Source organism: Numida meleagris, chromosome 5, assembly GCF_002078875.1.
Source record: "Numida meleagris isolate 19003 breed g44 Domestic line chromosome 5, NumMel1.0, whole genome shotgun sequence".
Taxonomy (NCBI): Eukaryota; Metazoa; Chordata; class Aves; order Galliformes; family Numididae; genus Numida; species Numida meleagris.
Window position 1 is genome coordinate 53,171,946 of NC_034413.1, and position 144,179 is coordinate 53,316,124.

At 38.9% G+C, this 144,179-nt stretch overlaps 2 protein-coding genes, 1 long non-coding RNA gene and 1 pseudogene across 7 annotated transcripts in view; 3 read left to right on the forward strand and 1 right to left on the reverse strand.

Moving 5' to 3' along the window:
* The window catches only part of LOC110400021, a 31,764-nt gene extending 27,315 nt beyond the window's left edge, over window positions 1-4,449 (forward strand). The window contains exons 5-6 of one of the 2 annotated variants that reach the window (XR_002439536.1): window positions 3,029-3,155; window positions 3,303-4,449. This is a non-coding gene — a long non-coding RNA (uncharacterized LOC110400021). The remainder of the gene's footprint in view (window positions 1-3,028; window positions 3,156-3,302) is intronic. The other variant, XR_002439538.1, reaches the window with a different exon arrangement.
* On the forward strand, window positions 11,380-99,008 carry STK39 (serine/threonine kinase 39). Of its 4 annotated transcripts, none has more exons than XM_021399079.1 (17): window positions 11,380-11,705; window positions 24,557-24,669; window positions 29,927-30,035; window positions 31,285-31,426; window positions 33,306-33,361; window positions 37,985-38,094; window positions 38,195-38,296; window positions 39,696-39,829; window positions 43,160-43,208; window positions 43,311-43,376; window positions 62,672-62,794; window positions 62,909-62,941; window positions 64,306-64,373; window positions 78,027-78,079; window positions 79,984-80,052; window positions 93,046-93,110; window positions 97,543-99,008. In XM_021399079.1, exons 1-17 carry the CDS (start codon window positions 11,591-11,593, stop codon window positions 97,615-97,617), a joined length of 1,482 nt encoding a protein of 493 aa, XP_021254754.1. In that variant the 5' UTR covers window positions 11,380-11,590; the 3' UTR covers window positions 97,618-99,008. The 4 variants fall into 4 exon arrangements, with proteins under 4 accessions (XP_021254754.1, XP_021254757.1, XP_021254756.1 ...); XM_021399083.1 differs by lacking the exon at window positions 11,380-11,705 and adding an exon at window positions 25,504-25,624; XM_021399081.1 differs by lacking the exons at window positions 31,285-31,426; window positions 33,306-33,361 and having other exon boundaries at window positions 11,398-11,705.
* Window positions 11,755-13,064, forward strand: LOC110399789 (annotated as a pseudogene).
* On the reverse strand, window positions 119,659-121,898 carry B3GALT1 (beta-1,3-galactosyltransferase 1). The gene is made up of 2 exons (XM_021399836.1): window positions 121,470-121,898; window positions 119,659-120,868 (listed from the first exon to the last, which is right to left on the reverse strand). Exon 2 carries the CDS (start codon window positions 120,637-120,639, stop codon window positions 119,659-119,661), a length of 981 nt encoding a protein of 326 aa, XP_021255511.1. The 5' UTR covers window positions 120,640-120,868; window positions 121,470-121,898.

The window sequence follows — 144,179 nt, forward strand, 5'->3', positions numbered from 1 at the left end:
GCTGTTATGTGATGCTCTGTGGCAGTTTCTGCAGTGGGACTGAAGACTAATGAAGTGGTGGTGGAGTCTGAGATTGTGTTGATTCTACAGCCTGAGGAAGCCTTCTGTCTGTGCTATTTCTCTTGTTCCATTAAGCAAGTGGCTCTAGCATCCAGGCTAGTCTGCTTGGCAGCTTACAGAGGCACAAGGTTAAAAGTGCTCCAAAACTTGAGAAAACATTGGCTCTTTCTGTTGTGAAATCTCTCATTTGAAAGTAACGGTACTTTGGATTCGTCTGGCTTGCTTCTACAAAAGATATGAGCTTATAATTCATCAAGAGAGTAGAAATGTCATCTGAATGTTGCTGAGGAATATGAGATCAGTACTAATACAAACTAATACTGGTTACTTTCCTGATTCATAATGCACGTGTCAGGTTGCAATTCCCCTGGCAGCCTGCTGGGTATGTTTATGTAGGAGCTCAGTTAGTCAGGGGTGTTAGAATGTAAGATTTTCATTTAAAAGTAAGAGTGAATTTTGAACCCTGAGACTCATTCAGAGGTCTCACACTGTTACTGGTGTGTACAGGTGTTTATACATGTTTGGATATGTTTCCTGAGAAAACAGATCTAATAGTGATGGTGAATGAATGGCACTCTTTCCAGCTTGGGCCTGTGACAATCAGCAGTAGCATTTTCCTGAAGGGTCATGTCATTCATATGCTTATGCTTCATTTGCTGCACTGATACTAGGGAGCATTAAAACACTTTACTTGAGTCCTGGACCTCTTGTGAGGCACCTTTAGGTTCTTTGTGAGTATACCTGGCAAATTCTTTTTTTCTTCTTTTTTTGGAGTCAAAACCTTTTAATATGATTTAAATTTTTCCCCAGTTTCTTGACTAATTGTAAGTTCTTCATAGAAGTTACACAGTTGGATAAATGCTTTGTTAGAATTCCTAAGCAGCTTTGAAGATGAATATTACTATCTGCACTGCAAATGTGAATTTGAAATCAGAATTATTTTATTTATACTTTTAAAAAATCTTCTGTGCACCTAGGATAGTTAATTTAATTTACAGCCTAGAATCTAAGATACTAATTGAAAGCATGTCTTACTGCTTGATTTAAAATATTTGGCAGACAACATCTGAATCTAAAAAAAATGTTTTGCTAATTCATATATATAATATATATACTGTTGTTTAATTGTTCAATACAATTTGATTCACTGGAGCAGGCTGCCCAGAGAGGTTGTGGAGTTGTCTTCTCTGGAGACATTCAAGACCTGCCTGGACACCTACCTGTGCAACCTGGTCTAGGGAGCCTGCTTTGGCAGGAAGGTTGGACTCGATGATCCCTAGAGGTCCCTTCCAGCCCCTATAATTCTGTGATTCTGTGATACAGCATTCAGGCAGTAAATAATGTCTGGGAATATTAAAAAAAAGACACAATAAGTGTTCAAAGAATCCTTTTCTATTGTTTGCTCCATTAAAATGGAAGCATTTTGCTGCAGCAGAATAAATGTATCTTGCAAATGTAACTCCTGCAAATCTGTGTTTACATTTGACTCTATTTCAAGCAGCAAAAAAATGCTCTTATATAGCTTCAGAAGTACATTTACGGGAGAGGCAACAAAACCCCTTTTATCTATTGTCACTTGTTAGGAGGCTTGGGAAAATTAATGAGAAAGAACTGGTACTTAATTCCTTGTCTGACAAAGCAGCAGGGGAAATAGTCCTTTCCTTTCCTGTTATTAAAGGCCACTGCATTTCTGCCTATTAGAGAAAAAATTATGAGGTGTAAAAGCAAATACAAAACCTATCTGGTCTTCCTTCACCATGTTATTTAGAGATTCTTGGAATACAATCAGGTATCTTCTTGCTGAAAAGCTTATAGCAGACAAAGGACTCCCTACCCTTCAGCTGGGTTGGCATAAGTGACCATATGAAAGTCCTTAGACTATTCTAGTACATCTGCTTTCTTTCTGGACAACATTTAAAAATGTATGGGGTTTTTAAAAATTGCAGGTAATGCCTGCAGCCTACCTAAATGGCTTAGAGATTAAAAATGACATTTAGTGAATCTCAGCTGAAATATCACTGCCACTATTTACATGGAAAATTCATTTGTTCTGCATCTTTTACATCAGGGGATTTGGTGACTTCGCCTTAGCTCTTCAACAAACCATCGGTTTTATCTCATTCTATAGGCAGCTGGTGTCCTTCCTTTCTGGGAGCTGAGTTTGGTGCCATGTTTTCCTTCCACGGTCTCTGGCTGGAGCAGTAACCATAGCTCTCATCTCTGACATCTACGATGATTTATTTCCGTGTTTGTTTGTTTCAAAGGGGCATTCATACCTAGGGACTCACCACTTTGTTATTTGAGGTTTTTTACTTCTTCATAGTTTTACACACCCCATTTTAAATTCTGCCTCCAGTTTCCTTCATTAATATTCCAGTTTTCTATTAAAAATGTCTGCAGGTTCCCAACAATGAATCACTGTTAGAACTGCTAATTTTTGCTTTGTGTTATTAAGTAACAGGAAATGGGACTGATGAAACAGAACACGCCAATATCACTAGAGCCTCTCTAAGTATGGATGGTATTTCTCTAAAACAACTTTCAACTAACTTCTTGAATTGGAGGAAAAACACAACCAACTTTATTGTGACCTGCTGAGACTTGTGCCATGTAAACTGCAACCTAAAATATTGATCCAGCTAAACAAGTCTGACTTTGTCAATCAGCTGCTTAGCTGAGATACTCCTCTAGCATGTCTGTTCCAGGAAATTGAGAATATTAAATCATATATTTTTGCTGTCAACATAAACAAGGCAAAGAAAAATTTTACCAGTGCCATTTTTTCTTGTCACCAGGATACTCTTGTTTTCGCTGACATTGTGTCTGCAGCATATCACAAACCCCCATAGTTTATCTGATAACACAGAAGCTACAAGGCCAATATAAAATCTTACTAGCTCTTTTGTTTGCTTTTTAAAGCCACACATAGCCTATAACTTTTAACACGTTTTTCTCTAACATCTTACAGATCAGCTATCTTTTTAAAAAAGTTGCAATAGAGCTGAGATCTTGCTCCAGAATTGGTAGGTGCAGCCGGGCACCTCCTGTCCCAGACTGTGCTAACAGCCTTAACCTTTATAGGCTCTGCCCTTCAGGTATGTTTTTATCAATCACAATCCACATTTTGCTCAAAACTGTAATTTAGTTTTTGATCTAGTCCTTATTTGAGTACTTGTCTCTTGCTTTTCTTCATTCACAGAAGCAAAGGCTTAAACAGCATTTCTTTGTTTTCTGTATGTTAGGTATTGCTCTCATCCATGCTACCACTGTCAGGACTACGTGCATGTTGTTCTTGACTTTGAGCTCTGCCACCCTTCTCCCCACAGGGTTGTGCTGTTTCTCAGCCCTGTGTGGAACACCGGGCTGTTTCCAACCCTCTACAGATTTCTTCCTGGAGTGGACAACTTCAGCTGCTTCAACATGCCACCAGGCAAGCCAAGATCTTGGGCTCCTGAAATTCTCGGAATGAAGTTTTTATTCATAACCAAACCCAGTATAGAAGACAAGACTAATTTCCTAAATTTGCATGGCGTAAACGGGTTGCAAATTCCCTTATAGTTTCACTTTACTTTTGTGTTGTAAGGTTGAAAGACTCTCTTACATTTAAAATATACACATGGTGCTTTGCTTGTCCATGTAATACAAGTTTGTAGTAAAATTATTCAAAGTAAATAGTTTCTGATATGCAAGATGTGCTAAAGAGATTTTAGTTACTACAGGAAATCAGGCTTTACTCCAAGAAGTTTAACATTTTTATTTCTCTGACTCTGCAGATTCAGATAAAAGCTCTATGTAAGTATCTTCCCGTTGTTTTTGTACAGTTAGATTTTCAGCTGTCCGGGAGCTTCTAGCTGCCCTAATCTTGCTTTTCGTTGTTACCTAGCAATATTCACCCTGGGCCTGTCCTATGCCACTCTCTCTGCTGCCACTCAAAGATCAAATTCCAGAACTACATCACTTCAGCTGATGCTTTGTGTAACTGGCATGACCTACATCAGTGAGTGCTTTCATACCAGAACAATTCCACGTGTTGGTGTAATCACTGGCAATAGAAGGCTGTATCTGCAATAGCAGAGGAAAAACTGCATCTGACTGGCACCATTTCCATATATGTTTTCATGTATTGTGGCAAAATCCAGCTTTTATGTTAGTATAATAACAGCCCTTACATAAGGGAAGCAATCAGAAGAGTCAGTGTGGAGTTTTTGCCTCCGTAACTAGTTTTAAGTATGGTCATACTGGGCAGAGTACTAGGTCATAGCTCTCTTTTTCACAGCTGTATTTATAAAGGACACATTACAGGCTATAACAGTAAAACTTGCTTGTACCAGGGTATCTGATTTTCAAGTACTGTACTGATTGCTTCTAATGTATTGATAATTAATAAAAAAAAATTAGGAGTGCTTTCTTGGCTTGCTGTGCCTAGCAGTATATACCAAATGTAGGGCTTTTATGGGACAGAATCTGTGAAAAAATACATCTGTTGGGGTGTTTTTTCATTTTAGTAATATCCCAGAAAATCTTAAAATCGGATTGTGCCTAAACTCCTAATTTCTGTTTCTTGCATAGTAAAATCAGTGTGAAAACATTTAGGCTTCTGTTATTCATGGAGGTAGCTGAAATGCGAAGACACAGCCTGAACCAGTGATGGAGCACCTGGTGGGAAGGCAGGGCCAACCCAGGGGAGCTCAGGGGCATGCAATGCCCCTGAGTGACCAGAAGGTCACCCTTCCCAGACCTCATGTAAGAGTTGGCAGTACAGGTAAGGGTATCTTGCTGGAGATCCCTATGCACCTGAGGCCTTCCAAAGGTAAGCAGTTTTTTTCTCCTGTGTTTCTGTGTCTATGGCTGCTGCATTTGGGCTTGTTCTCATTTGCTGTAGCCTACTCTGCTATTATTGCTGTACTTTCCATCCCATTATAGCATTACAGCATTACTATGGATAAATTAGACCTTAAAGGAATCATCAAAACAATAACACATAGATTAGAAAATAGTGTTCTTTATACTGCTATGTTTGAAGTCTTCTTTTCTTCAATTAAAAGATTGTGCAAGGCCCAAAATAATTGGTAAAGGCCTTGTAAAGAAGATTAAAATCTAAAGTTAGCAGATATTGTTTTTTTTTTAAACACTGTGAACATTTAAGGGTATTATTTCTGTACATTTTCGCTTTTTTTTATAGGTGGGAGAAAAAGCAATTATAGTATTAGGAATCTTACTTAGGTATCCTCACTGTTCTGAGAGATTATTTTTTTAGATTTGAGTTCTATTTTTAATGCCTTAACTGTCACTTTCATCTTCTGGAGTGGAGACTACTCATTTTCTACAAGTTTTTTGTTTTATGGCTTGTCTTGGTACTGGGAAGCTTTGTGAGCTTTGACTGATAAGTAGGAAAGGATGGCAATTTCTGACTTTTCCCCTTTGGATAGATTGGCATATTCCGGCAACTTTTCAGGTTAGAAGGAATTAAAGCAATAGGCATCCTTCTGAATCTGCAGCTCTGCTGCCAGTAGTTCTGCTCTGCCCTGTTACTCTGGATGTTAACAGTGTGTGTACGGAGCACCCAACCTGTGAAAAAGAAGAGGCTTCTTTGTACTAAGCCTTAGTTTCTGGAACTCTGCAGGGTTTGCAACTTCTTTCCCTCCTACTAGACTGCCGCGAGAACAGCTGCGTTGTGTGAAAGAGCTCCAACAAGCCTTGCTTTGGCCCTGTCCTGTAAGCTCAGGCTCCTGCCCAGGGTCCTTTTCTGGGCCTGCTATGCTGGAACGGTGCCCAGTTGTGCACCCTGCTCACCCTGACCTTGCCTTGCAGCTCTGGCTTCCTAGCTTCACCATGGAGCTCCCCGTTCCTGCAGACTTCACCAGTGGCAATCAGACCACGGGCCAACCCAGGCTGCTTTCCCTCAGCCTGCCGCTGCCCTCTGGATGCATCTGCTGTGCCTGCTGCTGCTCAGCACCTGTGGTACATGGCTCACCACGGGCCCAGCCTATACTGCTGCTTGAGGCAGCCTGCTTTCTCCAGGGTGGCTGAGGAGCTCTGCTAGTCTGAAAGCAGAGCAAACTGCTCTGAGAGATAGGAGTCTGAACTTCTTATGATGCTCAAGTTAGACTGGGAGTCTTATCCAGAAGCTCTGGACAGTTTTATTTCTCATTTGTAAATCATAATGCTAGGAAGAAAGCATAAAATATGAGCAAGGCTTATTTTAACGGCCATTTTGATTTCCCAGAAGGCACCAAACTGCCCGTCGCTACTGAACCCATGCTTTCCAGTAGGAAAAGAAAGAAGGAAATTTTAGAAGTTATAAAAACCTTTCTGTTTAACAGCTGGTCAACAGTTGGTTTAACAGTTTCATATGTAGGCCTACTTAGAGCATTTAGATTACATCCCCAAAAGTAAAACATGTTATTTTTAAAGTACTTCAATCCCAAGAGCTCAAGCACTTTACAAACACTGCTGAAATGAAGTTTGTAGCTTTCCGGGAAAGTACAAACTGTTCCTTTCCTGATATTATAAATGGAAAGTGAGGAAAGGTGAGGGTCACTTAGGCAATGAATAACCTTTTATAATGAAGTTATTTGTTTAGGATTTCGTGCCATTTCATGACCATCTAACAAATCTAAAACTGTTCCTGTTGATTTGGTAGCATGTCCCATTCTGTGTTTTAAGCTACAGTTTCTCATGCTAATACTGTTTATCCTCTCTACTGCTTGTTTGGTTGCATGATGAGGTAGCTGGTTTTTTTTGTTGGTTTTTGTTTGTTTGTTTGTTTCAGCTGAACCAAACTGGGAATTAGCTGTCAGCCTGATCTTGCTGTGAGGCTGTATGAAATCTCATCCTTAGAAAATGTGTTACAGACCCATTTTTGCTACAGACATCTTGTACAACCTTTGGCAAATCCCTTAAGCTCTCTCTGTTTCTGGTTGTAAAATTGAGGTAATTGTACTCCCCAGCCTTTTAGTATGTAAATATTAATATATTAATATGCATGAGATTGACATATCCTACAGTGATTAAAACCATGGAAGTTCCTTGATCAACACTTTATATGTTTGAGTGTCCACTCCCCAGCTCTGCTGAGAAGCTCACATAGGCTTTATGCGAGGCTCTTTTATGCAAGGTCTTCAATATGCCTGTCATGGTCTCTCAAATAAAGAGTAGCTGAGACAAAGATACGGGCATTTCTTGTATCTGTGCCACCTCCAAAATATGTTGAGCAAATAAGAAAATACTTAAGGAGAAGGTTTAGTGTTTACATGAAAGGGAATGGTCTTTCATCCTGTTTCTAATAGAAAAAGCCACTCGTCATAGTGGCAGGTATTGTGGCACTGACAGTACTTACCAGATAAGCAATGGAAACTTCTATTGCAAGGGCTGTTACCAGCTTAGCATATAGCATACAAGGAAATAATTAAAAGGTCAATGTGATTGTATAACAATGAACTATAACTTAACGGTTACTAGTTCAACAGCCATTAATATCCAGAACACAAAATCTTACATCCTGAATTTAAGGAGGAAACTTACTGAGTAGAACAGCTTACAGAGCTTTATAAAGAAGGGAGGTGGAGAAGAAAAGAGACAAAAGCATTAAGGCCTTCAACTCAGAGGAAAAAAGGTGACTTATTTTGGAAGTATACCCTGAAATACATTAACTCTAGTGAGATTTAGCAAAAGCACAGCTGGCACAGTGACTACCAAATCAGAATTTTTCCAGGGTATCAAGATCCTTTTCTTAATGCACATTGCCAAGAAGATTCTAATGTCTTTTCTAATGACTCCCGTTTAAGCAGAAACTAACCTAAACTGCAAGGTTTTATGAAAGCAAGCATCCTAGCAACAATAATAGGCGTGTTACCTACTAAACTATATGTTTGCTGGAAGTAGAAGGATGACTGAAAGCATTTTGTTGGCTCCCATCAGCACTAGCCACTGTTGTGTCAGCCTTCGTATCTCATGGTGGTGTTTAAAAGCACAGCCATCTCTTACTGCTATCAAATTAGAGGCTTTGAAATCCAAGGTACAAAATTGCAGGCAGCTGTGCTACACTATGTGATAGTCATAACTGCATTATTAGGCCATTTTTACGTGGGAGGATGGCTTTATTTCACTTGCTTCTCTGAGGTAGAGGTGGTAGCAGAGAGAATGGTTCTTTCTTGTTCTTCTTGCACTGTTTTAGCCTGTGCTTGTTCATATGGCTACTTAGATTACGCCTGTTGTTTTTCTTATTTTGTCGGGGCTATTGAAGGGTCTGAGCATTTGCTTAACTCTTACCCATGTTGGTCTACAAGCTTCTGACGGTTGCCAGTTTTCCTTGTAGTCTGGCTACGTGAAGCATTTTTTCCACTTCATTTGGCGACTGGGTTCAGTTTTTTTTTAAGCACTTTGAAAGACCAAACCACATTCAGGCAGGAGAGGACTGTTCTGAAATGTCTTCAATTTGTAGAACATTGATTTTTATGTATTATTTAACTTTATTATTTTTAAGTCATTTTTTTTCTCTGGAATCTCCAAAATCTGCAGGTAGTTACTCAATCAAACTTTTCAGACAATAGGGGGAGGAAAAAAGTGCTATTTGCTGTACTGTTTTAAGCTTTTAATGCTGCAAGGTTCTTCCCAGCCACCTCCAGCAAGGGCCCTGCTTTCCAAAGGCAGCTGGCTAGGGGCTGCAGACCAGCTGCTTTGAGGTCTGTCTGGCTGATGTTTTCCTTTGTGTTATCTCACCTGATTCTGAAACTTGAGTTGTATGTTGTGCTGGCTGCATGGAGCATTTCCCACCAGTTCCACTGTATAGTAAATTGTCATCCCGAAAAATTCTTCCTAAAAAAGCTGCTCATCTCAATAAATTGCAAAGTGTGGATGTTCACTGGAAATTACCAAAGTTGCATTACTACTTCTGGGACCAAAAAATCTATCACATCACATGTAAACTAGCACTTTAGCTAGTGATATGGCAGCAGCATCACAGGAATTCATGGCTTAGGAACTAAAAGCATCCCCCTGACACCACCCGCAACAGCTGAGTGCAGATGGAGAAGCTGGCTGTTTGCCATCATTACTGAAGAACCCATTTCTCAGTGCTGATTGATTTGCCCTGTGCTGTTGCTGTCTTATTTTTTTCTGCGCTATTGCTGGCAGAAAGGTCTTCTCTACTAACAATGAGTTTGTCTAGTTTTGGCATTGAGCTTAATATTGAATGACAATTTAATACATCCTCTTCCATGTCTTGTTGACCTTTAGTTTTGTGGCAGATAATTTCTAATATTTGTATATGAGAATATTTAATGACTTTGGTTTTAAAAATTAAATTGTAATGAATCATTAGTTCAGCACAAAAACATGCGGTATTTACCTACTGCTAGTGGCTTCCATACTTAGCTTAGCATTTGCTTGTAAGAAAATGGAGGCTCAGAGTAATAATGAGCCCATATTTGCAAGTTGTTGATGTACCTGATGAAATGTTAAGCAGTTACTGAAGAATTAATTCTTCATTCTGCTTTCTTAGCAACACAGCAGAACATAAGTAACTTGTTTTTGTTTTTAGGAATAGCTTTCTTTTGAAACATAAGATAGTAAATTCATAGAAGAGAGAGAGCATTTGGCTTGTTATTGTCAGGTCAAATTCCAGCCATTCTGCTGAGAAGTTAATGATAAATACAACCAAGAGGCATATATCACATTATGGTTTTGATCCTACTGTTGCTCCCTGGAGATTTTTCCTTATCAGGGCCTTACTTTGAATGGAATATAAAGTATTCAGAACATCAGTGGGTTGAGGAGATGGGGAGGATTGAGTACATGTGTGCTTGGTTTCATGTGTGGATCCACAGCTACCTGGCAAAAAAACACCTTCCAAAGACGGAGAGGTTGAGATTCAACCAAACAGAAGCATATGTATGTTCCTACAGATATGTGTTGCCATAAAACAGCAACTCTCAAAGGATTTAACTCCTTAGATGTCCCGTGTGGACTGAGCACTGACAGGAAGTTATTCTTCCTCTTAAGTTTGGATACTAGCAAAACATTTTTCTCAGAAAGAGTGGTGAGGCATTGGAATGGGCTGCCCAGCATGGTGGTGAAGTCACTATCCCTGGAGGTGTTGGAGAAATGTGGAGATGTGGCACTTGGGGATGTGGTTAGTGGGCAAGGTGGGGACGGGGTGGACTTGGTGATCTTAAAGGTCTTTTCCAACCTTAGTGATTCCATGACTCTATGCTTCATGCTTCCCAACGGTTTTGAGATCCAGTTTTGATATCTATCTGTGCTGGCTCTGAGAGATTTCCAGCTCATGTTTTCATCATCAGTTCCCATGACCTTAAATCCCTGTCACAGAATCTTAGAATCACCAAGGTTGGAAAAGACCTCCAAGACCATGCAGCCCACCCGTCCACCTACCATCAATATTTCCCCACTAAACCAGTATTTCCCCTGCTGTAGTAGGAAGTGAAATTTTAAAATAATCTATGATTAAAATCTTTTATTACCACTTTCAGAATCCCATAGATCTTAAAATATGAAGCTTTCAAAATAGGAGTGAGACTATAGTAGGTAGTACCAGCAGGGTGTTATACAAATGACACTACTGCTAAGAGGGTGGGAAGAAAAAGATTCTATGGTATATTGATAAGTTTATTATTAATAAGTCCCTGAGTTTTGTCTAATCAAGGATTCTTTAAATCTGATCTCATATCATGGAAAGTGGTAGAAGAGTTTAACTATGGCTCTTGTCTGTTTAGACCCCTCTGTTCTGTCGGTCACGGGTACAGCTCCCAGCTGTGCGTTAATCCTGCCTGGTGGGTGCGAGGCCGTGTCTGTGCTGAGGTGAAGCAGTGTGGCACTGCTTCCTTGCTTGGGAAGGGCGAGTGGCCACCGCACTGTTTTGCGGGACCGGAGTCCTCCCAGCTGCCAAAACCAAATGGTTGCTCATGTCTTCAAATTTAAATACAAGTGACTGTGCAGCGGTGATGCTCTTGGCAGTAATGCTTATTTGCTTGAAATAAGTGCTCCAGAAGTGCTTGTGTGCTGGCGCCGCTGGCCTAATAGGTGCTTTCCGGCATCCTCACAGAGCACCTGGCTCCCTCCGAGCTTCTGCCGGGTCCCCGAGTTCTCGGAGCAGCCCCGGGCTCTGCCCGCAGGCCGCGGCCTGCACGCGTTCAGCCGGGAGCCCCGCGGATGCGCGAGGAGGAGGATGGCAGCGAGCGAGCGAGCCGCCAGGTCAGCAGGCGCCAGGGGAGCCCTCGGGCCGGTCCCCCTGAGCCGGGGACGCGTGAGAGCGAACTCCTGCGCCGCGCGCCCACCGCGGCCTGGCGGCGGCCGCCCGGCCTCCCCTCGGCGGCGCGGGGCGAGCGGAGCGGCCGGGGCCGCCGGCGACGCCCGCCTCTGCCTCCTCCCCCTCGGTGCCCTGCCTCCTCCCTCCGCCGGGCGGCCGGCTGCGCGGGGCGGGAGGGAGGGAGGGAGGGAGCGCGGCCGAAAGGTGTTGCTGGAAGGGAAGTTTGAAGAAGGTCGCCGGGTGCCTGGGCGCTCCGGCAGCATCATGGCGGAGCAGGGCGAGTCGCCGGTCCACGTCCAGCAGCCCCAGCCGGCGCCCGCCGCCCCGCCCGTCGGCTGGCCCATCTGCAGGGACGCCTACGAGCTGCAGGAGGTTATCGGTCAGTGGAGCGGGCAGGGCAGGGCGGCGACGCGGCCGGGGTGCGGCGGGGCGGCGGCGGGGGATGCGGCGGCGGCCGGCTCCGGGCCTAGCGGCGTCCCTCCACCCGGGGCCGGGGCTCCTCACTGCGGCGGACGCGCCCGGCACTGCAGTGGCGCCGCCGGCGGCTGCTGCAAACTTTATCCGCCCGGCGGCGGCGGGCGGCGCGGCCCCAGGGGGCGGCGGCTCCTTCTAGAAAGCGCCGCGCCCCGCCCGGTGCGGCCCGGCCGCTGCCCTGTGCCGCATCGTCACCCCGGGGCGGTGTGGAGCCCCCTGCTCTCCGCCGGGACCCCGGCAACTGCGGATGTGCTGCGTGCACTGGGTGGCTTGCAGCGCACCCAGATGTACGCGCATCCGCTTCGATTAGTCTGCATTTTTCTGGTGGTTTCCTGGGGGACGTATATCTCACCCATAGACCCGCTTCTGTGGTGTACGTTTCCTTTTTCCTTGTGCCCCTCTTGTATGTCTGCTCGCACACGAGGTCGGTGCAGCATCACTGCTCAGGTCCGTCCCAGAAACGTCTGTCCAGGAGGGCAGCGGGACGCGGTCCCACAGGTAGGGGCTTCCTGCGGTGTGCTTCCTTCCTGCCCACACAGTGCACATCAGATGGGCTCCATCTTCATCTGTGTACTTGGGTTGTGTTATCCTGAGTTGCGCTCTGTGATAACGTGACTGCTGTTAGCTGTCCTCGCAGTGTAAAGTTTCTCATCTCCTGACCCAGGCACTGCTTGTTGCTGATGGAAGCTACTGTGAGAAAATTTGCTTTAGCAAAAGCAAATATGTGACTCTCAACTTAGAGTGAATGCTGCAGGTGATACAGGCCAGACCTAAGAGTGGGATTGCTGTTCCTTCAAACCATTTAAATGAAAAAAAAAATAAAAACAACCCACAGAAGCCTTGCCTGGTTGTTCTGTTGGCCGTCTTCAGTATTGCACACCAATTGCTCATAGTGTTCAGGCTGATGGCAGTGAGAACTACGCATTATTGATTGGGGCTGCAGGTTGCACGCACTCAGCTTTGTCATCAGGCAAGCTATTTTCCATAAGCAGAAACGAAACAGTTGAGGCCTTCTCCCTTAGAGAGGGGTGCTGGGATGACTCTCAGTGAATGCCCCAGCACAGGGTTATTGGGTGCAGGTCTACCGCTAACTCAGCATGGGAATGGATCTGATTCACCAAGCAGAATTGATTCTACCTGTATAAGCTGTATCTTTGCTGAGGATCAAACCCTCTCTAAGGTGTGGGCTGGTTTTTGTTTAAGAAAAGCATCGGAGGGTGTTGGATTAAGCCTTGCCTAGGGTGAGTCATGAGTTATCTTTCATAGAATGGCCAGCTGATAGTTCCTGAATGTCTTTCTCCTTTCTGCTTAAATTCTTACATTTAATGTGTATAATGTTTCTAAAGGTGTATACTTAAGCATTCATCCATTGTAAGGGTAGGTTCTAACTGGTGTAGGAAATCTGCATCTGAAGAGAAACTTTATTGCTGGATACCTACGGGTGCTGCTAGGTATTAGTATTTCCTTAATTAAAGCGAAGCCTAGTGAGGAAATGGAGGTCATACTGGATATACGACCATATAAAATCCATATACCATATATTGGATTCATGCACATGGTAAACTTCTCTGACTGGAGCTTCTGCTAAGTTGTTCCTTACGTTATGTTTTTCTTCTCAAATGCATTGAGATTTATTTTGTTCCCTGACTTAAATCTTGTGATTTTTTTTTTGCCATAAGTGATAGAAAACCACTGTGATTAAGTTTTGTCTTGACGCTGTTAAAAACAGTAAACACAAAGAACTTGTAAATTCAGTGCACTTGACCAAATGTGAGCATAATGTGCATCCAGCATTTCCAGAATTGTTAATTTTAATGGATGTAATGAGGGATTCCTAAAGCATTGCTTTTATCGGAGGGAGGAATAATGCAGCCCTAGCTCAGATCGTATTCCCCTGCAGCAGCCACTCCAGGGTTAGCTGCAGCGAGAAACTGAGCAGCCACCGCGGGCTGGAGAGAGCCCTTCACCTGTGGCAGGCACCTCCCACTTCTCCCCCAGGAACTGGGTCGAGTCCTCGGGGATGGCTTCAGTTACAGCAGCCCTTTGCCAGTTAAATGAGAAAAATAATGTATTAAGGCACCTCTGTGGGCTCTGCAGGAGGAAAAGTGCACTGGGATGTTTGATCATAGCACTTCACAAAATAGGCTGAATATTGTATGGTAATTAGTACACAGATGCAAAACGATTTCAGTTGACTGCTTCAGAAGGCATTTAATTTTCAGTGGTGATCACAGAATGGAAAGTGAAAATCATTATTAGTCGCATAGATTGTTTCCGACCTGCCTGTGGATTTGGAAGGTTGGAGAAGTTCTTCCCCCTTTCTCTGTGCAAATGTGAACTTTTCGTGTTGCTCACTGTGTTTGGCCAAATGCAGTTGTGAAAGATGACGCCACATGGTATGGGTATCAAATGATATGGCTCTTTTTCCTGCCCTTCTCTACAGTTTTTTTTCTGTAATTATTAGGAAATTCAAGTGCCTGTTAGAGAAGAAATGCTGGCCTTAAGCAGTGCTTCTTCTGAGATGTTTTTTCATGTGTATTTTATTTTTATAGTAGTTAGCCAGTTCTCTGTAAACTCTTGGTGTGCAGTTTCATGATACATTTAATCTGCTCCAGCAGGCAGCTGCTGAAAGGAGCTCATTGATCTGACAGAAAACTAGTTCTGCTGCTGGGTTGGTTTTCAGTCAGATCAGGTTCCCTGTTTGATTTGCCACGTGGTTACTCTGTTGGAAAGAAGAGGCTCTTCCTGTTACTTCTACATACAGATCTTCACTGCATCGGGAAGGAATCATTGTAATCGCTGTCTGTCAATGTGGAGGGTACAGTTAAGAGTTGAGGAAATTCTCATTAACTCAGATTTGCCCGTGCTGTCTGTAGACCTATCTATTTAGAAACTAAAAGGGGATGCCTAACTGTTAGGACAGCTAGGATCCCCTTTTAGGGATCCTAAAGCTGCTCTCCCGTAGGAGTTAGAGATGACAATGGTAATCTCTATTAAGGGAGAGCTAGATCTAGTTTTGTGAAGATCTGGGAGATCTTGGCATGATTTTAATGCCATTGAGTGAACGTGTGCAGTGAGTTTAGTGTTTTCTTTTTTTTTTTTTTGGTAAGCTGGATATAACAGCTGAGGTTTTTTCCTCCTTAGAAACAATAGGAGTCTTCACAGAGCAAATGTTTGAATGATAATCAACATAAAAATGTGAAAATTGGGTAGTCTTAAAATTAATTATAATGGGTCTCATCAAATGGATGAGACAAAGCAGCGCTAATTTTTTTTTAAGTTCTCTGAAGTTGGTATGGACAAGTGACTTTGCTTTTGTAAAACTTGCAGTTAATGCTCTCCTACTGCATGTAACTTAATGTAAGACTGCTGATGATTTGAGGGGAGATCCTGTTAAGGAGACACAGATTTTATCATGGCTGCTAGCTCCTGCTGTGAAGTTTCATTTTTTGCATCTTCTGTAACGGATTTGGAAACATAATTTGCCTAGAAAACAGGCAGAATTAATTGGAAAATGAAGGATTACTTACACATGATGGATTGTCTTTATACTGGCAACTCATTTAGAAGTTACCTTAGTTGTGCTGTGGCTTCAGTCTTGTACTGCCTTTCTGACTCTGAGATCAAAAATATCTTCTCTTTTGCTACTTCATGATGTTCAGAGTTGCTATGCCAAATGCGTTGCGATTTTGACTAAAACAGGTGACAATTCAAGACTGTTCTGCTGATCTTTATAGTCCTTATTGTAGGTAGTCCATGAGCCCCTCTCATGGTAATGTCTCGGTGATCTTTGTTGGTGTTTTTATGCAGTAGAATGCTGAGGATTTTCCTCCTGCTGCATGTGTATCCCTGAGGGTTCTCTGTCTGACAGAGGATAGACTCTCCTGTATTTGTTGTTGTCAGAGATCTCTCACTTAGGCTCAGCAGAGAGGTCTCCAATTGTGATATTTAGGAACTGATGTTCAAGTTTGTAAGATTGATGTATAGTTTTGAAAAGGTTCTCTGTAGTTAATAGGTAAAATTACACTAATGTATTTTGTTAATCAGAAGCTTGTGCTTCATTCACACTTTCCAAAATTTCAAATTTCTTTCCTTTTTTTTGGGGGGGGGAGGAAGGGTTGGTGGGCATGAACAGTTTAAGGGCTTTACTTTGAATTAGTTACATATATATACCGCTAATTAGAGTGAGCTGCTCTTAGTGAAATACTACACAATCGCAATCATGGATTTGGTCAACTTTGGTATCTGATCTTGCAGAATTTTTTTGTTTTGTAAAACACTGCATTTTTTAATACAAAACCACATAATTTGATAAGTAATACCTAATGCTACCTAATATTTTTACCCTAAAACTTTGTGAAAATAAAGATGGACATAATTATCTTAACTCTGTTCCAAAACAAATTAATGTTACCAATAAATCCTAAAAGTTACCAAGGCAGGCTGAGTACCTTGCATGTGTGCACATCAAATACAGCATTCATAACATCACCTGTGCAAGGTGAAGACAAAATTGTATAATAGGTTTGTAGCTTGACAGGAAAGGTTTATTTTGTAAGTTAATTTAATACATTTTTGGAAATAATTGGTCAAGATTTTCTGTCAGTTAATAACCATTTGGAGAAACTAAAAAATGTTAAGTCTCCGTTTTGTAATTTAAGAAGAGTGACTTTTAATTCTGTTGTCAGAGTGAAGATGGTACAATTTAAAAATACCTTTCAGAACATCCTCAGTGCTGTGCTGCAAATGAGGTTCTGCAGAGCTCTTAGTTAATTGTTTGATTTGTCTACATGTGATAGTAGCAGTACTGGGGAAGGGAGCTTTGTCTTGGTCTTTTTTCAAGGAAAATGACATTTTTGTGTCAGAAACACTGGGACTGGAGACAAAGCTGTAGTTTTTGTTGCTTCAAAGTCACTAGGCTTTGTAAGTGATTGAGTGATTTAACTTTGTTTTATATATATGGTAAATTTATTTTAATAACTCATGGAATTCAAACTTGTGAGAAAGAAGATTAATTACATTTTATAAGAATTAGAATGGTATGAAAATAGCCTCAGATCAAGAAAATATGTATAATTTGCTTTGGTTTTGTTGCTATTGCAAGTAGCCAGCAAATCTTGTTTATAATTTGTTAAACAAAAGGAAAAAGGAGCACATAATTAACACGCTCAGGATGTCAGACAGTTGACTGGTACTACATAATTGTAATGTTCAGAAATGTATGCTATGGTTTCCTGCTCTTGGAAGCTATCTGTCACTTTTTCGCTCGCATCTCGTGCCCCTATGCTTTCTCTCTTACCTCCCAGCTTCTTTCTACAGAGAAGGTCCAAAACCTCAGAGACCTGGAAAGCCCTTGCTCCACAGGAGTTGCCTGAGTGCCACAAGAGAAGTTCTGCTGCGGAGCGTGTGGAAATTTGAAGGGATTGCATGATTTTGATTCTCTTTAAGCCTTACAGCAAGGCTTTGCATCTTCAAAGTAGAACAAATACTTGTGACCAGCACTGTAAAGATACTTCGATAGTTGAGGCCAAGTTGAGACCTGGGAGGGCAATTCTACATTCAGTCACGTGTTGTTCTGAAACTTCAGAATTGTTGTACTGTCAATCTTTTTCAGTGAAGAATTACTTACCCTTAGGTCAGAGACCAGTTGTTTTTTCCAGAATCCGCATGTCAAATGGAGCTTCTCTTTGTTAAGTGGAAGCAAAACCACATCTGTTCCGACTGGCTTGAGGGGGGGAAAAAACTGAGTTTTCCATGAGAAGGAGATGTGGATGACTTGCATAGTGGCCACATGTGTAGGCCATATTTCATTTTTGTGTGGCTCTTCTGGTTCTTTCTTCCCACTCCCTGCTTCCTTCCAAAGTAATTCAGAACTACAAAGCAGCAGTAGATGGAAGATCGTTTTCTTTCCAATGATAATAATAGCAATTATTGGTTCTTAAAGAATGGAGCTTAAAAATCAAGTTAGGTTAGTTACTCTTGATGACTTCTTGCTTTTACTGAAATCACTGGGATACTCTTGAACAGTAGCGGAGCAATCTGCTTGCTGAAGTTGAAAATAAATACAACACTAGAAAATTCACTGGTGGCCCCAAATTAAAAGCAAGGTACATTTTTCCTGAATGAAGTTGCTCTTGGTGAAAGATGATGCTACCTATCCTGTGTAAAGAAAGAATTAGCTTTTCTGAATGAGTGGATTTTTTTTTAATGTAGTTTTGCTAGTAGGATGAAATCCTGACAACTCTGCTAGATTTCTGTTTCCTGGGAAGTTTGAAGGTCTTTGTGCGTAAGGATAGCACAACTGAAGCTTGTTGGATGTTGAGTATCATCCAGCAGTGATGGAAAGAAGCAGTGCTGGCTGGTGTGAAATACTTGTGAGAAGAACATGCTTTAAAACTCTGTTTCTTTTATCTGTCTCTATATGCATAATACAATATTGTGTGTGTTTGCACTAACAACACCATGATAAGAGCAACAAGCACTTGTTGAATGCTTATCTCTTTCGTGTCTTCATCTGTAGTGTTTGGCTGCTGTCTCCCTCACCAGCTCGAGGATTGCATGGTGGCAGTGTGACCCTTCTCTCTGCCACCTCCTTCTTCCTGCACAGTACTTCTTGCTGGAGGCCATGCTGTCATATTTAACGTGTACCTGAGATGTACAGTGCTAGACTGTAAAGTAGTGGTGGGGAAAAAGACCCTCCAATGGGACAGAATATGTATTAATGAGGAAAAGCCTGGGAGAGTATATAGGGAGAAGCAGGCAATCGTGAGGTTACCTGACACCAAAGGAGGAACTTGGTATTTCCTGAATGAACTGCCATGTCAGAGTTATTTGCTGATTCTCTTTCAGAAGACAATGTCAATAAAGGGGAAGATTAATCTGAATGGAGAACTGTGACGCTTCTGGTGTTTGATTTGACTTGGGTTTGGCTGGTGGCTTTCCTTGAGAGTTTGTTATGCTGTTGAGACATTGACAATGCTGATAACAATGGTAGGTTTTAAAAGCTCCCCTGAAGAACTGTCGAGTGCAGTTTTTCAACACTCAGCATAATACATCTGTTAACAAATGAATAAAGTTTGTGGCGCTAGTGGGGTTAATATTTGCAGTCCTTTGTCCCTAGGTGTTTGACTAAGCACATGACTTTACTCAGTGACTTGGTGAAACTTCAGTATGATAAATTAGCTGTCTCCATTAATCCTTTGTCTTTACAAATTAATGATTTCTGAACTGTTCTATTAGTCTAATTATTCCTGTGAACCTCTATGTGCCTTGGAGGTATTCTGATCAGAAGTAAATTGTAGGTGAAACTTATGTCCTGTAAGGATGGTATAATACTGATTATGTTGCAAAGTTTTTAGCTGAGCTATAATAATGTACTTAAAGAGAAATGGGGACTGAGGTGGACTGAGAACTGGAAGGTTTTCAGTGTTCCTGGTCTTGCTTTCAGATGTGTGAACTTCAGATCTTAAAGATCGTGGATCTTAATGTTGAATGTCTGAGGGCTTACTTAAGAGAAACAATATATAATTGATTATAGCTGTAAGCAACTATGCACCAAGTATACCTGTTTAATGATAGTCGTATAAAAATTGTTAATTTAACAGACCAGAAAAATATTGTTTACTTGCTGATCATAGTTTCTATCCTGAAGAAGTAAAATGCACAAGATCATGTGCTTGGGCTATATCTTTAGACTTTGGAGAAGTATCATATTCTGATTGAGACAAATCACAACTGATCTATAAACTTTTCCCTTCTCACTTCTTTGTTTCGAAGATGTTTTATTATGTAGACTGAAGTTAAACTTATTTATTCCTTTAGCATCTTGTGCTTCCATTTTTTGAGCTATTTCAGACTAATAATAAGAACTTTATTGGAGCTAGGTTAAAATTGCCAGATGAAAGTCCAATATTGTGATAGCATTTATATTGCTTCACCATTTCTATTTTTTCATGAGAAGTGTTATCAGAAATAGGTAAGTTTTTTGCTTGCAGCATACGTCCATGACAAACTCCAGTTCTAGCAAAGCACGTTCTGTTGTGAACTAGCTGAAGATGCTTTGTGGCTCAGCACTGCAGTATTAACTGGAGATCTTCATGACTGCAGTAACAATGCTGCCTTTGTGTTGGTAGATTACTCCATTCTCAGAAGAGAATGATGTACTATGTGGTGACATCCGGAAGACTTGGAAAATACAGCGTTCACGTCCCTGTTCTGTTAGAGTTGTTCCAAGTGTTTACTTCCAAACTAAATGAGAAACAATAAAATGCGCTAACCAACTAAATCAACACCAGCATTTGTTTATAGTGCTACTTCAGAAATGAACAATTATTCTCTTTTAGCAGCTATTTTTTTCTGGGCAGAAAATACGGTTTGGCATAGCAAATCTTCAGTTTATCCTGGTGACTAAGGTAGAGTTCAAATGATAACCTGATAAGGGGACTGTGGTCCCACAATGAGAGTCAGTTTTCTTGCATATCTTTTCAGAAGCATTTCCACTGTGATTTTTCCTTTGAAATGTCTGGATTTGTATGGATGTTGAATAGTGTTTTTTGTATTCCTGAAAGAACAGGAAGGATGATGTCATCAGTGTATGTTTCTCTTCTGAAAGTGTTACAACAGGCTGTTGCCTTTATGGTGCTGACAGGGGTAAAAAAGGATCATATTGTCAGCAGATATGATTGGGATGCTTGCAGGGCTCATCCTTCAGAGAAAAATATTTCATTTATCATCCTGGTGTAAATGGAGGTACTGTTGCTTTCTAAGGAAGGAGCTCTTTGGACAGTGGTGGGAAGTGGCAAAAATTTTCTTATGTTTTTCGGTGTTGAGATGTGGGTTTGAGTTATGATACAGATGCTCAATAAGGAAACTTTAATGATTTTTATGTTTTGACAGCAGACTGCATGTGAGAGATGCACAGCATAGAATGAGTGGCACAGGAGGTCAGTACTGAGTCCCCAGATGGTGGCGCTTCTCCTGGCTAGAGGGGCTGAAGCACCAAATGACAAAAATAAGCTAAGGCAGATGCAATAGTAGTGGTTTGCACTGGACTCTTACTGGCTATGGTTCTGAATACTCTGAGCTAAGACTCTAAAGCTGTAGGAATTGCTGTAAAGGCCGCTCCTCACTATTCATTTGCCTTCCTTTGAAGTGACTCGGGAAACCACCTGAAGGTGATTCCTTCTGTCCAGCCAATAGGTGCAAGCAGGACTTGATGAAACCATGTGGGCACTGGAAACACCAAGAGTGTTGCTGTCCCCTAGGGAAGCAGTTTTTGGCTTTCACATGCACAGTGTGATTCAGCAAGTGCTGCTGATCAGCCTTGCTTGAGGACTGTTCCTCCAGCAGGTGTTCTGCTTTCTATTTCCCTGGTCCTTTGCTCCAACTGTTCACTTCTCTGTAGCGTAACACGTGACATTCCTTACCTGCCATTGTCCTGCTGGTCAGCTACTACTTAACCAAGATAGTACAAAGGGATAAATCTTCAGAAAGAAACAAATCAGACTATCTTCATGTTCTCAGTGAATCTCAATTCATCATTTTTTTTTTAAAAAAAACAGCAACAAACACAACAAGAACAAAGATTGCAACTTTTCTGCAGATAAGTTAACTATTGGCAGCCTGAAGAAGCTGGCAGCATGAGAGGACCCTGAAGATTGTATTATTATTAGAAGAAGATGAGGTCTGTCTTTTGTTTCTTGCAGCCCATGCTTGTTTTATTAGTACTGTCATCATGACTGGCTGGTTAGTGATTGTGGAAGTAAATGTATGATTTTGTGGCTGTCATGGTTTTGTGATTTTCGGTTGTTGGTATTCCACATCATAACATCATGTAGTGAATGTACCTGGTTCTCAGAAGAGAAGGACTACTACATTCCCCACGGTACTTTGCTCCTCTGTTATCATTTTCCAGCCGGAGGGAAAAGATAAAAGCTCGCAGTATAAAAACTTGCACATCACGAGACCTCGTCCCTTTTTCCGCTGTCTCTCGTCTTGGCAGCACCTCGCTCTCCAGCCGTCTTATCGTCGGTAGTAGAGTAAGGCCTACCTTGATTTTGGGACATTCTCTCTCTCTGTATTGGATTTATCAGCTTAAATTGTAATTATATTGTATTATAGTGTGTTGTTTTGCATTCTGATATTTTATTTAGTAAATTAGTTTGTTTCTCCTCAGATTGTTGCTGCTGTTCTTTGCTCTCAGGGCCATCTCCTTACCCTTTTCCCCTTTTCCCTTTTCCCGGGGCGTGGGCCCGTGGATCCCCTGTCCCCTTCGTCACGGAACCGGGCCGAACACCCGTAAACCAGACAGTGGCCTTTGCCAGAACCAGAAAAGTGAGAAACTAGCATGGTAGGGGCAGCAACCTCAACTACCTTGTCAATATCAGACTTCTAACCTTTATTTTAAATTTTTTATTTTTATTTTCTCTCAGAAGCAAACTGAGAGGTTGATGTTGGCCTCAGCCCCCTGAACCGTGCTGTGGCTGCCAGTGGGTGCCAGCTAGTGCTGCCCCTGGGGCTGCCTCTTGCGTGGTGGTGAATCCAGGGAGCTGCTGCTGGCCCTCCTCTTTGGGGGGTGCTGCAACCTGTCCCATGTGAGTGGTGGCTGTGGTGGAGTGCCTGGGACCCCCACAAAGTAGGCTGGGAAGCTCCTCAGTGCCAGGGTGTGCAGGGCTGGCGGAGCGGCCTGGGCCGGAGGCAGACGGCCCCTGATGGGAGGCAGTGGGGCTGGGGTGAGCTGTGGAGCTGTTCTCCTGCCTTCTTGCAGCTCGTGCATCCTGGCAGTCCTGCTGCTGGTGGAGTACGGGGCTGTGCAGGGCTGCAGTGATGGTTATTAGTCCCTCATAAAGGGCACCATGAGGCCTCTGAGACATAGCTGCAGTTTCCTCAGCAAGGCTGCCTTGCCAACCCCATGCGTGCACAGGAGGGTCAGAACAAGACTCTGTGTCACATGCGTGTCTCACCAATTGTTGATGGAGATCCCCTCCCCATTTCTTGTTGGAGCCCCTGGAGCAGGGGTATTTTATTGTATTTTATTATTTGTAGTATTTGTGGGTTGTTAGGGTAGTATGGTTAGGTTGCGGTTGGACTTGATGATCTTGAAGGTCTTTTCCAACCTGAGCAATTCTATGATTTGTATTTTAACTTGAGGAAGCAGGCAGGATTTCATTCTGGTGTGGCTAAACAACTTTTCTCTGTACTTTTTCTGTTTGTCTTTTATGTGATCATAGTATATGAACCATTTTGAAAGCAAAGATCTCATCATTTTCTACAAGTAGCGGAAGCTACTTGACTTAGAGAGAAAAGATGCATCAAGGAAAGTCCTGTGGAGACTTTGAGATGAGCTCAGCATTTTGTAATAAGGCTTGTACACTGAGTTAAAGCTTTGTTTGGACTGAGGGAGTGGAAGGAACCAAAACACCAAACATGCAGACGAACAATATATGAAAATGTCTAAACAAATAGCAATTAAACAACTAAAACATGGACAATAACTTTTAATGATGAGGTATTGCTGGTGCTATTTTCAGATTTGCAGAGGGAAAAGCTTCAAATTGTTCTTAAGTTGACTGGTAACTGACTCCACATTTGTAGATCTTGACAACAAAAGGCTTTTTGTTCACAATTTGTATTCCTCTAGGACATGCCGATTACTGAGGATAAATAAAACGTAATGTATGAGCAGGCTAGTATAACACGTGGCTCAACTCAGTGAGGTACCACAAGTCTATAATTTGTATTAAAATAGTTAGAATTACAGGTAGAAACCACTCATCAGAGGATTTTAGATTTCTGAATGGATGAGCATTATGTAATTACTTTGAGGAAGCACACATTGCTCTACTTGATGTGGCAGTAAGATGTGCAAACAGGGCACAACTATCTTGAAATATTAGTTGTAAGCATCTGATAAATTTAGTGAGGTGGTACTGACTGGGGCAAAGCTATTTAATGAAAGCAGCAAGAAGACTTTTTACTCTTCCTGTTCTTAAATAAGGCATGCTTTTTTGAAAATTTATTTAATGTTTTCCCTAATATTTTTGTTCAGTTCTGTTAAGCATTGTTACCTGTGTATTGTATTACCATGTGATACAGATGTCAAGCAGGACTGACTTTCATGGCAAGGCCATCCAGCAACATGTACATTCTTACTGTTGATGTGACATTTGTGCCTCATGCTCTTTACAAGAATCAGCATGCTTTTTGTAGGATCTAACCTAGTCATGATGAATGAGCAGGAACACACATGAAACAACAGAAGGTTTGGCGTGTTCAATACAATGATATTTTTCTTCCCATTGCATAGTGGGAACAAAAGCCTGGTAAGCAGGGGCTGACTTGAAACAACAGAAAGATCACAGCATTTGATAAAGCCCCGAACCTCTATTTAACACTAAAATCACGTTAACTCTGTAAGCTATGTTCTTGATTGACACAGATGTATCCAAAGGTCTGATGGCTCCCAAACTATATGAAATGCATTTAGGAGGTGGGTGTGACTTGTAAGTAAGCACAGCATTTTAAGTTGTCATCTTGGGATTTGTTTGTGGAGTATGGAACAGAAGCTTTGAGGTGGATAATTTTTCTTCTGTATTTGAGAAGTGTTCAAACTCACTTCCCAGAAGAAAGATGTGTGAGGAAAGTACTGTAAAAGGTTGACCAAAGATTTTAATTTTTTTTCAGTGCTAGATTCTTATGTTGTGCATGGGTTTAAACTCCTGTTTTGTTAAGTCTCTTTTCTTTTCTGCCCTTTTTCAGGTAGCGGTGCTACAGCAGTTGTACAGGCAGCGCTATGCAAACCCCGGCAAGAGCGTGTAGCAATAAAGAGGATCAACTTAGAAAAATGCCAAACCAGTATGGATGAGTTACTTGTAAGTAAATCAGAGGGAAATGTATTCACAGGGAGATGTTATTCTTTTCTTCCGTTTCTGTATTTGCTTGGTCTAAGAGTAAGGGCAAAATTTTATGCAGGGTAATAGAAAAGGACTGGAAAATAACCTAAAACGTGTGTCTTTCCCCTAAAATAGATTGCACTAATGTATATTTTTCCTAATGCTGCACAAACAAGTGCAAATTTGAATCCCTTTGGGATTACCAACTGTTGAGAAATGCAGGAAGAATCTTTTCCTTTGCTTTCTGGATATTTATTTTTCAGGAGATTACTGTCTGGTTGTCCCTTGCTTCTCAACAGTGAGGAAAGATCTATTTTTCCATTGATTAAACACTGATTAAAAATAAAAGCAAAATTTAGTAGCTCTCCTTAATGTTTAAACCACTGTAAATGGAAAAAAATATAGTTGTTGAGTATTTTGTAATACATTTTGCAGGGAAAACTAAGAGTGGCTCCATTGCCATCTACACAAGCAAACTCTTGTTACAACTAGTAACATGGCTTTATCCGATAGGCCTTAGCAAACCATTTAAGGAACGTTGTTTGTTTGGGTCACTGTTCAGAGGAGAGAGGGACCTGTAAAGGACTTCAAGATTGTTTCCTCTGCACTGCATGGCAATCCAGACAAAATCACAAAACTCTTCTTAAAGCACAACAGAAAACCCAAAACAAAAGACCCCAAACCTCTGTTGCTTTCTGTTGCTCCTAGTCAGGTGCTTACAAGACTGTTGCTTATTTATAGATAGGCAGCGTAGTAAGAATCAAAGGACAGAGAACCATTCTAAAAGTGAGAACACTCTCTTCTGTTCCACAGGTTATACTTCTGCCTAGAGACTGTGGGCTTTTTCTAATGCAGAAATTCCTGCCTCTGAAGGAAATGATCTCCTCAGCAGGGAATTGCCAGTGCAAAAGATATCTTGAATTTGATACAGAGGGTATGGTCCATCCAGTTTCTTCAGAAAAAATGGCTTGTTTACAGTGGAGGACCCAAAATGCTCTTCCCCTGGTGATTGATGGCATTTGCCTTCAGTTTATATAACAGCTTGTATGGGGTGTTGTGTTTTTTAAGAAGATTGTGGTAGTGGAATCTACCTCTGAAGTAGTGAGACGTCTCTCAGATTAAAAACTCAAAGACAAATTCTGCCCAAGGTGAAGTTCTGTGCCATGATCTATTAACTTCTACAGCCTGTAAAAAAACATTCTGTAAAAGTAAAAATACTAATTAATGTAATATGGTCAAACATGAGTATTTTTGATCAGAATTTGAATAACGGGAATTATGAACTGAAAGGTTGCAAGAGATTAAAAAAACAAACAAAAAAAACCCAAAACTACAAAACTGCCGAAACTCTGCAAGAGATATCCAGATTGTGTAGAGAGATGACTGCAGTTAGTTACCAAATTGTAAATGGTTACCATAACAAGTACGTGAGTATTCTCTCCACTGAGTTATCTTCACTGTCTGGTGAAATTCTGGCCCCATATTGCTTTCCTTTGGTACAAAGACAACTGTCCATGGCAGCTTCTTTTTAACAAAAGTCAATTTCTGCTTTTCTGTGTTAAGATCTTTTTTATTCATTAATCTTTTTTGATCTGAATATAAATTCTGACTTTCTCAGTTCCTGTCTAGCAGAGTGGGGGAAAAGAAAAGGCCATATATGATTTCTTTTGTAATTTTTGTATCTTCTTACATGTGTTTGCATTCGTAAGCATACAAAACTATTTTTTTCAGTGAAAGTGTTCTTATTCAGAATTATTTCTAATAGAGACTTAAATTTTCTTCAAGAAAGATGTTATTCTGGAAAAGGGAATCATTTTCTTTCAAAACTGTTACTACACCTCTGCTAACATTTTTGTTTGGTTAAATGTTTGGAATGCCCTTGAGTTTTGTTTTTTAACATTTTTGAGTCTGCTCTCAGTTCTCAGTCACTTATTTTCTAATCAGTTTTTGTTAGTATTGGGATACTTTAAAAGTGCCCTTTAAACATGCTGTTTAGTATAGTTCTGCTGTTGAGTACTTCTGGATGGTGTGCAAAGGCATCCTTCATGTTCTCAGCTCTGTGGCCTTCAGAGACCTGGGAAAATGCAGCAAGCTTGGTGTCCACATAAGAAGACTTAAGATTTGGGCCAGTGTTAATTAAAATAGAAAAAGCAGTGTGGGAGGGATTTAAATAATAAAAAAGTTACACAAACTGCCAAGCTCCTGAAATTCAGTACTCTGTTTCCTACAATGTCCTGTGTTGTCAGTATTGCAAGCTACATGTAACTTAACCCCAGAAGCCAAGGAAGAAGTTCCTGTCCTTAGTATTGTCCTATCAGGGATTTCTTCTCCCATCCCCTTACCTCCTCTTTAAAAAACAAAAGCAACAAAACAGCAAGAAAAAAAAACCCGTGTCCACAGAATGGCTTCCTGCCTGTGCTTGGCACTCTGTCTGAGAGACTCAGGACAGTGTGAATGAAATGCTGCTTTGAAATGTCTGTATGTTTGTTAGAGCAGTAAGCACTATGCTGTGTGGACTGCCTTTAAGAGTGTCTGAGTACTACGTGTCCTCAGGAAGGGGAGTTCTTGTATCCATTACAAGGCTTAGCTATTCCAGTGGAGTACTGTCAGGTAAATACGGCACTTGCGGAGCTGGTCAATAAAAGTAAAGTGAAGGAGAAGTCTTTCATCTAAAAGCCCTTACAGAGCTATTTCCAGATAACTGTCTTTCACCAAGGAATTTGGGTACATATTTCTAGACTGTTAGGGTCTAATACATTATGACCAATCTCTGAGTGGTTACATCCCAGATGTCTGTGTCCCTCAGGAAGCACCAAGAGAACTGTGTCACCTGCCTCGCCCCTTGGAGCTGGAGCCTGGTCCCGTGAATGCTGTAGCTTGGCACCAAAAGTAGATGTCTCACGGTTGCTTGTTGCTGTGTCACTCACCTGCCCTTAGGCAGTCGTGTTATTGTGCAGCTGATCAGTGAAACAAGACCAGAAATAATCTGGCTGAAAAGAAGTTAGCTTTTAACCTGGGCATGGCTTCTGATGCAGTTCACAAACATGCTAGCACAAAGGAGGAAGAAGCACAGAAGCAGAGATGAGAGAGACTTGAAATTTTAAAGCCCCTGTAGCTTTGGTACTGTCAGATGTTTAAAGTGATGTGAATGTGAAGACTGCTTCTGGGCATTCACCCGGACATCCTGCTACAAACTGTTTCTCAGGCTGTATGTTTTAAGGAAATGCTTCTCTCTCGCCCATGCATAACGTGGGCCTCAGCCAAATAACTGATGTTTATGGAGGCATACTGTTCTGAGCTGTGATAGAGGCTGTACAGAATTGAACATTTGAAATTAGAATCATAGAATGGTTTAGTTTGGAAAAGATCTTCAAGATCATCTAGTCCTAACATCCCAATCATTCTCAACAAATTAATACTTCCCATTGAAATTTAATCTCTTATTTCCCATAGGCTGCTTTCTACTTTGTTTGGCAAAAGTCACCAAAGCTGAGCTACGAAGTACCTTTGGCCATGGTTACTGTGATAGTTCACTTTTTGCCACCAGCTGTTGCACACAGCCAAAACATTCAAAGCACTTTCCCTTAGTAACAGGCAGACTTTGTGAACATTGCGTCACCAGCATAGGAAAGCAATAAAGCAGCATGAGGAATGAAATAGTAGTATGGAATGGGAGAGTTATCCTTAGGATTGGTATGGATAGCTGAGCTGAGAACATGATGCAGTAATTCACCTTATGTTTGAGTTGGTGCATCTGCTGAGAAAGGGAAGTGTGTCCCGTGTACATTTCTTCTCCTCTGTTAGCTGCCTGTTGTGTTCCAGCTGAAAAAAAAAAAAAACAAAAAAAAAAACCAAGAACAAGCCAAACATAAAGCTATGTTGTAAATTGTTCAGTTAGGTGGCTATACAGGCATTCATCCTGCTGTAGTTCAGGTCTGAGAGGCTGTCTGGGGAAGAAGACTCTTAACAATGTAGCTAGCTGAATTTTAAGCCACTACAGCTTGATGCAATAATCGCCAATAGGCATGAGACGAAATCAGTTTTTATTGCCATAGTTAACATTTTATTGTAAAGTGGCCATGATCTTGAGTGCACTGCAAATATCTCCCTGAAAAAGTTTTTAAAACAGTCACTGAAACAAGGCTGAAAGATGAAAATGGCATATGTGGGCAGCTTTAATCCACGTAATTGGGACTGCCCTAGCGGTAGCCTTGAGTGAGTAGTGCTGGTGAGCCAGTGTAGTCTGGGTCCACCAGAAAGCAGTTTATTTTCAGGGAAGGAGGCTAAGAGTTTGGTTTCTAGCTGGATTGGCTCCTGGACTGACTCACCCTCCAGGAGCGCATTCTCCGATGCCAGGGATGGATCGGGGCTGCATGGCCAGAGGCAGAGAGGGAGGGAGAGAGGTAGGGCTGTAGAAGCTAAAGCTTCTGTGAGGCCAAACACTCAGGTTCAAAGGGGGCCCAGAGGCTTCTGTGTTGGGAGTTGACAGGACAATGAGAACAGCCAGAAAGGTGCAACAGAACAATTATGTGAAAGACTGAATTGAAAAAGGCCCTACTTGAAATGAAAGATACAAGGCTGTCATTCTTAATGCATACAGCTGTGTCATAGATGGTGTTACTTGGTAGTGCCACATCATTGTGCATCTGTTGGTGATTGAATGCTCCTCTGCTCAATTGCTTCCTCAGACTTTAGTCTGTAACATTAACTGTTCCTATTCTACTTCGGTTTGCTTGCATGGCAATGTGGACCATCTGTCCATCTCATAGTAAGCAGAGCCAGGCCAGTGATGCTGTCTATTTTGTCCTTCCTTCCTTCTTTCCCCCCTGCTCCCATTCTATCGTTTTGTGTCATTTTTGTATATCATTTTGAACAGGAAAGGCAGTAGGTTTTGATCACCCTTATGTTCTGTTGTCCAGCCTACACCCACACCTTCTTCTGTTGGAAACTGCTCATTCAAAATGTGGGACTTTAAACATAACTTCTCAGCTGGTATCAGAAGAAAATTGTTGCAATTATATCTGTATCTCCTGACCAAGCATCCCTTATGTTCTTGGCAATAATACTTGATCTTGCATATAGATCTGTGGGTAAATTGAAGTGTTTCAGTGCATTAATGCATATTCTTTGCTTACTTCAGTTCTGTTACAGTATTTCACTTTGGAATTAAACTTTCACTTCACGCAAGCAGAACTGATAGCTGTCTGTGTTATGCTGGGCTTTGTATTTCTTACAGAAAGAAATTCAAGCAATGAGTCAATGCAATCACCCCAATGTGGTGACCTATTACACATCTTTTGTGGTGAAGGATGAGCTTTGGCTGGTTATGAAGCTGCTAAGTGGGGGTAAGTTACTGCTTTTATTTGTTTAGCTGCAAGAAAATTGTATGAATTTTCTAATGCATGTTCTTTGAGTTAATTAACCTAAAGCAAGCAGGGAGAGGGCAAGAGAGACTTTATAGGATGGACCTTAAGATATAGGCATGCTGAATGTTGTAGCAAGAATGTGCAAGCTTAAAAAGTCAATATATGTATATTGATATTACATACTAAGAATTGCTGGGGTTAATTCTGTTGATCAAATTGCTGTAGTTTTTTATTGTAAATCATTTTATTACAGCTCTCTACTAAGGCTGTGTAGGGAAAAGTAATGGTGAGAATTAAGTCACTTCTGTCAATGTGGCATTTTTTTGGAGTTACAAATCCCTTTTTTTTTTTTTTAAATGCATATATTTCTGATTTCATAATTGGTATTGCTAGTTTCTTATCCAAGGAAGATTCTTTCTAGGACAGGCCTTATACATATTGAATCATTTTTATTGCCTAAACTACAGTTTTTTGTGGTGTTAACGAATAGTATTACAGCTTTACATGGTTCTGGAAGAAGCAAAAGGGACTGAACTGAGTGTATTTCAGGCACAGAAAAGTGAAACTCCAAAATAAGATGGTCCTAGCTGCTACATGATGTTCTTCAAAATTAGTCTTGTTGGCAACAGATGTCTGTACTGTTATGCTAGAAAGCATGGGTGGGAGGTCCTCATTGTGTTGCATCGCATTTGGTTGAATTATTCAGTTCCCTTGTTCTATTCAATCAAAAGCAGGCATAGACACTGAGAGGAACCAGTGATTTTTTGAGAGGAATGTACTATGAAGTGTTGAAAACATCTGGATAGAACGAAGATATGAGATTCCTGAAATTAGTGATAGCTGAAATTCGTTGTCAAGCTACATGTCAGTAGGAATGTAGACATCATTTGTCTTCAAAGGTTATCTCCTAGTCTTGCAGCTATGTGTTTTCATGAACTATAATTAAAGTTCAGTAATAAACCAAAACATGTTTGGTGCTTTTGTCTGTTTAAATTGGGTTAGTCTTGCATCTGTAGCTTAGCAAGCAGGTCTTCCTAATAAACAGTTACCGTATTTTTGACAAAAAACGTTGCTCTTGTTTCTCGTTTGAACCAAAGTATGGTGTGCTTTATTCTAAGAACTAGTTAGCCGAAAACTTAAATTGCAATAACAAGGGAAGAATGAGGAAATATGACTTTTTCAAGAATCTGAAGTGTTATTTTCTTTGTTCCATGGATTTGCAATGTAGGTTCAATGCTTGATATAATAAAGTATATTGTCAACAGAGGAGAGCACAAAAACGGTGTCCTTGAAGAACCCATAATAGCAACAATTCTTAAAGAGGTTTTGGAAGGTTTAGACTATCTACACAGGAATGGGCAAATTCACAGGTAGGAGCATATACACAGTGAAAAGTATTTTCAAAGTTGCATGTATAGGGTGCTCTTGATACTGGTCAGCTGCAGTTGCTTGGTTAAGCAAAATCTATTGCTTGAATGTGATTAGTAATTATTAAATGATAATGCTCAGGCAGCAGCTGTTATCTTGACTGTAGTTCGTCACTAATACTTTGTACTTGCCTAGGATTTATTCTCTTTTCTTTTTATAGTTAAGGTAGGCCTATGCTGGACTGTCTGCCAAAACTGTGGTCTATATTCCTGCAATTGCTGGTACTCCAGAGATTTAATCTGACTTTAGTTTGTGGTGTGGTCTGTGGCTTATTTTTGTGTATTGTGTTGCATAATAAACCCATTCGTTATCTGAGGCAATTGGACAATTCTGTATAAATGTGAAACGTTTTTCTTCCCGATAATCAGTATTGTCTAATACCACTCCATAGATGTCTCTTTATGACCAAACATGAAGCTGGGACTGATATTATGAAAACTACATCTTGGCATATTCATATCTAAGTGATTGTTATCTTCTGTATGTTCTCACTCCACTGGCTTCCTCATAAATTGTGCAGATGCCTTAGGGTGATCTATACATACATACTGTAGTGATCAGCAGGTTGTTTCCACTGTTTGGATGTTGGAAGGAAGTGCTGTGCTTTCACCTCCCTGATTAATTTTACTGTGGTGAATTTGCCTTTTAAGGAAAGTGCCAACAAGGGGCTGTTTCTAGGATTGGCCTTTACAAGAGAGGGAAAAAAATCACTGCAGACAGAACTGAAAATGGTGGTAGCAGAGATGTAGCAGAGTACTGGTTCTTTCTGTGTACTGCTTATGTCTCATCCTATAAATGAACTGCCTTTGATGTAAACTAAGATGTTTCCTCCTTTTGCAGAGAGAAAATGGAGGAATGAAGAATAATTAACTTGACTTCTGCTCTGGAATTCCAAAGATCTGTCATAAAACTTGATTTGTAGTTTTTTATTAAGCTAATGTTGATGCAGAAGGAATATCTATCAGCTTTTAGGAATAACAGGACCCTTTGTGGTCAGATTTGGGAATTGCCCGTGTATCTTTCTGAAGAAGCTTAAAAGAGATAAAGCTTCTTACTACATGGGAGATTTCTCCTTTTTATAACATCTAGTTTATAAACTGTGCAATACTACAAAAGTGCTGATCTAAAGAACATGGTACGCCTTCATTTAACCCTTGTATTTTGTAGGTGAAAGCTGTGATAGGTCAGGGAGTTCTTTATCAGGCAGTAGTTGCCAGTTGGAGATGTTACTGAAATTAACGGAATTTTATTTTGTTGTTTCAGTGCATTCTCCTTTATGTATGAGGAAGCAGGTTATGTTACTATCCAATAGCAAACTGTTAATTACTTCCAGTAAATCTTGGGAAGCTTGGTTTGCTTGAATTCTTAACGTTTATAGTATTTTCTGTATGAAAGATTTATCCCGTGCATTAAGAATGGGATGTACATTTCTATTTAGGAAAAAAAAAGCAAACCAAAACATCAAAGCAATTAAAACCCCCCATAAAGCCAGAATTTTATTTTTAATGTTATCTATGAGTGGTATGTTAAATTGATAGGTAGTTGACATTTAATTAGTTTAATTAGTTAGTTAGATAGTTGCTCATTTTATGCCAAGGCCAACATGAGTGGTTGTACATAAGAAGGATGGAGTTTGTGAATTTGCTCTGCGCTCTATTTTACTGTAAATAAGTTACATTTTATACTTCAGTTCCTGTTTCTGCCTTTAAAATTTTCAAATGCTATCTTGTGAAATATGAGGAGTGTTTTGTCTTTTTTACATAAAAAATGAACATATATGTACTCTTTACATAAAGGTAACTTCTTATTTGTACATTCTAGAGATTTGAAGGCTGGCAACATTCTTCTGGGTGAAGATGGCTCTGTACAAATAGCAGGTAATGGCAGTGGTAGGGAAGAAGTGGCTAAATTAAAAGGGATTTGAAGCTGATGTAGGGGCAACGGATACAAGTTTTTCTGTTGACTTTTAACTGTTCCTTTGGAGCGCTGCAGCTGCAGCTTGTCCAGTTTTAGAATGCTTGGTTAATGATATGTGAGTTAGAAATTATTCAGTATTTTTGTGTCCAATCAAACATATCAGGAAACATTAATGCCTTCTTATTGTTTCCTTTTGAGTCACTCATGTAGCTTGCAAATGGTGGCAATTCTTATTTTCAAATTTATTTCACGACATATTTCTGCAAGTAATTCTAATAGTTAGTGGGGATTGAAAAATCTGTATGTATTGCCCTTCTCTAGGACCTTGTCTTTAAAGTAGCCACTGATGTGTGAGACTTCTCACTGAGAATTTCTTCTAATGTACTCCTCAGGAGTACTCACAGGCCTTAACTTTTTATAATGCATGACCCAGGAATGAAACCTTAGTGTTTAGTAGCCCTCAGTAATGAGAATGACTGTTACTGAAATTTCTTTTTCATATAAAGGATGCTTTCAGAGTTCTATGTAAACTTAGATTATGAAGGGCTTGAATGTTTTAGTGCGTGAAGTTTATGAAATTAGAAGGGAAAAGATTATCTGACAGCTGAGCCGGTTTTAATTCTTCTACTGGGGTTCAAGACTTATATAAGTAGTCAATTCTACAGACTTGAATTTTATTTATATATTTAATATTTATTTATTCACTTGTTTATACTCTGCAGTTGTCTTCATTTTCTATAGCACTTTGGGCAAATGCTGCTCCAGAATTTTCACATCTTCCAATATTCTGAAGGAGTAGATGTCCAGATAATCCGCTTAATTGAAAATAGTAACAAAAAAGCTCGAAGAGAATCTCATGACAAGAAAAAGCTGTTGACTTTTCATTATAACTTTCACACACGGTCAAATCTGCTATCTCGGTAATCAGATAACATTCAAGCAAGAGCTTAATTTATCTTTTTGTAGTTCAGCTCTAGCATGTGGTTTCTTGACCTTTTCCTCCTTCTTGCTGTAGGCATCTTAAAGTAGTAAAGTTTTTATTATGCTGCTAGGGCATTCAGTACATGCAGGACTGAGGAATTTCAGTAGCTGAATAGATATGTGGAATGTGTCTTTCTGTCAGGTGTTGTTTCCATACCAGGTTACTTCAGAACTTCAGCTAAAAAGTGCAGCTGTATCAGACCTGCTTCATTGTTGGTGTGGGGCTGTTCCAAGTGGGGCAGCTGAACATTGCATGCTAACTGAAAGGCAGTTCAAATGCCAGAGGCTGCAGTAATTCCTTGTTAATCTTTTTGCCCTGATGAAGTAAAATGCCCTTTAATCTTTGAAGAATAGATACCAGATTTGTAATCTAGCTGTTACATTCTGGCTTCTTTTTAATTTGTTCGAAGAACTTGTAGGTCTTTTGGCTGCTCATTTTGCTGTACACCAAGTTTCTATGATGGAAAGATAAACCTATAATGCATGCTGCTAATATATGGAGTAGCATTTGAAAACCCAGTTGTCCATTAGCAATTCGTTATTCTGAGGGGCCGTGAGTCACAAATGAAGCCCAGCCTAGCGTTTCTCTGACAAAAGTTTTTGTGCAGATGTCAAAGACAATACATTCTTCAAAGAAATTGAGTAGACCATGTATTCTTCAAAGAAGTGGAATAGCTCTACAGAGACCTCTCATTACAGACCTCAGAGGTTCTTTACAGAGACTCTGCTCTGTGTCTCTAGAGGAAAAAAGGAAAGCATACATTTTCCCGTTCTGTTTAAAATTGGGTATACTTACTTTTCAACTATCAGATTCCTCTGTACAGAGCAGGAAATTTTAGGCTTCCTATTCACAAATAAAATGTTAAATTCTTGCTACAGTTTCTCAGGCATACTGCTGTTATCAGACCTGTTGGGACTGTAACATCTGGTGTCTTGAACAAAGAAGATGATTGGTACTTCATCAGGGTTACAGCTTTCTAAAGCTGAATTGCCTTGCGGGGGTCAAAATATCCAAGAAACAAGCAAAAGAACAGAAATAAGATGAAATAAAGAGCATGCAACAAAGAGAAATCATAGTCAGCGATTGGTGGAAATCTAGGAGGTATGGGCAGTACTAATGATGTGTTCAGGCCATACAAGAAAATAACTATTTTTTGTTTTATTGAAACTTTAAAAAAAGAAAAACCAACAGTGTGTTTTGAGGATTCTTGCAGAAGGTTGCCCACTTTGGTTTTGTGTGTAGCTGGCTGTAGGAATGTCCCCATTTCAGCAGAAGTTCTTAAAATGTTCACTCCTGTGCTAAACCATACCCAAAAAATAAGTTGAGCCGAAGCCTCAGATGCTTAAGCCAAATGCAGGTGAAAAAAATTATCAGGGACAATTGTTTGGGGACAAAAGCCTAAGCTTTCCTTACCTTTAGCCTTAGGCTAAAATCTAGAGCCTCTTTCAAGATGAGAAATTCATTAGAGGAAACATTTTTCAGCAGTCTGTGCCTTCTTTTGGCAGCTCCTTGTCACTCCCCCAGCCCTAGAGGCTGGCCTTGGCTGAGGCATAGCCCAGTGCCCAGTCCTGGTAAAAGAGCCAGAGGAGAAATGGCTTTTGGGGCTATGCTTATTTGGCTGGCCCCTCTGCTCTGCTTACATTAATCTCAACATGCTTTACTAATACACTGGAACCATGACTCTTTCTGAAATTTACTTTTTCTTTGGTATTAGCTGTGACTTCTAATGCCTAACACTAGATAGTTCAGCTCTTCCCTTGTAATGTATTTCCCTTTCCTCTTTATGAAATTTCTCCTCAATTATACTGTGTCTGCTGTGTGATAGACAGCTCGCCACTGCGGATCATGTCTGCTATTAAGCAACATGTATTTGTGAAAGCTATGTCTGGAATGAGACATGAATATCTTGTTTTTATTGAGGAGCCATTGAAGCGTTCTTTCTCTTTGCAGAAGTGTACATTGTTTGACTTGAATTGTAGTGAAATGTTTGCTTGACTTAATTATACGCTTATCACATCGTTTCCAGTGAGGCGTTGCAAAACCTCTTTTCGAAGCTTATACAAGAAGGGATTTTTCTTTGTTTTTGCTTGTTGTTTCATTGTGTCCTCCCCCTCTTCTGTCTTGTGGCTTCTGTCTTTTTCAAAGATTAAGTCAGAATTTTAACTGTGCATCTCAGTTCCTGGAAAGACTTTTAAACAATTGTCTGATACAAACTATTTATCTTTGGTACTGAAAAGACACGATTTTTTTTCCATATCTCGTTCATGTATTTATTTTTGCTTTCTGCTTATACAGCTTTTCCTCATATGCAGTAGTGTTCTTCAAAAAATTGTTACAAATAATGGCATTGATTTTAGGACATTCAAAATTTAGAAGCAGGCATTTCTGAGGCTGCTCACCCTTTTCAGAAATTCAAACGGAATCCCTCTAATCCATAATTTACAGATATTGGGGGAAAAATGAATAGTTTTTATTCATAGGATGAGCTGCAGGGAAAGTTAAAAATACATATATTGTTTGTGGCTTGCTTCTATCTTGTCTACTGTATTTCTGTGTGTTTTACCAATGTAGAAGATGTCCAGAATTCCATGTTTAATGGTTGTTTAATGGAAAGTAATGACAAAGCCCCCAGATCTGGACCACAAGGATGATTCAGTATGCACACTGTGGTGTGGTTGTTGGAAAAAAGTAATAGTGGGGAGTGACAGTGTGAACTCAGCGTGCCTGTCCGGTGCTTCTGGAACAGGCTCTTCTGTAATGCTGCGGCCTAAAAAAAAAAAACAAAAAAAAAACAACAAAAAAACCTCCCACAGCAAAATCAAAAAACCCTTTTCCATGGAGTTAAAGGTTTCCATAGGTGTGCCTGGCTTAAAATGTGAGTAAATACTTCAGTCGTGTAATCTCTGGTGATAATTTGGGAAAGAAAAAGAATGTAGTCAGGGCAGCCTAAGAATTACTGCTGGAAAATAAATGTAAAAGATATTATTTTAAGGGCTAAGAATACCCAGCCTGAAAATGTTTATGCATTCTTTGAGCAATACTTGCTTGCAAAGTACATCTAAGTTATAGAGTAGAACTGTATTACCAGCAGCAGTCCAACTAACTAAAAAATCTCTTTGGTCTAGAGGCAGCCTAAATGCATACTTTGTCATGACAAGTGCCTCTGGCTTGTCTAGCTGATAATGTTGATTTTGCTAAATGAGTATATGAAACTAATGCCCTTCTAAGAGCAAATGTTTAATAGTAGCTCCTGTGTGCATTTTGTTTTCCTAATTACCGAATCCCTGAGAAAGAACATGATGTCTTCCTTTTTTCAGTTGTGGTTCTTTGATCTCTCTGATTGCCCAGAGAGGTTGTGGATGCCCCATCCCTGGAGGCATTCAAGACCAGGCTGGACGTGGCTCTGGGCAGCCTGGTCTAGTGGTTGGCAACCCTGCCCACGGCAGGGAGGTTGAAACTCGATGATCTTTGAGATCCTTTTCAACCCAGGCCATTCTATGATTCTATGATCTCAAGAGAATTGGCTTCACTTCTACTGTATGAAAACTTGGATTTGTTGCTGGTAGTTTAACTTGTTATAACTTTTTTTCTTATTCCCCAGATTTTGGTGTTAGTGCATTTTTAGCTACAGGAGGTGATATGACACGTAACAAAGTAAGAAAAACATTTGTTGGTACCCCGTGTTGGATGGCCCCTGAAGTAATGGAGCAGGTATTACAAATATTTAAAAACAAAAATAAAATCTCATAGTCTTTAATTTTTAGAACTTGAGACATCACCACCTTGTTTTTCCTTTCTGGCTCTATTCCAGGTGCGAGGTTATGACTTCAAGGCTGATATGTGGAGTTTTGGGATAACAGCCATTGAGTTAGCAACAGGAGCAGCACCTTATCACAAATATCCTCCTATGAAAGTAAATGTCACTATATATTAATGCTGAAGGGTTCTGGGCTTCAGGTTGTTCTGTGCGTTTAAACATTTTTGGTCATTGCAAATTTTTCGCTGTTGAGGAATGTCTAAAAGTAGGGCAATTTTGTAAATGGTGGAAAGGGTGTGTTGGTGGCTATGTGAGGGCAGTGGTGTACAAATCAAAGACCTAGAAAACTGGGCTGTGGGCCTTCGTTACTGGCCTTTAATTCGTATTTCATTCTCTTTAGAGGAAATCAAAAGAATAAAGACAACACTTCCTCATTCTGTTTTTATGCCTGTAGGCTTTTAAAAAAGGATGATATAGAGGTTTTCAGAAAAAGTGTGCAGGTGATTATATGGAATTGCAAGTCTGGTATCTGATACCTTTTTTTGAAAATAGGATAATGCTGCTGTGCATTTTGTCAAACCAGAAAGCTTAGAATTTAAGTTACCTTTTAAAAATAAAATTTGCCTCCTCAATTTGGTCATTTAATGATTTATTATGTATTTTTCCTAGTTCTGCTAAAATAAAGGTAGTAACCACGAGCTTTCTTGAAATGAGTTTTGTGCCTTTGCTTTAAGAAGAGCTTGGACAATGTAGCCTTTCAGAGAAGCCTACCCGGGGCGGGGGGGGAAAACCTCCACTCTCCTTCTCTCCCCAAAACAAACAAAGAAAAAGCAGCTACCAAAAAACCTTGTAGCTGATGACGTTTGTTATTCCTATGGTAACTACAAATTGAAAACATTCAAAACTGAGAAGATGTACCATCTTCTATAATGTTAAGATGCTTAAGTTTATTGTCATTGCTGTACACAGCATTATTTCTGAAAAGGTGTTGTAGAATGGTGTCTAATATAGCTGATAAAAGAATGAATATGATATTTTATTATCAGAACAGTCTCAAAACATATATTTTGTTATTCAGGCATAAGACCACCATAAGCTTCTGTCTGAAATACTTTAAATCTTGCAGAGTTTCACTGAAATGTTGTGTATTTTTTTTATTTGTGCAGCAGAAATGCTGATTGCAGCAACCTTGCTTACGATTCTTCTTCTGTTTCACTCTTATGTGTCTGCATTCCTCTCGGAAATCCAATGTCTAATAATGCTGCAACACCCAGGCAGAGTTTTTTCAGTGTTTTGGAGTCCACTTGTTCTCATCTATTTGGGGAATTGTAAAGTGGTGTTTGTATTATTGATTTTAATGTATTTATTTATACGAGTTATACCACTAATTGCTCTGAGGATTGTGTAGAAATGCTATTTTGATGGTTAGCGCTACTTTGTTTCAGTAGTAAATCAAGGTATCTAAATGTATGTACTCTGAAGAACAGGTTTTCTCTTAATTTATACATCTTCTGATTTGGTTTTATTTACAGTAATTTTTCTTGGGTTGCTGTAGGTGTTAATGCTGACACTGCAAAATGACCCTCCCACTTTAGAAACGGGCGTAGAGGATAAGGAGATGATGAAAAAGTATGGCAAATCCTTTAGAAAATTAATTTCATTATGCCTTCAAAAAGATCCTTCCAAAAGGTAAGTCTTTATTGCCATGTACAGTGTAACTATTTTTTGTTAATACACAGACTGTTTAGAGTTCTGGTATTTAAACATCATTGCCCTTTAGTGTATGGTTTGGATTTTGCAAATATCAGCTGTCAGTATCTTCATCCGGGGAGAAGAAATTGCCTCTGAATTGTCACTTAAGTTTTCTTCTGAGTTGTTAACCTCATTTGCTTATATTTAAATGTACTGTTCTGATCAAACAGTCCTTGCTCTGTATCTTTTTCATTGCAGGCAAGATAAACATCTTGATATTATCCGTAAATCTAACAAGACCGTTCAGGTTAACAGGTCTGTCAGAACTATTGGTAATCAAACATTAAAACCTCTTGGCCTTTAAAGATTAGGAAAAGAAAGTATTGAATTACTAAGCTCAGTATTGCCTTTAACTTAAGTGTCTCCATAGAAAATTATGCTTTCGTAACCTGAGATGGGATGGTCCAAGCTTGTGTAGAGTTCCTAAAGTTAATGTAGGCTATTTTCTTTGTCGGTTTTTTTTCTTTATTTGGTGAATGGGGTAGGCAAGATAATGGAAATGTTAAGCATCTATTTAAAAACTATTGCTGAGTTCCCAGATTCCCAGTGCAAATCATTTATTTATCCTTATTTTTTTTATGCAGACCCGTATTCATAGGTGTCTTTGAAAAGGTGGACAAGGCACATTTTAAATAACATTATTTCCTGAGAATGTTTAATGTATCACTTTTTTAAAAGTTTCATATCTGACGTTTCTGGGGAAAAAAGAGAGTGATCTGAAGAGATTGATGATTGAGTGGTGTGTATGTCTTCACTGGTGTTCCACTAGCATTAAGTCCAGGATATGCAGGGGTCAAGTTGAAAAGATGGCAGCAGCAATACTAGAAAATACATGCAATTGAGAAAAGGAATAATAATTACATAGCACCATCCTTATTCTTGAAATTCTTCAAATTCTGCTTTGACTGAAAAGTCTTTCCCAAGTCTTTTACAACTGATGGTCTTATTAGCAAGTCCTAATGCTTGAAGCTTTGCACTGCTACTTGCAGGATGTTTATGGATAAGAATGAAATCCTGTTCTGGATGGTCAAGGATAATCTTTGTCTATCGAAGTTGTGGATGTCCCCTCCCTGGACATGCTCAAGGTCATATGCAACCTGACCTAGTGGAAAACATCTCTGCCCATGGCAATGGGATTGAAATAGATGATCTTTAAACCCTTCATACCTAAAGGATTCTGTGATTGTCTTCTATGAAGTTTCTTTTAAGTTTCTAGTGTCCAGTAATTTTCAGGGAAAGGTTAAATTGGTATGAAAGCATAAATAAATAAAAATGACTTTCTTTCTTTCTTTCCTTGAAGACATAATGCCAAGAGTTATCTGACATCAGTATTCAAACATTAGTGTTCTAATGCATGTAGTATTTTCATACTCAAGTTTGATCTGAACTGAACAGTTAGCTTATCGTATAGGTGATGAGATCTATGTGCCAATTAATGTGGCAGAAAGCATTCTTGTGCTGTAGGGTCATTGTTACCTTTTCTTTCTTCATAGTCTGGAGTTAATTTGGCACAGAGATACTTCCATTGTTGTTATGTCAGTTGTGGAAGATGTGCCGCTTGTTCTGTGAATTAGGTGCCTAGCATTGCATTCTCTCTCAGATAATGATGTTTTCTTTTGGGCATCTGTGCATGAGTATTTCTCTCCTTAGTGCAAAGAATGTAGGTTACAGTCTCTGGCTATAATTCACTTCTTAAGCCAGTGTGGATAACAGGCCAAGAAAGTACTTTCAGACCTGTTCAGAAGTGTTTTGCATAAGTAATGATGGAGCAATTGAGTACACTAGTTTGGGTAAGACTTTACCAAGAATCTAGCTTTTAACTGCATATATTCCTGTTAATGAGATATGATGGTGCTGCATCACTAATAGTTACCCTGAAGTTTGAAGTTGATTTTGGGCAGAACTTTCAAAATTTGGCATAGAAACTGATTCTTAAAAGGCTCCCCTTCATTTTATCCATCCAAGGGTTATATGTGAATTACAACTAAGGATGGTGGTCAACGCACTGTCACTACTAAGAACTCCATTATTTTGGAGTCAGGTACTTTGGAGTGGAAGCAAAATAAGTACTCACGGAACTACTGTCAGTGTCTAAACTGGATGCTTATTGTTGATGAGCCAAGTAGTTTCATCATTCCTAGCAGGAGTGAACAGATATCTACGTACTATTCCTGTTTTCTTCACTTCCTTATCAGATGTGACCTCAGAGAAACAAAGCAGTTCAGATTTTTCTTTCTTGATGTCAAAACATTCTGTATGGAAGCTTTCCCTTGTCTTATCTAATCTGATCTATATCCACTGTCTTGCTATAATTCAAATGAAAAACTATAGCAAATATTGCTTCTGTTCATTTGGAAATTATGAATCTTGGAGATTCCAGCTTCCCTAAATTTAGCCATATCTAAAAACAGGTAGGGGTCTGTGTTCCTAGTAGGATTAAAAAACCAACCAAACAAGTAAACCACACCTAACTAAAAATCGGTTTTTTAGTTAATCCCCAGAGGTTTTCCTTTCTCTCCATGGTCTTCAGCACCAGATTATGATTTTGTCTGGGTATGTAGCTTTAGGTCCTTGAGGCTAGGAGGGAGAAAACCTTTTATTGGAATCGTCATTTCAGTAGCTGAAAGATTGTGAAAATCTGTTAGAAACATTAAAAATATAAACTTGAAGATTATCAGAAGAAACAGACTTGAACAGAACTGCAAGTAAACTTGAAATGTCTAGGTATTGACCTTACAGCTGCTGATTTGATGTTTGTTTAGTTCTAAAATACTCCTGATAACTTTCTGGTTTATGCAGCATGTTAATAGTGTTAGTACATTTAATACCTGTTTGCATCACTGAAGTAAAAGAATTCAGTTAACAGATATTGATGCTACTGTCTAGAAAATATAATCACCCTTTCATTGCTGTGGAGCAAAGTTTAGTTACATTTATGGAGTCACTTCAGGAAGCACGTTGCCTGACTTTTAATTTGCTTGGTTTTTTTAAGGGTAAAATGCACTTCTGTTAAAAGAAAAAAGGCAAAAGTTGGCAACTTAGGTACTGATTTTTTTTTTTTTGGTTATCTTTGCCATAGGGAAACAATTTTTTCATGTGTGGTAAGTAGGTATGTGTGAATTACTTTAGTAGCTATTGCCATTCATTTCCCCATTCATACAGTACTAATTCAAAAGTGTTAGAAACATACTATTTAACTAACGCCCTGTACTGTATTCACTGAGAGGGGTCTTTGTTTTCTGTTCTAATTTATTATTGATCTTTCAGGCCCACAGCAGCAGAACTTTTAAAATGCAAATTTTTCCAGAAAGCCAAGGTAAAACGTTTAACCCTACAAGTAAATTTTGCTCTGCTTTAAAATCAACATGATTTTTTTTCCCTGTACTTATTTTTAACTTACCAAATGTTGATTTTGCAGAATAGAGAATACCTGATTGAGAAGCTTCTCACTAGAACACCTAATATAGCACAAAGAGCAAAAAAGGTGAGTGTATTCATCTTTCTTGACTGGTATGCAAGGGAAGGTGGAGACTGTTTAATTCCCTTGGATTTTAGTTTACTTGACTAAGCTGTTTTCTTATGCACGCCTTCACAGATTCTGTTGATGAATAGTTTCTGCAGTTTTTGTTCTCCAGGAAGCCTTGGGGCGTTAAGACTTCCTCACTAGAGTTGCCAAAATATATATTGTACATATCATATGACTTTTTCCCCTACTCATTTCTAGAAATATACAGGTGAAACGATTATGCAAATGGTGAGAGACAGATCTGCACACATGTATGTTCATAAACTGCAGAACTCGTGTGTTTATTTGATTATCTAAAGATAGGATGATGATGTTGTAAATGGTACTTATTCGGGAATACCTTGTTCTCTGGATCATTTTAATTGTTGCATCCAAATGTATGGAAGTCAGAGTCAAACTCTACAAGAGAGTTCTTGAGTTACTTGCACCTGTGAAGCCTTACTCCAGAGTCTAAGGGTTAAATGCACAGCTATGGCCTATGCTGATACTTTTGTTGTGCCTTTGGTACTTGTGTAAATGAGTTTACCAGGTAAGGTGCAGCAGAACTAAAAAATTCTGAACAGGTAAGTATTTTAAAACTTAGATATTGAAGGAAGCAGCTGTTCATAAAAGCTAATAAATAGGGATGAATTTAAACTTCCATTTGTAATCTGTGAGAAGTTATACTTAACACTAGTTAAATTCACAGTATTGCTTCAGTATGAGGCACCTGCTGAGATTGCTAAGCCTCTGCAGATAACTGGACAGTGTGCTCAGTCCAGCTTTCAAAAAGCAGTCTTTCTGGGAAGGTGTTTTAAGGAGGATGTTTCTGAAAAGGAACTGTTGCAGCCTTTGTTGGTGCACCAATTCTGGGGGGATTTTTTATCTGTAGGACTTTTGTTTTCTTAGCAGTGAACTGAACTGACGCTTATAAGTTTTCTATTGCTTTTGTGAATATCTGTTTCTTGTAATTGTTTCTGTCGCTGGTGTCCTCGCTAGGAAGAGGCTGTCTGCAGGATCTGAATACTCTGAGTTCCTTCTAGAAGCAATTTGGAAAATCAGTGGCGATGTTTCAACTTTAAGCAGTTGGAATAGAAAGCTGAAAAACAGCTTATTTTAGGAGGAGTAGTTTACTGAGCAGTGCAACATCAGCAAAATGCAAAGTACAGCTGATTGGCCATGTGGTGGCAGCAATGCCCACCATAAAATTGACCTCCCCGGCACGGAGAGGAAAATGCATTGCTCATTTTACTTCTTTGCTGTTAGGGGGGTAATTTAAGCATGCTCTAGTACCAGCTAAGTTTCCAAGAGAGCATGGACCTCATTAAATTCACCTCCCAGGTTCAGGTCAGCTGTAGGAACTGCATGATAACTCATATGTACCCATGTGCATGTACTTATTTCTTTAATTAACTTAGCATCTTGAATTACAAAATAAGTGCATGGTAGCTTCCCCTGCACCATCAGCAATAGGTTACTGAATGTCTTTTGGGATAATTCTTTCTAATTTTGGAAAAGGTGTGATTCTTAGAAATAAAAGCTGAATGACGCTAGAGTAATAAACTATAGGTCTTTTAATTGCAGCATAAAATAGAAAAAAAATAAATTTTAGCTAGTGAAAATGTCAAATTATTTACTTTTTAAAAGAATGCAAAATTCATTAGAAATTTAAAATTTAATTCACTTAAAATTTTACTGTAGCTGCTGTTTTAAGATACTATAAAATATAAATGTATTTTATTATTTAAACTTTTTAAATAAAAAAGCTTGTGTAAGCAGAATTTGGTTACTCACATGTAACGTGTAAAAATGTCTAAGGTCACTCTTGGAAGGAATAACTCCTGCAATGGGAGAAAGAATGTCTCTAGGGCAAGAGATAAGGAGCTGGCATTTAGTACAACTGCTAGTGCAGCATTTTAATTTTTCTTGCATTTATGATTACTTTGCCTTGTTGCACAGAGCTGCACCCTCAGTTAAATTTTAACATTAATTCTTCTTTCTCCTGACATAGCATTCTCATGTTTTACTGCTGCCTTTACAGCTTATATTTGCTAACAGTTTTGACTGAAAATGAATTCAGACCTGTTTGGGAAATCCTGAAAGTAGATACACGTGGCTTGTATTTGTGAGGAAGGCAGTTAAGCCTGTAAAGATGTTTCCTATTACAAATACCGAATTGATAAGATTGAACAACTCTGACAGTGTAGTTTTAAAATACTTTGTAAATTACATCTTTGTGCATGTATTCTCTGTGTCTCAGTAGCTCTTTATTTTTAATTGTGTCAGTCTTGAAATGAAGCCTCTTCCTGGCACTTGAGGTAATCAAGGTTAACACTGAAACACTTCTAGAAATGACTTGCCTAGGAGGAACACATCTTGCCTGTTCCTGTGCAGAACTTGCTTGAATGCGTATCAGTACTGATGTACAGATGTGAGTGTTACCACTGTGTAATTTATTGGCCGTTCTGGGTTTCATTAATGTGACTTCTCACTCGGGAGAGCTTTTCTGGTGTCTAGAAGAAATGGAGAAATGGCTGCTGTGAATGCTCTGAGCTCAGTGTAGTGTAACAAGCAGAGGACACTCTCCAAGGCCATACTTTTGTTGTCAATAGAAGTGTGGGAGATCAGACTGAAACCTCTCTGTTGTTATGGTAGAACAGTCTACCTTGTCGTGGTGGTTAAGCTGTTACTTCTTGCTAAGCTGTTCTATAGATACATGGTTTAATGTGTTGAAGTAGTGTTAATTTTAGACTGAATGCTAGGTCTTTCATTTGTGACTAGAATTGCTGTATTTGAACAAGGAAATGAGAAGCAGCTTCCAGAATTCCACGGTCAGTTTTTAAATCTGGTCACACTAAAAAATTAATTAGAACTGTATTCTGTCTCCCCAAAGGCCATGTGTCAGTTTTGTAGTTTTATAATCCTGTTTCTTTAATTTTCAAAATCCCCTGCATGACTGCCACTTTTACAAAGTGAACAGGGAAAAACATGTATCTGCATTCCATTTTATAGCTGTCTGAACTGTTACTGGTTTAAAAAAAAATCAATTCTGAATAATAATTGGTCTCAAATTCTATTTTTTGGAAGGTAATATTGCTCTTCACTGTTAATAGAAGCTCTTCAGGTCTTTGAGTTGTAAGTAACTGGAAAAGTCAGCTAGCATAAGGAGATGATTAGTGTGAGTGATAGCAGCTTTTATTAAAATTTCAGTAGAAATACCCTTACTGATGGGTTGAAACTCTAGCTCTGCAGTACAGCTAATTTAGGGAAATAGTTCTGAATGGCATGTTATCCTGCAAAAGAAATTAAACATCGTCTGCATATACTGGGGGAAATATCATTACATCGTAGATTTCTTCTATAGCTCTAACAGTACAATACCACCTCAGCAAAGGATCATTTGCTTGTTTCAGTAATGGATTTAATCTCACAGAAGCACCTCACCAAAGACTGTTGTTAATACAGCTGTGCTTCAGACCTCTTCTAGTGCAGGATGGTGCTGATTTTACTTGTTTTCTCTCTAAGAAACAAAACCTCAAACTCTTCGTTCATCTGACTTCCGAAACCAGTGGGCTGTTATTTTTTTGCCTTTGTTGGATTTGAACTGAGGTCATGTGTATAAAGTGACTGAATTGAATCAGTGGTTGTTAAGAAATTTATCACATTTCCACAGGCCACATCATTATTTTGTCAGTGCAGACAGACGGCTGGCTTGCTAGGTTCAGCTTAGCATTATGAAATTTCCCACTGCTTTGTTGCGCTAGGTGGTAGAAGCCCTTCTGCCTGCCTCCATTCATCTTGTGTTAGTTGTGATTGTGTATATTTTTGAAAGTTTGTCAGGAAGGTCATGTGGAGAACTGAATTGCAGAAAACACTGTGAATGTAAGATTGCTCCTAAGAAGTGTTGCCATCTGTTTCTGCTTTGTTGAAAGACTAATGGAATAACTCTGGGATAATTTTTGTTTTCATGTGGAGAAGGTAATTGTTAACCATCTTCATGCTAAAAGGCAAATTTATAAAAAATAAATTCTAGGACCAACACTGAGAGAAGTGGAAAAGTAAATAAGTTCTCCTAATTAGACCATATAAAGCTTGGTGAATTTCAACTCACAAGTTTAATGCCGTTTGTTTAACCCCGCACCCTTCCCACACACACTTGGTACTGGGGGTATACTTGAAATTCCTGGGGAGAATAGATCAAGAAGGACATCCTTGAGTTTATGTTGCTCAGTGTTATTACAGAAGAATTAATTTAGCTAAAAAGTGCTTGTGGCTGAAGAAGTTATAATTATAGCAGGAGCTGGAAAGTTCAATGTTTTGATCAGAATAGGCATTTTAAGGCTAACGGAGTGACAAGGTGGACTGTAATGGTAATAGTGTGTATGCAAAGTCCAACTCCTGTTTAGCACTGAGAAGTAGCTCCAGGAGAAGATTGTTTACCTTCACATACCCTGTTTGAATAAAGTTATGTAGTATGTAAAGTGAAAAGGGGAAAATAACTCAACTGTATGACAAAAACTGTGCATCCTAGCTGTGCTGTCTAGGAGAGGCACAGACAGTAGAGGGCAGCCGTATCTAACACAGCGCAACAAGCAGGGCTCCGTCACTAGGGTGATATACAAAGTCACACAGGGTATAGGAGCATTCCTATGTTAGGAGAAGCTCTAGGTCTGCAATTTTGAATGCTAAATGTCTTGAATAAGCTTGGACCTCTTATTTTTAGTAAAAAATAGTCTGTGTGAATGCAGAATATATTACAGTAACTTTTCTTACGTGCATAATCAAGCCTTATATTTCAAGTAGAACAGGGAAGAAATCAGAATTTCCCCCTTCACAGGGTATCTTCAAGCTTTGATCTTGAAGACAAGTGAAAATCATAGGGAAATACGCTACTAATGTAGATTTCAAAGAAGAATTTACTAAATAATTATTGATGTGACTATATCATTGGTAGTGAAACCTATATCGTAATGAGCTTACCACTACGGAGTAATGAAAGCTCTAAATGAGGCTGTGTCTGTTTTCTTTCTTTTCTGTATTGTTGTTTCAAGCAAGTAAATGGCCTGGTTGAAGGAACACAGGGTAGCAGAATTGGAAAATGCAGATTAAGAAATTAGGATCCCATGATCCATCCCAGAAAGCTTTTTATTACTGTTTCACCGTTTTGAAGTCCATTCATCTGAAGATCATAGAATCACATTGGCTTGGGTTGAAAGGGACCATAAAAGATCTAGTCCCAACCCTCCTGAAGCTCTGAAATCTAATCTTTCTTCATCTTTCTGGCTACTGATTTACTTTGCCAGTTTGCCATATCTTTAATTGTTTAATTGGCTTTCTTTGATTTCTGCAGATACCGTCTTGGTCGTAGCACCTTAATGTGATTGGGGCTGGGGGGACGATGACATAAAAGAATCTCTCTTGGCATTTGAGAATTAAAACCATGGCACTATGGAACCATCTAGGTTGTAAAAGGCCTTCAAGATCATCAAGTCCAACCTTCAACTTGACCTCCCAAGTCCTTACTCTAAACCGTATCCATTAGTGCCATGTCTGCATGCCTCTTAAACCCACTCCGGGGGTAGGGACTCTGTGGGAAGCCTGTTGCAATGCTTGACTGCCCTCTCTGTGAAAAAATTCTTCCTCATATCCAATCTAAACCTTCCTTGTGCAACCTGGGATTATTAACCATCAGATCACACTGTATAGCACAGTCAGGATTTCTTGTTTTTAGGCGAAGTGTTGATTTTAAGTAGCAGTGCAATTCCTTTACGCAATTAATTGAAAATATCCTCCTCTGTACAGAGACATACTCACGTCTGAAAGTACTGTTGTTAAAACAGAAATTAAAGGAGTGACTTATTTGCTGTTAATTAAAATTTGGTAATGAAACTTTATATAGTGGAAGTAATAAACAGAAATATTGTTGGAAAAGCAGAAGTCGTACAGAATTACTAAAACTGCGCATTTGCTATGTTATAAAGATTTCTCCAAAACTCTGCTGCTGCTTAAGACAAAATCATGTTAAAATTCTGGACTCAGTCTGGAATGTTGATAGTGAATAAGATGCAGTATTACATAAAATCCCTTGGTTTTGGAAGGCAGGATTAGGAGTGCAGGGAATTGCCTGCACTTGTTTACAAGATGTTCATGTGGAAAAATTAGTCTCTAGTTTGAGCTGCTGTCCTTTCCTGTTTTTAAGCAACATTATCCCAGCAAGAAAAGACTTGGTGAAAGAGTAGAAGGAAGGCTTTGGAGAGGGAATTCCTCAGAGCGCATGGGCAGTTGGTACAATGAGCATCTGTATCCGTTTTTACATTTTCTCTAGTGAGGTAGGAATGTGCTCACTTCTCCACTTCCTGTTTGGCTCTTAATCTTTGTCTTCTTCTTCCTGATTGCTCCCCTGTATTCCATTTGTAACCTGTGAATGTATGTAAGTGTTTATGGCAGTTTTCTTAATTCATGGCTCTGCCTCCCTCACTCAGTTTTTCTCAGTGCCATATTCATCATTTGAGCATAATATTGTTTGTGTTTGACTATGAAAGCAAACCAGTAACCAGTATCATAAATACTTAAAGCAAATTGTCTTTTCTTCAGCAGACTTCTATTCTTTAACTTGTGCTGTTGTATTCATTAAATAAAAAAGGGCACTCCTCAATAACCAGTAGAGATTTAAGGAAGGCGTATACAGTTTCAAATTATCCATCTCCTTCATACAATGTTATTTCATGAAAAAAATGCAATGATCTTGCATTTCTTGATGTCAAGTTAGCAGCAGTTACTGTATTCCAGTACTGTGTAGAACTGGTAATTTTACATGTTCTTAAAAGTAAACATTCCTGTCTTAAATGTCTTAAGTGCCGTTTCAATTTTTGCAGTCTTTTCTGCAGAGTTAAGGAATGAATAAGTATTTGTGAATTTCTGTCTGTGGCTCACAGTTTGTCCTTATTGACTTATCTCACTGAAGGTGATTCTAAATGTTCCATAAACATGACATTGCACGCTTCAGAGCAAACAGCAGTTTTGCAAGTGTGCTGGATAGCTTGTAAATACATTAATTCCAGCAGAGGTGCATTTAATATTATTGAAGAAAAATAATGTAGGTTCCAATTTTGTTTTAGGAAAGCCTAATCTCAAAAGTAAATGAAATATTTTGACCATTCTTCTAATATGAAATTTTAAATGGGATAACAATTTCTGTCGGTGTTACCATGTTTTGTGGACATCAGTTACACTTGACTTAGAATTTAAAAAATCACTTAGAAATTACTTGGAATTGAAGGATTTGATGTTGCTGTATTTTGTGATATAATGTATATGCAAGAATATTCACTGCTTCTACTTTTACTGACTCTGGGCATTCAAACTAAAATGATGATCATGCTCTCTCCTTCTATGGCTAGGTCACCTTGAAGTACTGAAACTCAAAACTTTGAGACTTCAGAACATGTAAGATGTGTACATCAAAGAGCATGTTTGTTACCTAGGAATTTCTGTATGTTCTTCATTCAAAAGGTTCTGTTATTTTAAGTATGGAATATACCCACCAGAAATGCCTAAAGAAATTCTGCAGGAACTACAAAGCCTTCAGTCATCTGTGTCCTCTCAATCTGTGCTTTCTACATAAACATAAGTGTATTTTTACAACATAGAGAAATAATAATGATTAATTTGATGTAGAATATAAATAGTAACTTCTGTTAATGTTCAGGGTTCGTTACCTATCCTTTTCTGCAGGTATGAATTCTAACCATAGCAGAGTTTCCATGACGTGTAGTTTTGGGCAGCATAATAGAGGACTTAAAGGTCTCCATACAGTGAAAGCTGACAACAAACCTCCACAGTTGTTGGAAAGGGAAGGGGCTCTATGTGCTCCTGAGTGATGGCTTGCACATCTCAGAATTCTAATTCCAAGTTGAGAGTTTAAAATTAGTGTCTGGACCCGAAAGGCTGGAATTAATGCAGAATTACTTTCTATGCCATGTTATATACTTGCTGGCAATGTCCTAGGCTTCTCTGCAATTAAAAAAAAAAAAAAAAAAAAAGAAAAGCCAAAAAAGCTTGTTCCTGCACATGAATATGGAACATTTAAAGTTAAGTCTAACTTCCAAGTGGGAGAAAAACAAAACTGAGGAAGATTTTTCCCGTATCATAATTTGTATTGTTCAGAGTGGCTTAAGAGGAAGGAATGCGAACATCAAAACATCAGGTAACTTTAATATCTTAACACCTTCTGGTTCTTACAGAGCAGAACTACTTGGGTGTTATTTTAGAAAGGCAGTGGTACATCAGAATAAAAATGAAACTTCTCAAAATAATAAACTCAGGGGAACTTAATAGCCAACAGTGGAGGGACTCAGGCATTCACAGGCATGAGAGATGGGTTAAATGAGGACTAGCCATCTCTTGAGGGAACATCTTGTCTATTGAGCAAAGGATGATATATACTTGTGGGAATTCAGGCTCTGTCTTGTACCTCAGATTCTTTTTGCAAAAATGTGATTACAGTGTACATGTTCTTATGCAAAAAGATTAATGTTCTTCTGTGTGAAAATATATTCTATAGAAAAGTGAATTCTCCAATATCTACCTTTTACCTCAAGTGCTAAGCTGTGATTAAATTTAGAACTGTTTTAAGCAAAAGGTTGTGCCATGATTGGATAAATGTGATGATAAGCTGATTTCCTTCATTGCATCAGAATGCAAATATATGCATAGGTGTGGGGATTTGAATTTGTTTTTGTATTTTAGGAAACATTCAGGAAAGGTTTGCAAGAGAGCTGAAGGCAACATTTGTAAAACCTGATTGCTCTGCAGGCTTAAGATGTTCATGAAGGGAACTGGTCTGTTTTTTAGAGAAATAATTTCATATAACACAATGTGCTGAAACCAAAACTGTGGTCTGTAATGTACCATTTCTAATAATCTTCTTTTTTCCCCAGTAAAATAACAGGAGCAACTGGCATATTAAATTCTCTACACTGAAGTTGTATGAGAAGTGAAGCTTTTGAGATTTGTGATTTAAAAAAAAATAAAATCATTTTTTTAAGCAGGGAGGGGTGGGAATGGCAAAACCAAAAAAGCTACCTATCCCATCAGTTACCAAGTAATACTGGCACCTTTAAAAGCCTATATTTTCTATAAGAACTACTAATCTGTTTAACAGTGACATCCTTTATCCTGCGAGAACCGTTACCACAGTTTTAGGGAAAGGTTAAGACCAGCATCATTTGACTGGTTCCTCCTTGCTTCTAGTAATAATGTTGTGTGCTGCTATTTGATGTTTACATTCCTTTAATTATGTTAAATAGCAACTGATGGGTCCAGTTACTATTGGTAATACATACAGTGTGTATGCCAGATTTATGTTATTCAAGCAGTGTGGAATAAACTGCATTTCTTTATGAAGTTTCTTGAGAATCAAGGGACAGGTGGAATCAGTTTCATGTGTCTATATATTTAAAGAAATAATGAATGTTTAAGATTTACTTTCTGTGGCTGAGAAACAGTGATGATCTTCAATGTTTGTGTTCCAGGAACCAGTGAAAAAGCATTGGTTCTGATGATCAGTTTATAAAGTTTCGAAATGACAAATGCTTGAAGTTTTCCTAGCCAATCTTTCCTCTGAAATATGATTGAGGCATGTAAGCACAATTCTGCCAAGACTCTTTATTTCTGTTATATTTATATATTCTGTTATATTTCTGTTAAATAAATTATCCTGTATCAGGGAATCTTTTTGAACACACCAGAAAAACAAAAAGTTGCTTACAAATGCACTTTGTCAGCTTCTTTTGGGATTCCTTTTGGGGTTCTTGTGTTTATTCATGTTGTCACGTTCCCATCTTGTCTTCAGTCTGTGCACCTTTATGCTCAGTATTAATTCTCTCTATTTTTCTGCCACCTCCTTCGCTGAAAGAACTGGGTTGTAACTGATGTTACCACAGGATAAAGGGGCAAAGCACTAGTTACTCCCACACTTGAGAAGTTTAGTGTGCCAGGTCAGGTGATGGTAACTGTGTGTTCTTACCCTATGTCAGTTATTTTGGAAACTTGAGCTTATTTTTTTCCTTAAATATAGAGAGATTTAGTATTTTTTTTTTTGTGAGGGATTTCACTATCCTTGAATCCAAAAGCTGCTATACTTCCATATGCTGAAAAAGCTACTTGAGACACTATTTTGAAATGTATGTAGCTTTTCCTGCCATTGCGAAGGTTATTTGAAGTAATGATGATAAATATTTGAGAGTAATTGGGTGTAATAAATAGGGAAGTGTTCTTAAGCGTAAAATTTAACAGCATGATCTTTGTAATAACAATAATTTTCTGAAATAAAGTCTTTGAGCTTTTTGATGCAGTTGGGAAGGTACTGTCACGAGGAACAATCCTGTAAACGTTTGTGCATTTTTGTAGAATCATTTCCTCTCCTCCTCTCTAGTGTGCACAATGGTTGTTGACGGGGGTATTTTTACCTTAGTTGGAGGCATGCCACCAGAACAATACTAACTGCTCTCACCTTGATTTTTTTCAAAATGTCACTAAAATTCAGGAGAAAACAAATGAGCTTTCTTGGAATAGGTAGAATATTTAGTTCAACAGCTCTAAGGAGCACCATCTTGTTTTCTGAGCTGATATTTGTTTTGTATTTCCTGCAGCCATGGCTGTTGCATGTTTGCTGTAACTGTTATCTAATTTTCTGTCACGGAAGTGGTAACCATCTTGGAGCAGAGAGCAAAGCATCCAGGAAGTCTTCTGCTGGTCAAGGTTTTGAGAAGAAAGTCTGCCTCTGAAAGAGGGAAAAGTCTTCAAGGACTTCTTTCTCTTCTGTATCTCAGAGTAAAATGATGGCTCTTACTAGAACAGGCTGCAGAAAATGAGAAACGTGTTTAAATAACCAAGTTGTCATTCTTGCTCTCTAGGGTGTGTGGGATTGTGTGTTCCTTGTATACAATACTAACAGATGTAGCTGAATGGCATCAGCAGTAGAATAAAACAGAATTTTGTCCCTAGAAGAAGCTAAGCTAGCTGACTCGATGAGATGCAGTATTTCCAGAAGAATGTGTTTAAAATAATTAAATAAAATTGCATTCTGTAGATATGCAAGTGGAAAGATTAGGATAGCACTGACTGTTATGTGGCTAGAAGGTATAGTTCAAGATTAGGGTTCCACAAAGACTTCTGCAAGTGTGAAGTGAGTCGTGTCTACACATTTGCCTCCTTTTAAGAATTTAGGAACAAATTGCTTTTGTGATCTAAGTTACTTGTACGTGGAGCATGATAAACTTATCTTCTGTGAAACTGAAATGTTTAATGCTTGTTAGTGCTATGAATTTTGCTTACACTAATGCATCTTTTTTACTATACTTTCAGGTTACCTTTTCTCTTTTTTGAGTAAAAGGTGTTATAAATCTGGCTGGAATCTCACCCCAAATATTCAGTTGCTATAGAGACTTTAGTAGGAATAGCTTAAATAATTGAAATACTGGAAAAATCAGTGTGATTAGTTCAGTAATCTTTCTATTGAATGAGAAATAAGACAGTAGATGCATGAAATTACTCTTACTAAAAGAACTAATTTTATATGTGACGTAGATGATGCACTGTGCTGCATTTGTAGTGCAGTAATTTTTTTATGCATGTATGCATTGGTATCTCACAGTGTGTCATTTTTGTTTTCAAAAATTAGATGCTGAAGTGTAAGTGGGCCAAGTTCTTTGCTGATTTGAGGAGCTGTGAATAAGGAGGTAGAAGGATCTTAACATTCAGAAAATATTCATTCCTTTCCTTGTCCCACTACAACAATTAATTTGTGAAGAGGTTGCAGAAGTAAAAGAACCAGAGATGAATAATAGATTCTTCTTTCCCTTGCCTCTCTAACATCTACTTATAGCAACTACATCAGTGCTTAGAAGACAACAATTTGTTTTGCTTCCTTATGCTGTGTCTTGCTTTTCATCAAGCTTTGGGGAATGTAGGCAGCTTCTGCATTCTGTTGCTGGAGTTCTCTCTGTAATGCAGTTTTTGAACTAGTTTTTTTGATGATCAGGATTTAGTTACTATGTCCATTTGCTTAAGCAGGCTTTCTCCTGGAAAGCTTATGAGTGTTATTGTATGTTGGGAATATTAATTATCTGTATCCTGCTTTAAGAAGATGAGGACAAATAGCTTTGTCAACATAATAATTTATTCTTACTTCTTTATGGTTCTGATGTATAGTGGAATAACCACTAACCAGCAAGAGCGTAAGCAATAATAATTTGATATTTAATGTTTTTGTGGTAATCATTTCTTTTCACTCATTATCCAAGCATACTGTGTTCAGCTGGTGTTCATATTGTCTCTTCTACAGCTGTGGTGATTTTGATGGTGGCTTGTTAAGTTTTTCTTCATACAAACTGCTTTTAGTTGCAGTTCTGAGCTACTTTTCTGGGTGCAGTTTAAGTGCCAGCGATTCAAATTCATTTTTTTTATTCCCTGTGTGCTCCTTCCGATTTATGTGAAATCTGTTTTCTAATGCATGTTAATTTGTCTTTGTTAGGCTCAAGACTTGTGTTGTTTTCCTTATTAGCGAAAGTTGTGAATTAGTTTAGTTCTGTTTTGGAAGGAGCATTTAGGTTTTTTAAAACAATAAACAAATTAGAATTGTGCATGTTTTTACTTGTTTCTGCTTCCTTCTGAATTATTTACTGAGATAGAGATAATCCTTGCATAAAGAACCATCAGTGCTGTGTATTTTGACTGAAGCTGACGGAGTTCCATGCAAGGAACTTTTTCCTTCTTGTTGTAGGGACATAAAAAGTTTGCATTGGTTCATTGTTTTGTCTCAGATTTGCTTAGTGAACATGGATAAATCACTGCATTTGTCAGTTTCTTTCTTTCCCTCTGTAAAATGGGAGGCTTGCACCAAGAAGAGAAATAGAATGTTCTGAACTGCTGTAATGCTGTCATCGTAGGGGCCAAATAAAAAAAAAACCATGCTTGCTTTTATCAGTCTTGCAGTAGACAAAATCCAGATACTTAAAATATTCCAAATACAACCCCTGCAGTGTACTCTTGCTAGGACCAGTGTTAAGATTATTGTTCTTACTCACCTTTTTTTTTTTTTTTACACTGAGATTAATGTACTAAAGCAGTATGTTATCTGAGGCTGGTTGGTACTTGTGCATGTGGAAGGCTTTCTCATACTCCCTTTGACCATGCTGAAAGAAACATCACCTGCATCACGATCTCAGAAGGGTGTTACAACTACTTAGTTGTGATGGAAGAATTTATTAATGACTTAAAGCTATTCTGCTTCACAAATGAAAGTTGCAAACAAGTGTTCGTCTTGTCCAAAGAGCCAATGCTTTGCTGAGGAATGGAATGTGATTTGTTCCAGTCAAATGATAAGTGCTCTTTCATTAGTTTTCTTACAGGATAGCATAAGGAGGTCTGTCTTAAGTGATGCTAGCCTAGAAACAAAGTTAATTTTTGAAGTGTTGGATATAGAAGGAAAAAAAATCCAGTAAAACAACACAGTCTAGATGTGAATGAGAATATGAAGAATATGGAGAAATTCACACTACCAATAGTACCAGTATCTGATGTCAGTTGAAGACAAGCATCCATTCTCATGCTGTTGAGCTTCTCTGCAAATTTCAGCAGTAACATGAGTGACGGTAAAGTTCAACTACAGTCCACTAACCACTTTAGACTTACGTATAAAGGTCTTCTCTTCAGCAGATTGAATCATGAATTTGTAATTGCGATAAAAACTGTGGATTCATTCTTAATACCTCCATCCTCCCCTTCTCCCCCTCTCATCCCAAACAACAGGAGTTTAACACAGTACAGATGAAGAACATAGTGCATTGTTTTTAGGATAGTTCATGTGAGTGAAATGTTACATTTGATTTTTATAAGATAAAATCAGATGATCTGATCTCTAAAGGGTAAAGTATCATTGAATCTCATTGAAAGCGTTGATAAACAGCTTTCTATGAGCTTTCTTTGTTTGTTTGATTTTTGTTTGGTATACTTTGAGGCAATACCTGAGTCTTCAAATCATATTCATCTTGGAGTCTAAAATTTCCTTTTGTCCTGTCTTCAGGCTATTTTTCTCTCCCAGGATATACCAGAAGATGGGATGAATGCTTCATCTTGCATACACTTCGCATTGTTTACTCGCACTGGTTTCCTGTAGCACTTTATTTTGGGAAAAGCATCTAATGCTAATTTAAGAGTACCTTCAACATGCATTGCAGAAAAAATACTTCTGTGGAGAAGCTGGCAGTCAAACTCTGTCAGAAATACAAGAGATTCTTTAAGTGGAATTTTAGATGGCCTGCGAGGTGTTCATCATGTTCCACTATCTGTGAATTTGGGTAGGAATATCCTTGATATTTTAAAATATCTTGATGGTGTTATTGCTGCCTGTATGTGTGATCTCTTTAGATCTGCTGCTGTTTCTGCCAATTTTTCCACATATTCTTGCAGTGACCCAGTGAGATAATTGTCAAAGGGCAGATGAATATGTTGTACATGGGTGAACACAGCTTTCTATAGCTATATATTTTATATACTTCAGATAACAGTTGAGTGTTATGTAGACCATCAGGTACCCGCAAACTCTTGTAATCGCATCTGTTTTTGCCCATTGCCATGTTTTTTCATTAACTTTTACAAGCTGCAGAATTTCGAAGAAGCTTATGCTGCCCACTACCCAGGGAAAGAATCTAAGCTTTACCACAGAGGAGTGTAGTTTGTTAAGAGAAAATGGGATGACCTTTCCCTCCTCTCCCCTGATACTGTAATATATTTGCCATACTGTAATATTTTTGCTACAGATGTGCACCTGTGGCACAGATCCCTGCTGTTGTATTGTGCAATGTGAATGCTTTACAGGCTACGGATAGTACGTGTATGTGTAACTATTCTTCAGCAAAATGTTTCTGTCTATTACACACCTGTTTTTGTAGACTGAATTGAAATAGTCTTCTAGATGACTAGTGACAGTACCAGGAGTGGCCTCAAGTTGCACCACGTTGGTTCAGGCTGGGTGTTAGGAAGAACTTCTCAGAAAGAGTGGTGAGGTGTTGGAAGAGGCTGCCCAGGGAAGTGGTGGAGTCACTGCCCTTGGAGGTGTTTAAGGAAAGGGTAGGTGTAGTACTTAGTTTACAGTTTAGTGGGCAGTATTGGTGGTAGGTGGGTGGTTGGACTAGATGGTCTTAGAAGGCTTTTCCAACCTTAATGATTCTATGATAACAAAACTTTGTATGAATGTCATCTAGAAAAATGCATAGGTTGCCACCTATTTATTTCCATGGAAGCTACAGCAAATACTTACACTGTTTGGTCTCCGTAAGTGTTCAGCAAACATCCGGGAATGTCAAGGGGTGCAGTTTTTTTCATGCAGAGGAATTCAGCTGTGTTTATTGTATCTGTTGTAGGTACCATGGGAATAAATAGGAGGCATTACTTTCAGAGCAATCTGCATAGGTAGATATATTCTTATTACTTTGGGGAATTTCCTGTGCTTTCTTAGCACAGATGATATTGAACTGTTGTCTGAAGCTCATTCAAATAGGAACAACTACTGGAAATTGTATTCCAGTTTCTCATCTTGTGCAGACTATAGTGCCAGCTAAATTCAAGAGCTGATCTGGTTGCAAGCTAACTGTGCTCCGTATTATTTTTTTGGGTGGTTCTTCTGCTCTGAGAGCATAAATGAAAGCCTGAGATGGTGTGTCACACTGTGCTTCACTGTCAGGGGTTAGAATAGACAATTTTGAGAATCCTGAGGCGATCCCAGTTTCCTTTCACTGCCTCATTGCTTAAACAGCCTTTGGTGTTTGACATCAAGAAGAGCTATTTCAATTTGCAAATCTTGCAGAAAATTTGTTCAGAAAAGAAAAAAAAAAAAAAGGGTTTCTCCAGGAGTGATAGGTTGACTGCGCTCAATGTGCAACCACATAGGTGCCAGGAGTTGTAGGACTGTGCAGCCCTGGTGGATGTTCCAGGACTGGAACATCGGTGTTCCACTGATTCACACAGTGTAACAAACTGCTAGATTATCTCAACTGCCTTTTACTGCCTGTAAGGTGCTTCTCTGACTGCCCCATATTCAAAGCCTAAAAAGCTTTGTTTACATACAGTATGTTTTATTCCTTTACTTCTTGCAGTGTTTTATTCCTTTGCTGCTTTTAAAATGCAAGTTGAGGATAGTAAAATGATAGCATTCTAAAATACTTCAGTGTTACTACTTATATGCATTTTAACAGATGTGCTCTGAAAAACACACTCAAAATCTGAAGAGAAACAGAGCTAATACTAGTATTAAAAATCTGATGATAAGTATGTATTACAACATAAATTTAATATAATTCCATCTGATATGTGATATTAGTGATATAGGTTTATGAGGGGAAAAGAGAGGATTGATTTGAGATATGCATCCCACTCTTGCTCTATCCCATACATGAAATACTTGCCTTCCCCACATTAGTGGCTTTTATCAGAACTGAGACTGAGCCAAGCCCCTGTTAATCAAAAATTGCAAAACTTCATTTGCAAACTAATGCACGTGTTAAGCACACCAATAGAAGCCGATAACTTGGTATTTTTGCGGGTTGAATAGATTGCATATTTTGATATAGCAGAAAGTATGATTTCCTTTGAATGCATGTCCAGGTGGGAATCAGTCTGATGGATGGAGTACAAGTCTAGACTTTTGTTCTTCTGCCTTCAGACACCTTTTAAGAAAATCATTTAATCTAACACAGTATTTTATTTTGAAGTAACTTTCTTTTCCTTGAGCCATTTGTTTATTGCTTATTAAAAGGCAATCTATTTAAAAGCTTGAAATGCAATCCATCTTCATCAGTAAGCTTTTTCCTGTGACTCTCTGCTAGCATCATTAGGCTACGTTAACATCATTCTACTTAGAGCAAGTTTCCAGAACAACTGAAAATGGATGCAGAAGAGACTTTGGTTAGTGCAAGTAGTCTGTGAACATCTGTAAATTATTCTGTTCTGTCTGAAAAAGCTTGTTTTTGTTTGTGCCTTATATCTTCCCGTAAGTTATCATATAGTTGTTGGGAAGATGTGCATGCTGTTAAACAGAAGCCCACATCAGATTGCTCCTTGTAGGTCAGTCAGTAATTGCAAGCACCATGCGAATTGCCTGCTGCCTTCCGCTGTATCTGTGATAATCCCTGATGATGTGGACAGTAAGAGCCCATTTATTGTGCAACGGGAGGTAGGAGCTCCAGTTAGAAGCCTGGTTTGAGAAGCAGGGAAGACAGTACAGAATTTGTCCTTAACTGACCGCGTAGGATATTCCCCTAATATCCTACGGTTTTCCCATCTCCTCAGTTACAGAGGAGTGCAAAATACAGAGAAACTGAGTAGGGTACTTTTCATGGATTCTGCAGGGGAGAAAAGTGAAGTGGCAGTATTGTAAGGATAGAGGAAGGTGACTATGGAAAGGTGCTGAGGTGGTGGAAGCTTCACCCTGTCCTCTAGTTGAGGCTTACATATGAAGTGGAGGAAGAGGGGTAAAGAGTGTAGGTGGAGACTGTAAGATACCTGCTTGTGTATGTACAAGGTTTTGAAAGAGGACTCCTGCATTCATACTCTAGCTTTTGTAGTGTAAAGCCAACCATCTCCACTTTGCACCGCTCCAAATCCAGTAGAGAAATAGCCACCCATTTCTCTCTATTCTATCGAAAGAAGATTCAGAAGAATTGCATCAATTACCTGTGTCTCACAGTTTTCTAGAGGGTCAAAATGCTAGTGTCCTATACTATTTTCATGCTGCCTATGTTTTGCCAATAGAATTAAGAAGCAGCTGCAAGCTTTCACATGGAGCATGTCTCCACTCATTGTGGTCTGCAGCAACTGGAGGCATTTAGAGTAAGGGTAGTATCTGTTTATTTTTTATGTAAGTTTTATTAAGTTGGAAAAAAAATCCAGTAATATTTTAGTCAGAAATCAGACTTTTCTTTTTTAAAAAAACATATTCATTGCTGTTTTGAGAGATAGCTGTGCTACCAAACATTAGAGTGGTGGTAAACTCATCAGAAAGAATTAAATCCTTGCCCTGAAGTATGCTGAGCATGACATCAGAACAGGCAGGAATCTGTGAAACCAAATTTGAACCATTTTGAACCAGGCTGTATGTATCCACACAGGATATGTACAGTTTTGAGCTAATGCCATTTAGTTCATATCACAGTTTCATTTTAAATATAGTTTATTAGGTGTCTTTTCCAGTAATTCTTCTTGGCCTGAAAATGCTTTTCCACTTCTGCCATGTTCTTCTATCTGTGAGCTGTAAACTGTGAACACCTGCTGCTCTATTCCTCTTCTAATGCCAATGTACTGTTTTTCTGAGTAAATCTTTTTTTTTTTTTTAATTCAAAAGAATATGCCTTAAACCTTTCAAATTCATAGTGCTAGGAAGCTTACCTGTACAAGCGTTTGAAGTTGAGCAGTGTGGACTGTATCTAGTATCTTGGTTCAGTGATGTAAAATAATTAGAGAAACACCATTGGGACTGCTGATTATTGTGTTGTGCTTCCAGCAATCTTACAAGTCTCATTAATTCATGATAATGCGTGGTGAGAATTGCTGGATGTTCCTCTGTTTTGCTCAGGCTGAGCAGGACCCTGGGAAAACAAGCATGTTGTCGGGCTCAGAAGAAGCAAGATGGCAACAGAATTTGATTCTCAGACTTTGCTGCTTATGAGGCTTCTGATCTACTGACTAATCTACAGATGTTTTCCCAGTTAGTTTGGTGCGGTGCATGTCTGCCTGCCTTTTCACTCTGCATACACCTACTTTTTATCTAAAAGGAGAATTTTACTTTTAAAGTATCCTTAAGGCCTTTTACATGTTTCAAAGCTTTTTAGCAGAACAAGTAAAGTTGTTAAACGAGGTTGTTCTTGGGATACAGGTCTTATGTAACCTCTCCATCCTTGAATGATTGATTTGAGCCTTGAAATGATGTAGTTTGTAGTAAGCAGTTGTCATCTACTTGAGCTTGTTCTGAAGCAGCTGTAAAATGTATCCTACCTCCGCCTCCTTTTTCCTATATGATTTCTGCCTGGGTTAGTTCTTCCCACTAGTTCAACAATGACTGACCCTTGATGTCAGATATTATTCCAGCGCGCCAGGGAGTCCTCCAGTAAATTTAAAAAAGCACATAGAATAAAAATAATTAAGAGCTGCTGGTTAACCAGGACACAATTGAAGACTTCAAATGTCTATTTAATGGAGAACACTTAATATTTTGGTAGGTTAGACGAGTGCCAGGTTCCAGTGGTCACCTCCATAAAACAGAGGATGGAGACTGGGAATGGAGTGATGATGAAATGGATGAAAAGAGTGAGGAAGGCAAGGCTGCTGTTTCTCAGGAGAAGGTAACTTTTCTTTGTGTCAAGACAGTTACACTTTGCAAGCTATTCTGTCTTAATTGTTAGTATTTCTGGAACTTTAATGCATAAAACTCATGTTTCACCGCATTTATTTTCCAGTCACGAAGAGTAAAAGAAGAGGAGAACACAGAGGTAAAAATGTATCTTTCAGGTTTTTTTTCTTCCAAGTGTTTGAGTGAAGGGATTTCTCTTTCAATTTCTCTCGTTAAAAATGTGAATTGAGGGGAGAGTGCTGGTTTGATTTGATGACAAGTACTTGTGAGGATAGAACTCTATGCAGCTGGGCCTGTAGCAATTAATTTGAGTACACATTGGATAAAATGGATAGGAAATTCAAAGTGATGTTATTTTCCTGCCCCAGAGAACTGGTTAAGATAAGTAATTTGACCATTTTTAATGAATCTTCCCAACTGGATCACACTAATTGCTGCCTTTTGTCAGAGTGATAATGGTTCTTCTGGAGTAGCTGAAAGATCTCCAAATAATTTTTCATTGTCAGGATATGTATCACAATGTGTAGCTTGTAATTAAAATTCTTGATGCCATATGAAGTGAAATAGTTCAGTACTATGGCATAGTGGATTAATTCAGAGTAATAAAGTTCCATGCTGAGAGCATAGGAAGCATCAATGCTGTAAATAATGGCTTAATAAGTTTACTGGCTTACAGCAAAAGTGATCTTCTATCTAAAAATGCCTGTTCCATGGGTGAGTGGATGCTTGTTAATTCACCTGCAATTTTAGAGGCTCTGATTTTCATTGGTGCCACAGAAATCTGTACAAAGAGTAATGGCTTCCTGCTAGATTTGGTCCTGTTAGCTCCTGTGATGACCGCAGTCTTTCAGTGTCAGGGCTGGTTTACGTACTGCTTCAGTACCTGTAGAAGTTGCCAGTCAAGGCTGAGATGTCTTGGGGCCCATGCTGTGTTCCTCATGCTTCTGTTTGTTTTATAAACCTTGGGGATTCCACACTGTGGAATTTCCTCTGGGATTTCAAATCAGTATGTACTGGACAGAGTAATACAGTGTGAGGTAGGAGTGATAGTGTGAAAGATATGTGTATGATTTCTCAGTGAAAGGCATTCCCCAAGCTGTGAAGCCTGCTTTGTTGCACTGCTAGTTCTTAGCAGATGGGTAGATGTAAGACTTTATTAAGATCCAAAATTGTTATACAGAGATAATGGGAATAGTAGCTTGTTACTCTCACTGTATGCATATTATTTAACAGGTTACTGGAGTTTTGATACAAGGCGGATTAAAAGCTCTCCTGCTCCGTTGTTTAATACAGGCCTTGTCATTTATATCTCTGTAATTTAAATCCAGGAGTTTTACTGGTATCAGCTATATTTTAGACTGTTACTGAAAGTGTTTAAAAGGTTTCTGAGAGTTAGGGGATGTGTGAAATATTCTCTGACGTTGGACTATTAGCATGGCAAGTATTTCGGGATTTTTTTTCTTTGGCATCCATTATAATGCTTTTTGCTTTTTTATTTAATAGTCTCAGCCTGCTGTTAGTGACGAATATAGTGAAGTTCCATGTGCTGTGAATCTTGTCTTGAGATTAAGGTAAGAGATTCTTCTATTTATTTTAACGTTCCTTGTAAGGTGACTTTATTATTCTTGATTTCCTTCATTACTTTCATAATATTAACATAAAATAAGTGTTAACCTCTTTAATCTCCCAGTATGGCCAATATGAATAGTGTTTCTGTGACTAATTGCTGTCTTTTAATTGCTTACTGAAATAGAGTAAAATGAAAAGCAGAATATGAATGTGGCTTCAGGCTAAATGTACCCTTCATTAAGTATTTTCTTTCTTTTTTCCTTTTGCAATGCAGGATCACAGTGAGAGATTTTTAATGAGTTTCTTTCACACTTCAGCAGTCAGCCTCTGACAGAAATAAACCATAGCTGTATTACAAGTTGCCTACTCAAAACGTTTTTCACTGGCAAGTTTGATCAGCCACTGTAGAGAAATGACAGATATTTTAGAAAATTGATAGAAATATCTTGTCTGGCTTCAAATTTATACGTCCTCAAAATGAGGCACCTTTCATGAAAATCCGTTTAAAACTAAGAATTGATAATGCTTAATTATGCAGTTTAATTCTTGTGTAAGAAGTATATTTGTACCGAGAAACTTGATGGCTTTTTCTATATTTATAGCTATTTTCCTTAAATGGCTAACTTGGTTAAAAAGCTTATTGCCCCTTGCTTTAAAACTCGTTTTCGTCCTCTTTGTGTTTGTGACAAGAAACTACAGTCTCTCACAGACATCCTGATCACTTGTGTGAGCAGAAGTAAATGCTATTTTTATGCTAACAAAAAGATAAAAAGACAAGCAGAGAAATATTTACAAAATTATGACCAGTATGTTAGCAAAAAATAGAAGATTAATGCACAGCAAGTGGCTTTAAAACAGTGACTTTAAAAACTGTTGATAATCACAAGAAATATCTGTACAGAATGACTGCCAAGTTCCAAAATCTATTATCTCCCCTTTTTTTGACTACTTGTCTAGTGACAGCTGCAAAAAATTGGCTGCCAAAGGTTGTTTACTGTAGGGAGTAGTAATAAATTTTATTGTGGGGAGAGAAAAGACTTCAAGATTATTTGGAATCGGTTTACTTGTCCCATTTACATAACAGCCTGGTTTATGCTATCAATATTCTTTTTCATCTTTCTGCTGAACACAGGTAGATGAAACTATTTACAAAACAGACCAATTTACGCTACCACATGGAAGTACTAGTGAGGTGCTTGGGTATTTTTAAATTATGCTGAAACCTGTAGAGTGATAAGCTTCTACCCAGTTACCTGCAGTGCTGGCATATCTAAAGGCCAAACATTTTAGCACAGTCAAATGCCAGGGATTATGCTTTCATTTTTTTTCTGTGGCTCTTAAGGTACAGAAACCTGAGTTTCCAAACTCTTAATTTGTGTGCTAGGAGCTGAAAAGCTTCCCTTAAACAAAATAGTCATGAACAGCAGATACCTTCTGGGGTCTGGGAGCACTCTTGGCTGTTTTTTGAAAAAAAGTAAAAAATCTGATGCATAATTTCGCAGAGTGAATTTTTTGCTAATTTAGGCTGACCTATATTCTGGAGCATATGCTTTGCAGTGAGCACCGTGTGAGCTCTGGCCTTGTCCCGCCCCAGTAGGAGGTGGGCTGGATCATGCATCTTTGCAGTGTTTACCTGGATGTCCTTCTGATGGAAACCTGAACATACGAGCAGGATCTGGCATATAATGTATGGAGGGAGTGTGCTGGTATATCCGGTTAAAAGTCTTGTCTTCTTTGGCCTTAATGTAGGCACATTAATAGCGGTCCTGGCCTGGCAGTGAGTTGCACCTAAGTAGAGAACTTTGAAATTCTGGGGGGGAGGTATGTCTGCAGCGGGCTAATTTAGGAAATTATCTACAGAGAAAGTTCTAGAAAAACAGCGATTGTGGTAACAGAATGGTGGGCATAGGGTTAGGATTCTTCCTCCCCAGCCCTAAAGAGTCCCAGTATTTGGACCTTACCACTCTGCTAATTAAATGCCAGAGGGGGTTTGAGGCTGGCATCCCAGTGACATATTGACAAGCTTGTACCATTCCAGGTAATGTAAGTGACAAGCTACAGAGACATTGTTTTCAGAATACAGTAAGGTTTAGCATGTTAGTACTTGAACTATAGCTGTAAAGTTTTCCACCAATTGAACTGGTTTTTTGTTGTTGTTGTTGTTGTTGTTATTGCAAGGGTAACTGGAGAGGCCCTTCATTAAAAAATAAACAGCAAAACTCTGGAAGATAAACTCTCTGTAACATAAGATGTAACCTGGAGGCCCTCAGTCATGATGAGTCAGTCCTGGGTTAGTCTCTTTCTGCATTCCGGCTATCCTGATCCTACAACTACTGCAGGGTGAATGAGCTTACGTTTATGGTAGCTGTATATTGGGAAGGATACTGTGGCCCCTAGATGGTGTTCTTTGTTATAATTACTGAGCAAACTTTTTATGAGCATCTGAAAGTGAAAATACTGCTAGTTTTGGCATTTGGTAGTTGATAAAATTCGGCTTTGTGTCAGGCAGCATTCTCTCAGGATTGCAATGCAGTAAACAGCTAATATGCTCATAGGGATTTCTGCATTTATCCACCTCTAGTGCAGACTTTAAGCTGTTCTGTTGATGTCTTTTGGTGAATTGATCATTAAGTCATATAGCTGATCGAGACTTGAGCGCATCAGAGGATTTTTATGGGATTTGTTAAAACGAACCATAAGTTGTGAAACATGTTGTTATGAAAGAAGTTAGCTACAGTACGCAGATAGAAACAATTTGCTGTGATGCTTCATCTACTACTATTATATAGCTTTTAAAGTATGGCTTGATATTCAGATAAACATTGTGAACATTAGATGCCAGATCTGAAGACTCAAAACTCAGTATATCATCCAAAATGTTGGAAGCTTTTTCTTTTAAAATAATTTGCTTGAGGCAATAAAATTATATAAACTGCTGCAGCTTGATGAGTTCAGAACACTGGTTTTGGATGCTTTGAATTACAGTTTAAAAAAGTAAGTACTGATATGGGTAAAAATGTAAATACCAGAGAAATGCAAGACAAATGACTTGACTGATGGTGGAGGAGATGTGAGAGGAAGGGGACTAAATGGTTTCATCTTGTTACTGCTTTCCTTTTGTTTCCCTAAAGAGAGTGTAAGGTGACAACAGCAAAAGATGAGCATCTTAGATGTTGAATGAATTCCTCCTGTGTGATGAAAGTTGAGTGGGCTAGGATGTGTGGGGACAAGGCATTTTTTCCAGGGTCCTTGGGCAAGAAAGAACTAAGGGATGGTGGGGAAGTAAACTGATGGCATTTGTAGTATGGCTGACTCTTTTTGGCTAGGGAGCTGTCTTAGCTGGAGAGTGTTTGTGATGGAATACAGTGCAACCATTTAGGGCATTGTGGGAGAAGGAACTTCAGGTGGGCATGTAAAAAAAGGAACTGGTCCTCTGACTTACTTTTTCTCTTTAGAAAGATGAGGCTACTCTAGGCCAAAAAAAAATCAAATGTTTGGTGATAATAATACTATGGAAAAAAATGCAAAATGCTGTTCTAACAAAGGTTAATAGCATATACAGAAATTGAAAATGACCTTCCCAAAGGAGGAAATCTGGCAAAAAGAATCAGTGCATTTCAGTAATTTTTTGACTGGATGATTTAAGTTCTGACGTTTTTTCCAAAGCAGCGGAGTTGGACTGAAACCGTAATGGAGTAGGGAATGCCAAATTAGCACCAGCCTCTCTTTAGTGTAAATGTTGTGTTGTGGGTAAGAAGCACAATCTGAATCCTAAGATAAATTTTAAAGAATCCCGTAGTGCTGTTCGTAGGAGTGGTGGCATTTAACTCCGTTAGTTTGGATAATTTCCAACTTGAATATCTGATTTTTCTACCCTTAACTTATATTTAATACCTTTTCAATTTAGAAGGTATTTGTTTCAGTGAGGCTAACTTAGAGAAATGTTCTCCCTTGTCAGAGTTCATCTGACATAATTGAATTTCAGGCACATTGTGACCAATTGATGCCTGCCTCACTTGCATCTTCAGTTGGAGATGGCATTTTTTCCAATTTATTTTCTGTCTTTTCCAGTATTGTGTCTTAGACTATTTTGCCCCAGAAGTGAAACTAGCAGCAGTGTTTCAGGTAATTCAGAGCAAAGCTTGTGAAAGGACTGTGTCCTTATTTAATTAAGGAACTATGTTTGAATTTTGTAATGAATTGAAGAAACTGGTTCTCAATTTTTGTCTGATCTGTTGCCATGGTGTATAAATGTCCTAAACATCTTGGTTATCTTGATATGTTGGTGCTTCTTTATCCTTTGCTTCACAAAGGAACAGGCATTTGGTGTTGGGGAGGAGTTAAATCTGCAGTCCGGGTTCTCTCTTGTGAGGTTGCACATGTGCCATATTCTCTCAGCAGAGGACCCTGGCAGGAGCTCTGTAAAGAGGCTGAAGGCAGTCCTCTGCCATGACGGGGGAGAGATGGTAGAGAGGAGATACCACCACCCTTGAAATTTCCTGACTAACTATCAGGTTTGGGAAGGTCACTATCTGAGGATTTGACTATTTAGATTAATAACAGAGACATTTCACGTTAAATTAGGAGACTTGTTAATGGTTAATAGTTAAGAATTGCAAATTATCTGAAGCAATCTAAGATGGTTAAATTAGCTCCTATGACAGGAAGATAATTTACTGACTGTAATTTAGAATGTCCCAGGACCTAATTTAATACAGTTCCTGCGCACCAGATGAATTAAGCCAGAGGAAGAACAGAAGGGGCAAATGGCTTTTTTTTTTTTTAACTGGGAGCACTGGCAAATGGGATAGTTCAGTTATATTATCTCGTATCTTATTTAAAATAGCGTGTAGTGAAAATGCTAAGGCAGAATTACACGTAATGGCATTTTGATAGTTCATGTTTTTAGAGATAAAAGTCAGTGTGTATTTTTAAGAAAAATATTTCTTCAATTAATGAAGCTGGTTTACTACACTGTATAAATCTCTGTTTTCCTATATCTCGTGTAGTATGCGTGGTTCTTACCAATTCTTGCCTGTCAGGCCTAATCTCAGAAATTTCAGAGGATAATCAAAGGCTTGGAGAGGAATAATTCTATAAAAGCTGAAGGGAGGTATCTATATAGTAAAAATATATGATGTGTGGAACACAATGGCACAAAGCCTGGGAGATGGGATTGCTTATTCACTTTCTCAATGCAGGAACTGGAGGAATGTGAGAAAACTGGCTGCTGACAGGACAAAAAATCACGCGGTGTAGTTAAACTTTGGAACTCCTTGCCCCAAGACACAGAAGAGAAATTCACAAGAGCTATGAAATGCTTGGAAATGACATCTATCTGAGGTAGTTCCTGAATAACAAATGCTTTGTGTCTGGGACAGCAGCTGCAGGAAACACTGCCATGTCCTACTTTTGTAGTGTTTCTTAGGCACCTACTCTAGCCGCTGTCAGAAATAGGGCACTTGGCTGCCGATACCTAGTAGAGCTGTGGTTAGTATTAAAGTTTAAGGCTTAATTTTTAGGAAAAAAGTAAATAAGCAAAACCTAGAATCCGTTCTGGCAAGATCTGGAATGACTTTAAGTTACTCAGCACAATCCAGAATTTTCAATTCTCTTTTATTTGATGGTGCAGTTTCTAGCTATTCCAGTTCTTTAACTTTTACTCTCACCTGGTTTGTAAGAAGGGGGACTGATGTGTATCCCACACCAAGGGTAGGCATTCTTCATTATTTTTGTTTATTTAGAATGGTTTCTGTTCTCCAGTGTATTTAATGACTAAGTCCACAGACCAACTCCCAGCTGTGTGGTGGATTTAAAACTGGAAAACAACAGTGCTACTCTGTAGGCTGGAAATTAATCCAGTAACAAAACCATTCATAGAATTCTTGAAATAACTGTACCTCTGATAATGCTATTGAGCGCTGTCCTATATGATGTTTTACTATCACCTCTAGAGCATTTGCCCTCCCTCACGCTACTGTGGGAATGTGGTTACTGAAGTGAATTTTGATTTCACAGTAGGGAGACTTGATTTAAATAACCTGTTTAATCTTGAGTAAATCGTATGAAATCAGTAGGCAGGGATCTTTGATTAAACTATAGATTCTAATCCTGTTTTCCATGTTTACCTCTATTTCCTTCAGAGCTTGCTCATTAGAAATGGTAAATGGTGCATTTCTTATTCACAACTTAAGGATGATTTTATGCCTTGCTGTAGTTTTTATTGAAAATTGAACACTGAAAAATGTTTCAATTAACAACTGCATCTAAAATTTAGCTCATATACAATCACTTAATAGAGAACTGGTATGTTTTTTATTTTAAAAAGTTTGTGTTTACAATTGTTTATTATTGAACCAACGAATCTTGTTTTTGTTTTTCTTTTCAAACATAGGTTATCAAGATTTCCGTGTCTAAATATTTAAATGGCAGGGAATTAATTGTTTAATCTGCATAGTTGTGGTTGTAAATTTTGTGTGCAATTAATTGCATGTGACAATATTGCTGAAGCGAATTTAAAAACCAGTAGAACTTCTTATTTCATTCTGGCTTTTTATTGTATATGGAAAGTTTCTTTTTCATTTTCAGCATCCAATAAACTTCTCAAGGTTGAGTAAATGAGTTTTTGCTTGTGTTTGGATGTTTGATGCTTGTGTTTGGGGAGACCTCATTGTGGCCTTCCAATACTTGAAGGAAGCATATAAACAGGAGGCGGTGCGACTGTTTACATGGGTGGATAGTGACAGGACAAGGGGGAATGGTTTTTAACTAAGATAGGGAAGGTTTAGGTTAGATATTAGGAGGAAGTTTTTCACACAGAGGGTGGTGATGTGCTGGAACATGTTGCCCAAGGAGGTCATGGATGCCCCATCCCTGGAGGGATTCAAGGCCAGGCTGGATGGGGGTCTGGGCAGCCTGGTCTAGTGGCTGGTGACCCTGCCCACAGCAGGGGGGCTGAAACTAGATGATCATTATGGTCCTTTACAACCCAGGCCATTCTATGATGCACTGCATCTGGCCATGATCTGAAAACCTAAAGTAATTTAGGGAAAAAGCGCAACTATTCAACAATCATTATTTTCAAGTTTTTGGAAAATTGCTCTTCAATGCATTTCAGTCATTTAAAAAATATTGATGTTTTTCCCAAATTAAAACTTATAAAAACTGACAAAATACTTTTATTTTAATGAATGAATAATTTTAGGGAAAAACTTAACAAATATTGCCCTCTCTGCAGCAATAAAACTGATAGCTCTAGCTGTTTCCATCTGCTCGTATGACAGCAGATAGGAAGTGTGAGCATCCAAAAAGATGATGCAAGTGAATACTTCATTTCGTTGCAAATAGGTCGGTAATACTCATTTCACTAAGCAAAAGTTAAACATTCAAGTACTTATGCAGAGAAATATAAAATGGAGAAATGAGGTTTAAAAACAAATAAAAAAATTACCTCTTCCAGAGTTTACTGTTTGACTCAGCTTGGACTAAATCAGAGAATATAACAAGAAATTGAATTTGAAGAGATTATAACTTTGTTTTGATTCAGGTTCTGGCATCAGCAGCTACAGAAAGAGGAAAGACCCAATTTAATAGCATGTTTAGGTATATAGATAAATCTAAAATACTTCTAACATTTCTGTGTCAAGGAACGAAGACTTGGGGCTGTAAATCGCAGACAGAGAAAAGACCTATGTTCATAGCTTCTAAAATTACAGTTTTTCAGACCTGCCTGTGTTACGTTGTTGCCTACTACAGTTTTCTTGTTTTTTTCTATCGCACAATTTGTGAATATCCTTAGTTTTACTATGGTATTCAGTACATTATTACAGCATTATAATTTATTTTAAGTAACTTGAGACTGGTCAACTATGGTTAAAATCATAGTAAAGTCCTCTTCTGCTGGAGGAGTTGCTGACAACCCTGGAGCTGTGGGCCGTATTCTGAATTGGTCGTGTTGCAACCTGTACAGGTCACTTTGTGGCTTCTAATGGTGATGAACACATTCCTTTTCTGTGTGGTTGGTGGCAAGGAGAATCTTTAATAGATAACTCTTGTCTCATTCCAAAAGCATAATAATCAAATGACAGTGTTTGATTATGGCATTGGCTGCTTTTCAGCCTTGAAAGCATGATTTGGCTGTATTTTACCATCCCTATTGCTGCTGCCTCTTGAAACAGAATAGCTAACAAATATACTGCTTCATTTCTGAGATCTGCTCTTTATGTAAGAGCATGTAAACATCATTAAATGATAGTGGCAATGTTTTTATTAACTTCTGCTAACCGTATTTCCTTCTTTTGATAGTGTATTTGGATAGGGATAAGTTGTAAACTCACAGGAGTTGCTTGAAAGCCACTGAAGTATATGGTAAAGTTTAAATGGATTTCTGAGGGTAAGTATTAGTAAGATGTGGACCTGAAATAGGGAGATTTTAGTCCCATTCTTGCTGGTGGCAGTCTGGAAGCTGGGCTGACTTTAGTCATCTGTTCTGCTACTACCGAAAGTTAAGAAAAATGTCCTTCCATTTAATCTAGAACTTAACTGAAGTCATTAAAAATAAGCTGAAAAGAACCATCTCTCTTCACAATGCCTAAGAGGCATAGTCTGCTCCTGAGTGTGGTGGTCTGTAATGGAGGAGCCTGGATATTGATTAGTAAATGGTAGCTGAGCAATGCAATGTTAAACAGAAAGGGATTTATGTAATCATGCAATGAATCCTCAGGAGGCTAATGCTTCTTTACAGTAAATACTCTCTTCTGTCGTATTTGTATGATCCAATAAGAGCTTTAAAATTCTGATTTGCAAAATTAGCTTAATAAACAGACTTCCTTTTATTAGCGCTTTGGTTATTGTTCTGCTGTATTCGAGGTACATTGTGTCTTAAGCATGTGAAAGTGAGAAATGAATGATAAATTGTTGTGAGAAGGAAGATGACCTTTTAAATTTGAATACCAATTGGTGGGGCCAAACAATACACCCTCCCTCCCCCCTTCATTTGAATAACAAAGGAAAAACATAAAAACAAAATTCGTCTTCTTAAAAAAAGCCTACTAATCATGGTCTTTGGGGCTTTTCCTTTAATTGCATTTCTTGCATTGTACATGCAAAGATCTTGCCCCAGAGATGTATAATGGAGATCAAATGGGCGCATCTCCAGGATGTACAGCCTAGCTATCACTCTGATTAGACAGCTCCATTTTTACATAAATTTGTTTTTTATTCTTCAGTCTAAATGAGCAGATCATTTAAATGCTTCTGCTGTTTTAATTACAGTGGCAACTACGATGAGACAGTGCAAGTACCATACTGCTTGCCCTTGTTTCCTAAACTATGCTGAATTGCTGTTTTATTTCCAGTGTAACTTAGTTTGCTTCAGTGGTAGTTTTAATGCAGCTCAAATAATTTTGGAGAAGAAAAGCACCTGTGAGACCTAACTTTTGTATAAATGTGATTTATATGTGTATAGTTTTCATGAATCTCACTTACATGATTGATATCTCATTTTAAAGGACAAAAGACATACCAGCATTTAACATCTCCAGTTTACAGTGGCATCATTACGCAAACATGATTTCTTAATCTCACACATTAGGCAGTATTTCGTCAATGTAGATCTTCTGTCAAATGTATGGAACATTTAATTGAGTACAGCAGGAATTAGACTATCAGGTAGTTATTTCTGTGTCTTGGATACCTGAAATCTCACTTCACTTCTTAGGATTTTTCCAGTAAAACCATGTCTATCTAAGCAGCTGTTTATTCAGTAATCTTGATCTTGGTAAACATAAGTATTGTTCTGCAAATCATTTCTTTAAAAATTGAGTGTTTTTGTATTACCCGCTAACAACAGGCTGTTCTAAATTAAAGGGCAGGCTGGGACTATGCAATGAAGTTGGCCCATGTTTTTTTTTCTGGTTCTTTGATGAAACATTACTTCCTAGAAAATCAAAAGACAGCTCTAGCAATCTTCATGTGCACATCAAGTGACCGCAAACTTCACTATGTTTTTTTCATCAGGAAAATATGCTTTCATAAGGTGTGAAATTTTTAATTCTGAAATGACATAGCAAGGAAGATGGCCGACAAAATGTGTTAACACGGCTGGCTTTGGTGTTGCTCTTATTTAAAGCAGATTTCTGGAATTAGTCCTGTTGGAAGTGAGTGCACAGTTAAAAGCAACGTACAAGAAATGAATAAAATGCGGTGTGCTACAATGCACAAAGGTATTTAAAACTTGCTACTCTTTAAAAGAGATGGGGTGTTTATATCCTTGATAATCAAGGCATGTAAGCCTGTAACGGCACAGAGCAAGAAGCAAATAAGAGGTATTACAAAGGGTGGCAAAAAGGTCTGAGTCTGCATTTTTAAATAGAAATAACTGTTTTTCACAAATACATTAGAGAAACTAGGGACCATTAAGAAATGATGAAGAAGATAAAATTATTAGTCATGAAGATATAAGAGCCTTTCTTCAAATCCTATTTCTGTTTAGCACTAATAAAGCCTGCGTGTGCTGCTGCATGATAAGACTGTAATGGATCTAAGTGAAAAAAAGAACTCCAGTGAACAAATGGTACGTGGAAACTGCATACAAATAAATCAGTGAGCCCAAACAGTTTGTCACCAAAGTGTAACAAGGGAACTAGCAAGCTAATTTGCAGTTAACAGTGACTGACTGGAACCAGAGAAGAGTCTGAAAACTGGACAGGAGGATGAGCAGCTCTTAGGGGAGTAATCAAGTGCATCTTCTGTTTGGTGGATAAATATATAAGGGAATCAATAATTTATGGAAATCAATAAATGTCTGGAAGGTAATGGTACCGTAAGTAAAAACACAAGCTTCTAGCATATGAATCTTGACAAACTTGCTTTGTTTTCTTTCCTGAATAATAGCGTACAATTAAATAGAAAGCAGCAACATCCTAAGTTTAAAATAATTGAGTATAAAATTGGAGATAGCAAAGTTGGACAGCTGAATATATATCAAATTTTCTTGAATTTTCACCTTCACTCTAGTAAACAAATTTGACTCATAACTTCTGTTTGGGACATTTTGTGATTTAAAACAAAACACACCACCCTATTTCCATCTTTCTTTAGGAAACAGTCTGTATTGGGAGCAGCTGGTCTCACATAGCCATACTGGTCCTTTAGAAAATGGGTAATTTTTGTGAGAGTTCATAATTACGTAGTGCCTTTTTATATGGTGAATGTTTTACAGGAGGTTTGGGGGAAGGCAATCTGAGAACCTCATGAACTAGTTTCTAAATAGCTGTCTGGAAGAGAGCTAAATCTACAGAAGTCCTTCTCAGCTATGAAAAAAGATATGCAGGCTGGAACAATTCGGTGTAGCTGCTAATAAGCAAAACTTCTGATTTTCTTCTGCAAAAGTGTGAGAAAAAGTTGTTATTCCTTTGATTTGTTTCTTCAAAAGTGTATGGAGGGAGAGGGTACGTAAGTCTGAGCTGAGTCTCACGTTCAGCCAAAACAGCTTTTTTATTTTATTTTATTTTGGAGAAGTAGTCTGAATTTCTGTGAGACTTCCCCTTTTTGGAAAGCAGCAGTTTTAATAAGCTCGTTAGTTGTGATAAATTTCAGCAGAGGGGAGTGTTGTGCCAAAAGGGAGCTCAGAGATGGGTCGTATGTGGCTTTCTTCTAGACAGAAAACCACCAGAGCTTTTGGAAGGGTGGGGAATGGAGAACTGAGATTCATAGAAATTCTTTGTTGAATAAAAATAGACTTAGTGCATCATTCCATGTAAAGGCAGCAGATTTTTACAACAGAAGTAAATGAGCCTAGTAAATCTGTACCGGTCTAGCTGCATTATCCACAGCTTTGTATTAACACGCTTAAACACCCATAGATTTTTAGGGTAGAATTTTGGGAACCTGAAACTCGTTCAGCTTTGAAGCATTCACTATATTCAGTAAATGAGTACTCTTCATTTTAAACTCTGCATGTGGCATACTTATTTTTCAGGCTTTGCTATATTGCTTTTGTCTGTGTTGCCAGTCACTGGTATTTGTTTTCCTGCATGTTGCTGTTTTTGACTCTAACATTTTTGTAAGTATTTAGCAAGTGGTTATAGCTCTTAAGGCACAGCTGGGTATGCCTGCCTATTGGATTTAGTTTTCCCACAGCAAGACTTCATGGCCTGGTATGCTGAAATCTGAGCTTGCTTACAGTTCTCCTCCTTGCTGGGGTGAAGAATAATGGACTGCAAAACACATTCTGCTGCTATTAGCTTTTCAAGTGGATTGAGCTATTCATTCGAAAAAGTATGCTATAGCAATTAAGCTCATCCCTATGCTCAGTCAGATTGCCATTTCCAAAAACAAGATGGATGTCTATTTTGCAAAGAGGCTAATGTAGATGGTAGAAATTATTAACTAAAACTGAACTGGAAAATGTGCAAGAGATGGTGGTTTGGAGCACAATATGAGATTATAAGGGAATTCTTTGAGTTGGGTAGTAGGTCCCTTATGGCTGTGTCACGTGCTTAACTGTTTAAAGCGCTCTCAGGAGCCAACATGAAGGCAGAAAACCTTTGGTTTTCATGCTGTGCTGGTTATTTTATATGTATGAAGAACTCCCTGTTGACACAATGGTGATTGATACAAGAAGTTATTCATTTCAAAACAGCTTTATAGACACTGTGCATCAAAAACTGCTTTTCAGTCTCTTAAGTGAGCTTCTCTGTGTGTATTTGATCTCCAATAGGGAGCTTTAAAAACAAGTGAATATTTTGTTACTCTTGGAGAAGGGTGATGTGTACCATTCAGACTATATTGAACTGCTAGAGCCAGTATGGCAGAGTGTCTCTTGAAGATGAAAAGGAAAGTATTTATTAGAGGATTCTTTTATTCTTTAGGTTCTCCAGACATTTTTCAGCCTAAAATCTTTCTGTTGGTTTTCACCAAAATATTGCCATGAAAATGTGGTGGAGCCTCCTGTCAGGATGTTGGGAGAGCAGTATTTTTTGAGTTGAGGAAAGTTCATGTTGAAAAAATGTGGTTGCCAATGCCATTTGTATTGTCTGGGTAGAGGGCCTGAGTAGTTGTCACTAAAAAACTCATCTGTTACTTTTTGTGCTTTATCATATGCTAATTTCATATAGTTCCACTGTTAAGAGATTATCAGGAAAATGAGTCATTAAGTGAGAAATGTGAGGAATGTAGCAATTGTAAGTAGGGTAGGTGGATGTAAAAGTTATCGGGCATCTCTTTCAGACAATGTCAAAGATGAGATTCTCAGCAGCTATTGCTGATCTGCCTGGTCTAGGATGGGAGCAGCAGGTAAGGGCCTGGCCCTCAGACACAGTGGCTTTTGTAGCCAAAACTTATATCCAGCTGCAAAGCTAATGATCTTATGGCTAGGCTTATGCAACTATTTGCATCCATTTCTACTAATCATGATACTTTTAAAAATATATTTTCTAATTATATTTTAAAAATAATTAAATTATTGGGGCTTTTAGCCTTTTTTTTTTTTTTTTTAAGTTTCTTAGATGTGCCCACCAGTTGGGGTAATATTAGAACATAAAACTGTGTAGTCCTCACATATTTAAAAACAATTCACTTACAAAGCTGAAAATTGTTAATTCGAATAAGCTTTTCTTAATTAAATTTTAATGTATGCACTGAATGTTTTTCAGGAACTCCAGAAAAGAACTTAATGATATACGTTTTGAGTTTACTCCAGGCAGAGGTAAGGCTCTTTCAATTGAATTATTTGTTTATTGTTCAGAAAGGTTTTTCAGAAGTTGATTACTACTTATGGTTAATATAAACTATCTCTCTTGAATGTTCCCTAGTATGCAGAGCTTTATATTGGACTTAACTTGAACAAGAGCATCAGATGTATGTAAATTCTAGTGGCTAGGCTGCATAGTGTACAGTATACATTAGGTTTTCTCGACAGTATATTTTATCAATTTCATGTCTTACTGAAGTGATCCATGTGGTATGTAAGATCTTGCATCATGATATTTATGGCTTTGGAATTTACTTTTTTTACATTTGGAGAACATCATAAGAAATGGCATGAAGTAGCCATGAAAGTATATATGGTGATAGTGGTAACATCTGAGTTTCTTTGCCCTATGTAATAAAAGAAGTTCTGTTAAAAAGTATGGGGTATACACTTTTTTTCAAATGTCTTCAAATGACAGTTGAATTGCATTTCTAACTTATGTCTCATCAACAAAAATAAATTGAAACTTAAGACTCTACTAAGTGCCTGTAGAACGCTGTTGGCTTTCCAGTGCTAAGAGTTTTAAGAATTCATAAAATTTGTTTTTATTTGAAGAATACCAGATATTACTGCAATAAAATACACAACAGGATGGTATGCTGAGAAAGAAGGTATCATCCTTGTTACATAGCAACCGTTTAAGCTGCGAATATACTTCATTTTTCTCAGAAGTCAATATACAGTATACTTAGAATAGTCTTCACAGAGCTTCCACCTAAAAAAAAAGAGTCCAAATTGGAACAGGTATCTTTTTTTCCCATAAATCATAACATCTTTCTTATACTGTGGTTCTGTGGGTATATTCTGTTGTCTGCCTGCATTTCTCATCAATTTTGGTAATGAGTAATAATGAGAAAGATTTCTTTACTTAGTTGGGCACAGAGCATCCTGATTTAGACACCGTTGAAAGAATTAGTTAAATACTCGCTGAGCAGTTACATAAGCCATGCAAAACTTTATACTTGGCTGAAAAATACAGGATAAATCATAATAAAGTACACCAGGACTACTCCTAATAGTTACTGAGACAGCCAGTATTCTCACCCTCAAATCTCTGCAGAAATTCTAACTTGCTCAGTGATGCTGTTTTTCATCTGTGTTTTTCTTAAGGAGATTATGCAACTGTTTAGCTGCCTCAAAACATGGACTCCATGCAGATACTTTGTATTAGGGTCATGTGCAGTTGAGACTTTCGAATGTAGGCTTGTTCCTGCTGTTTCCCACTTCCTCTAAGGCTTCCAAATTCTTTATGCAGTAATTATCCGGTAACAAATAGTAGGCCCAGAGACTTGGGAATTAAGCCACTCAGTTACAGCAGTCAACATCCATCCAACGCTCTGAATCTTCTGGGTCACCGTACATAGAACCTTTGAGCCCAGAGCTCAAAGAAATTAATGACTCTGTAACTCCCTTGCCCCACTGATAACAAACAAGAAAACCTGATATTACACTTCTCTATCTAGATATGCAGAACAGTAGAGGGGATGGAAGCAGCAGTGAAAATGCCCCAAAACGTAGTTTATTTCCTTGAAAATGGTTATGAAAATACTGAACTTGTAAACTATGCAAGAGTACCTAGTTAAATAACAGAGAAGAAATGCTAGTGACCTGGAAAGGTCTGTATGGTATTTGTAATGAACAAAATCATCATATTGTTTTGCTGTGTAGAGGCTACTAAGTTAATTATCTTGTAAAATTGTGGTCCTTTTTTTTCCCCTCCTGATGAACGTTAACACTGAATTCAAGCCTGCAACTATGGATGCTCTGAAGCTAAAATATATTTTTCTTATTTTGCTTTGGATGATTGATACTTTTTGTTTTTTTTGTGGATTCTCATACTTACTTCACCTTTTGGACAGACACAGCAGATGGTGTTTCTCAGGAGCTGTTCTCTGCAGGCCTGGTTGATGGCCACGATGTAGTTATAGGTAAATTACATTTTTCTTTGCAATTATGCTCTTGTGACACATTTGTGCTAAATGAATGTGAAAAAAATGTATTCTCTGTTGTTGGTTTTCACAAAATCCTCTTTGTCCTAATTTTGCTTCCATGTATGCATAGTTCATTCAACTAGCCAGTTTTGATACTAGTCCAAGAATTGTGTTTTGGAAGTTGGAACTCTTCACTGGTTTAAAAGGGGTAATATAGTAGATCTCCTGTAGGACTATTCAGAATTCAATGACTGATCATTTCTACGCTAACTTAATTTATTTGTTTAACAATAAAATGATTTTGGAGTGGGATTATTCAAAGTATGCTTTGGCAACTCTGAAATTATTAAGTATCATGTAGAGTTCATAGAAGTAGAAGCATACCAGAATTCAGAATCTGGGGGAAATTGTGTTTAGAGATACCATTTCTAGGGGGAAAAAAAAAAATAATTGGAATTGTTTTCTGGCAGTTGAGAGGAAAGATACTTCTGTATTTTTCTGTTCTGTGCTTCATTGATTTTTATTTTTTTATTTTTAATGACATTCACTGTCTGACAAATATGTTTAATTCCTTAGGTATTCCTTTTCCTGCAGTTGTAGCTCTTCTTCTGATTGTTCAATGCCACTAGAAATGTAGTTGCCAAAATCAGTGTTTTAGTAGATATTAAGCACATGAGAGCTGGAGAAATACTAGTGGCTTGATCTTTGTGTTGCAGTTCAAAAAGTTCATATTATTTGGTTTAGATATCTTTATGAAACAAATTTGTGAATTCTAAAAACCAACCAATCAAAAAAAAAACAGAATGCAACTTTCTGCAGCATTGGATTATACAGGCAAAGATTTGAAGGATCCTGGCCACATCTGTTTACAAGAAATTGAGCATGTTTTAAGCTGTCACTTCCACTACAGCAGTACAGTCTTGAAAAATATTTCAGTCCCTCAGTTTAAAACAGTAAGTCATATAAAAGAACAGATGGTGCTGAAAATGCAAATCCTCTTACAAAACTCATTTTCTGTGTAAAATGATTTTGCCACCTTGTTCATTCCAAATTAAAAGGTTTATAATCTTTTTGAATATGAATAGTAGAGATGAGTTTGGTTAACCTTCCTCACTAGAAGATCTGATTCTTACAGGCTGAAAGCAGCTGATAAATTGTCTATCATTTCTCAACAGAGCCATGCAGAAATTCAGCCTCTATAATATGAATGAAAACAGATTTGAGTTAGCCTTGTGAAAATTGTTCCTGTAGTTACTTTTATGAAAAGTTGAGACATTGAGACTGGGATTTAAAACAAAAACAAACAACAAACAACAAAAAAAGTGAAAATACCTGTGTTTATTTTGAACTCAACAATTTATTGGCATAACAGCTGATTTTCTGAGTGGATACTTGAACTAGAGTCAGTAAAAGCTGCTGTGAAAAGTATGGCTATGGTGTATGTGAGCTGAAGCTGTTAGTGGGAACAAGCTGACGTGCAAGTTTTACAGAATTCACTGCTTAGCATCAACACACTTCACCTTTTGAGTCCTGCTGGATTCGCTTCACTTAACACAAGCATCCTAGGAAGATTTCCATTCTGATAAGCAATAAGTTCAACTACCTGTTCTGTGGACACGTAAAAATCCCATCTTGCATGCTTAGTTCTCGCTACGATTGACTGGTTTCTGTTCTTATTGACAGTAGCATTGTTTCACAGGAGGTCCCTAGATCAAGGGAATCAGTACAAAGAATTTAGTTTTGAAGAAGACTAGATTTTGAATTGGCAGGGGGGAATGAGTCTTGGAGCCTATATGTAGACATCTACTTGATGAAGTATTTTTATGCAGCTCTGAAATAGCTGTTAAATCATGTGAAAGATCTGTAATATTTTCAGAATGCTTTCAGATAAAATATATCTATGAATGTGCAATATATGTATATTAGCTAGTAAAACTTTACATAGTAATGCTTTGTTTAGATTTTTTTGATACTGTAAAGGAAAGTCTAATCATATAAACACTCAGTTCTGTTGGAAATTGCATAGTTGCAGTCCTGCTTCACTGTTGTGTATGTAATTTAATCAAAGCTGTAGGCTACAGTTAATCTTCTGGATGCCATCCTTAAATTTCAGAACCCAAAGGGGCCTGTCTATAGTCATTTAGAGGGAAAAATGCTTCTTCCCAAACAAGACTTAAATAAAAGCTCTTGTAGATTTGTGGTCAAGAAATATGCAGTTGTTCTTCACTATTTTAATGTAACTTTAATTTTAGAAGTATTTTGTCAGCAAGTGTCTGTGAATACCTCGAGAATCATGGAAGATGTACCTTCACATTTAAATACATCAGACATTACCTATTGCTAAATTGATATCTGCCTTTTGTCTAGGATCCAGACCCAGTTACCAACGCTTGGTAACTAGAGGAGCAGCTTTCAGTTAAGGCAAAGCAAAAGCTCCCTAGTGAAAGGTCTAGTATGTTTAGAAGATCCAGCATGACTCTCAATTAATGAAGAGTATTGAAGGACTTGAAATTGAAACATCTGATTGTCTTATGGTATTCTACCTGCCGATGCTGAACTTACTTCCATACTTCAATGAGAAACTGAAAAAGCAGAACCCCAATTTATTAGTATGCTGTCTGTAGCAGAATCTTAACCCACAGTGACACTGATAATCAAATTCATAGGAACTATCACAGAGTTGCTCAGTGTATCCTCGCTTATATTGTGCTTTTGCTTATATCTAGTTTCATTTGCAGTCTTGTTGGATTAATCCTCTTTGAAACTGAATGAAGCGATGCCTTTTGTTCAACTAATTCCAGCATATCTTCTGATTACAGTAAAATAAGACTGTGCTGCATAAATTAAAAATGTATTGCATAAATATATAGCTTTGCAAAGGGCAGTTGTATTGCGGAGGGTACGCAACCTGGTTTAGCACTACCACTTGAGGCAGCATAGTTTTGCCGTATAATATCAGTCAGGTTTTGAGATGCAGAACACTTGATTTTTATAATCTTTGGGTAATTTTACTAGAACCTTTTCTTTCTTGTGTCTGTTTTTCAAAATGAATGAAATAACTGATTTTTTTAGTTGTGTATCACATTTTATATATTCTAAAGCTTAATGTACTCCTAAACTTACGAATGAGAAAATGCCCTAATAGACTGTAAAAATTCATTTCAAGCATAGACTAAATACTTGGTGTTTACTTTTCGGTGTATTACCCAGGAAAGAAACGTACACACAACAGAAATTGTGCTGCATTTTAAGGCATTTTGTAGAAACTCTGTGCCTTCAATGTGTGCATGTAGCTCTGTTTCTCTTTAGCAAGAGATGCACATGCATTAGCGATAGGAGAATCTCTCTAAAATCCCCAGGGCTTACCTAGGGACTTAAATATTTCAATACATCTGGCTCATTTAGGGCTAATGCATTGAAGAGTGACTCATAATGACTAGACTGTTGGGAGTTCTGGAGGCTTGAGATACACCCTCAGGTAATCAAGCTTTGCATCTAATTGCTCCATCAAAGTTATTTTAGCTATATATGTCCCGTGTAAAAGGTGCACTTGAGAAAGTATGTTGTGTGAACAAGGCTGGTTTCATGCACATTCCCACCTTACTGAATTTTCTGTGTGATGGAAACTCAGATATTCAAGATGGTGGAAAAGAGCACTGTGTTGGGTGAATAGCAACTGCTGCTGTAATGGCTTTTGTGGCTGAACTGTGATATGACATAAATGCGTGGCATAAGAAATTGTCAATGTAACCAAATTAATCTGTACACATATATCATTGGAAATGTGTTCATCTTATAGTTACAATCAAGTAAATAATAATTTTTTGTTACATTAAAGGAAAAAAAAAAAGGTGGAGTTGGTAGTTGCTTTCAGAGAAGGTTCCCTTTTTTGAGCACCCAGTCAAGTAGTTCCCACTCACCCGTATGAGGGACAAATTCATCTGTTTATCAGTGGGATTAGTTTGGGTTCTGCTTGATACAGCAGGTGATAAACCTAAGCCTAAAGTGTTCTGTATTCTCTCATAGGACTGAGTTGTAGTTTTGAGGTCTTTCATTTCTGTTTCTTTTTTCTTATTAAAAAAAAAAAAAGCAGCTGTGAATTTGAATCAGAAATTGCTAAGACAGCAGTGTAAGTAATGTTCCCGTTTTCAATAGTAATTTAGTTACTGTTGTTTGTTTCCTTGGCATTCACTTCTCCTGGAAGTTGTTAGTATGTCAAAATAAGGATTTGTAGATGTACTTAAAACTAGAGGTAGTCCATTTCAAAACCTACGTCCTGAAATCAGGACTTCTTTTCTAAGTATATTTTTCATTGTTTCAAGTTTTAGACAAGGTATTGAAGTAGCCTGACTGCCATTTCATCTTCTTAATAGTTTTGTCAGAACAAAATCTATAACTCATTTTCTATAACTCATAGCAGAACTCAGGGCAGGAGAGATGTGAACATCTGATGAGGTGAGGAGATTACCAAGTAATAATATGCGTGGCAGAATGTGACCTGCTTTATTTCTGCATAGACCTACATTTCAGCTCTAATCTGGAATGGTAAAGATACTTGTTGAGCTGGCTTTGATATCTTCACAACAGTTTGATAGGCAGCAAAACCTTTGCCTAAAAGCTAGCACTTCCTTTCTGTGTTCAATCACTGGTAATTGACTTATTTCAACCTTGTACTATGACTCATTCTTTTGTATAGAAAATTTATGAGCTTGATATACTGTAATATCTCAGGCTTGTTAAACATTCCTACTAGCAATGTTGGGCAGCAGATCTAAATTTTTGTTTCAAATGTTAATTTGAGACGACACTGTGGCTTAGAAGACTCAGGTTTGTCAAAGCACTTTTCTTCAAAATGAAGGGGAAATTGTGATTGTATATTTGTACCTCAGCCCTCTGAACTCTAGGTATTGTCTACCTCCATTAAATGCATGCCGACTAATTCTAGAATACATAAGAATTTAAATATCCAGATATGTTCTACTTATCTTTTTATGACACTGTTTTAAATGTATAGTGGTTTGACTAAGAGTTCTTCACGCACTGTGGGAGAGTAAAAATATCCTGAAAACTCAGTTTTCTATAACGTTCTGAGAAAAGGTACAATTTGCCAGTTACAGTTGTTTTTTAATTTAATCAATAAAAAGTATCATATTTTCAGATATTTTTCTTGGCAGGGGGTCTAAAAGTGTAGAATGTAATACATTGCCTTGGGATCAGAAGTGGATACTAAATAGAGAATTTGGGTGTTTGATGATCATGTGCTATTGGAATTGAAATAGGTATGTTTCTGGCATTAAAATTATTTCTTTTTCCATTTCAGTGTAGTGCTTTTGCTTCATAAAATACATTCCTTCATTTGGGTGGGAATTTTTTAGTCAAGTTACCTAGAGAAACATCTATATTATTTTGTCAGTCCTCAGTTTTCCAGTTCTTGTCTGTGACCTCTAGGTATCCATTCTCCATGTTAATGGATAGTAAGGTGAAGGGCTTTGAGAGCTACTCTTATTCCACAAGCTCTTTATTTTTGTGGTTTGAGTGAGGATAAATATTTAAGGGCTTGATTTGTTCTTGAAAGTCAGTCAGGAATATATGTCCCTGATGCCTCTTCCATGCCTTTGCCTCTTCTGCTCTTCAGTAATATAGCATAGCTGGTTATTAGCCAAAGCTTCGGTCTCAGTTCTCCTCCACCCCCTGGAACAGGATACACTGGTGTCAAACTGCTAGTTAACTGTCCTTAAAAAGTCTTTTGAAAGACATTGAATAACCTTAACCTTTTGCCTGGTACTTCATACACACAGGAAAACTTACATTCCTGGTTTCTACTGTGTCTGCCGTACTGGGGCTTAGAAACCATGTGAACCTCAGGCCTCAAGTGGTTTTAATAATCACTTTAAGCTGTGGGAATTGCTGACCACCATGTAACTGTGGTCCTGTTCATAAAGATGCTGAAGGAGATTTTTCAGTTTCCCACTGTTCAAGTGGGAACTTTGTTTGGCCCTCTGTTATTCTGTTGATGAATGCTGTTCTCTTGCAACTGTGTTTTCTGACTGTAAAGCTGCAAATCAAAATCTTGGATATTAAAGTATTAAATTTGAAATGGAATTAATCATTTCCACTGTCTTTATATCTCCCGATTCAGCAAAGAGAATTCAGACAAATTTATGAGCCTTAATCTTCCTTTGATAAATTCCTAATGACAGCCTCTTCATAAATAATACATTTCTAAATGTTTTTAATGTTTCTCCCTTATCAGCATCCAATAGCATCCTCAGAATAGAAGCCAAGCTTGCTGTTGATTTCTCTATTTTCTTTCATTTCTTTCTTATGAGAATCATGTCTAGCTCCTTGCAGTCCTCCAGCAATAAACACTTGTTAAGTTAGCTGTCACAGATCTCAAAATGCTTTAATATTTCCCTTGCTACTGTTCTCAAGCAACATAAACAAAAGGGATTTTGACTAGCATCCTGAATGGATGAATTAACAGAAGCACTCCCACTTATAAGACCTTTTTGACCTCTTTGAAAAGATTTTTAATCTTTCATGCAGATGTGAGCTATTAAAAAACACTAGATAATAATAATAATAATAATCAGGAGATCTGGAGGAATCGTTACCAAAAAGCTATAAAGGTTGATTGCTACAATTGTTTGCATAATGTACTATAATCCAGTGCTGGCTAGGTTTCAAAGCTTGGTTTTGATTTGGTTCTGATCTTGCAAATGCATGAAAATCACTGTGCAGTATGAAATACAAATGAGTATATAGATTGCAATGGATGTCTTGCAATGAGTGAAACTGCCTCATGAGTATGCATCATAAATTCAGCTCTTTGGAGAAAAGCCCTACCTTGTCACTCAGACTTCCTGCTTCTTGAGACCTGTAGAGGAAGATATGGCATTAATCCTCAAATCGGCAGACTCCCAAGGCAGTTATTAAGTAGCACTCATGTATCAGATGGAAATGGCAAAATAAACCTGTGCAATTGGGGGAGAGGTAATATTTGGAACAATCAGGGGAGCCGATAAATCTGTGGTGCTTTAAGTTTGGCCTTCCTAATAGCAATACATTTGGATGAAGTAGGGAGCAGCTGAAGTTGGCTATTTCTTGCTATTTCTTACTGACTGCATTTTGGACTACATAAAAACAATTTCACTTTTCACTTATTAAACACATTTTTTATTTTCTCAGAGCTTTTTTTTAGTGTCTGTAATTTTGTACCTGAATAATGTTTACTTTTCCTTGTGTCTGAATTTCAGGATTACACTATGAAATAGCTCTCCAAATTGTCAAACCTAGCGTCAGAAGTTCCCCGTCCATTTTTCATCAAGTGGAAAAGTATACAAATCATTATTCTTTTGAAAGCGTCACAGAAATATTGTCTCAGACTCTAGATGCTACTTGTGTCTGTGTTTATGCCAGATGGCCCTGGCTCAGTTGGCTGCATTGGCATTGTACAGAAAATGGTTTTACTGTATTCATTTAGCTTTTATTTACTGTCTCATTAATTTTAACTTTTGCAGAAGTTTTGCCTATTCCAAAGCCATTAGGGTTAGATTTCATGCTGTGTTAAGAATTTTAAATAACCAGGCAGGCTCCTGTCACATTAGAGAAACAGCTATTTGAGACTGCCCCATGTATGCTCAGTGTGTTTGGGATTTTTTTTTTTTGTGGTTTTGAAGATGGCATTTTTTTCTGTTACATCTGCTTATATCGATTGCTTATTTAAAAATTATAACTGATGTTGGACAAAAATACACAGTAGGAAGTGTTTTGTAGTATATGCTAAATAAATAAATGTACATGCTAGAGGACACTGGCTATGAGGGCTTCTTATTTATTACATCTGCAATTAGCTGTCTGTGTTGTGTGTATTTATATGCTGGTTTTGACCTTTTTATCCTATTGCATGCTCCACAAGTGCAGACACTTACTCTGACAGAGTGACACAACCATTTGTCTCTGAACAAAACCTGCAAGAGAACCTGGAATGATTTGTGGTGCTGGAGTTGATTATATGTCCTTCAGAAGCCTTCTGAAGCAAGCTGAACAGCACCTCATTTATTGCTGTAAACAACAAAAGCCTATTGTGCTAACTGCTGCTAACATTTGAAGAGGGTATTTGCTCCAAGACATGATTTGAAGTGTGCTCTATTTACTTGCTGGTTTTGCTGCCAAAGGTTCTTCCATCACTGCTGTGTGCAGTTATCTTGTCCACGTTTCTTCTGACTTTTGTAGTAGCATGGCCAAAACATCTTGAGAATACACTTTGCAAAGTAAAAAGTTGGATCTAGTATATTCAGGCTCCATGGAAGCAGCAAATTCCTAACAAGGTTTTCAAATTGGCAGTTAGTGCTGATTGCAGACTACAGTGATAATTTACTGTGAATTTCAGAAGTACGGTATCCAAGGCATGACTTCAGAGTACTTCAGTGAAAATGGCTTTGTCAATTTAAACTGCAGTTATACTTATCTTAGAGATGAGGTGTAAAGTAGAATCCAGAGATGTGTTTTAAAATGTCCCCGCTTTTCAAATAGCTTAACCATCAGTGGAGAGAATGATTCCTCTCTCCTCAGTGCCACTGTCCTCTCTAAAAAATCCTGTAGTAAGCCTGTTCTCACCTGATGATGGAGAGCATTACTGTATTAAATTGACTTTGTTCACTAACTTGTAAAAAAAAAATTGTTGGGAGCATGGAGAAGGAGAGTTAGTGAGAGAGAGATGGTTATTTTCCTCCCTTTTCCCTTAGGTTTCCAATAGTGTTTGCAGATGTGATTGGATTCATCTGCTTTTAGTAACTTTGGGCTCATTTTTTCATATCTAAGGAATATGAAAACTTTTTGTGTAACCTTACTGGGAGGATTAGTAAGTCAACATAGTAAATTGTTTTCCTCAATGAAAAGAGACTAAATTCAGTAGCCAGGGCTACTGAGGAGCAGTACCACTTAAGAGAGATTTTTTTTCTTTCTTGCTGGATGCAATCAGTAATTCTGAACAGGGCTGAACGGTAGCAGCAACTGCTTGTATGTGGGAACATTGTTAATGTTGTGAGCATATCTGATATGAATTTCTAGGAGTCTGTTGAGACACAGCATACTTAATCATCCAAATTGTGTAGGTTTAATAACAGTCCTAAACTTCTGGAAGTAAATATGTAATAATAGTATTAAATGCAACTGCTTAATTTAATTTCATTTGAAGTCGGCTGAGTATTTCGTTCTAGAGCATGTTGTTTAACTTTCATTTTTGTAACCTTGAGAATGTCATCTTTGTAGTTAAGATGGCATCTCAGACTTCCTGGGCAAGTAACTGGAAGCCCTGCAAGCTGGTTGTCAGGAAGGATTTTCAGCTGCTTGGATGGCTCCTGCTGCCTGTGCTTCAGGCTCTATTTCTGAAAAAAAATAACTAAACTAGAGATGTCATGGACACCTGTAGTTTTGGCATTACTGCTATTTCTTTGTAGCTATTTACATCAGGCACTGAAAGATTCCAGTTATCAGCTGAGTCAATATCTTCAAGCTTTTCAACACTGGGTGTGCTTCTCTACCTGTGTGCTTAGTGAAGTACCTAGAACCTTTGGCTTACACTAAGGTACAAAGGATCATCATTATCTCATTATCTCTTAAAAAACAATCCATATTTTTAGTTTCCTGAAATGCAGACTTAAGTATCCAGGTTCAGATAGTTGGCTCTAATTGTTGGCCTTGCGTTCTTGGTTAGGGACAAGACGCTTAGCAAGAAGAAGGCAGGGAGTTAGAAAAAGGAACAAGCAACCAACAGGACTACATGGTTTCGCTAGGTAATTGTGCATATATGTCATTCTTGGTTGATGTTAGTGACTTGGATTTTCAGATATTGCAGAAAGAGACAGCTTTTGGGAGGATTTTTATTCAGGGTGGCTTGATAGAATAGTATTAATTTCATTATTCTGGCAAACTCATTTTTATTACCATTCTATAAAAGCCAGAAAAATATATAACAATACCATAAGTCACTCGTGAAACACTAGTTTTACTTGAACAATGCTGAATGTATATCATTGAAATTGAAAAGATTACTCTTTAGGAGACTGCAGGTGTTCCTGTTTTTATGTGAATTTTTGTTCTAATATTATGGAATCTGTGCAGGTCTTCTTTCTCTCTTTCAAGCGTAGCCTGAAAACATCTGGCATCACTCCCTTAAAATCCTCCTTATCTTCTGTTTGATTAAAGACATCCTACTCTAGTTGTGGCCCATCAGAGAAGCAAAAATAAAGGGTATTTCATATTCTTGCATGCAATGCCTTTCCAGCATTTTATATGTAAAAGGTTTTGGCTTGCATTCATATTGAAAGTAGAGACAAGCATACAGAAAACTGTAGACTTTATATGAGCACTGTTCTTTGAAAAGCAGTTTTCTTTAAGAATGTCACCCATCTAAATTATCACTTCTTTTTGTTAGGGATTTTACTAAAAGTAAGTAAACAGAATTAACTATTTACATATATCGATAGTTTATCTTAGGCAATTTTTGTTTTGAAGATTTGAATTTCTTCCCTGGTGAAGAATCAGTGGGATGGAGTTAGGCTTTCTAAGATTTTGATGCTACTTGTGAAGACCTCAGTGCATCTTTCCCCTGTGCTATAGTTTTTTAAAAGACTTGCTGACAAACTGGGCAATATGTGCAAATGTAGGAACAGTAACTTTGCATAAAGGCAGGTGGCAGTTCTTGCATTCAGGTGAAGTAACCAAGCAGCATGCTGCCTTGCCGTAGTCGTCCTGCAGCTGGATGCCATTAAGTGAACAGCTGCTCCTCTTTAAGACAAGTGCCCATTTGAAGCTCATCATTTTATAATAGGTGAAGTTAGGAGTCTTTGGACTTGAGAGATCCAAGACCTTATCTCAGTTTGTAGCTCTGTATCTCTATTTCGGTGAAGCCAGCTCACCAAAGTTGGAGAATTTCTTTCTTTATTTATTTTAAAGAAATGTTCTATGGGACTTTGGATAAGACAGAACTGCTCTTGAATGCATGATCTTATTTAATAGATTTTGAAGACATACAAACTTGAAGATATTGTATTGTGGTTTCAGGAGCTATCAGACAGAACACAATTTTTTGTGAGATTCTTGTGTAGATTCTTAAATATTAATTTTAATAAAAAGCATTATCTGTATTTGCATGTATTTTGGTAGGTAGGAAGTGCTGCAATAAAAAATGACTTGCTGATCATGTAAGGGAATTGTGTGATTAAAATAAAAACCATTTGCAATGACTGTTATTACTAATAATAAAGCTTTAAAATTGGAAAGATTTTCTATTGTAATGACTGTAGTTGAGTTCATTTAACTGTGAAGGTTAATTATTTGCTCTTCCCAAGAAGCGTTCTGTACAGAACACAGATACAGGTACAGAACGTACCTTGTGCTTACTTATTAAGGTTTGTTTTTAGTTTCAAACGTCTTGTCATCTCCAGTTGAATTTGTACAAGTCTACAAACAGTACTCTGGGCCATCTCAATGATACAGAGAAAATGAGAACCCCAAAATTTTGGTTTGCATTTATTGGCGATAGAGCTTAGGTTGTCATACTTGTTTACCTCTCTAAATTCCCTAGCCAAATACTGTACTTCCCTACATGAGCCCAAATTCTGTTCTGCTACGTGCAGTGGATCATACACTGCCAGGCACTGAAGTGAAAGCAGTATCACCTTGGCATTAGAACCACTGGAGGAGGTAGGAACTTGAATTTGATGCGTGATCCGTTCTTCAAATATACATGTGGCAGTAGTACCTTCAACTTGCACATAGGTTTGCTGCAGTCTTATTTTCCACCTTAGAAAATCTGTAGCAAATATTATTTACAGAGAACATCCGTCTTATGATACTTACCTATACAGTGTACTGAGAAATCTCTGCTACTTAACGTGTGTTTATTTCTTGTCTCAATAGCTCTGCAAAGCATGGAGTCTTTTTCTCATGTTGATGCCTGGTTAATGATGTCTTGTGCTCGTCACTCACTTTTGAACAGAAGTGCTCCAGTTATTCCGTCTGAACTCAGCTCAGGACGTAGTACGAAGCTGGGGAACAAGTTTAGCAAACCAGCAGCTGAAGGCAGCCAATTTTTTTTTATCAAGATTAATGTTCACAACATTGTATGTGGAAAAAAATAAAAATCATGACTATAAAAATGAACACCACAATTTAAAATGCAAGTTAGGTGCTTTCATACAAAAAGGGTTATTTTCTTCCTTCCTTTTTTGTTCTCTGGATCTCTAGATTTAGTGTTTACTGCTGCTGCATTGCCAACCTTGGTCAAGCTTACTGAGGAAGCAGTTTAAAGATCAGCTTTTATGTTTTGTTTTTTTATCACTCTTATTTTTGCTGTATTTTTTTCTGCTGGTTCTGTGACCTGTAACAGATCATTAAGGTTCTGTGTGGGTACTATTACCAGCCCAGATAACGGTCAGAAGCATAAACATACAGCCAGGAGAAACAGCTTCAGAAACAGAAATGTTCTCATGTTAAAGAAGCAGAAGACAGAGGAGAAAGTGAACTCAGCCTTATCATAGAATCCTGCACTGATGGAGGCCCAGGTTATTAGCAGGACTGCAATGTAAGTCTCGACAGCTGTGGTTCTGCTTATCCTTTGCTAGTTGCTTACAGCTTTCCTTGCACTTGCATTTGTCTGGTTGTTGAGCAGCCTTAGGGAGTAGACTGGGCTGAAAATTAATGGTTTGAGTTTTTGCTGTCACTGGGTTCTCAGTCTGACTTTTTTTCTCTGATTCAATTCACATAAGCATAAAATAACAGCAAAAGGGAGGAGACAGGTTTATGGCAGTCTGACTGCCCTCTGACATCCACACCACAACTAGGGATTAATTAAATGATTCAAGTGCTAATGTGCAGGCAGGTATGTATGTGTAATTAAGATGATAATCCAGCATGAATACAAGGTCTGATGCTGTGTTGAATGCAATTTTCTGTAAATCATTTTCTTCATACTTTATTTTACAGTTGCTGCTAACTTACAGAAGATTGTGGATGATCCAAAGGCCTTGAAAACATTGACTTTTAAGTTGGTAAGTGAAAGTTTCTAAGTAATGAGTCATACAATACATGCAGCTTCAGAAACAGAAATCTTCTCATATTAAAGAACAGCCTGTTAATTCTTTCTCAAATAGTTCTAAATGCTGTGCCAACCATTTGGCAAAAACAAACTTTTTTTGGCCTTCTCTATATCAGCTGAAAAATGTCATAAGAAACTACTCCTAAAGATTTGAGCTTATAATGTTTGAACAGAGCTTCCTGTCTGGAACAGTAACTCTTCTGACTACCTAATGGTGAAAGCGTCTATATTCTTATGCCCTTTCTCATTCTCTTCTCTCTCTCCTAATATATTTTTAACCAGTTGGATCCCATCATCCAACAAAGTTGTCAAAGATTATTAATTACATGTGAATTTAATGAAACTTCTGGCTTTGACAAGGTGGAGGAGGAACGCAAGAGTTGGGCAGAAATCCTTGGAGAACAGTTGCACATGAACTTAGATATTACTTAGAGAAACAGATCAGAGAGTGTGTCAGCTTCTTCTGCAAGGAAAGCTTTTAGCTGCAAGGAGTTGCTTATGCACAGAGCAATGCCACTGAGCTGTGCTGCACAACTGGAAGAGCGAGCAGGAGAAACACTTGTTCATCAGTTCGTAGAATATCCTGAGTTGGAAGGGACAGCCACAAGGATCATCGAGTCCATCTTCTGGCTCCTCACAGGACTGCTCAAAACTCAAACCATATTTCTGAGAGCTTTGTCCAAACAATTCTTGAACTGCAGCAGGTGTGGTGCTGCCCTGGGGAGCCTGTTCCAGTGTCTAGTTTGTGCAGTAATTCCCTTACTGAATGCGGGCAATCCTCACTGAAAGAACTTACCCTGTGTAAGGGAAATAGTTTTTAGATAGTCCAAAAGCCTGAGAGAAAGAACCAAACTAATTATTCTAACATTTATGCAGTCTGTATTTTATCTTATTTTCGGCTATTTTGTTGAATAAGTGTGTTGACTGATGAGATGACTGAAATTACTGTGTGTGAGAGACAGAACCTAAGACCAATTTTGACAGGACATTACGGATATGTACAGTCATGTAGCTCCATAACTTTGGAGGAGGAGGGAGGTTCATTCACGTAGGTTGTGCGGACACATTGTTCCAACTCCACTTCTACCAGCACCTGCCAGCATTTCAGATAAATGCAGGTCACCCTTCTGCTTTCTTGTCCTTAGTTCTTCTTTCAACTGAGAATCCACAATTAAAAGTTAGTCTTGCTCCCACCATATTTCGTACCGCTTCCTCCTCCAAGCCTTTGTCTTCTGTATATATCATGTCAAACCACAGTTTTGTGCCTGTGACTGTTTTGAGCTGCACATTTTGCCTTGGATCATGGGTCCAAACTTTGGTTGATTTTGATGCCATCCTAATGGATCTAATGTAATATTAATAGCTTAACTTTCCAAAAACTTAATTTGCTGTGTTTATTTCTCTGTCTTCTAAAATCAGGTTGAAAAATATGGATACCTAAAGCTGTTGAAAGATTAGCCCTGTAAATACCAAACTCTTACCAATTAGCTTTCAGCACCCCTTGCTGAGAGTGACTCAGACACATGTGAAAGACTAAACTGAGTGTCTATTGGATAAGTAGGTCTCCAGAATTGTAGCTTTGTTTATAAAAGCAGCTGCTTCTGATGGGCTGTAGAGAGCCATTTTTTTTAGAGTAAGCGACCTAGTTGATGATACAGTATTAATTCAAGTTTGTTCTTCCCATATCATTTTTTAAATATAGATTTGAGTAGTTTTAACTGATTAAATAATTTAGCTTCATTTTTCCTCTACAGTCCAGTAAAATCACCAGAATGTACATGTTTCCTTTTAGGAAGGGATCGCGTGGTGTGGGACATCAAATGGCCCTTACAATCTAAATATAGCTTAAAGGCTGATGCTTCTTTTTTTTCCAGATGATCTGTTCTTGCTGTCTAAACATCTGACTTTGGCTTTATTATTCAGCTGATGGCATCTCAGGAAGACCATTTAGAAACATAGATATACCAGAGGCTACATAGAAGTCTTGGTTGTTTCTAATTCACGCTCTTAAATTAGAGGCTTGAAATTCTAAAATTTAATACTCCATAGCATCCAGTTAATATGTTGAGGTATTTCTGTGCTTCAACTGGATTTATTATTTAAGTGCTGGAGAGCAGACAGTGTCTCATATTTAAGATTCCAGTGAGAGAATAATCCTAGGCTTTACCAATATCAGAATTAATAGACAGTTCTAATTCAATGTCTCTTTCCTCTCTTAAGGTAAGTTCTACTGGCTAGGTAACAGTTCCTGAGGTTAATTTTTAACCTAAGTTTCTTCCTGACATTTTTAACTGACTTCCTGGGAAATGAACATAACCACAAGAAGTATCTTAATTTATTCTTACCCTTGATTTATTTAATTCAAGTTCAATTTCTACCTGTTCCTGTGTAGTGGAGTTGCCTTGGAAAACTGTCATTTATTTTCGTTACCTCTTAGCAAGATTTGAGAGCACTTGTATACGAGTTGATTAAAACACATTTGCTTGGTAAATGTTGCATGGGGATTCGAAGTCTAAATCTGGCTAATCCTATATCCATTCAGAGAATTCAATTGAAAAGCGTTCTTTAGTGTAGGATTAGTTACTATTTGTGGACAAGAAATCTGGTTAGTATCTCTCTGCTTGCAGATTGCTTTTGCTGGTATAGTATTTCTGTACACAAAACAAAGCATTTCAATCTTCTGGAAAACAAGAAGAACTTATGTCTTAACCGTTTTTGTGTTTAATGAACTTCTTTATTATTTTGGCAATAATTTATGTGAGGTATCTGAATGACCATTGTTAAGGTTTGATCGCCTTTGTGTGTATTTAAGTGCATCTTTGATCTTAAAATGATGCAGTTCTACAAAACATATGTAGTATTATCCTCCTTTAGTTGTCTTGGCTAACAGAGAATTATGACTTTTCTGCATGATTCAGCTGTCTCCACTTAGGGAAGGAAGCTGCTTTAATACACAAGTAATCTTGACAATACACAATGTAACACAATGTTATTATGTAGCATAATTAGCATTTTATATAAGGATTTTAGAGCTAGCCAGAGTGTAGAATGGTGTAAATAATACTAGCTCCTTTTATCAAGTTTACATACAAAATTCAAACTCTATTTAGTAAATTTTAGTAAATTCCCAATTAATAAAACATTGAGATATCTTAATAATGACTGGTGGTGATGATCTAAGACTTCAACTTCCTACTTCAATGGGATAAGGCATCTTAAATACCCTGTGAAGAGAACACTTCAGGTCTGTGTGTAATAAAAGTAAATTTAAAGGAGTAGCTTGATGTAATGCTTCCACAAGTACCAAATAAGTTTATTTTTGGTTGTGAGAATTCAGTGGATAATGTCACTTGCTGAACTTTGTGTGTGTTGTGTGAGAATGCTTGTCCTGATATTGTATGCACTCAGACCAAATTCTTCTAAAAGGTTCTGCTTCAAAAAATGTATTAGAGGGTTAAGAGCATTTGTATAGAGTGAACCAATTGTTTTGGCAGTTCTAGGGGGGTACTGCCAAAGAGTCTGAAGGCAATTTTTAAGTAATCTGCCATTACACACTTGATATTACTTCAAATTATTTACCACATAAGTAAGGGATGCATTAAAAAATGTACTTTCTGAGCTGCAGAGTCTGATTTTGTATTTAAAAATCAAAGTATTAAAATATTTTGCCTACATGGTGTGCACTTTTTTTTTTAAAGCAGACTTAAAGCAAGATATTATATTCTTACTGTTGTTATATTTGCAAAAAAATAGATTACTTGTGCCAGTTTGTACTGCAACAGATATTAGTAAAGATTCTCAATTGTACAATCTGAAGTACTAGAGTATATGGTCAGAAAGGAGATGTTTTTCTGCAACCAATGGTATTTACTCTTCATAGGCTCCTTCAGTCTCGTGTTTGAAAATTCAGTGGGTAGGTATTTCAAGCAGACTTGATAGCTAGGCTCATATCGGTTTTTCAGACATTTGGTATCTACAGCACACCAGCGAAAGGTGGATTCTGTACATGTAGGTTATTTGCTCTTCACAAGTGAAAACAGCATGCTCCAATGAAAAGCAAGTTTGGCTGTGGAAAGCTTGAGTTAAAGAATTTTGGTCTTTAAGTGACCTTTTGGGATGGCTGCAGAAAGTGTTTTGTTTCTCATTTGTTCATTTCCCAGTCTTTCTTTTCATCATCTTTTTTTTTTTTTTTTTTTTGAAATGTAGATTTAGCTAAAATGAAGGATGCAGTTGACTGATGCTGACAGAAAATATACCAAGCAGTCTCAGAGGTTTCTTTCAAGTAAGCTGTTTGCTCACTAGGTAGTACAGGGAAAGTGTAAAGCTGGACTGTCAAACACTCCTTTTTAATGTGATACACTAAACATTTCTGTTTGTTCTTGCAGGCCTCTGGCTGTGATGGCACTGAGATTCCCGATGAAGTGAAACTGATTGGGTTTGCTCAGTTAAGTGTCAGCTGATGTCTGTCCCTTGACCTCAAGCCGAGTCGTGAGATTGCGAAGAAGTCAGCTTAGATGCAAAGGAAAATTAGTGCACCAAACACTGAGTTCTGCTTCATTCTCTAGCAATTCACAAAGTCAGAACGAGCAAAGCCCACAGCTACACCGCTGCTGCTAACATTCAGAATGCTACTAAATGTCTCTTAGCAGTTGATTTGGATTCCCCCTAAGTGAAAAGCCTGTGGAAATGCACTCAGGTGGCTATATTTATTGGTTACAAAAGGAATTTTATATCTTCTTTCCTAAATTTTTGAGTGATACTATTTTCCTGTACTTGTGGATGATAATACTGCCTCTGTTATGTTATATTCAGAAGTTAACATAAATATAAAAGTTGAGAATTATTAGCTGAACTTGAATTCTAGTTTTAAAACTGACTGTGAATTTTATTTTTCATATATTTATGCATTACACATCCTAGTAATAAGAAAACTATTGGACTCGATTACATGCTATTTGCAGTTAATCTTCCTTTATTTAAAAATGTTTCAGGTATATCTTTGATGTATTTGGTAATTTCTAGGGCTTTTTTTTTTTTTTTTTTTTAAGTCAGTTAGGCATTAGCAAGCTTTGGTTGTGTCTAAAAACCAGTCCACAAACTGATTGTCAAGGGTGTGGGAGGTGCCTTGAAGACATTAATGTTTTAAGAATGTGCCTGAGGCTGCTAAAATTTAGAATAATCTCAATTTTCTAGAAGTACCATGCGTATGGTACTATATATATAATCTGAGCAAGGAGGGGTTATATGGTAGCAAAGTTGTTAGAGAATTTTGACTATGCTTTATTGAGGAGTCTATGAGCTAGAACTACTTTAAACTATTGTTGTTAAGGTAGACTGCTTACTGTGTCCATCTCTGATTTGACGTATCCTTAATGATAGAAACTGGTTTCATACAGGTGATAAAAACTTGAAGAACAGAATTGAAGCTTTACTTGAAATTATGGAAAATACCAATGTGGAGTGAAAATAATAGGGCTTTGTGCAATGATTCATTAAAACTCTGTTAAAAGGAAAACACTTCTGATCCAAGTAGTCTTATGCTTAACCTGTGGCCTAGATGTTACGGAGCTAGTGAACCTTAGGAAGATTATCAAATCTGGAGACAAGTTCCTTGGACGTTACAATTTAAACTACTTCCTAGCTAATCCTAGATAAATGGCAGCTCTTTAATGTACTGAAAACAGCATATATATTATTAAGAGAAGTTATTTATAATGCCTTGTCATAATTGTTGAGGTGTTCTAGAGCCATTTGCGTATGACTCAGTGTAATTCCATTCCATCCTCTTGTTTACATGATTACTCCAAGATGACTGCAAAGGATAAAAATAAAAGCGTATTGCACAAACACATTGGAATTTCTGTGCTCTGTGGACATTTCTACTGCTGTGATGTGGGTGATGTTATGAATGTTGGTTGCTTCTGTTTAGTTGACAGTGAGTGGCTCATGTGCAAGAGACTTAGCTCCCTGTGTCAGGGAGCAGAAAGGAGGAAAATGGTTTGTCTGCTCATAGCACTTTGCTGAAGCCATTTGTAAGACTTTTGACTCCTGAAGTGTTTATATTTCAGTAAATTATTCTGGGTCAGGATTTCTATCCTTGAGGGGTGTCACTGTCAGAGAGTAGGGGAAGGGAGCACATCAGGGCCCAGGGCAGGGCTGGGGCTGTGACTTACTGCTTCCGGCCCAGCTACAGGCTGATGGCTGCAGCTGGGCCTTGCTGGGACAGTTAAGGTCCTCCCCAAGTGGCTAGTGCCCTCAGGACCAGCTGTGTGGAAAGCCCCATGCCCAGGAGTAGACTTCAGCAGTGCCTGGCAGCGGGGCTCTAGGGGTTGTGTATGGAAGAGTCTTCTGTTCCTGTGGAGCTGAGTCTGGCCTGTAGTGGCTGAAGAGAGCCAACAAAGGTAAGTGAGCCTCTCAGTACCAAAAATCATGTCTTTCCCTAGCTGTGAGGTGCTTTATGTGGTGTTATGGATGATCTGTGTGGCATCTCTTAAACGTCAGCCCTATCTCAAGCCTGGTACTGTACTGAGGTGGCTGAGGGCTGGGCAGCCTGCCTCTGAGCTGAGGGAGGCTGTAGTGTAGCACAGCTAATTACTCACCATCAGCCTTTGTATCAAAGTGGGAGTAAATCAGAATGCATCTTTCAAGTGTGTCTCTCTGTGAAACAGTTTGTTACCTGCAGCACTGAGGCTGGGTGGTGGCTACCAGAAGGAGCTACGTTTGGGCCCTTGCTGTTTGATTATTTTTTTTTGTTACATACGTTAGTGTATGCTTCTCTAAATGTTGCACCAGCAACAACTAATCCATCTGCAAAGTAGTTAGCTGCCTTTTTCAGGCGCATAAATGAACATTTGGGGTAGCTTGTTGTTTTCACAGGTTTATAAATGAAGTTGGAGTAGATTAGCTGAGGAGAATGGTGTGCTGCTCACCAGCCGCCCCCCATGAGGCAAAAGGTGCTGCAGTGTGAGCAGCAACTGTCAGAAGTGCTGGTAGGCCGCGCTGGTTGGGACTGCGGGAGGTATCTAAATGAGGAGGAATGTAAATACTTTAATCAAAGCAGTCAGCAGTACTGTACCCAGATAAAGCTTCAGTTGTTGCTCACTTGTGGTCTGAAGCAGAAACATGCAAATGCTTCGCTGAGTTTCCTTGGCTCAGTGGGACAGCAAATTTGTGCAGCAGTGCTCTTTATCACAGCTGTGTTACTGCTGCTTTTTAATGTTTTTTCTTGCTGCTAAGGTATTGTTAATAGAATGTAAGCAAAATGGCCTGAGAGAAATGGCAGTTTAAGCTTTAAAGCTTTGAAAAATGAAGTTCATTTCTGCCCTCGACTACACAAAGATGAAAAAGAGGTAAAAATACATAGCAGGTTGCAATAGAAAGTATGGTATAAGTGAAGATGCACACCAAATCTAGTAGGAATTAGCTTTGTGAATACCCTGTCCGCATGGTCTGGGTAACAAGGGAAAAGAAAACCAACTATTCACTTCTTCATGTAAGCATGAAGAAGATGGATGCGGTTCTCACTTGTGGTATGGCACGAGTTGCTCCAAAGCTGTTCTTGTGCATGTGGCACAACAGCATTGCTGGACAGCCTTGGGCTGGCTGCTGCCTGAGGCACCTGCCTGCACTCAGAGGAGGAGGTCTCTAATTAACAAGGTGAAGCTGAAACAGGTGAGCTGCCACTAAGTGCTCTCTGAGACTAGGAAAACAGGGCTTAATTGAACAGCTCTAAATTTCTGTGGGGCTGATTACATGGTGCTGCTTGCTGCTGGGTGCTGGCAGGCTTTGTGAGCTGATGTCAGTCTGTGGAGCCTGGCCTGCCGTGCCCTCTGCTTTAGCGTGATGAGAGAAGTACTGTGATGGAAGTCAGCAGATGAGGGGAAGTACATTTCTGTCATTTATTTTCAAAGTGTTAAAGAGGACACAAATAAACATACAACTTAGCATGAAAACAGGTCTGGGGAATGACAGGTTTGTGCCTCCATAGAGGCGTGGGAGGAGACACTTCCAGTCTTTTCTCTTCTGGGATTCCAGTGTGGGCTGTGGGCCAGGAAAGCTGCCTTCCACTCCCAGCAACATTTGCTTCTCAGGCAAAGAAAGCAGGAGCGCGTCTTTCCTTCCTCTGGGAAGTACTACCTCAGATTATCCCAGCAGCACATACAGGGAGCTGTACGGAAGCTGTGATAACAGCTAGCAAGTTGTGAGCATTGTTTTGGCTTTCTAGAAATATTAAACATTTTGTTACTGTTATTTCCCGTATAGACCTCTCTGCCCCAGAGCATACTTCTGCTTTATGACTGAGATGGCAGGTTTAAAGAGCAGCAGGTAAATAAGCCAGGAAACACCACTGAATTTTTCTCTCCTGTGTTCTCTCCTGAGGTAAAGATGTGTGTGTTTCTGCTGTCTTGGACTAACTGAAAATCTCCTATTTGGAGGCTTTCAGAGCAGGGCTGTGAAATTGATGATGGGCCATTCCTTCAGAATGTTTTTAACTACCGCTCTTTCCCTATGAGAGCAAATGCCGTGTGCAGCCTGTAGATGATGTGCCTCCCCCTCGTGCTTTTCTTAATCGGAGGTTTGTTTTCCTTTTCACCACATACCTCTGCGTAATGATGTTGGATGGTGAGATTGGCCTGTGCCTGAAATCAATTAGCTGTGATGATGAATCTGATACAGACCTAAAACACTGCTAATTGAGTGCATTGAAAATGCTGATTTTATTTAGCAGGGAGCAGAAAATGCTTTCCTCACCCAGTGTTTTTCAAAGCAGCAGAAAATGAGACCTTGCTGATAACCAATAACAGTTGATATCTTTTTTCTCAAATCAGTTGCAATATAACTTTATTGAGTCAATTGCTGTGGTGTTTTTTCTACTGTATCAAGTGGGCAGACTTTCTGCTGTCTTGTGACATACTCATGCATATGCACGCACTAAGAATGCTAATTGCTTTGAAATAAGAAGTTGGAAAGGCAGCAGAAGCTCACATCTTCAAATTCCTTGTGCAAATGACCTGGTGGAGCAACTGGATTTGCACAAGCTATGAAAACTTCCAACCAAGTCTGTTTTGCTTGTTTTACTACATAGTGGTCCAACTGATTAAATACCCAGGCGTATTAGTTGAGCATTGTGACATTTTAGTTATTCATTTTCTCACGATGAATAAGCCCAATGTTACAACGCATGTAAAGATGTGGTTTTATTGCTGCTTTCTGATTGTTAGGTTGGTGTTTGTCAAGCTGCTTTGCATAGTCATTGAACTCTGGGATGTTGAACCAAACTCGGTGGTTGTAAAGCTGTTTGCTTCCAATAGTGTTCAGAATACAGGCAATGGCAGATCAGTGAGCAATTACAGAGACGTAGAGTGTATGGCAAGAAGGAGAAATATTTAATTTTCACTGCATAAGCCAAGAGTGAGGCAATCTTGTCCTTCTCAGGACATGAATATTTTGCCATCTAATCTTCAACTGTGAAAGCTAGGCTTGTTTATTGTCTCAGTGGGGTGTAGAAAATCACTTATGCAAGTGGATCTGTTAATGCAGAAGAGCAGCTATGAGAAATAGAATTGGAATAGATGGAAACTACACTTCTCTCTTTTTTTTTTTTTTTTGTATTTTCCCCCATAGGAACAAATTTTATGAATTAAAAAAAAGGCTATTTTTCAAATATAGAACTTTTCTTTTCTTTCTGAAAAGAACCTAAATCGTTCTTTAGCTCTCGCTCATCCATGAAACTATGAGATTCATTAAGGAAAGGTGCTACTAATGCCATAGGAGTGCCGGGGTTCCTAAGATTTTCTTTGAACAAAATGCTTTTCTAATTTGGTCGTGTGCACTGCAGATCGTGTAGATCTGGCTTTGTTTCCTTGGATGGTAATTGAGGCACAGCATCTCAGCGTAAAGGAATTTGGGGCTGTTTTGTGGCACAACGGTCTTTTCACATAAAGGTAGTGCATGTGGCTCTCACCACGACAGTTATAAATGATGAACCAGAAGGACCATCATGTGTCCGATAGCTTTGAAGAAGTGGACTCTGTGCTTCTCAGCTCATTAACAAAAAAAAAAAAAACAAACAAAAAAAAAAAAAAAAACCACAAAGGGCAAAAAAAAAAGTCATATTTCTCAGTTACAAAGCTTTTCAGTGTTCTGGAAAATAGACTGCAGTGCTAAATTGGAATGTATCTTTAAGGGAGAGGCCTGTGTTGGTATTTCTGAGACCTGGGAACTGGCTTTCTAAAGACTTCTGGATGAGGAAAAAAAATAATAAAGTGCTGAAGCTGATGTCCTGTCGTGTTAGAGCCTGTACCTGCGTGGCTTCATCGTGTAAAGGCCAAGGAAAGGTTTTGAAGACCGTTACCAGGAAAGCTCCTCAGGTCTCTGACAGTTGCTGTTTTCTCCAATACATCAAAGACATCTGAAGGACCCAAGTACACCAGTGTTATTTTCAGCCTTGACTTGTTGGTGTTTGTAATACTAAGGTTGTGGAAAGTTTTGTTGCTTTGTTTCGTTCTGGCAAATGAGTATCTTTTGATAATGCCCAGTATTGTCCTTGTGTTCTGTTACGGACGAGCCAAGAACAAAACGCTGAATTGAAGAATGAAGCCTGGAATGGAATGCCTGGAGACACAACATGACAGCAGGAGGGAGCTGGGCCAAAAAGCTGTATCCGCAGCCAGGCTTCCGGCACTGCCCAGCCCCTGGCTGCCGCCTCCCTGGTGTGGTGCCATGGGGCTGTGAGCCCCCATCCGCGTGCACTTAGACACCTTCAGCATCTCCTTTCACGATAGTGGTCAGGGAAGGGGTTTAGGGCCTAGGCCAACAGATGTATCTGCCTGTTTCCTATTTCCACGTTGATGGTTTGCAGAGTTCCTTGCATAAGCTGAAAGTAGTCTTTCTGATAGTGTGCAGTGTGCCCCCTTCTGAAATCAAAGAAAATTCCTGATAGTTTTCTTCAGCTCTGTGGAAAGATCTTTTCAGTTGTGAAGTGTTCTCATGGAGGAAAAAATTGCAGGAGAATCAGCTGCAATCCGTGTGACAGGTGACAGCAGAGGGGCGGTCTGACAGAAAGGCATCTGACATGGAGGTGTGTATGGCATAAAGGTGTGTCGCTGAATTCCTCCACGTGGAAAGAATTGCACCCACTGCCATTCATCAATGCTTGCTGAACTGTTGTCCAAACAGTGGATGTGAGCACAGTGAGGCAGTGGGTGGTGCGTTTCAGCATTGGCACAGTGGGACACCTCTGCTGGTGCAGATATTTATAAATGCAGCATGCAGGCTCTTGTTCATTGTTAGTGAAAATGCAGAGCTGGTTGTGGCTGTGCTGAAAAGTAGTGCTTTGTAGCTGAGAATTTGCTCGATTAAATAGTGTTATTGTGCTCTTCATATCTGTTGTGTTTTCTGTGGAAATAAATTGGAGTCATTACTTTCAGAGTGACCTGTGTTAGAAGAGAGTGGAGAAAATCACCTTAAATTAGAACAGATAATCCAGAGGGAAGGGCCATTACTGAAATCTTGGCCCTGTGAATTAATAAGATTTTACAGTAGCCTCAGCGGGACTATCATTCCCTATCTGTTTTGATTATGAGCTGCTCGGTTTACACCTGGGACTATAAAATGAAAAAGGATCCAATCATGATTAGAGAGTAGGTGTGATTTGAATGGAAGGTGATTACTAAAATCTCCCTGAAGTCTTACACCCTGCTTGTGCTGCAAGCTTTTCCTATTTATAATAGCACAGCACAGCCATCCAAGCAGAAAATGACACCAGAGAGAAAGAGTTTGCTGATTGTTCCTGATTAGGCTCAGTGCTAACCTTGTATATCTGTCTGTCAGGTCAGGCACAAGCCAATCATCCGTAAACCCGATGCTTCACAAAAGATTGAAAGGCTTAGAAAACTTCTGCGCTTGTGTGGTACTTTATATCATTCTTTACTTTTATTGTTTTTTGGAAATCCATCTGGAGGGGAGAAAAAGTCTTCAGTCTTGGATGGAAAATACTGAGCTACAACTTGACATCCTGTACATTACCTTAGGTCCTTACAACTACGTTGTGATCACGCATTTGTGTAGTGTATAATGGGGTTTCCTTGTTGGGTTTATGAGGCTGAGAACTCTTTAAGTCTGAGCCTGTTGTGTCTGAAGGCAGCGTGTCTTGGAGGGGTCTGCAAAACAAAGCAGGGCTGTGTTCATGCAGATATGCTTCATGCTTTCCATTTTTTTTCATTACATCTAGTTGTCAGCATAGTCAAGTGGGGTCTTTTCTAGAGGCAAAGATACGTATTTTATCCAACGAATTGCAGGTGCGGTCTTGTAGTGTATCCACATGTGCTTATTCCAGCCCAAAGACAACAGGGGCTTTTAAATTTGTGCACACCACATAAATTGTTGTAGGCAACATGAGAGCTTATGTTAAGAGCTGGCAGTGCTGGAGTCTACTGAATGTTCCTTCTCTTCTTTGGCAGAAGCCTAAAAATACCTTTGGAAAAGTACTCGGTGACCTTGTGGCAGATCGCATCAATGCCATTGTAAACTATAGACAGCTGCTGGATGCAAAAAATTACAGCAAACTGAATTAAAATTTCAGTTTTGGTCCAGGAAAGTAAACTGATTTATTTTTTAATTTACAAGCAAGATACAGTTGGTTAGATGTACAGTTTCAGGGTTACAGATTAGTGATGACATTTTACTCACTGTAAAATTGTCATTGTGAAAATGTTTGGTACTGTTTTGGTTTAATGAGGGCTGTACTTCCAAGTAGCGGAACAAGGAGATAATAGATGTTCAGATTATTTGAGGCATAAAATGTTATTTAGGCTAACATGAAATTATGCCTGTTTAATAATTCCACAGTTCCATTTTGTTGCATATGCCAGGTGTCCCGGGGTTACAAATACACCTTATGTATTTATTTATGCTAATTACTGCCAAGGCAACACACAGAAAAGTGATTTATACCTTAACACTTTGAAACTCCATATGTTCCCACGAGCTTTTTCATAGATTTTTTTTTTCCTACACTCAGCTGTCATCATTGTTTATGTTCATTTGGAAGTAGACTTTTACTGACCACGCATTAAGTTAACTTATATTCATAGAATGGGTGGGGGTGGAAGGGACCTTACAGAACACTCGGTCCCAACCCCCTGCTGCAGGCTGGTTGCCCCCCACCAGCTCAGGCTGCCCAGGGCCCCATCCAACCTGGCCTTGAGCTCCTCCAGGGATGGGGCACCCACAGATCCTCTGGGCATCCTGTGCCAGTCCCTAACTGCCCTCTGAGGAAAGAATTTTCTCCTAATATCTAATCTAAATCTACCATCTTTTACTTCAGTGCCATTCCCCCTTGTCCTATCACTATCATACTGTGTAAAAAGTCAGTTTCCCTCCTGATTATAAGCTCCTTTCAAGTACTGGAAGGCTGCAATGCGGTCTCCCCAGAGCCTTCTCTTCTGACTGAACAAGCCCAGCTGCCTCAGCATGTCTCTGTAGGAGAGATGCTCCAGCACTCTGTGCATCCTCATGGCCTTCCTGGCTCCCTCCTTCCCCTTTGCCTTCCCTTTCCATGGACAATCTCCTAATTGGGAAACCTTTGGGATCCTCTCACAGCTCTGCTGCATGTCCTGCTCTTTTTACAACAGAGGTGTGGGCTCCTGTTAGGAGCTGCAGCTGCCCCTTCCAGGAAAGCTCAGAGCTTGCTCCCAGCTTTGTGGTTTGGCTGCCAGCACTGCAGGCTGAGATGCAGCAGCACTGACTGCAGAGCAATTCTTAAATGTTTGGTAATAAACTCCCCCAGGTTTGGTTGACCTCAGCAGTCATTTGTGGGTTTTAAAAGCTACTGCTACGGTTAAGAACAAAACAAAGCCACAGATCGGTGCCTACACAGTTATTTGTAGTGTGGGGAACAATTCCAAGCCCATCTGGTAGCTGGTGCTTCAGGTGTGTGTAATTAGGGCTTCCTTTCAATGTTTGGATCTTGATGTGTACATACAGTGTTTTTCTTTGTTTTTCAACTATGAACTTGAGTTTTTCCAATTAGTCCTGGGTTCTGTTTGTATGTCAACACAAATTAAACTAATGGGGCATTACTAATGCTTGATAAAAGGAATCTGTGCACTTAAACAATTTGTTGCTGCGTTTAAAAGCACTTGGAAAAAAGACCAAACCAAACTACTTCAGCTCCATGCATCCAGATCTGGGGAAGAACCCTTGGGAAGGTTCTGCTGGAGAGAAATAAGCATACAGGTTGACACCAGCTAGCACAAATCCATAACAAACAGTGAAAATCGAGGCTTCTGCTGCTCATCAAACAAAAATCATAATGTGAATAATTTTTATAAAAGCAAAATGATTGCCTTCTGTGGAGGATTTCAAAACTTACCTCTCCTGTAGATTTGTACTGTACTACTGTCTGGATGTATGGTAAGATAATACAAAGAAAGATTATGCGTGTGTAAGGTACTAGTATTCCAGATACTGGAAAAACTTGGAAGATGGATACAAATTCCCTCTGCAAGAAGCAAAATGGTACCTCTGTATGCTCCATTTAAATGTGCAGGCACATGAAACTAATTTCTTGATGAATTTAAGATTAAGATTTTATTTCATTTTTTAATTTATTTTTTATTTATTATTTTTAATAACTTAAGATTTTATTAACATCCGCTTTCAATTTTAGATACTCTTTCAACCTAGCGTAGAAGAAATTTTGCCAGAAAAAAAAAATTAAAGCAAACTTGAGTAGTTCTAACTAATGGTGATGTGTTACCTTCAGGAAATGGAGCACGTGGTTATGGCTAAATTAAGTCTGTCATAATTTGAATTTGATAGCAAATATCTTTTTGGCTTAAATGCATTTTTAGAACTGAATTTATTGGAGAGCGTGTTAGGATGAGTTGTGGGAAGAAGACAGTGCAGACTGCTCCTCCCGGAAGCGCTGCATTCCATCATCGTATGGATATGCACACACATTTGTGAAACTGCGCTTTTCATAGGATTCTAAGAACTGCTGAGATAAAGCTCTTGCCAACTGTCTGGTGTGTTCCAGGGAGCTGCAAATCCCCCAGGTGAAGCTGCCTGACCCACTGTGAGTTACTGCTCAAAACAAATGTGTCTCTTAGCGTTACAGAAAACTGAGGATAAACTTATGGATCAGGGATGGTGGTGAAGGTGAGACTTCAGAACACGTGCTTGTCTAAAGCCTCGTGATTACCTGACACGAGGTTCAAATATGCCGACAGTCGTAGCTGTAGTGTGTCACTTCCAATAAAAATTCTGCAGCCTAGTAATTTCCAAATTTCATAAACTACCTTCAGATTCCTGTCTGGTCATTGTATGTAAGTCTCAGTTGGAACATTTTCCATGACTTTTTCTTCTGTTTCCATTATTGGCCAGGAGGTGATGAATCCCCCAGATGGGAAGGAGAGCTGTGCCATCCTAACATCACCGATCCTTTATCAGCTCTAAACTCCATGGTCACATTCATGTGCTTAGTTTGCTATGACATGACACTCTGCCTCTACCCAGCTTGATTTCTTCCGGTTCTTTAGTGCTTATATGGAGCAAAACACTATTACTGTTAGTATAAAAGTGAATTAAGCTGTTAGCCATTATTCAGTAAAAACAAAAAACAAATCCCAAAACAATATCCTCACATGCTCCCTTAGTGAGAGAATTTCAGTTCTGCTTGCTTTCTAACGTTATAATACTTTAGTGAAACAATGGCACATTTCTGTGGGCTAGCCAGTGGAGAAAATCCTTTAATTACTCAGAAATAAATAAAATTTGATTAGAAAATTTCCCCGGAAGTAAAAAATAAATAAATAAAAATGTCAGGGACTCAGCTTGTCAAAATGTTGACCTATTTTGGAAAAAAAAATAGCTAATAAAACGTTCGTAACAGGTACTTCAGGTAACAATCATTTGGTGAACTGTTTTGCTATTAACTTACCTACATTTTAATTGTAAAGATTCCCTTATTTCTTTCCAGAGAAGGCTCTTTGGTGGAGAATTGCGGGAGGGAGCACCTGTGAGGAGAAGCTGGAAAGAAGTGAATTTCGTTCCTACCCCCAATCTGCTCTCCATCGCTTTTCTTCTTTGGCCTCTGTTTGCTGGTTTATTCTCTTTCCAGCTTATCTGTTCCTCTCTTCTGCCATTACTCCCTGCCTTTGAACACATTTGGCGTGTGGCACACTTATTTCATCCCTCTGTTGGTTTGCTGACGGCCTTGGCCATAATGCCTTGGACCACTGATGTCTGCAAAGGGACAGGGACTAGGCAGTGTCCCAGGGATGTGTTCCTTGTCTGTTTCTCCTTCCTTCATCTGTGCCCATGATGTTCTTGTTTTCTTTTCTTCCATCATAAACAACAGCACTATAGGTAAAACACTGTCTGCTGTAACCTTTCCTCATGAGCAGTCACCCCATCCTCTCAGCACCCATTGAGGAACCTCAAAATGTTTCTCATTTTGTTCCTGTATTTCATGTGCATGTTGCCAGCCTGTGTGTACATGTAAAACTTTTCCGGTGCCTTTGTTTCTGTTTTCTTTAAAATTGTTTGCAATACATTAAGCATTTTTTCTTTAAGCAGCCTTACTGAAGTTATGCTGCATAAAAAAAATCAGCTGTTAGGTAATTTCAAAATGAAGGACATGGAAATGAAGAGAATAAAATATGATTGATGATCAGTGTCTGAGCTGGAAAGGGAAAACATGGGCAGGTGGTAGTGTTAATACTGACAGTTTTTCGTTTACTTACCGAAGTGGCAGTCCCAGCATTCATATGCAGTGTTATATACTCCTTTGAATTGATATTTCTCTTGGGTTTAGCAGAAGATAAAAGTGCAAGCTTGTTTTCCATGACATTTCCAGCACAGCAATTTCCAAAGCATAAAAAAATTAAAGCATTTCATCATCTAAAATGTCCAGGAAATAATCATCTATCACAAATGAGACAACTTCATATGCCAGAGCTTTTTCTCCTTACAGCCTAGAAATCAAAATGTAAAGTTTAGGGGCTGTGAATTGTTCTCCTAGGTAAAATATATTGGTCCCCAATGGAAGCTTCTCACCAAGGTGTGACTAAGCATTCAACCAGGTTTCTGCCTGATTATATATACTAGAAAGCACCCAAACCTGAGGCTGATGCAAATCTTCAGGATATAAGATCTTTAGGATCAGAGTGGGTTGGGATATGCTTCAGTTGTACCCCTCAGTAAGCACATTGTGAGGGTAGCCTTTTCCTCAGAGATGGCGAGGACCAGCCAGCATCCTCAACTGGAAAGGCTTCCTTGCTAGTCTCTGCCTCCCTAATTTTGCTGCAAAGGAGTCTCATCAGCATCCTTTCCCTCTGTTTTTTGTTTGGTTTTCCAGTAGAGGTGTACTTTTCTTATTGGAGTAAACATTTTTCTGTTTATCTACTGCATCATTGGATGCATTATTTTGTTTGTAGTTTATTTTCATGGACAGGGTGCTTGGGAATGAAAGTTAGTGTTAAGGAATATCTCTGGAATTCAAGGTAAGAAACAGCCGTCTGGAACTTCAGTGCTAAAGTGAATAAAGAATATTTCCTAGGCTAGTACATGTTCAGTATGTGTACCTACACTTTCTTTCTCACATTTTAGCAAGTGACTTTGCCCTGCACCAGGACAACAGAAGTAATCCTACTCTAGGAACCTCGATTGCACTCATCGAAAGTGTTGTGGGTAGAGAGTAAGCGTTATCAGTTTACATTTGCTTAATCTGACTGTTCTGAGCATATGGACGGATGTGTTGTCTACATGATGTTCGTGGGACTCTCCTCCCTCTGAGGTACAAATATGTGGTGATATTTCATGTTAAGCACATTTTTGTCTTGTGTGTTTTTTTTAAATCTAATTTCTGTAGTGTTAAAACTAACAGACAGTAGCTGTTGTCAAATACCAGCTTGCAAAGCTCAGTTTGTTTTCCTATTGATACTGAGAAAAAAGCTCATTGTATCTTGTGTTCAAAAAGCCTTTTAAAGGGATCTGCGAACCATTGTGTAATTTATTGCACCTAATTAACACAAGCCAATACTTTTACAAGTAATTAAATCAGTTTAAAAATGTTGCATGACTCACCCATATGTTTGAAGTAACAGCTGAATTGCAGCAAAATACAAATTAAAACGTATACTTCCATAACCTGCATTTCTAAGTGGATGCCAACACTTGCGTTGTGTGCGTGTATGTTGCTCTATTAAAGAAGGTAGTTTTAATTATGTGCTGTATATGTTCTTTATTCTGGCCCATTACTTTTATCCCCATGCGTAGGAATGCTGAATCCAAGGAATAAGGCAGTAAATAAGACTGGCTTTTAAAGACCAATTAAAGCAGCCCGTCATCAACCTTGCCATCAGCTGAGTTTATAATTCAAAGTACAGATCTGCTGTAAATGGTTCGAATAAAATGGTGCCTGGGAAGTACCAAGTCATTCTTGTTCCTACATAATAGGACTCTCCAGAGACAGTAACACTTCATTTCACAAACCAGCCTGCAACTGAAGTTTAATAAAACCAGAAGCTAAGTGGTTCCAAAGTGATGGCAAACTTCAGACAAAGCCTCGGTGGACCTTGATGGCTTCCTCCTGATTGGTCAGGACTTTTCTGTGGCTTTTGTGAAGGGAATTTATGTGAAGTTCATTAACTAGGTACTTTAAAGATTACTTGGGAATGCCGATCCCTGCTCTGTCTATAGTTACTCCGGCTCTGTAGACATGCTATCTGCTTCAGATAGCAAAAGTAAACTTTCAGTTTCAAATGTGATAATATAAGACAAATTGTCCTGTCTGGTGAAAGGAATCCAATATCCCAGTCCTTGAGATATCAGAAATGGAGAAAGAGAGAAAAGCACTGCTGTACTCAGCCTTCACGCAAATACACTTGTAATGGGTTCAGTGCTGGATGCCTGGTTGTTAGGAAGATGTGAGGCAAGGGCAGGCAACGTGGGGAGCAGGAGCAGATATAAAGATTAAAACACTGAAATTGTGGATGGAGGTATACTTGATTAAGTAAAAATGTGGGGGGAGAAAACACATTGTTTTGAATTATTGTGAGCTATTTAAGATCATGGGAGGAAAGGTAAAATAAATAAGGAAAACAAAAAAAATATATTGGGAAAGTGTGTGACAGCAAGATCTGTTAGGCTGTGCAGTGATCTCTGCAGGCAGAGGCAAGATAAAAGATGATGGAACTTCCCATGTACTTAAAACCTGGACCAGGCAATGATGCAGAAAAGGCTCTTGAAAGAGCGATTGTATATTCTGTATGCTTTGTAGGTCTATTTGTCTTCTAAATCTCACTGGGCTGGCTTTGTCAAGCACTGGGCTATGTAAGGCTGTAAACTCTTCAGGTAGAGGCCATCTCTTCATGTTCCAATTTTATGGCTGTTTTGGGTGGATATGTTGGTTGGTGAGAGGATGATGTGCCATGTAAAAGTGGAAGGAAAATGAAAAGAGTAGAGGAAACAGCAGGAAAGTGAATCGTATGAGAAGTGCAGAAGAAAAAAATCAAGGAGAAATAAAATTATTCTAAATTAGAGATCATTGGAATTCTCCTAAATGAAAGAAGCTTAGAAAATTTATATCACCATTTTTTTCTCCAATGCAATAACTGCAAAAATAAAGGCAACTTAGGGAATGAAAAATGAGTGATTGCAAGGAGTAGATATGGCCCTGTGGGGCTCCTGTTCTTGCTGGTGGCATGTGTTTTTTAGTGCTGCCAAATAGACTTTTTATGAGCAGAATATAACATGTTAGTGAACTGGTAGAGAGCTCTCTCCTGCCACGAGTTAAGTGCTGCACAGCTCACAAACCCATAGGTCTTGTGTTCTGCTTTGTATTCACAAGGATCAGGTTTAAAGGGAGACTGGAGAGGTTCCTCCTTGCCTTGTTTTCTTGCTTGCATTTGGTAAGAGATGAAGTTTCTGGCGATTAAAGTACTGCCTGGAATACAGTGTTCTTCTGTAGAAATCAAGGTGATATCCCAGGTGACTTCACTTTGAATAGGAGTAAGACCTAACTTGGACACAGAGGATCAAATTCAGCTATTCTAAACACATGCACAAATCCCTGTGACACTGATTTGCATTGTGACTTGGATCAGATCTGATTTGCTTCACATAGCTCAATCCAGATGTAATCTACAGTACAGCAGATAATGGAGACCAGTTTTTTATTCCATTGTCTCTGAATATGTATGAGGATAAGATCTGATGGATAATGGATTACTGCTGAAATGTGATACAATTCAAGATTCTTTTTGAGGAGGGATTTTAATGAAGTAGTATAAATAATAAAAAAATTTAGAATGTTTCAAATGTCTTATTCCTTTCTGCTCTTGTTACGCTTTGGCACTGCTTTCTTCTACCATGTTCCTATAAATGTTCTAAATTGCTTTAGAAGTGGATTATTTCATATGCCGCTGTACCTTGTGGTTGGCCTGGATGATCTTAGTGGTCTTTTCCAACCTTAATGATTCTATATCTTAGCATGTCTCATTTCTCCTCATGTGAGTGCCACGCTGGAGTCCAGTCATGGTGCACCAGGGTCAGAGTCTAGGTACAAGCTGTGGCCTCTCACTGTATGGCTGCTGACCTCATTGCTAAGAGGACAGATGTCATGCTAAATAATTCTGTGTTCTGGGCCTCCTGCTGCTTCGCCACGGGGACTCCAGGGAGCTCTCAGCTTCCTCCTTTTACTACTATACCGAGGCACCTGGAGGTCTGCTTTGTCCTGCAGTCTTTAAAAGATCATGGAGGAAGGAAACTCCTAAAGGAAAAAATGATGTTGGGGTCGTACTGATTCTAGTAGTCTTGGGTTGGCTGCAGATGCGGTAGGTATTACCTAGGACAACTCAAATTTGGGATATTAGCTTGCCCCAAATAAAAGTTGCCTTCATTACAAAACTATTGCACATAATTCTGCACAGCTTGACATGTAATGCTGCCTTTGCAGAAGAAATGTTCAAAGATAAATCTTGCGTGAAGAGTAAATCACCTCTTGCTCTCCTTAGCTCTTTCAGGTGAGGCAGAGCTATAATGTAGAGTCAGCTGATGTGCAGACCTAGCAGAAAAATGGACCTTTTCTTCCTGCATTTGGCTGTCATCAGAGGAGATGCTTGAGACATCTCTATTACAGGTGCAGTTGAATCAATACCGCATATTCATTATTCTTTTTCAGATGACTCTTCTGCTTCAATTTCATAAATTGCTCTTTTTAACAAGGGAAAAGTAAGCAGGTATTATTCAGAAGAATGTTTCATGTCATACGTGGCACTTTGCTGCTTCAATTGGACAGCTTCAGCAGTTTTCTTTAATATATTGTTTTCACTTAAGGCAGTAAAAATTTCTTTGGAAATCTATGACAATCAATTAAGTAAATGAGAAAATAGAATGCTTGTAATTAAGATAATCAAGCTACATGAAATCCACCCTACAAGTGCTAATATCTGTATATCTCCAAGCTGTATATTAATTAAACACCATGTAAGTGTTGCAATTAGACGTAGGCAGCTGTGGTGAAAATGAGAAAAATCTGCAAATGATTGGAGGAATTTTTACTGCGCATGAAGCCCTACGTTGTTTTAAAGCTCTCCTTGCTATGACTTGTAAGGTGGCAGTGTCGCTGCGGACGCTTGAGGATGCCTGACAAGTCTGTAGCAGCCTCCGGCTACTCCTGAAAGAGGTGACCCAGGGAAAAATATACTGTGGTTTGTGGTGTTCTTCATGTTGGGTGAGTTTGTTGTCTCCACTTTGTGAATAATTTTGGGTTACTGAGCTCTAAAGCCAGTGGTTGAAAAGGTTAGAAACTGAGTTCTGAGCAGGAAACTGCGAAGATGAGGGTGGAGGACGAGGAATCTGCTTTTACAGGATAATATTCTTCCTCACAAAAAAGGAACCTATTTACTGGTATCGTACTTTCAGCTAATGCCACTTATGTTTCTAGAGAGAAATGAAGAAAACCATACATGACACCTTCAACTTTTCATTTGACTTTGTTCTTTTTTTATTATTTGACATTGATACAGAAAAAATAATATATTGATTCTCACTAGTTCATGGAGCAAAAGGACTTTATATTGCTTTTATGGTTTGTTTTTTCTTCTTTTCTTGTTTTGATGTGAAAACCCTAAGGCCTCCCAAGCCTTCCCACCTTAAAAATAGCATCTTAATGTACTTGTATCGGGAGCCAAGCCCCACATTAGACTAACAAGATTATCTGGGTGTTTCAGAATGTGTTTCCTCATCAATCTTCCTGGTGCTCTGCTGGGGCACATGGAAGCAGGAGCCCTGTGACTGTGTGTGAGGAGGACCCCTTTTGACCGCTTCCCTTGGGTTGGTGCCAGTGGGTGCCATCCCAGCGGCCATGCAGCAACTTCAGTGTGAGTTTGTTGTGGTTTAATGAGATGTGGGTTTGGGAATGCTTGTGCTTTTTTCCTGTATGTAGCTTTTGGATGGCTGCAAGCACACGTAAGGTACCAGGAGGTCTCTTGTGTTACAGGGCCGGTGGAGTCAAAGAGCTCCTCCACTTTGAGGCTGACAAACTGGTTGCCTGAGCTGATGCCAAAGCAGATGAGGAGCCCATTGCAAATTTGCTAGATATTGCCATGGCTGCTTTAAGATTAGCTCCTTGGAGCCAAATGAAGTAGTGTGCCTGATCAGTATGGACATCAGCTTAAGTTGCTGTGCAAACCGTAAAGTAATATTTTTATCTTTTTCTCCCAATTATTTTTCTAAAATCTACTTTTACAGGATAATATTTTTCCTCATGAAAAATGAACCTATTTACTGGTATTGTACTTTCAGATAATACCACTTATGTTTCTAGAGAGAAATGAAGAAAACTATGTGACACCTTCAATTTTTCATTTGACTTTGTTCTTCTTTTTTTTTATTATTTGACATTGATACAAAAAAATAGTATCTTGATTAGCAGCTTTGCTGGCAATCCCACAAAACTGTAAATAATACTTTAATCTAAAAGAATGCACTCCTACAGACACTGGGAGATAAAACAATATATACAATTTAGACAAATAAATACATAAGTACAGCCAGTCATATATAATGATACACCTAAAGTTCGGTTACTGTTGACAAGCTTTTCTAGTTAATTACACTCTTCATTTACAAATGCCATTGCCATCTATGTTATAAAGACAAAGAAATCCCCATAATGAATCAAAATTGATACTTAAGATTATTATTAGGAAAGATGGGAAATGATTCTTGAGACTTCTGTCTAAATATTCTCATGAATTTAGCCAAAAAGTGTTTTGTGAAAAATTCCTCCAAAAGAGAGACATTTTCCCATAGATTCTTAGTTCAATGTGCTTTGTTAGTGTATGCTTTGAAATCAAAATATGATTACTTCACAGTTTGGAAGTGACTAGAATCCAGAACATCTTAACCAAATTGTCGTTTGTCCCATGCCCAGTGAAACAAAATGACCTTTAAGGGGCAAATACTTCTTTTGTTTAAAGGAAGCTCAATGCAAACACTGTTATTTGTTAACGGTACCCAAGGTGACACAAATACTTCTGAGTGAAAAGGAGAGTAAAACCCATGCTGTCCACGAGTAGATGTATAACTCCCTTTCTAGCTCTAGGTTGAAATACTGCAATTTCTGAGTAAAGAGAAAATTAATCTCTTTATTTATGTGTAACAATCTAGTGAAGCCTAGTATGAGAAAACTAATAGAAGTAGAAAATTAGGCTTTTGTAGATTTAAACTCACTTGACAATAAAAGAAAAAGTCTTGTACATTCAAAAGTTAGGGCACACATGCTTAAGGCTCTTGAAACACTGGACAAATATAATGCCTAATTCAGCTCCATGCATAACAGAATAGTACATAGCAAGCAGACCCTACACATATATACAGTTGAATACAGAAGAAAATGCCTTAGAAATATGTACATAGTTTCCAAGGTGAAAATTCACATTGTCATTGAAGACCTATCTATTTATAAATGGCAGGACATTTATTTTTCAAGATGTTGATTTCAAGTTGCACACTCCAATTGTTAATGCAGTCTACTTCTACTAGAAGAAATTCAAGGCTGCTGTGCTACTTGAGCCCTGAGGTATCAGGGCTGGGAGCCCTGCTCTCCTCAGCATTACTAGCCACAGTCTACAGAAGTATCAGCAGGAGAAGTAAGGCCACCAAATCCGTACGGTTGTGGATTCAGAAACCCCAAATTACAGCACAGTATCAACAAACAGTAGAAGAGATTGCAAACTTGTTTGGAATTACTACCAAATGTGCCTCTGGTATGGTTGCATTCATGCTCTGTGACCTACTGAGGGCTGGGGATGAATTCCCTAACTGCATATTTTCGAGCCTGGTTAAGAAAAGCTGAATTTCACCCTCTGTGTGAGGGTGCTTCTTATATACATACATGCAATTTGTTGGACCTTGTTTTGTAGGAGTTCTGAATTTGTGAGTAAGCAAGAGCGGCTTTAACAAGGACTGGATCAACTAGAGAAGGATAAATCCTAATTATGCTGCAAGAGATTCAGTATTTTTGTATAAAATTACTGATTTTCACAAGCTCCTGTTGATTAGCAGTAACTCCAGGGCTATCTGTTGTGTAGCTTCACCTTTTAGATTTGAAGTAGATCTCTGAGGCATTTACTGTATGTGGCTCAAAGGCCAAGTACCCTTCACCTTATTTACAAGTAATTCCTTTTAAAACAATAGTGTTGTACCTGTGAATAAGACTAACAATATGTCTTGAAACTGCAAACCTTTTGGGGCAGCATCCTCATTTAATTGCTATTGTTATAAAGTACTATGTACACCTATGGCAAAATCAGTACAGAGTTTTCCTTTAAATTCTGGTTCAGTTAATTTCTGACAACTTTATAGACATCCTGAATAATGTACGTTCTTAACAGTTTTTCATGTTACATATATCTCCCACTGAAATGAATGAAGCCTATGTGTGTGCTGTGGATGGTGTGTGTAATCCAGAGCTAATAATACACTTGGTGAGTTTTATACCTGTGGCTTGCCTATGAATTTCTCATTTCAAGTTACTTGCTAAGCAATGTCACGTTTTAGTTCTTTTTTGAAAGATAATGCTGAGTAGGGATGGTTTGAACATATCAAAGAATTTTTCAGGAAATAATTTTCATCACAAGTCATTAACATTTATATTTAGAACACATAAGTACATTACAAAACCTGAATACAATCTTGTGTATTTGATTTTTATCACTTACTCTGGGGATCTCTCGAATTCTGGCGCTTTTTTGAGCTGGAACTCGGTGAGTATTGGTTCTGTGGTGGAGAGCTGCAGATTGGTTACAAAGGCAGGATTTTTTTTAAATCTCTCTATTTTTCTATGAAAGTTGTGTGTTGTCTAATCAACAGAAAATGGATTGGGAAAAAACATTAAAAATATGGTTTAATCTCACTTTCATATGCACTGTAGCAAAAAAGAGAGTACTCTTAAGAAATATTCTTTTGTGTTAGATTTTTTTTCAGTCAAATAGTATACCAACTGATGTTGAAGGAATATGCTGCTCATTAACTAACAATTTTATCATTTGATAAAATCATACCTTTCTATACAATACATCTGATCTTCTTTAAAAACAAAAAATAATGATGTTATCGTGCCCACTAATGTACTCCTAAACAGGGAGAGATCCACAGGCACCAATACTAATGAGAAATGTTGCACTCGCTTTAAAATTATCCTATCACTGACGTTTAAGATGGTTTTCCATATGTTTCCCATCTTGTATTTAATCTACAGATTCTATTTCATTTTAAAGCTTGATTAGGTATTTTTGGGTCTTCTTGTGACAGTGGAAAGAAATTGAGTATTTTATAAAATGATTTAAAGGAATATCATTTGGGGAATAAAAATATGCTTCTTTGCGTGAGTTTGTTTCCAAGGCCTATGAGACTTTGATGTTCTTACCTGTCTAAATTCTGCTACTGCACCATCAGCAACCTGTTTGGAAATTGCACACATTGTTCCATAAGGTATAAGATGCCAGGGTAGGCGTATAAGATCATTGCAAATATATACTGTTCAATTTATTAACAAAGTTCTAAATAGGGATGATTGTAGGGTGTCAAAAGTGGATAAAAGTATATTCTTAATTCTTCATTTTGTAGGGCCCGAGTCTTATCTCAGAGGCTGGGGCATGAACTGTTTAGCAGCTCATGATAGCTTATTACTGTCCTTTTGCATACAGATGCAGGAGCTGATATGTGGTGATAGAGGATGGTATATAAATCTGAGCTTTGACTCTAGATCCTTTTGACTGCTGTAATGTCCTTATGAAAAGAGCCTGAAGTCTGTAAACCAGTAGTCAAAATGAGAATGAACAATCAGTCGTTAAAAATCCTCTCACAGTAACATCCCACAGTTTAACCTGTAAATCAGTACATCACTTTATAAAAAAAAAAAAAAAAACAACCAAAAAAAAACCAGAGTAAAGCAAATTTTAAAAAAGGTATTTACATCTGTAAAAATTTTAGCATCTAAGATGCTTCTTGCTTGACATGTCATTCCAAATTCTGTGCATTTCTTCAGGTGTTATCTGGTGCACCGTGATCACCCTGCGGTACCTGCACAAGCTGTAGGCCATTTTCCAGTGGTTGAAGCCACTGTTCTGGAAGGGGTGGATGCCCAGCTTCCGAAGGCAGAGTCCAACATACACGTCTTCAAGATGGAGGAGTCTGGTGTGAAGGGAGGTTTTGTAAATCAGTTCTGCTACATCAGCTGAAAAAATGTAGCCAGTGCCAGAACAGAAGGGTGGGTAATTACTGTCCGGATACAAATCTCTGGGCATGTACCACTTGCTGCGGACGTCTCGTATTGGCCCTCCGTTGATAACATAACCAGTGAAGTACCTTCTCCTTGGCTTGGTGTTAGGTTTGAGCAGCTTATAAATAAGATTATCCATATTTACAAAAATATCACTGTCTGTCTTCATAACGTACTTTGCTTTTGAACAATACGTTGCTACCCACCTCATCCCCATTAATGTTTTCAGAGTGAGGTTATGATAGGAGTCAATAAAATCCTCTACAATAATGTCATGAAAAATTTGGCTTTCTTGTTCTACCATCTGATTTAACACAGGATCTGCATTTTTCCCAAGAAGAAATAGCGTGGCAATCTTAATTCCTTTAAAATTGTTTTCATCTCCCCATGTTTCCCGAATTGCTTGCCTTGCATCAAACTCTTTGTGAGTTGTGCTGATAAGAATGACCAAGAAAGGGACACTCTTCTCACATTTATTGGGTTCATTGATGAGGAAGTCAAAGGAATGTGGATTTATAGGTCGAGTTCTTATGTTGCCAAAGGAGACATTTTTTCTGGCTATTGGTATGCTATTGACCTGTCTGTGGCCAGTGTAGGAAGAAGTAGGACGAGTTATACTTAAGTACCAGAGAGCGCTTGCCCAGCAAACTACTGTCAAAACATACAAGCATGAGACCTTAGAAGCCATTGTTTCTGTAGCTCTTCTATTTGGTGTGAAGAAGAAATAGTCTTCTCACCATGAGGGTACCGATGTCCCAGAGAGGCAGCATATTATTAATGGCACTGGAAAGTTCGATATAGAAGAGTAACTCTGTAATCATTCATGGATCTCAAGTAGGAGTTATTAACCCTGATGATACTCAGCTTTTCTTCTTTTACTAGCAGCAGCTTCCATTTCTTGGAATTCTCTGTTATTTCTGAAAAAGATGAAGAAAAATTTTCTATTGCTAGATCATAAAAGCCTATGGCAAGAAAAATGAGCCTATATATGACTGGCCATTAATAAGCTAAGTTTCTTAATGTATTTCTTGGCAGTTCTTTTCAGTTTTCACGAGGGTTCTACGATACAAGATAGGGTACTAGAATACGGCAGTCTAAATGAAGTAATGCTTTTAAGATGGATGATGTCTCATAGATTATAAATATATACATATATAAATAAAGATTAAGCATGCATAGCAGGTTGGTACTTTTTAGGTACTTTTAGAAGTATATATAAAAATCATTTTCTGGTTTCTAGTACTTACTTCCTTGGTTTTTATTCTGGACTTCTACAGTTTTTCAAAATATGCTATGGAAAATTTTAAAATTATTTAATGATAAATAATGTATGCTATTTTAGACTTAATAGCATTTGTGGCAACTATGCACGTGAGTATCTTCAGATCCTATTTCGTCTAAATATTGGTGATGTTTCCCCAGCCAACAGTAGCATCCTTTGGAAATAAGATAGAGTTGTACTGATGGGCAAATGCAAAGTAGAGGATGAAAGAGAAAGAGAGTTGTATGTCATCTTACCCATGTAAAGGTCAGCACCCCAAGAGACTCCATAAAAGTCTAGAAGTAAATTGACACAATCAGTTATTCCTGTTGGCTTTCTCCTCCTCTCCTCGCAAACCTGGCTTTGCTTTTCATGAGAAGACACCACACGTATGCCATGCAAACAAACCATGCTGGCAGCCCGTCAGCTGTGCTGCTTGGCTGGCCTGTGAGCAGAACCCTGTGCACCCCTCCGGCTCTTGCAGCCCTCCTGCTGTGGTGTGGGAATGAGCCAGCCCTGGAGCTTGCATGGTTCCTAGGAATTGAGTCTGTTTATCATTGTTTCATGGAGATGAGACAAGCTACCCTATGCCCACAGGATCAGTGTTGGCTCTCCAAGACTCGCCAGTACGTGAAGATTGCCTGTAGGCTCCAGGTTGCTGGTTTTTTATTGTTACATTGCCTCCAAGCTAAAGGGTAATAGAAGCAGGCAGCAGGGAGCTTTACAGAAGAGTCTTTGAAATATTAAATGTTTACTTTGGATAGTACAAAACATTCATGGATTTGAAGGAAAGGATAGAAACTCTGTCTAAGAAATGTGCTTTCTGTTTCCATGTTGCTGTGGCACATTGTTTGGATTAAATCAAGGTGCTTATCAAGGCGTGTATGCCTTCCATCTGTTGGGTGTTTATCGTCTCCTTCCTTTCCCTAAAAGCAGCTGAGAGCGTGGCCTGCAGGTGCCTGGAGCAGGGTCCCCTGCCAAGTGATGGGTGCTGTGGGTTTCGAACTGACGGCCCTAGCTAGGCAGGTTAGCAGACTGTTATCCGTGTCACTGTTTCACACTGAGGTATAAAACAACACAGAAACATCCAGCTCTTGCTTAATTTATACTGAATATAACCTCCCACAAAAGCTCATAGATCCCTATAGCTAGCACTGTCCTGCTGGTCCTCATTAGATTCACTTTCAGCTATTTAATGACCAGAATCCATGTGCTCCTCTCCCCTTGCACAAAATAGGAAAATTTGAATTTATAGCTTGCTGCAGAGCTTTGTCAGTGTCAGTAGGTTTTGCTCTACATAACCTAGGCAATTTAATGAGGCGGAGGTTATCTGCAGTTTCCTTTACCACTTGCCACAGACCTTGGGATTTGTGATCTTTTCCCATTAATCAGTAGCAGTTAACTTTTGGGAGTAGAATTTTTAAGTGAGGCCTTTGATTGTCCCATAAGGCTGCAGAATACACCAACCTCAGCTCCCACATACACGGTGGTAAATAAACATAGCCATGATAAATATATATGTGAATACCATTTCAGTGCTTGGAGAGTGAAGATTTCCTGTCCTGACAACCCACTGCACGCACTGGGATGCAGTTCTAAGGGCACAGCATGCACTTGACCTGCAGGTTATTTTCAGGCTTTGTTGTGAATCTCTGGTAACTGCCTGTCCTGGAAACCCCAGCAGGGAAAAGTAACAAAAATAGAGCAATTAGTCTAAGATCTAGAAGGCTATTAATAAAGAAATTCAGCAAGAACGGATTAGAGATGTGGAGAGTGATCTATGTGGGTCAGTGTATTTAAAGAACTCAAGTATATAGGGAAACCTTAATGCAGCTAATATTCTGCATGTGTTATTTTAGGAAACTACATATTGCATTTTCTAAACGTGTCTGTTTTTCAGCATCTCTTCTTTAATGATGGCAGATGCATTAGTTACCATGAGTACTGTGCAGGTATCTGTGGGAAAGGGAAACTGTAACCACAGCATCTTTAAAAATGGCAAAATTACAAAAAACAGCTTTTTAGTTCAGTAATGTCCTGGCTGTGATCTCCGACCTTGCGTGCTCTGAAAGGACTGGAAGCAACAAAAGTCTTACACCATTTCTAAGAAAGATTCCCAGCTATTCTAGGGAATGTTTCCAATCAATTATGAAATCTACAGATAGTGGCTGACTGGAATGAACATCATAGCCTGGTCCTTGCACTGCTGTCTCTTGAAACAAGTTTGACTTTTTTTTTTTTCTGTTAAATTCTGGTTTTTCCTTTCCCTTTTTCAGAAAAATAATAGGTTAGAGAGGTTTACACCATCCCCAGAGTAATTTATCAGCAAATTGTAGGCTAAGTGGATAAGAGTGAACTGGCTCTAATTTTCCTGATAAGTGAAGTTTTAGATTTAATTACTTTTAAGGAACAGGAGGAGGGGCAGAGGGGGTGGGGAATACAACAATAAGAAGAGAGCTCCTTGCTTTCCTGCAGTGGCCCTCTCTGCCATTTCTTCTCTGCTGTGAGGTGAAGATTAAAGTTCATGTTCCTGCTTTTACTGAACTTTTTGCTGTATGGGGAACAGATAAGCAGAAACTAGCACAAACAAACTTGGCAGATAGTACAAATACAAAATAAAACTCAATTTTGCCATTATATTCTTGAACAATGTGTTGTAGTGTATTTGAAGGCCCTACACGCAGGATATGGATTGTCACAGGGAGAGCAGAAAGCTTTTATCGCTCTGGATTTTGTCAATTGAGACAGGGTATATCGTGTTTGTGGATGCTGGCACAGGCAAGGAGAATCATCACCTCCTTGTTTCTGTCTCGTAGGGTAGCAGCAATGTTGAGCTGCTAGATCCTTGTTTTTAAAAATGTTTTAGTTCTATCTGACCCTTTCTCAGCCTAACCGTCATGCTATTAGTAGGCAAAGTCTCAAACTTTACTTTGGTAGATGATTATGAAAAGCAAATGCTTACTGTCGTGTTTCCATATTGCGACTCAAAGTTGTGCACTTAATTGAGCTATTCACAGCTCACGCTGTGCAAGCCAGACAAGTCACCCGATCGCAGCACAGAAAAAGCACTGTGCAGCTTCTGCAAGTAATTGATCTGATGGAGACTGTCTGTATGCACAGCAAACCTTTTACGGGCTGACTGCATATCGAGGATAATCCTTCAGATAAAGAGCACATCTCAGAATCTTGCTAGCTGTTCATGGACAGTTTTCAGGTCAGCAAATACCATGCACCAATGGCAGGATGGGACCCGTATTTTAGAGTAATGCTATTTCTCCTCAGAGGTTGTTGGTGTTTTCTTTCAAGAATGCCCAATTTGCTTTTCATATGTGAATGCGGTTGGATTGATGTAACTAGATCCTGGGGGAAGGCTATGACACGCACTGCGGCTCTTGAAGCCTGGCATGGCGCCGTGTCTGTAACCCACACTATATCACACCTACAGCTGTTGCACACGCAAGGGCTGGGGCAGGCACAGTCCTGTGCTGTAGGGCAGAGCCAGGCAGGAAGCCCCAGGAGGCTCCTACTGCTCATCCTGACACCTGCGGGCCTCCCTGGCACAGCATGACTCAAACTAATGCAGCGAGTCTCTGACAACATGTACCTATTACTTTCCCTGAAAATAGGAGGGAATGCAGCTGCTAAATTATTTAGTAAATGTAGAAAACTCTACTCATCTTCCCCAAAGAGAAATTTTTCTAAGTTTCCTATAATTATGGCTTTCATCTGTATATAGGCCAAGACACTGAAATGTCTTTGCCATTTATGAAGTCCTTAAAATACCCAAGTGTGATTATTGTTGAGACTTATCAAGAAGATAATTACCCTGAACATTAGGAACACATCCACAAAGGAATTTAGGGATGCTGTTATGATCTTGGCTGTATATTTTCACAGTAATTTCTTGAGAAAATTCTATACAGACATCATAGGTGATTTAACAGGAGATTGCGAGCTCTTCTCCTGCAGCTTCATTTGAAGATTTCTTACATACTCTAAATGCTTTTGCTGTGCCCAGTGAAATGGACCTGAAACCAAATCAGTGCAAAGGAAGGCCTTTCTTACTAGAGTGTTTGTGGAAAGGGACTGCAATAGAAGGCAAGGTTTTGGTCTAGAGGGAGGAAAGTAAAAGAATTCATTTCAGGTCTGTGCTTTTTGCAGAAATCAGTGCCTCCCATTTGGGGGCCCCAGCTATCATATGCTAAAGAGGCTGGCTTTCCTTCTCTGCCATCAAAGACAATGAAAACGAGTATTTTCTGAAAATCGGGCTACGTGTTAAGATACACTGTTTGTACATGGAGAATAATTTATTGCTTACAGAAATATTGATGATGTACTTTGCCAGTAACTGAATGTGAAAGCAAGTATTTGCACAAGCAGTTCTTTCATACTAAGAGTTATTTTTGCATAAATGCTGATTTGCAGATGTTTTATGCTATCTTCCATCACTGAGATAAAGAATTGATATCTGGAAATAAATTTGAGAAATATTTTATAAATCCTAATGTTTACTGCCCACTCTTAACATCAGTGAAAATTAGGGATAACTGGGGATTCACAAGTTTTATTCAAAGTTTCTGAGTCTTTGATAGGGAAAATACATGTTCTAGTTAAAACCTCCAGTAAATGTGCCCATTCTACTGAAAATCTCAAGCTGCAGAGTATTTTACCATCTATAAGACATTCCACATGAAAGTAAGTCTGTTTTCGAGTGACTATTCTGTATTTTCCACTTAATATGTTTTCAATATATATGTGTATAAAAACAGGATTTTCTATTTTTTTTCAGGAACTGCTGAGACAGCAGAACTAAGATGATTAAACTGAATTTTCATTGGTCTGCATTTTTCATTCTTAAGAAAGGATTATTTGTGTGTTTTTTTTTTTTTTTCCCTCAACCAAATAGTTTACAAGGAAAAGGGAAAAAAATTTCCACCGTGACTAAGCTGTGAAGAACAGTTTTCAGTCACAGGAGATAAAACAGTTGAAAAAATATTTAGGAATATTTGGATCAACACAGATGTCAGACTTAACATGACTGAAGGGATTGTGATAAGTTATTGGTTAGGAAATGTGAGCTTGGTGTAAGGGGCTTTTCCTTGGCTGATGTTCCTTGGAGCATCCCTGGTACTGGAGGTGGAGGATGAAGTAGTAATTTGTTGAGATTCAACCTTGCTCAAACTGAGCACTGTCTGTCTGGATTTGGGCTTTTCATATAAGCAAAGCATTCACAGTTGGCTTGGTAAGGAGAGGAAAGGTATAGTTTCTTAAAGTCTAGTTTTCATAAGAAATTTAATTATTTTTTTAATCCCATTCAGCAAGTGTCAACATCTCATTTTCGGTGGCCCTATTACTCTTTGTGGTTTATTATTATTGTTTTTTTTTTTAAAAACAACTCTCTTGACCCACAGTAATTGTGTGTTTGTGACAGTACAGCCTTCTCCCAGATCTACGGAAGTAGTATGGCACAGCTGATATCAGGTGGTAGGAGATGGCAGGCCCAGGCACATCCTGAGGACTGGTTGTGTGGTGGCTAAGTTTCTAAATTTTAGCAAATTGGGTATTCTTGGTCCGATATTAATCTAGAATGGTTGAAAGCTAGATTTTACTCACGTCAAAATAATATTGGAATTTGAGATGTACCAATCAGCAGGCAGTAGCAGACATTTTAATCAAATACTCTTAGCGCAGGCTAAAGGGAGAGAAAAGAAATAAAGGACTTCAGCTTAAAGAGCAGAGTAATTTTTTTCTTTTCTTCTCTTTTCTTCTCTTTTCTTTTCTTTTCTTTTCTTTTCTTTTCTTTTCTTTTCTTTTCTTTTCTTTTCTTTTCTTTTCTTTTCTTTTCTTTTCTTTTCTTTTCTTTTCTNTTCTTTTCTTTTCTTTTCTTTTTTCCTTTCTTTTCTTTTCTTTTCTTTTCTTTTCTTTTCTTTTCTTTTCTTTTGTTTTCTTTTCTTTTCTTTTCTTTTCTTTTCTTTTCTTTTCTTTTCTTTTCTTTTCTTTTCTTTTCTTTTCTTTAGTTGCCCAGGAGATGTTAGATGTCACATGCATTTTTTCCCATGAATGCTTTTCAGAAACAATTTTAAAAAACACTTTGTGACTTCATGTTGTGATAGGTCATTTGTGACTGCATCAATCATTGTCCTGTTACAGCAGTAATGTGTAAATTGCATCCCAGTATGGTTATAAACTGATGCAAATAATATATTTCATTTTGGGTTACCATAGCCACAACCATTATTCTCTTTATCTATTGTGCAGTGCTCTATTGTGAAATCTCACAGCAAGGTTCCTTAGCTCATGTCATCACCAAATAGGTTACAATATTTTGCATCTAATGAATGTTTAGCACAAAGAAAGGAGGCTCTGAGTTCTTATTTTCTTTTTTTTTTCTGAAGGGGAAGACCTTTAGAACAGCTTTAACAAAATCTCTATTACTCGAGAAACAATTTTGCATAATTTATTACCAGAGTCAATAAGTTAAATTATCTTCAAGTAATGTGTTTGAAATTAAGTATACTGCTGTTCTTGTCTTAAGCTTCTTAAATTTCACTATTTCGTTACCTTTGTTTTCTTATTGATGCCTGTGATGTGGCAGTCTGGGTTGTAGCACTAAGAATAGATGACAATGGCCCTGATTATACAGATGCCTGCCCTAGCAGCACTGCCATTCCCAATTAATCTTTGTCATGAACAGGAGGAGTAACAATTATGTGGAGACTGGAACACCTGAAATCACACTTTGTCTGTGGTGATGATAACTCATTGAACTGGATAATGAATCTGCTTCCCATAACTCATGTGCTATCAGGGGAGCATTGGAGGAATAATACAAACAATTAAAACTTTCAGAAAAGTTCTAAAAGAGTTTTGAACATACCCACTCAGATATCTGTCGTGATGCTTGGGGAACTTTGCTTTTTAACCTAATCACATTGGGAACAAATTGATTATTGGTGCAGGTAAATAAATATTTCTGATCTTAGAGCATAGCTCTTATTGACTGACATTTACTGAAGGGATACTTCTCTATCTCAGTTGTGTGTGTACGATAACTATATTTATTGTAATTGTTTTATTTTTTATTGATGAATGATGAGGTTAAGTATATCCCATTGAAAAATGTCTCGCACCTAAACTACCCAGAGAATTCTGGAGAAAAGAGCTTGTAATCGGAAGCTATTTCTGGACTAATGTTTAATTATTTTTTGAGCGATTTGATTTCTGGAGATTATGAACATTATGTCAATATTTCTGTTGAATATATTAAAAGGTGTAACATGAGTGTAAATGTTTCTTTCAACTGATAAATGAGGCATTTTCAATTTTATAGAGGCCAGAATTTCAGTGGGCAAGTCCAGTCCTCAGTGCAAAACCTTAGTGGACAAACTCTGCAAATGGCAGATTCAAAAATCATATGCTGCTCTTCAAGAAAGATGCCTTCTAGCTGTTTCATCATCTCACAATTGGAGCAGTCTGTGAGATGATAGCTTGGTCTCCCCAGAAAGGGTGGTCAGTGTACTGATAAGCCCCAAAATAGAGTGGCTTAAAATCAGACAGATTTTTTTAAAAAGCTAAAGAATTGCTTGAATTCACTTTTTCCACAACGAGACTAGAAACTTTTTGTAAAAAGTGATGATCACAAAATAGCTCACTCCAATTTTTTGTGCTTAAGAAAAAACATTAAATATTGTCAGATGTCCAAGGACATTGTTGGATGTGGTGACACTGTGACTGTGGCCAAACAGCCACTTTTTTCTCATTTCCCTGGAAATATGTTCTGCGTCAAAGACATCTCAGAGCCTTGCTCTGTCCATCCAGGAAGAAGATGTTGTTCAGGTTTTTTTCATTCTGCATTATAGTAATTAATGTAAAGTAGCATTGTGAAGCATTTCTCACTGTGAGCTACTTATAAGTCAAGATTGAAGTTTCTAATTCCCTTTGTGAAGTAGTTGTGATCCATTTAGGGCAAGCTGTTGCTTTCAAAATTGCACCTGTCTTCTATGGAACTGTAGCATAAAATGTATACATACAAACAAATGAGTTTTGTCACCAACCTGGAAAATATGGGACTTACTTCAGCTGGATGACTTATTCTCTAATATATGAAAAATATTTCCTAGCCATACACTTTTTTTTTCAGCAGTTGGGTAGGTTAGTCATGATTGAGATTCCTTGGATTAGTGGAGTGGTTTTCTGATAGAGAGGCCTTAAACCTGTCTGAGACAATTGTGGTTACAGCATGGCCGTGAGGCCACAGGGCCTGTGCCCAATCCCTCCAGCTGACCTCCAGCCATGCAGGCTACTTTACGGAGAAGGAATAGTCCCTGGGAAAAGTGGGATTTGGCCCCTCTTTGCACTGATTTTGTTGTCTTGGCCATGAACAAGTGGAGCCCCAAAGGAGTCAGTGTGGCTGCTGGCTGGTGCAGGAGCTCTGCAGGCCTTGGGGCAGCTTGGCTCAGATAGGCCTGACCTGTGTCTGCTGGCTGTACACAACTGACTGTGCAAAGGCTGCAAGTGTGTTTCTTTTCACAGTGTATATTGGTGTGTATAACTAAATGGTAGATGGAGTTTTGCTCAAACTTAAAAAATAAATGGAAGCCTACTTTTACTGGGGACTAAACAAGAAAAAATTCAGCTGCAAAAAGGGTGTTTTTGCAAAACTATTATCATTTGAGAGCATGGTAATGTCAGGGTCTTTCAACTAGCACATATGGAGCATTTAACAGACATACCCCAGTCAATTTATCAGTATTTAGGTTTCTGAATCTTACAGCTGAAAGCTCTGTTATACTATGTTTTATCGCAAGAGGCCATCTCTCTCGTGGCAAGGATTTAAAAATGAGCTCTTGGTAACTGGAGGTTTTTGGATGAATCGAATGAAATTGATGCTGCAGTAAATGGGCAAATATATATCCTCGTGAATCAAAAGGAGTAAATTTGTCCTCATTTGCCTTAGATATTTCAAAAGTGCAGGAAATTGTGTCCTCAGCTGACAGACTGTTCGAAAATACTTAAATGAATTTCTGTCTCCTCAGCTAAACTGCAAACCTATCCTAGGTTATCAGCTATGCTTAAGTAGTCATCCTTTTCTCCAAAAGAATGTGTCTTTTTTTCTTCAATTTCATTCCCATTATGAAAGTGGTGAACACTGTCTATTAGTCTCTGTGAAAGAAACTTTGTCTCTGGAGAAAGCAGCCAGTCAACAGCTTTTCTGTTTGTGATCAGATCAGAGTTTAACCTGAGCCCTGTGAGTGTTGTTGTAGGCAAAAACTGAAGAAGTTTTCTCAGAGACTGTTATGGGTGAACTGTTTGTGGCAACTTCTCAGTTAATAACTCAGCCTCCTGACTGGACAGAATATGGCTGATCATCTGGAGGATGTCATAAGGCTGTTGGAAGAACTGCATTCTGGTAAACAGTAAATCTGAATTCCTCTTTCAACTCACTTTTGTCACTTACGCTATTAGAGATGTCCTTCATATGTACTTTCAAAATTTTCACTGGGGAGCATAAATTTCAAATCCCAAAGAGTAGTGTGAGTAGTCAGCAATACTAGCTCTGGTTTCTTACATCCTTTGTCCATGAGCTTTCCTAATTAGGGGTAGTTGCAGGACTAGTAACTAAGAAAATAGCCAAGCAAACTTCTTCCGAATGTGTGTGCATGTGCATTTGTCTTTCTTTCTGTAAACACAACATGGCCCATTTCGGTGGACTCATTATACTGCCAGGACATCTTGCTTGCTCTTTTTCCTATTGTCGTCTACCTGGACTTCTCCAAAACTTTTGACAGGGTCCCTCACCACATCCTTCTCTCTAAATTGGAGACGTATGGATTTGAAGGATGGACTGTTTGGTGGATTAAGAACTGGTTGGCTGGTCGCAGCCAAAGGGTTGTGATTAATGGTTCTATGTCAGAGTGGAGGCCGGTCAACAGCGGTGTCCTCCAAGGCTCAGTCTTGGGACCGGTGCTCTTCAACATCTTTATCGATGACATAGACGATGGAATCGAGTGCACCCTCAGCAAGTTTGCAGATGACACCAAGCTGAGCAGTGCAGTCAATACATTGGAGGGAAGGGAAGCCATCCAGAGGGACCTGGACAGGCTGGAGAAGTGGGCCCACGAGAACCTAATGAGGTTCAACAAGGCCAAATGCAAGGTGCTGCACTTGGGCTGGGGCAATCCCAGGTATTTGTACAGACTGGGGGAAGAACTCCTTGAGAGCAGCCCTGTGGAGAAGGACTTGGGGGTCCTGATGGACGAGAAGCTGGACATGAGCCAGCAGTGTGTGCTTGCAGCCTGGAAGGCCAACTGCGTTCTGGGCTGCATTAAAAGAGGAGTGGCCAGCAGGGAGAGGGAGGTGGTGGTCCCCCTCTACTCGGCTCTTGTGAGGCCCCATCTGGAGTACTGCGTCCAGGCCTGGGGCCCCCAGCGCAAGAAACACGTGGAGCTCTTGGAACGAGTTTAGAGGAAGGCCACCAAGATGATCTGAGGGCTGGAGCACCTCTCCTATGAAGAAAGGTTGAGGGAACTGGGCTTGTTTAGTTTGGAGAAGAGAAGGCTCCGGGGGGACCTCATTGTGGCCTTCCAATACTTGAAGGGAGCTTATAAACAGGAGGGGGAACGATTGTTCCCAAGGGTGGATAACGATAGGACAAGGGGGAATGGTTTTAAACTGAGACAGGGGAGATGTAGGTTAGATATTAGGAGGAAGTTTTTCACACAGAGGGTGGTGACGCACTGGAACAGGTTGCCCAAGGAGGCTGTGGATTCCCCGTCCCTGGAAGGATTCAAGACCAGGCTGGACATGGCTCTGGGCAGCCTGGTCTAGTGGTTGGTGACCCTGCCCACAGCAGGGGTGTTGAAACTTGATGATCTTTGAGGTCCTTTTCAACCCAGGCCATTCTATGATTCTATTGTGACTATGGAAGGATAACCATCACAATTGCGACTTCTCAGAATAGTTGGAGATTCTCCAGTTGGCTTTTCCACCTGTAGCTTCATGGTCCCTAGTGAGTCAGTGTAGGTGTATATGTAGACTTGTCTATATGGAAGGATTTATCAAAACACATGCAAAGCAGTGTTATATAAAATAAGGCCTTAAGCGTATTCAGGGTTGAGAAGCAGGGAAAGCAGCCTTCCCTCCTCCCAGACTGATGCTTACCTAGACTCTGCTGTGGCAATGGTAAAGCATGTGATTACTGTGCTGCTCCAGAGATCACGCAGAGATGTGTGTGCAGCACTGCTCAGGGCCTTCTGCTGTTGTGCTGTAGTGCATTGCATTGTTAGCATCCCTGGCAGAGAGTGCAGCCGTCGGCCCTCATTCTTATGCAGCTCAGCAGGCACAATTCTCTTTCCACCACCCACTTTTCTTTGGGATGTGTTGGCTTCTGCTTTGATATAAATGTAATGCACTACTGATAGAAATCAGCTTTGTGAAGTGAAAAACAGTAAATATGTTCTTTCACTGTGCCCAAGGGGAATCATATCATGCCTTAGTTACCCATGTATTCAAGGCCAAGCCTTAAGAAGAAAGAGGGTACATGGACACACAGTGTAAAATATAGATTGCTTTTCTTTGCTCTCCATCTGTGGCCCTCCAAGAGCTTCATAAACACGAGCTCTCTGTGCAGCTGTATACCCCAAGGAGGCAGGTAACACAGTAATAAAATCTGCCAAGCAAGTTTAGGGTCCAAATCTTGATAGACACCTCAGGGCTGTAGGAATTAAATAGAGCTATTTCACAGAGACATACTTCTGGGAGATTCTTACAGCAGCAATGGAAGATCAAACCCTCCTTTTGATCGTTTTCCAAACTATGGGGATGCTTAGTCTCTGGGTGGAATCAGAAGAGATTGCTATATCAATAATCTGACCTCAGACCTTCCCTGGAGGAAGGTGTTTGTTTCATAGCATGGCTGGGAACAAGAGGAATTCTTCTGAGCATGTTTAAACTCTGTGCAGGTCTCTGTCAACATCCTAAACCCTTCTCTTGCTTCTGGCAGTCTTCTTTCAGTATTATTTTAATCTGAGAGATCTCTTGAACAAAAGACATCTTAAAGCATTCTGTAATATGTAGTTCCATTTATGTCCCAGCTTTTTTTTGATATCAAAGGCAGCACGAAGCTAAAATTACGTGAAACGCAGTAAAGCAGCTATCAGGTCAACTGTTGTGGGATCACTTGGGCCATGGGAGAAGCAGAGCTTTGCTGTGTGACCGAACGCTTTGCAGGGCAGGCTGTCAGGTGACACAGCCCATGACTGTTCTGGTGCCAAGCAGGGAGGTGACCACTGACTCAGCCTCCTCATGTGGAGAGAGACAGGAAATGGGAGGACTGATGCATGCACTGGGACCTATTGCTTTGCTGCTAGGGAGGAAAGGATTGATATCCTGGAGCTCCTGCAGAGTAAGATCTGCTGGAGAGCAGGGGATGCCTGCCCTGTCCCTGTCCATGGTTCCCACTTTGGGGTCCCCCACACAGTGTGGCTCAAGATGAGGGGAAGACAAACAACCTAAATACACAAAGCTTCACAATATTCTCTAAAAACCTTTCTTGCTACCAATGCAGTGAAGGGTTATGCCTCACAGCAAAGACACATATATAATTTCTTTGTTTTCTTTAGACTGTGTGGTAACCACACAACTAAGAGCTACCCAAGACATTCTAAAGGCAGCTTCAAATTATTATCATTCTTTCACACTAAGAAAAGCCCTCGCTTTCTCTGTCCTTTTCTTTGAACAAATTAATTTGCCAGCCTGTGTAGCTCAGTGTGCACATACTTCACAAAGATGTTGCCATCTGCCATTTAGTTTCCTTTCTAAGCTGTGATCTTAGACATACATTTCAGGGAAAAGGAAGCCAAGTGGTTGAGTTTATTTTCCCTTTGTGTGAACAACAATGGGAATAACTCCAGAGCCAGGCAGCAAGGCTGCCTTAAATGCCAACTGCAAATCACCTTTTCAATGAGGCATTAATTCGTTCTGTGAAAAACACACATGAATCTGGGAAAAGAATTCCATTCTGATTCTTCCCCCTGTGCACTGCCTGGATCAAATAAATGTCAAATAGCTTTCCAAGAAGATCTTTTTTTCAGATTTATTTTTATTTTTTTTAACTCCTATTCCTCATCATCTTCCCTCTTTCCCTACCCTTTCCACCCATACCTCCTGCAGAAAAGGGGTTATATTAGTTCATTTGCATGATGTAGATATTTACATGAGGACAGGCAGTTTGGGCAGCCCACCTGCCCATGGGGCAGCCCCTCAGCAGGGGCCTGGTTCCCTGTTGGCCAGGCACCTCCTGGTGTGGGGGAATGAAAGTCTCTGTGTGGGCAATGGGAGGCAATGGTGTTGCTTTGCCCCTCCTCAGCTGTGTGTGGCTCAGCTGTGGAGAAGTGTGCTCCACTGTCTGAGAAGTACTGTGTTAGAGCAAGCTGGAAGATGGTTCTCTGTCTCACAGGTGTGCAAAGGCCTGGATCAGCACAGCTAACAGACTTTGTAGGCATGAGGCTGGGGCAGAGCAGGGCAGACCCATTTTGGGGCTATGCCTGCCTCAGCTGATAACTAAGGGCTGAGGGCTCTCCTGTATGCCCTTGAGATGACAGCAGTGTCCCCAGGGTTTTGTTCCACCAGGATAATATCAAACAATTAGTTCTTTGTCAGTAGAAAACGAGTAATGAAACAAAAAGCCTTTGCTTGCCTATTAAATATTTAGGTTTAAATTTTAGCAATGGCTGGGATGTTTTGGAAATCAATTCAAGTACTTACTGAGGCTTGAAAAAAACTCTTTTTTTTTTTTTTCATTTTTTCATTTGTTTTCACAAGACCTAATGATTCTTTGTATCTTTTAACTCTCCTGAGATCACTTCAGAGCTTGAACGGGAAATATAATTGGATTTTAACAGGAAACTTGTTCATGCATATAGCAGTTTTAAAGGGCACGAATAGTGTAGTGTTTGAGAGTGTGCCGCTATTTGAAAGACTGATGTGATTTTCTGATTTTGACATAAAATGAAAACATTGTGAGGGGCTGTCACAAGCCTCTGAATCAGCCAGATTCTTTTTAGAAGCAGAAGACAGCTCTTGGCTCAGGTAGGCAATTCTCCCACATGTGCCTTTGCCAAAGCAGAATGTGCATGTCAGGGCTTTTTTGCTGTTGTTTTTTCCTCCAGATGGTGTAACGAGGGATAGGCTGCTTGTCGCTTGCCAGAGGTTATATAATATTGTGGCAAAATGAAATCCCAGGGCACAGTTTTGAAAATAGCCTATCAATCACTCTCATCAGGTCCCTGCATTTCTCGCACATGGGGTCGACCTTCTGTCATCAGGCCAAACATATTTACAAGTTCCTTCCAAATGTTTTGAGAGTGATGAAAATCGGTATGCTTTCACTCCAGACACTGGCTAAAGTGTCCACCTCTTGGATGCTAAGAGCCAGTATGCAGCTGATCCTTTATTTTTTTCTGTACCTCTAATATAAGTCATGACTTTCCTTAGGTTAGATTTGGGTTTGTTTTTGGTTTGCCTGTGATTTTTTCTTCTGTAGTGCATCTAAGGTAATAAAAGCATTTGGTGCCATAAATGATTTATGTCCGTTGTAGTGATTAATTCATTTATTACCATTATAAAACACTTTGGGTTTTGAGATCTCCTAGGAAACTTTTAAATATAACTTCTTGCATCTGAATGAAGTTATACAACAATTAGTGATAAAAGTAAGGAAGGATAGATCACTGAGGTTTTCAATTAGTGTGAGTAGTTTTCCACTGGATTCACATCAGAGTCTCCCTTCTGCTGACGCTTGTCTTCAGACTAAACCTGATGGAAATGGTGCCTTCCCTAGGTAACAAAAGTGGCAGAATGATTCACCTTCTAGCTCTTGGCTTGTGGAGAATGATTAAACTCACTTAGGGAAAAAGTTACCCCATGGGAACAGTGTAGGCACACAATGTAGTCACTATAATTTAGAAAGCAACCAGTATGTTGAGGCACAGAAATCTAAAAAAAAAAAAAAAAAAAAAAGCCAGGGAGGCAGTTATCTCAGTCATCTTCCAGCTTTAATTTCTCTGTTATAAACACCTTTTGTTGCAACGACTGCATTCATTCCATCTCACCACGTTCCAGCACAGCCAGACAAAATGGTGGTGACCTGAAATTAGTGCACTGATTTTATGACAATAAAAGCAATTTTAATGTGATGATATGCTGTCTTTTCAGTAAATTACTAGAAATAGTCCTTGCCATGTAGAAAAGCAGAGCATAAAATTCAGTCTCATATAATAATTTTTAGCTATTTCAAAATGACAACTTGTATGAGAAACACATGTAAGAAGGTTGCTTTGCCATGAGAAAAAATCCTCCAAAAAACGTGAACTGTTTTTAAGAGTGATCTGGCAAGCTATACGAGAGTAGGCTAACTAATTTAGGACGTCTGGGAGGAGATGATATTTTCAGCATTTTAGTGATATAAGAAGAGTCAAAATATACAAACATTTTTTAGGTGCCCTATCTGTTGTTTCAGAACCACCAAAAGGATTTTGTGCCACAGACAATACCAGATTATTATCTTGGCTAGCAAGAAACAACCTGTAAATTTTGGCCATATCTGACACATATGGAAGAAAAAACATCAGATTGTATCATACGTGAAAAATGGTTTCTCGGTTGCCTTGGTCAAGTAACTAAAAGTTTAGACATATCATCTTTTAATTTGAGGAATGATGAAACTAGCAGTGACAAGAACAAAACTGCAAGTTTCTAAAAGTAGATATATTGAACTGAGAGGTAGGTAATTTGTCAGCCACCCCTGTAGATACAAGAAAATGGAGGACAAAAAAAGTTTGCTTTGGATCACAAGCCAGAGACTGCAGTACCAGACTTTGCATTCTGAGGCGTCTGCCTCTTCCTGTACACCTCTGGAGACACCTAAGAAGAACTTAAATTTCAGCTCACTCCAGCATCCTAAATTCTGGAGGGAGAGAGAGACATCAGAGTGCTGTCTTTATTACAGCTGACATCTGAAGCCTCAAATGTCACTCATAAATTAGGCCTCTATCACCTAAACAGTGCCCCTAGGCATCTTCTGTTTAATAACTGCCCTTCAGAGGGAATGGGCGATCTTCCATAGAATGGATTATGAATTATACAGTCTCTATAGGAAGCCAGTCCAAAAAATATGTACTAGAACAACTAAATCATCTCTACTGCATCATCACTACTGGGTAAAACTATTGAATACATTCTCTGTCATCCTGGACCTTCAATTTCTTTCCAGATGATGATGCAGCTTCACTGGGAGGGGAGGACGTTGCTTCCCCTGCTCTCTGGGCATGCTGCTGGCTGCTGAGCTGGGGGCTGGCAGTGTTCAGCAGCAACACGAGGGCAGGGCTGAGAGCCTGGTGTAGCAAAGACACCTCCACGCTCACTCCCTGCGTCCACACAAAACCAAAACTATCCAGCACCACAGGCACAGAGTGGCTGTGGGTACAGCTGGGCTGCTGGGGACAGGATCTCTCCTAGTGCTCTCTGCCCCATAAATCCCACTTCACCCAGGGTGAAATGGAGGTGCAGATGGATGGTTAGAGATCTGAGTACTGATATCCTTTATGTCTCTGAAAACCTGTGCACAGAAATGAAGTTACTGTTTCAGTGACTTTTAGAAGTTGTTTAGCTGTAACTTTATCTGATACCTGCAGAAAAGCAATATAGCAGGGCAATTCAGCTCTACCTTTCTTCTCCATTTGGTGTCATCTCCAGCGCCTGCATGTCCTATTAAATTCATTTTGTTATATCTTTTCTATTGACATTTCAGATTAAAACCCAGGGAATGAAAAAAAATGTTTTTAAGCGCTTTGACTTCTTTGTTTCAATACAACTTTGTCAAGACCACAACACTGTAACAACACACTGTAATTGGTTATTTCAATCATATCTTTCTACCTAGGAAAAATACTTTTCATTAGCAGAGCTACTGTCCCTATGTTACAAGTTTTGTACAAAATTTGGCTGTGTAAATACAATTGAACTTAATGGGAGCTGCGAAGGCTTGGCAGTATCTTGCTCCCATTTGCAGTGCTCACTTATGCCCTCTTCTCGGATACACTATGAGGCAGGATGCCTGCTTCATGAGAGCAGCAGTGCATCATGGTGCTACAGCTCTGCTCTGGGCTCCAGCGTGACGCGGAGTGGAGAAGGAAGTCAGCATGTTAGGGAAGAGCATGTGGAGTTCCTTATGGTCTGTAATTCCAGGGCCGGTCAGTTTAGCAGTTTTAGCACAACCATTGTGCTAAGAGTTCAGAAATCAGTAATGATTGTAGCTGCTGCATGTTTAGGGTTGCACCAATGTGGACGCAGGTAGCGTTACATTTTGGCATGCTTCCCTGAAATGGTTCACTATCAGAAGTGGCAGAGTACAGATGTAGAACATTTTTTCAGGGGGTTTCACAGCCTGGGGAAATCCTAGGCTTTGAAGAGCAGTGAGTGGTACTAGAGGCGCTCAGTGAGGTGTTTATATTAATTGCGATTGTATGCGGCCTCGTAGTATGCTTTCTGCTCTCTGAAGGAAGCTTTTTCCTTATGGCCAGTGAATATTAAGCAATTCAGTGACTTGATGAGCAAGAGCAAAGTGATTGCAGAAGTACTCTCGGAAAGCTAAAACTGAGCATGCAGCCCATTTTTCTGCTCTGCATTCTGTCTAAGCAGGCCGTTTCATTACAGGAATCACATCTGGGAGGAGCTCTTTGGTTTGCAGTAGGTGCCTGGTAGAGTCACCTGCAGTACTTTTTCTTCCTCTGTTCCTAACAGCTGAGTCTTGAATTGAATGTTACAGCAAAAACTTTGCCTGCGGGTTTGCCTGAACAGTGCAGCTGTTTGTATCTCAGTGCACAGGAAAAGACCTTCAGAGAGCAAAACTAGCTCAGGTATCTAATTGCTGAGGTCTGCTAGGGGGACGCAGAGCTTGAGTGCAGTGCTTCCTCAGTGGCTAATGAAAGAGGCTTTGGCCAAGACTGTGGCTCTCTTTCCTCTTGTTTTTGTGAGAATCACTGCAGCCTGTCTGGGCCTCCCAGAATAAATAGTATTTATGCAAGCGGTGTTGTCAGAGGTTAACTGAGGAGAGATTCTTCCTTCCCACTGCTGGTTCTCTTTGCTCTGAGAACATGTGCCCATACGGATTCAGTTTCCATTTACAGTTTTGACATTTAAATCTATAAATGAGTTGCATCTTGATCTTCTTGTGCTGCTGGCGTGCTATCACCTCTGTTTCTTCTCTGTTGGGATGAGTCTTTTGATGTTTGCAAGCTCCGTGTTGCTTAGTCTCCTCCTTAAGGGCACCCAGAATAGTGCTAAATACTTCTGAAATGACTCCACAATAATTTCCTACTATGTTTTCAGGCCTGTTATGATAACAGTTATTTTTGAAAGTGTCTTTTGAACAGAGCCTAGACTGACGTGTCAGAAACATTCCTAAGAAATATAGCTTTTTACCATGACCTTCTGTTGCCTGCTGGAAGGCCAGTAAACTAAGGAACATCTGCAGCTTCCTACATGGACGTACAGAAGCACCCTGTCAGCAACAAACACGGGGCCACAGACTCTGAACGTGAGAAATGCAGTCTGCCTTCTGAGGGAAGCCTGATATACCGAAGCCCTCTGAAAGTCCTGTCGATGCCTGGTTTTCTGTCTCCTGTGCCTGCAACTGGCCTGAGCAATGCATAGCTGTAAAGGTGATGCTGCTCAACTGGTAAATGGTTCAATGCTGGCAGACTAGATTTAGCAGCGCCAGGTCTTGGATTAGAAGGAGATGCAGCACATCAACGTTGCAAATGTAGCATATGGCTTTTCCTATTTTAACATACGATCCATTAAAAGAGCCAGTTAGCCTGCTGGTATCTTAAATTCCAGATGGGAATTTTATATTCCCTGTATCTAGTATTGTATCTTGTAAAAAATTGAAATTAGCAGTGGCAAAGTCAAAGAGGGCCTATGCTTTTCAACTCATAGATGATTGTGTTTTCTGCTGTTGCCTTAAAAATTGTTGTTGCTACCTCTGTCCCATCACCATGTCCAGCATGTTTGCCTATCCATCCTATAAGACATATTTTTTAGGAGTAAGATACTGTCTTCTCGTTTTCTTGGCACTATGGTAGGAGCTAAACTTCACAATAAATAGTAAGGAACTGGGCTATTCCCAGGTCAAGATTTTCATGTCCTCAAGCATTTTAATGTGAATACTACTATTTTCAAAATAAATAAGGCCTTTAGAGTCCCTACTCTGCACTAGGAAAAGAGCAATGTAAAAAATAAGCAGACCACGATCCATAAACTAACAACTCTGACTTCTGACACTCCTCCCTGCAAGTCCTCTCTGTTTTGTACTTTGCTATCTATTATGCTTCCCTTGCGGCATAGAAATGAGAGAAAGCAGTCGAGATAAAGTCATTCTCGAATTGTCCTAAATGACAATTAAGCTACAGCAGCCAACTGCACACACAGCTGCTTTGTATCAGCTGCTACAACTCGTCTGTGGGAGAGAAACGACCTGTTCTGATGAAATGGCTCTTTGGGATGGATGGTGTTCATAATGCAGATGCTGAGAGATGTAAGAGTAGACATTTAGAATCTAATATAGCATCTCATTACATAATTGTTGATCAGTGCACCTTTCATACTTTTCGGCTTTAGCTAGAAATCTGTGTTTGTTTTAGCCAGGACATAGCTTAAAGTGATGGGAAATTTAACGATCAGATTTTTTAGATATGAATGGAACTCCAACAGTCATATTAATTTAGACGTGAACATGTTTAGATGTGAAAATGTTCTTAACTTTTTAAATGAAGCCTTTTTAAAGCTTGGAAACAAATATATCTTATTTTTTATTTCTTCTTATGACTAGGAATTTAAGCACTGAATAGCTGGAGAAAGGCTGCCTGTTCGCTTGAGATTTACAGCTCACTATTGCAGTCTCAGAAATTAAGATGCTCATCTGAACTCTAAGCCTTTAAATATTTGCTTTTGTGTTCTACTATATAGGGACATTCCTTTGAAAATATCAAATCACATGATTTGTATAATTAGCACTGAATTCCCTGTATAGCGAACAGTAATCTAGGAGAATTTTCTGACTGTAATCCCTGTTCCTCATGATAAATCTTCTGCATAGCCATTAAGTTGTTACAGTATGATACAGTTAAGCGATTAAAATTAAAATGAAGCCCACGTTATCTGACATTTTCAAACAGCGGTTTTGATGGACAATATGCAAACGGGAATAGTGAAAGAAATTTTATATTCCCCCCATTTCACTGACCTTCATCTTTATTTCTTCGTCTTCTGCTCAAATATCAAAAGATCTAATGTAATAAAGGATGACAGGAAGCATATCTGACAAAACCCTCTCTTAAGTCTCTCTGAATAAAACATTCACTGGAAATGCTTCTTAGCGCCAGCAGGTTAGCATTAAAGTGTAATGGTTTTAAAGCAAGCCTAAACACCTTGCAGACAAATGACAGCTCTGGATTTTAAAATTAAGATTTGAGATAAGGCTACAGCTGAAGTTGTTGAAAGAAATGTACCCAGCAGTTGTCTAATGCACACTCTGGTGACAATGCTATTTGTCTCTCAGAAAATGACCCGCCATCAGTGAGATCTAACGCTGCAGATGCTGGCACGGTGTGTAAAGCCGAAGGCTTGATCATACTGTCAGCCACACAGCCAGGGCTCCTGCCTCTCTGTTTTAGGCAAAAATTCCCTTTGCAAATTTCTCTAGCATTGTTGGAGGGACAGAAGGAAACGACCATTAAAAGCTACTTTTGTTTTGCTTTTTTGTTTTCAGTAATAACCATACTAAATACTGAAAATAATGAAAGCTTCTATTTTAGCAAAACCATTCTCGACAGTGTTCTCAAAACTACATGTACCTGCTAAACCCTAACGTAAGAATGTTAAATTGCAGACGGTTATTTGGAAATATTTATGCATACCTCCTATCTGCAGTGTGGACACCAGGTTTGTAAAACCAGGGACTCAGTATAAGCAGAAGTTGCCTTCTGTTGTGAGCAAGTCAGTGCATTTGCACTTGTGTGCATTTACAAAGGCTGCAAAATCCTTTGCACAACTTTCCTGGCCTTCTCCAGCCTCCCCAAAGCTATGACCCCAGGGAACATTGTCTCTTTCAGCCTCTTGTGTTATGGCTACAGAATCCTTTGTGTTTTATATAGTATGTTAGAGTGCTGTAGATCATAATTAATATTTTTCTCCATTGAACAGAGGAATACAGACTTTTTAATGCTATCTTCAACAATTAAAATGCAGGACTATGGTACAACTTCTTGCCACTGTTTTTTTCTCAAGCAGCATTCTCAAACAAGGATGATCAGGAGCAGTGGGATGGGAACAAAGGTCTCCTTGTCACCTTAAGATTTGTCTTTCAGGCAATCATTTTTCCTCCAGTTTTCTGAAGTGGGTATCAATTAAACTTGGAAATCTGAAAGTAGGTTTCAAAGACCTATGCTTAAAAATGTTTGCCCAGGGAGGTTGTGGATGCTCCGTGCCTGGAAGTGTTCAAGACCAGGTTGGATGGGGCCCTGGGCAACCTGGTCTAGTACCAGATCTGGAGGTTGGTGGCCATGCCTGTGGCAGGGGGGTTGGAACTTGATGATCCTTGGGGTCCCTTCCAACCCAAGCCATTCTATGATTCTATGTAAAGTCAAATTCAGTCATTGGGCAACACTGAACAAAAGTGTTTTTTGGTTGGTATATTGATAACAAAGGTTCAAGATAAAACAAGTAGAACATGGCTTCAGTTTACAGATAAGGATTAGGTTTAGAATTCTTTTAAAACTTCAAAAGGAAAAGCCTCATTTTACTCTTAGAGGCACTGGTTTCAGGTAATTATCTTAAAGTTTGGCTGTTTCTTATTCAGAGACATCTCTGGTCTCATTATCCTTATACAGACACAACTCCCATTGGAATCCTCCTGAACTCTGCTTCTATGACTGTGTGGGTTTAAAAGAGACACTGAGATTTCCAGGAAGCTCATTGTCACATTTTTTATGCTTTGCTATATCTTCCATTCCACTTCTCTTTTACTGTGGCAGACCTACTGCCCAGATTTCTTTTGTTCCAAAAATCTATTCATTCTTTTTAAGATAACAAGACTAGAGGGAAAAAATCCCTCTGTATCAAAAGAAATGAATACTTGTGTCTCAGGGAAAACTTCCTTTAAAAAGTTCCTTGAAAAACTGCAATAAAATAAAACCTGAGATCTCTTTTGGGTTGATTTTGATGTATAGATATCTGATATTTTGATCCAGTCTGTTTTAGGCAAGTCTGTTAACAAGAACGTAATTCGTTTGACTTTTACATTGTTATGAAACAGCAGGAAAGTTAACTGGATGCCGAACCTATTCAAATTATAATTTCTCCTGGCAGTAGATCAAACAGTGAAATAATTTTTCCAGAGATCTTTATCCCTAACTCCTAACAACCTGCTGTTTCTTGTCACTATCATCATCAGAAACTTCTTACAGACCATGGTTTACCAAATAAACCAGTCATTAGCCAAGAAACAGAAGCAAAACCACTACAATGCATGCTCCCTATCATGAAGAATACTTTTAATATGATTTCCTGGGTGAAATAAACTTTATCCAATGCATCAGATGTCCATAGGAAAGCTCCTTAGAGAACATGAAATAACCATATGCACTGAGTGAATTTATTCAAAAATGTGGATAAAGACAAAAATGTATACTTATTAGAATACAGCTTCATCTCTGACCTCATTCTTACAATGAAGATGAGCCTAGAAAACAATTTTCTTAGCATTATTAAATACAATTAATATATTCAATAGATACTGTATTTTTTTTTAAATGACACATTGCTGTTTTCTCCATACAACACCTTTGGTGTTGGAAGAATAATAATTGGTTATCTGTTGAGCTTATCCCATAGGAACTAATCATCTTCCT

Coding starts and splice junctions, on each gene's coding strand:
- B3GALT1 (XM_021399836.1), bottom strand. CDS start 120,639: ATGGCTTCTAAGGTCTCATGCTTGTATGTTTTGACAGTAGTTTGCTGG.
- STK39 (XM_021399079.1), top strand. CDS start 11,591: ATGGCGGAGCAGGGCGAGTCGCCGGTCCACGTCCAGCAGCCCCAGCCG. Junction 30,036..31,284: donor TATGAAGCTGCTAAGTGGGG/GTAAGTTACTGC, acceptor TTTGCAATGTAG/GTTCAATGCTTGATATAATA. Junction 43,209..43,310: donor AATTTTTCCAGAAAGCCAAG/GTAAAACGTTTA, acceptor TTGATTTTGCAG/AATAGAGAATACCTGATTGA.